This window comes from Pipra filicauda, unplaced genomic scaffold (genome assembly GCF_003945595.2).
Source record: "Pipra filicauda isolate LSUMZ 115617 unplaced genomic scaffold, ASM394559v2 scaffold15_size4787011_pilon, whole genome shotgun sequence".
NCBI lineage: Eukaryota > Metazoa > Chordata > Aves > Passeriformes > Pipridae > Pipra > Pipra filicauda.
Genome location: NW_024104096.1, coordinates 1,577,295 through 1,707,842, shown reverse-complemented (window position 1 = coordinate 1,707,842; position 130,548 = coordinate 1,577,295). Strand labels below are relative to the sequence as shown.

Here is a 130,548-nt window from a genome sequence, read left to right as displayed (position 1 = left end):
AAGAAAAAGCTTGTGTTTCAGTAAGAGATTCATCTAAGGTTTTCAGCAGCCTAAATAAGTAAACAAGAGTTCAGTAAGAGCTAAGGAAGAATGGTGCCCTTTACTCTACAACTGGTGCAGAAAAAATGTGCTTTTAACTTGTGGTGCGTACACACATGTATACACATCTCACTTCTACGAATGTTAAAAACATTTTGTCTGTATTGGGTAGTTCAATGCTCAAAGCTGAAAACATTTATCATTCCGTTGGTACTACTTTAGTAGAGACAGCAGTCATATATCAGCAAAGATTCAGGACAGTGTCTTTTTCCCAAGAGATTGAGAGACTGAGGGAGTACATTAACCAGGAGAACAGTTTCTTTCCATCCAACTATTTATTACTACACCGTGGAAAAAAGAATATTATATCATAATATTTTGCATAATGGCTGAACATGTTACATGCTTTTTTAACACATGAAAAGTAATGTCCAGTCTGATTACGCTTATGACTCATCATAAAAACTTTATTACTATACACAGATGTTTCTTCATGGGATTTGTTGTACATATAAATTCTTCTGGACCTAATGCCATAATTTTAATTGAAAATTGTAAGCCATCAATATTATCAATAAAATGGAAATAATTTTTTTTTTAAAGATAGAATCCAGTGTTAGTTCTAGCAATATTGTATCTAGCAAATATTTGACTGAAATGGAGAAAGAATTGTTCAGTGAAAAGTTTAGATCAATTACTTCAATACAAAAGGATGATATCCCTACATGAAGACAATTCTGTGCTAAGAACAGCTCAGCTAAAATCCCAAGTTCTTCTGATCACTGGTTTTGGTGGGAAAGGGAAGGAACATCTCAAATAGTCTCAAATACTCAAACAGCTCACCTGAGAAAGGAGGAGGGACTACCGCTCCGGTCTGAGAACACACTCCCTCTTTCCTCTAAAATCAAACTTATTTCAATAAAATAATCCTTTCAAAAATGCAACAATTGTCTTTGGTTCATTGTTAAGACAGAAATTTCAAAATTTCTCAGAGATGGCTTGATAGAGATAAAGGTATTGTTTCCAATATACTGCTGACAGACTTCTTGAATTTGACTTACTGAAGCATAAAAACATACACGGAACGTCTGTGTTCAATATCACTTATTCACAAATGTCTAACTCAGAAATCACTGCTTAATCAATCCAAAAGTGGAGAGAAAAATCCATTAGGCTTAAAATCAATGGCTGTAGATCATCTTCAAATAAAGCCTTCACTAAAGACCTCATTTCAAACTGAACAAACATTAAATCCTGAAATTATATAATCAGCAAACATCTATTCACCAGAAAGTGTATCAAAGTCAGAATTTGGCATGTCATAATACAGCTCCTATTTACAATTTGACGTATGCACATTGGGAATATCAGCCCTGGTAGACAAATGAGAAGGTTAAACTGAGCACTTTAACACTTATTTCCCTTTCATACATTGGTTGCAATAAAAAGTCAATTTTGAAAATATTTTCTAGAGTTAGCATAATATTTTGCTTATAAAGGCACAGTGAGAGGCTCACACCTGCACAAAGCAAAATTTTGTATTTGTTGTGTTTTCACTGCTGACAAATACGAGAACGTTAGAATTCTGTCTAACTTCAGTAATTATGACTTGACTAAACTGTGTGAAATAGCATTTAACAAGAACATGAAGATTTCCAAATAAAAGGCAAAGTATATAATTTTCTTTCAAAAGCACACAGTCTTCCACACAGAATTTGCCAGGATAAACTAATAGTCAACTGTCATGTTTAGCCCCCTTGATACCAAGTGTCAGTTATCAAAAAAACCCCAATCCTATATCTTGTCATTAATCTGCACTGGGTTTTATCCACAGATCTCAAAACAAGCCAATGAGCTGCCAACTATCTGACAGCTGCAAATGTCTCCTGCATGAATGTATACTGTGGGCTAGATTCTTATCTCAGTTACAGCAGTACAATAAAAGGTCTTTTTGTAAACACCATCAACATAAAAGAAGTGCACCAACTATTATGGTAAAATTGCAGGTAGAACCTGCATAAATATGAGAAAGAAAACAAAACAATTTTGTATGTGTAAATGTTCCAAATTATACTTTAAGTAGCCATCCAGTCAAATAAATGAAGACACTATTACACTCCTTTTCAAGTGACAAAAAAAACACCACTCCATTTTTTGAAACTAATTATACTGAGTCTAAAGATCTGCCAAATTTGTCTTTCAGGCTATTACTTTTCATTGTCAACAGGAGTTGATGAGATCACCTGTGTTCAATTGCCTTGCATCAGAGCTCCTGCTTTCAATCTCTCTTCCCGAGCTCTAACCATTCAATGCAGTTAAATACTCCCCCTTATGGTCTGTTACAACATGACATAGTGCTTTGTATTCCTCTTTAAATGCCAGCATATCGTAGATGCACTGTATATATATCATCAGAGTTAAGACAGGCCTATAGCAGTACAACCCATCTCAGAAACCGTTTCACTGAATAAATCTGTGATATCAGATTTTTGCAACTGCGGATTGTCATTCATTGTTGTGCTTTGACATGTGGTTTTGAGCATCACTATTAAATTTCAGAATAAATATATAGAACAAATATACAGGAAAATTTATTAAATCAGGATTGGCTGACTGGTGTTTTGCTCTTATTGGGATTTACTCTGGACAATAAATACATCTATGCATTGTTGATAGGAGATTTGCCACTGAATTAAATTATTTGAAATCGCATTACTTAATTCTGTAAGAAACAAATGTAGCACATTGAAATGAAATATCATTAAAATGGCATTCAATAAATTTTCCTGAAGAAGTGGAAAAAACTGTACAGTATGTGTTTGTGGCCACTGACACCAACTCTCTGAGTGTTTCTGGTGAGAACAACTTTCACCTCATAGTTCACTACTCTTTCTTCAATTCAAGCAATCTATTTCAAAACGGATTTGCAACTTCATTGTGCTACTCTTTTAGAAGAAAGCTTTACTAGTTAGACATCATATAAGATCAGCTGGACTAGATTAAAAACTATTCAACTTAAAATGCCTTTCACCATTCAGTGTCTTCCATTATTTTTATTTTCACTCTAGTGTTGACTGAAAGCACACAGGGTATCTCACCTGCTATAACTGACTGCAATATCTTATTCCTCAGTGCAGTTTGTGCTAGCATACATTCCCTGTTCTACTGTGTCCTCATCACGCTTGGGGAGGGAGCTGCAGGCAGGGGGGAAGTATATTGATGTCCTTATCTGAAACATTATTCAAACACTAAAATGCACAGTTACCATTGATCCTCTTCACTTCTTTTTAACACCAGCTCATCTTCTCCAAATGTGCTGAAAAACATTCTTTAACAATGATATGATTTTACCTCCTTTGTGCTACATCAGTCCAGCAAAGTGCTCTGTTCTATCACAAAGTCTTCAGAATTGAGCTGGTAACTTCAAAGAACAGCAAGTGCTAACTTCTCCCAGAAGATCCTGTAATGTTAAGCAAAGTACATTAAGCATTAAGATCCTCTTTGCAAATAAACAGCACTTCATTTGATTCAAGTTGTTCTGCCTGAACTTTAACTGAATAGTTCCAGGGTCATTTTCATAAAACTGTTCACTAAAAGGCATCCTTTCTGAAAGTGCTTTTATCTTTGCTTACTTGGTTTATAAAAATGAGTGAGTTTATCTGCGATGGATTTGTGGTTTAGATCTCTAAACAAAATAATCAGATTAGCAATTTTCTGTAGCATATTTTTTGAGAGCAAATGTTAAAAAAAATTATTTAGACATTTATTAAAACACTGAAAAGTGTGTCATAAGTGCAACAGATACAATCAACTGGGGAATTAGGCAAAAACGTACTAAAATACCCTCACCAAAAAGTAAGCCTCCATACTGAAATCCCCATAGAACATTTAATCAATAGTTCCCAGTACTATTTTTATATCCTCTGTGAGCATAAGGGGGTGGTGTCAGCTCCATTCAAAAATTCACTTGATTTTGCTTCCGAAGTTTCCATACAATGTCATACCAAAAAAAAAAAAAATTCTTCTATTAGGCAAATATTTTACAACTAAGTCTTAAGGAAGGTGGCTGCCTTTTGAAACAGGGAAGGTTATTCAACATTTCTCTTAAATTCTACTGTTACAAAGCTATGAAATATCACTGAGGAATTTCATATGAAATGCTAAATTTCAACTTTGCTCTTTCTGAGACTGACTGTATTCATAGTCTACTTTTGTATGACAGATGTTCTAGGATTCTTCACATGCAGTTGCACAGAAATACTTTTAAGAGTTTTTGAAACTGGAGTTAATAGTGGAAACTAGTTGTAAAGATATTTTCCTACTATTTACAGGAAGTACAGACAGGGATGTTTGTATCAGAGGATTAAAAGCCATAAACACAAAAGCTCTGGTTTTCAGACAGGGTGTGCAAACAGAAAGCAGTTTTTTTACCTTAGAATCACCTTATTATTGACATGTTTTTAATCTTTCAAGAGGGGGACAACACCCAATTCCCACAGGCAGTGTTTAATCTAAAGGTAGACAAATTGACAGAAACTCAGGGAAAAAAAGGCAGAAAGGCAACCTTTATGAATATATTGCCTCATGTCAAACAGAGGGGTCTGGTTCTTTTTTTCCGTGAGCTTTCCATCAGTAGCAGGGTGAAAGCCATTCTTCCAGAGAGGCAGACAAAGTTGGGCACCACATGCCTCCTAGGATGTTTCTTGCACTCTCAGAGATTCATAACCACACTTTGTTCAGGAGTGATGTGTTTCAGCCTGCTTTGTTTGACAAGCAAGTATCTGAGCTCTCAGGTTTCCTGGGATACAAATAAGAAATCTGAAGAAGACTAATCTAAGAAAACCCTCACAAATATATTGCATTCTTTCTGGCCTTTCTTCCCTGCTGTTCTGCTCTTACAGAGAGTGTTGACTCACATGGGTTTGCATGCTGTGAGAAACAGCAAGAGGTAAGAGCTGAGTGCAATTCATTTGTTATGAGAATGAAAAGGAAAATGAAAAGAATTATTTATAGTATCATGAAGTTCCTGAGCTCAGTCCATCCAGAGCAGAACCTCAGTTTCTAGCACTTAAGTCTTTCAATACCCCAATTTAAGCTTTTGTTTGGACCTGCAATTATTTCTGAAGTCTTGGTAGATAAAGTTATGGGGAAAAAAGTGAGGAAGATGCCCAGACAAGAAAGAAATTATTTAGTGAGTGATTGTGGGGCTTGATATAATCTCAAAATTACTTGGAAGTTATTGTCCCTTACATATTATTGAGCTTTCTTTGAAATCAGAAACAAAATATGACTCCAGAAGCTGATGTAAGCACTTTGCAAATTATCAATAGAAATTCAAAAGCTGGGCTGGCCCGTTAAACAACATTGATGGCATCATCTCAGGGACACTGGACCAGAATGCCTGCAGCACATGCTTATCTAAGTTATGGGCCATTCCTTTTCATTGTGCTGATACAGGTATACTGGGGCAGTGTGTGCTCCCATAGCTTTTGCACTGCATGCCAGTCATACATACAGCACATGAAGTGCTTTGGTTATGAACTGGGGCACAGCTGACCAAGAGGAGAGAATTGCCAGGGAATTCAACTGTCTGCTGTAGTCCACCAGCAACGGAGAGATGCAAAATTGCAAGCAGAAATAATAGATCATGCTCTAGCCAGTGGAAAAGAGGTGATAAATGAGGTATGGGATGTTATGCAGAGCGTGTAGGTTCCAGAGGATGAAAGTCATCACTGCATCATCTGATTTGTAACTTCTAACCTCAGAGGATAACCATATCACAGTCAAAGCCCACTGCTTTGAAGGTCAGTGGTGAGGTTTTTATCAGCCTGACATTTGTTGTTGACTTTTCTTTTAAGTTCTCATTTCATTTTAATAATAAAGGAATGAGGACATGAAGGCTATGTGTAAAAAATTCCCACTGGCTTTTCATAAAACACTTGAATCAAAAGAGACTTCAGTTTTTCGGGAATACAGGTAACATTATATAGGTCTTATGCACATCACACATCCAATCAACTTCTGAAAACAAGCATGGAATTCTAAGGTAGGGCTGCTTTTGAGGTGTTCAAAAACATAAAAGAAGCATATAAAAAACCTTACACTAGAGTGCAAATTTTTGTGTTCTTTTCTTCTCTTTCTCACTTCATATGGTTTACAGTTCACTTCTCTAGAAATGAAGTTAATTTTTACTGGTTCTAGAAAAGAGAATATTTCTAGAGAAATGAAGCATTCTGAGGGAAAACAGGAAGCCTCTATTTCCACTGTTCAGTTTATTGTCTCGTGAATGCAAGTTTGCCCAATGCAGTGCATAAGAAAACAAAAGCAAGGGGAAATCCAACTAAAACCAGAATTACAACACTCATTATCCAGCCAAATAGTAGCTTATCCTGCTTTATACTATCTGATAAAACATCAGTGTTCTTAAATGTATGTTATGTAAATCATTTATACTGGACACTGAAGTAGACATTTTGCAACAAAAGTCTTGTTGCAAATGAAATTTATTCCCCACATTGCTTCAAAGTATATTCATCATTTGAGATATGTCATTCCCATCACAATGGGATCACAAGAAATCATGGTATAACAATGCTAGACCAAACAGACAGAATGTCAGCAGTGTCAAACTGGCAAATACATCATTTAACCAGAGATCAAGAGAGAAAATCTGAAGGTCAGAAATGAAATATTTATAATGCTGTCAGTAGATGGATGCATACTAAACATCTCATATCTAGACCCCTAAAAAGCTTATCAGAGGAATGTTTACAACACACAAAAGCAGTGTGACTGGGATATCCTCCATTAGTTTCCAAAATGTATGGATACTGAGCCCAATATTTCCTAGTATGTTCCCTAGAAACAGAAAAAAATCTTGAGATATATTTTAATGGTACCAACACAAGCAGCATAGGTACCCTCATTGCCACTAATTCCCACACACTCCCCTCAGCATTTTTCCAATAGGTAACACATATTTCCTTGGAAATAAAACAACATGATTAGGATAGCTTCTGGCTTTGGAATAGAGAAGAGAATAAACTAAAACAACTCTGTACTGTCAGTGATTCATACAAGGCACTTGGGCACTGTGCAAAGAAAATACCTGTGAGAACATTCACAGTTTTTCTTGAGTATCTCTGTGATAATTGGAGATGCTAAAGCTATAAGGAAAAGGTTGGCAACAGCAGAAGTTAGTTCACAAGAAAAATGGAAGAAGAATTAACATAAGCACACTAAACTCTGACTTTATTCAGCATATAACAATAGAACACTCTTCCACAATTGGTGTGGAGAAATATCTGTCACTGACTGTTTATTCCTTTCATACCTTTCCTGTAATCATAACACCATTTTACCTAGATCTAATTTCACTTAACAGCATGGTGATAAAGATGTTCAACGACATTACCATTACCTAACTGATAAACAAAACCAAACTAACAAAAAGGATCTAGAATAAAAGGTTATGAAATTAAGTTTTGTGACTCAAATGAGAAAAACTCAAAAGCACTTTTCATCCTTTTCTTCTTGATAGTTTTTTCCTTTACAATTTATTATCATAAACATAATATCTCTTTGATATCTCCCAAACACATTTAGAATTTTAAAAAAAAAAAAAAAAAACCAAACAAAAACAAAACCAATAGATCTCTCAGCTTTTATGGTCCTTTTTATTTATTGAGATTTTATCATATTTTCTGATGATTGTCAAATAAACTCTGTTCATTAAATTTTATCTATGTCAACAGTGTAAGGACAAAAGACTTATTTATGAGTCCAAAAAACCTTGACAAACATTCTAGGGATGAGGCATCCATAACTTCTCTGGGCAACTGTTTCAGTGCCTCACCACCCTCACAGTAAAGAATTTCTTCCTAATATCTAACCTAAATCTACTCTGTTGCAGTTTAAAGCCATTATCCTTGTCCTATCACTACATCCTTGTAAGTTGTCCCTCTCCAGCCTTCTTGTAGGTCCCCTTTAGATACTGCAAGGCCACAATAAGGTCACCCCGGAGCCTTCTCTTCTCCAAACTGAACAACACCAACTCTCGGCCTGTCATTATAGGAGAGGTGCTCCAACCCTCTGATCATCTTTCACAGCCCATGTCCTTATGTTGGGGGCCCAAGAACTGAGTGCAGCACTGCAGGAGTGGTCTCACAAGAGCAGAGGGGCAGAATCTCCTCCCTTGATCCACTGGCCACTCTGCTTTTGATGCAGCCCAGGACACAGTTGGCTTTCTGGGCTGCAAGCACACATCGCTGAGTCACATCAAGCTTCTCATTCACCAGCATCCCCAAGTCCTTCTCCACAGGGCTACTCTGAATCCATTCTCCTCCTAGCCTGTATTTGTGCTTGGAATTGCCACAGTCCAGATGCACGACCTTGGCCTTCATGAGGTTGGCACAGGCTCACTTCTCAAGCCTGTCAAAGTCCCTCTGGACATCACCCCTTCTCCTCAGTGTGTCAACTACACCACAGCTGGAAAGAAATACCTCTTCAAAACAGAAGGAACTCTGTTTTCCATCATACACCTTACATTTCCTCTTAACAGTGCACCCCAACAACAAATACTTCAGTTATAACTCCAAAGTCTGTTGTGACTGAAGCTTTTCTGGTTCAAGCCACTATCAATTCAGTGAACTCCAGTATTACTAGTTCACTGTGGAAATCAAAATAACTACTGTTTGGTAGCTGGGTGTACTGAAATATCAAAGGCTCTTCCAAAGCTTACAAGGACTGTAAGGAGCACAGTGAAAGTATGGGGCAAATGGGGAATGGAGATGTACCTCTCTGCCTATACCTCAGAGAAATGAGTGGTATCCATAACACTTGCAGTAAATGCACATCTTTGTGTATTTTTATTTAAATTTAGCCTTCTTTAGGAAGTCATACTGAGACAGATTTTCTAGAAACATCATTTAGAATTTTCTCTTTCGACAATCAGCTGGAGTTGGCCAAGTTCATTGCAGTGACAGACAACTCTGGACCCAGGAAGTAGATGTAGCAAAAACACCACCACTCTGGTTTTTAATCTAAACTTCATGGCACGCTTCAGCACCAACAGGGGCAACTTTTGCTGAGATCTTTCCCTGTAAAATACCGTGCAAAGATGCCCACTGGGAGTTGAGGTATTATTTTGACATTTTTCCATTTATCTCAAGAATCATGTGTATGGTGAAATGCTTTCTAGACATATCAATATTCAAGCCTCAAAAAAAATCAATAGTAGTTGAACAAGAACTCATTAGACTAACAAAATACAACAAAAGAATAAAAAAAAATAAAAGCAAGCATCGGCCACAGCATTTCAAATTTAAATTGCCTAGGAATTTATTTAAATAAGGCAAGACACTGAAATAAGACTGGTTTTCTGTTTTTAAATTTACTCACTAGGTTTTAATGCATATAAATGTTGCCAGATGGAAATCTGTTCATACACATTTTTCTATATTTTATCAGAAGAGTCAACACAGATGAATTTCAAAGGAGAGGTTCTTTAAAGAAACTACATGAAGTCTAAGTGCAAACTATACAAGTCAGCATATGAATCTAGAGGAATAGACAGCAAGCTTTGCCAAGGTGTTCAAAAGAATAAAAATCAAAAAAGTGGCTTAGTTAAACAGCAAAGAATACTGAGCACTTGCAAAGAATATCACAACCAAGCACTACAGCATCAATTCCAGCCTTCAAAAAAAATCAAAGAGAATTTCTAATGAACAATGTCACTTCTGTAGCAGGTTGTGTTTTTATTATTGTTATATTTTATTGTACTAGTTAAAAGCATGAATTTTTGAAAAGATAAAGAAAACTAGGTGCAAAATCCAGGTTACAAACAAACACCTAGGAGAATAAGTACATTTGTAATGCATGGTTATTTTGGCAAAGCTCTCTAGAATAAAGGCTAAATCTGTTGCTAGTTTCAAAGAGGAGGTCAAACTAACAATCAAAAGCTACATAAAAAGATTTCAGAAAGTTGAATAACACAAAGAGCAATTTTCCTTAAGATAGTGGACTGTGTTATGTATCCAGCCTCGTGACAAAACATGCAAACAAAACACCTTAGCACATTTGGCAATAGTTGAAATTCAGTTGAAACTACATGTTCCAGGAATGGGTTGAAGAATGAGCGAAATAAAGAAATAGGGCATATTTATGCAGCAAAATGGATATGGTGGAAGTGATTTAAAAGTGATAGGTTTGAAATCAGCCTTGATGTAGCAATGGTGCTAACCATTCTTAGCAAGTTTTTGGGTGTCTGGGGTTTGGTTTTCGTGGTTTTTGTTCCCTCCTATTTGAGACTTCTTTGGATCTGCGTCTCTTGTGATCACAAGGAAGTGTTTTTAGTGTTACTTTTTAGAGCTACCTATTACTTCAATTTAGTATCCAAATTGATGTTATTCATTCTTTATCATGAACAATTAACACTGTTAATTAAAAAAAAAAAAAAAAAAAAAAAAAAAAACCAAACACAAAACACACCAACCAAACAACACTGCCACCACCACCACTCCCCACATACTAAAACCAGAAGAACAGACATGTAAAAAACTCACGAGGTCATTTTATAACACGAAAGTTTTCATAACTTTTGGACAAACATTGATATATTAAGGCTTCCTAAAATTCTACCTGCTACAGTACTAAACGCTCTCATAGGAACAGGGATGGAGGAAAACACTAGGACAGAAAACAAGGAGATTTGCAAAGATCCATGAAGCATTTAGGCAGGTATAGTTGCCTCTGGCCTCTGAAAAACTCCTTAATTGTCTTATTAAAGTCATAAAAAAAAATCTAGGTCAGTCACAAAAGGAACCCAAGACTCTTGAACTGTATTTTCATACCTCATAACTGGCTGGCATAGTAGGAGGGAAAAAACCCAGTAGTACCTGTTACCACTGTTGGAGTATGTTGTCATATGGAAAGAGATACAACTCCATAAAAAGAAATTATTTTGAATACTTTCTTGTTGCGCGACTTTTAGAATTTCAACAAGCCCTTTCAAAAAACAAATAGGGAAAACCAAAAAGCAATCTAATAACAAAGGCACACATCAGAATGCAATTAAGCTAAACCACCCGAAGTACACAATTATTTTATGCAAGAACATTTGTATAAGAAATTCTTGCCCTTATTGCTCATCTGTGGCACCACTGGAAAAGCCTGTGACACTTCCTTCACCCACAAGTTCATCCAAAGTCCACTCAAGTCACTGTGACTTCTGAAATATTAGTAAGAAAAAACCCAGGAGGTATTTCTGGATCCACATCTTAACAGGAAAAAAAAAAATATGAGAGAAAACTGAAGCATTTAAATAATTTTCACAGAAGTAGTTGTGGTCAGATGTTTAATTTTGATAGCAGCCACAGCAGGATCAGCATATTTATTACTGATATTAAAGTGAATTAGAAGTTTAAGTAAGAATGGCATAATGAAATTATGAACACATATTATGTAAAGAACCGGTCAAAGAATTATCCCCAAATTCTCAGCACTATGAGGTCAGCACATACTGTAGGTCAGTAAAATGACAGTAGCTAAACAAAAGCAGACATCCACCCTTTAAGATGAGGTGAGAAGGAGGACAGAACAGTCAGCCCAACTTCAATTCTCACAAATGATGGGCCTCAGTGTACTGACTTTTCAGGAACAAACTGTGTCAAACTTGTCTCATTCCTTCCTCAGTATCACAGCTGACTAGATAATGGGCACAAAGTACATATCACTGAGGCTTTCAATGAGGTTCCATATACAAATCATCACATACAAACTAGAGAAATGGGATTAAAACACTAAGTTTTAAGTGCTCATTTGACTCACATTGAGAAGATATCTGTGAATCATTCCAAACTCAATGGGTATTTCAAGTAGAGTCCCACAGGAGTTTGTTCTGGACTTAATTACATTCAATATTTTTTATATAACAGATGCTGCATAACAAGCATATTCAAGTACATCAAGATAGCACTGAGACAGAAGCAGTTTCCAAGGGATAAAGAACAGTATACTGGGACCAACTTGAACACCTCATTTTTCAGTTAAGACTGAACCAAACTGAAGAGTGAAAAGACTAAACGAAAGTTTACCAAAGCACTACTTATGAACAAACGCTAATGAAACAGGATTTGCTTCTTCAGAAACAAGAGGATGTGGTGGTTGAGCCCATCTGGTGCTTAGACCATAAGTATCCTTACAAAGAGGCATTTTCTCTCGCTCCCTCCAGCAGTATAGCACAGAACTTATTACAGTTCTTTCTCCTGCTGCTCCACTCAAGGAGGTGATGAACCTGATGCTTCCGCAAGAACTAAGTTAGAAAAATGGGTTAGCAAACTGATTTACAAGACTGACCCAATTTCCACTAGTTGTATTTGATCCTGCCTCTCTGCTGAAGTCCTGCCAAGATCTCCCAAGGTTCCTTTCACACACTATGATTTCTGTTGATTATGTTGCTATTTTTATCTCCTGGTAAGTGAAACAAACAAAGACAAAACCAATTAGCAAAATTCTTATCAAACTTCTAGACAGCTGTAAGCAAAACTTCGTTTTCCAACATTCTTTGTAGACTTACTCAGACTCAGAATATTTCAGCTTTTTTACTTTAAGAACGTTTTTCTCCCACCCACCATGAATGCCAAGCCTGTCAATCACACTAACAACAACAAAATACATATGGGACAGTTTAAGGAGGAAGAGCAGACATGAGAAACTGCTTCTTTAACTTGCTTGGAATCAACTCCAATGTGTGCCTGGGAGAAGAAAAATGAGTATGTGGTAAGTCATGTTACTTTCGTTATTTTTGTATAAAACAGGAAAAAACAAACAGTTTTGTTTTTTATGAACAATAAAATATGAACAATAGTTCATATTTTATATAGAGTAAGATTTCATTGAGCTATTTTGCTCAAGTATATTTTCCTGAGAGCAGTATTCTAGTGTTACATACAGTAAAACAAATTGTTTGCAGCAAATATGGGTTTTTGCAAAGCAGAACTCGACTTTGAAAGTTTGGAACTAAGTTTAACACATTTAGTTCTTATGGCCATGAAAATTTATGTATCAAAATTAAAAATTACTTATATTTAGTAAGAAATGCCAGTGGTATGATCCAGGAACCCGTTTTTATACTGCTCTTTAACTATCTCTATGAAATCACAAATTGAGAACCCACTTCACAAAAAGCCTGTAAAAATTTGCCTGTTACCTGGTTTGCACATTTCAGACTCTAGGAAACAAACTTATTGAAATATACACTGTAATGGTGTGTTAACTCTGCTTTACATACAGGTTATATATGAGAATTAAGTTCTGTTTAGAGGTCAAATTACCTGATGTATAAAATGCACACATGAAGAGACCTATGAAATTTGGTAGTTCTGAAGTATTAGATGTCTTTTTTGATTAGGGGAAAAAAAAAATCTTAATATAGAAGATCAAACTGCTACCTTCTTTGGAGGAGAGAAATTTCAAGGAGTACAGATTAAAAGTGTTAGTATCTCCAGTAAGATACAAGTTTGAAACAACAGATTACACCCTGCACTTGTACCCAAACACATTTTTAAGTCTGCCAGTGTCCATGCCAGATCAAGAGGCTCCAGGGAATATTTGGTAGTAAGTGAAGTTGACCTGCCCAGGGCTAGTGCTGTTTCACACTCAAGTATCTACAATTTGCTTCAAAGCTTTATATAAGCACCTGTATGTTTGGAAAGAAACAGTGTCTGTAGCCGCTCTATCTGGGGGACTCTGGAAGCCTCAGTATTCTGTTCAAGGATTCCCCCTCTGCAGTCCTCACAGCCAACTTGTGTTCAAGTGCATGTATTTCTTTGAATTGCCATGAAAAGGGATACACTACATAGAGTAACTAGAAGTATTTGGGTACTAAGTAGAATTGGTAACCTAAGATGGGGTTCTCCAGCCAGCAATTCTTGAAATAATCCCCTTTAGAGTAGTTGAAAGCAAGTGGAAGTGCATGATAATATTCTCCATTTCTGTTGCACACACTTGAAGAAAGAAAACTACAGTATTGATCAAGCCAAAGACAATATCATCATCAAGAGACAAGTTGCAGGATCCCACATGAGCATCCCCATGTCCCTGTTTTGTTGCTGTTGCTGTTGTTCTCTTTTTACTGTTGTCATCATCTTTAATTGGATTAAAACACAAATGGAAAAATATTTCTTGCAAGCTGCAGTCCCTTTGGCTCAACCACCTATGCTACAGCCCCTTTGGAAACACAAAAATGAATATAACCTTCCCAAATAGATCTCTGTCTCAGTGGAGAGAGGTGAACTGCATAAGCACTGGTTTCTTGAGAATACTCTCCCAAGAATCTAGAATACAAATAGAATTAATGTCAACATAGGCAACGACAGAAGAATTAACCAGAAGATAGTGTTGGGGGAGAGCAGTCAGAGAGAAACCAGGTGCAAGAAGGAGGCCTGGGCACGGCAGTGTGGGTGAGCTGGCAGGGTAGAGCCTCAGCCCACACTGCAGACTACCAGGCAGTGTAGGAACAGGACAGTGGAGGGCAGCAGGCAGCCAGGAGCAGCTCCTCACGTGTCAGGATTTCTGGAAACCCTCATGGGCTCATAGGCAATGTAAGAAGAGGGGAAGGTACGGCTGGCAGCATGCACTGAATTGCAAAATTCTTAAAGCACTATTTTTTATTTGCCTTTGAGACATTCTGAACTAGAACTGGCTTACACCTACTCGGTAACCAAACAGCCCGTACTGCATAAATAACAGCATTGCTGCGCTTCACGTTATTCATGTTTCACACCTGATGGCATCTGTTATTTTGTTGTTTCCCATAAGCAGCCATTAAACCTGTAAACTCACACATCTCCCATCCGGCTGCTTCCCACCTCCACACACAACAACTGACAAAATCACTCCTGCATGCAAACTAGACAAGCAAAATTTCTTAAGGAATACATGCACCTCTCTTCTGGTCCTGCACACAGTGGAAGACAGCATTGATGCCTACTGTCATCCAGGGAGACGGTGTACCCTTGGAAAAACTCACAGCCAACACTATGAAATATTAAACACTACAAAACACTATGAAATTCAACATAATTTTTTTATAATATACCAGCCAGGCACCTGGAGATTATTCTGAGGAGGTCAAATTTAAGCTGCAAGGGCTTCTATCTCATTTCTGAAACTCCAGGAATTGAGTTTTGCCAGATTCACTGTTCTGCAAAATCACAAGATAGCAAAAGAGTATTCACTGTCAACTACTGATCTGTCAGTCACTCTAACAGTAAAAATACATTCAGAGAAATCTGAAGGAGAACAGATGAGACATTTCAGCTTATCTGAAATCCATTTTAATCATTGAACATGTGCCCCAAATCCATTTTGCACTGGGAAATAAAACAGGAAGAGTAATTGGAAAGCAGAATATAACATTCCTTGGTCTCTGGCCTTTTATGGAAGCTTTCATATTTGTCCTGTTGTGGTGACTCAGAATTGCTGAGCAAAATAATCTGGGTTTGTTTCAACAGCTGCAGCTGCATCTTGGCAATTTTATTGCCCATTTTATAGAGCAATGGCTCTCAAACATTTCCCCCCTTACATTAGAATATGAACCCTGAGCCCTTCTCCAATTTAAAAAATTCATATCCTGTTTTCTCCAACTGGAAGTGTATTCTCTGTTTGTATGAGAGGTGAAAAGGAAGAGAAGGACTGAGTGGGGCAGGAATGCAGCTCAGAGGAGATGTCTGGACAGGGGTGGGAAAGGACTAGAAGTTCCCATCCTGAGCCTTGATGGCACTGCTCCCTGACTCCACCGGAGCCTCAACCTCCACTAAAAATATCTGTCTTACTCCTTCTGCAAACCAGGAGAAATTCCTGGCTGTGCCTGCCCAGTTCATTTACCTCCTTGAACAGCAGTCATGGCTCCAAATTTGGGAATCGTGGGTGTAACATATAGGCATGCAGCATAAGAAGAAACTACACCCAGATCAGTAAGTCCTCAAATTCAAAATAGCTGGAGACTGAGATAAGATTGTGGAAGTTTTATATGCTTGCCCTCTTTCTATAACGTTTCCTAGGCAGCTCACTTCTGACCACAGTCAGAAAAGAAGATGCTGGGCTGGGTGAGTTTATGGCTTGACTCAGTAAACGCATCTTATATCAGCCCCATCTTTTGAAAAGATAATGTAGCACTGGAATGAATTGACTGACAATTTGTTCTTTAGAATAATGACAAGGGGGGAAAAAACCAAAAAAAAACCCAAGAAAACCCCGAAATCTTTAGATCATACATCATCTTAGAATAACTTAGTGATTTATCTAAGTCCAAATGTACGATGTCCAAACTTGACAAAAGATAAGATTATATGATATGACAATCTGGAAGTGAAAGTTCTGCTATTGAGCTATTTTTTTCTATCTAAGCACCACAGTACAATATGTCAAAACCCACAAGCAAGTCAAATGCAATCTGAAGGCAGAACCAAGCAGCTGAGTCAAGGAGTTCAAGGTAGGCAACTGACAGCTATCACTAATTCTTTTTGCAATAGATATGAAAAATAGTTTTCATATTTAAACCTCTAAGATGCTGACGACTCAAATGTTTTATATACTGATTTCAGCAAAACTTAACTGATTTCAGTAATGACAGACATGTGCATATGTTGATATAATAACTTACAGTTTCCTTATACTGGAGTTACTCACACAAGAACATTGGTATTTCCTAAATCACTCTTTGTGGGCGTTCACTTTAAGTGAGCAAACAGGAAAAAAGTTGCAAAAAGGACTTCCTCCTAGGATTTCTACATCAGTTCAGTAAAAACCAATAAAGTAACAGTTCAGTGTTACTCATATAGATTAAGTCTTTCTCCCTGGATAGAAGCATGGCCACAAAACTACCATCTCAAGACGAATTTCAGAACTGGACAACTTTTCAAGTTGCAGATCTCCTAAGACAGGTACTAAATGTATATGTAACACTTTAGACAGCTCAGTCTACATTCAGCTAGCAGAAACTCTTACTGGATTACCTTTGAAAACCAGATATATTAACCTAAATCTAGCACAAATATTCACTAGTACTGAAAATAGATTAGTCACCAATTGCCACCCCCACGAACTTATTAATATTACTTGAGGTTTTTTTGACTTTCCTGTTTTCTATAGAAATCTAATTCATGGTAGAAGCTGCTAGCTAAGATCTCCTACATGACAAATCATACAAAAAAATGTTTGCTCACAGGGATATTTCTTACAAGAGAAAAGGTGTTTCATGCCTAAATTTATTTCCTGATGGGAAAAATAACCATTTCACAGAAAATAGGTCTAGGTTTTATATTCGAATATCACTTTGAAATTTACAGTCTTTCAATAAGAATTTACTGTTAATCTTTTCTTCTCAATGCATATATACCCACAGTAGTTGCTAGATGTTGCTTAAGTTTAAGGTACTTGAGCTTTTTTCAGTTTTTGAATCATTCCTTTATTGGCTTGTACATTACTTAGTTCTACAGTGTCCTTTCTGGTATATGTAAAATAACCTGAATTGCACAAAGCATTCCAAGCTCATTTTCAGACATCTTTCACTACTTTAATAATCTCCTCACAGATATATAAAATATATCCTCCATGATATAGCCTTTTTTTATATCATATTTTTCCTTATAACTTACTGAATACTATGAAAAGTTTTAGACTTCTACCTTAAACTGACAAAGTCCATTTACTACAGTTGCAAATATAGTCTCACTTTACGTTCTTTTTGTTTTTAGGCAAGTTTCTCTCTATAATTTTTTATGTAAGATTTTTTTATCTTGTGTTTATCCTAATTCTAACTGCAGAAGCACCAATCTTTTGCAGTACCTTCTTTACACTAAGAGTGAGAATTTATTGTTATTAGGGTTTCTCATCCTTTTCTATTGAAGCCATGCAAAGTTTGAGATGTTCATTTTGTATTATTATTTTTCCATTTTGCCTGTGTGCTCATTCCTGTACAATTAAAGAAAAAAACCAACACAACAAAACTACAAACAGATTCCTAATGGAGATGTATCACAGGTGGAACATTGTCCCCACATTGAGAAAACTAACCTGTTCTATGGAATTAATTCATACCATAATGATAACTTATCAGCTAACCAGTGAACTTATTACCAGGAACAGCTACTCAGAGGATTAATTAACTCAAAGCCTTTCAGCTGAAAGGAAATCAGACTAATTTATAGAAGTTATAATGGGTTTAAAGTTCTGCAATTCTACAGTAGAATACAAGACAGAAAGTTTATAACAATTGTTCAACAACCCAGAGGCTTTCAGGGAAATTCCAGGCACGTCATAACTACTGGCTTCATACTTGTTAAGAGAGAATCTTCCAACTTCATAAAAAGCTGTTAATGTCTATGCTCACACTCTCATCGCTGATTAAAGCAGCTAAATAATCCAATTACTGTAGGATAACCCACATTAAATGCTTGGCCATTCTACACTGGAAGCAGCAGGCATTTGCTTGCAGCTATCGTGTACAGAGCTGTCAGCTACCACTGCCAGCACTCCAGAGAGCCTCAGCCACGTGCTACCATCATGTCTGTAGTCAGACAACACACTGGAGGCTGGGCTGGATCTCCCCACCCTGAGACGGGCTGTACATATGCAAGAAGCCTAAAATAACACTGTTAAGGTTACAGAAACAAGCACTGAAATGTGCCAGAACTTGGATTACCTCTATAACCTGAATTTCTCACCTTTGACATACACACCACAATAGCCTGTAATTGCTTCTTCACATATTACCTTTTCCATTCACAAACACCTGCCTCTGGTAGTGTAGAAAAACCAGTAGGTTTATGCACTACTCTTGGTCGTTACAGAAATTGTAAGGTGCACAAGGCCAGGGCTTGGTGAAAAAGAGAGAATGAATACATAGTAATGTAGTAATGTTGATTTAATTCTGCCTTGAAATACCAGATTCTGTCACTGCCCCAGCTCAATATTTTTACCTGAAGACATGCAAGTCACTCAGAAAAAACATGATATTGCCCAAGGGCTTGACCTGCGGCGGTGAGAGGTAAGAGCTGCAACCACAGTGGCAGCTCCTCTCAGAAGGTAAAATGCCAAAATACTGAATATACAAATATACCTGTATATCTCATAGATCTAAACAGTTGTAGTTAGGCATCCAAAAACACTGGATGCTGGACAAGGTTTTTTTCTTCATGCACCTTATCTCCTGTAATCTGTCTTCCTAAGAAAGAGGTAGTACCCTGTCTTATCTCTCATGTGAAAGTCATTGCCAAAGCATTACAGTTATTCTGTCCAATATTCTTCTTCTAATTATCCTTGTCAACTAGTATAACTATTTCCACAACACTGAGTATTTGAGTATGGAAATATTAATTAGTTTGTTTACAAATGGTAAGTTTCATACTATTGTAATAATTCTATCTTATTCTCATCTCAGTTTGGAATGCCTGAATCTGCTGTGGTTGTAGAAAAACTGCACATGAATGGATCTCATTTCTTGGTAAGCAAATATTCTGTAAGAGCTATCATTAAACCACATCTCAACATGAGGATTGTATTCCTTACAGTGCCAGGAAATAGTCTGAAATTTTCCTTCTGTATGCACACTTCATCAGTTGCTCTGGTTTTGCTTTTTAGTGGACTGGTTTACACCTCTGACTCAAGGAATCCCCCTACATGAAAGAAATCCCTGCCAGCCCTTACCCTGCTCCAGAGAAAGGGCAGATATGTCGTATCAGCCACTAGCACACAGGTGTGTCAGGGAACATTTCATGAAACGCAACTTGGAGGAGGTTGGCAGCTTTTTTAACAATATACCTGTTTTAAAGCCACTGTTTATGTAAAAGTTTTTTCACAAAACTTGCATTATTAAGAACATTTTTACCAGTACAGAATTCTACATAAATTTTACAATAAAAGTTTAGAGATATCGGAAAAAAAGCCTGAAAAAATCTGGTAACTTTCTTTCTTGACCTATGTAGAATTTTTTGCATAACAGTGTGTTTAATTGATTGCAATTCATTAGAAGACATGAATAGAATAACTCCTTGAACTGCAGCAATTCCACTACCACTAATTCCAGCTATTGAAGCATAAGTTCCTTAAGACCTATTTTAAAGGTAAAATTGTTATTATGGTGTATTTATGCAATGCAGGGATACTATGTTTGCTTGGCAATTCATTGCTCAACAAAGTTGTTTGCTGGGTGCATGAGGAGTTTTACCTCCTGTTTATGCTAACAAGGGCTTCAGTCCTGCAAAGTGATTCATTAGACAACAGGTACATGCATGGCCACAGTAAAATTGGATTTTACTAACAATTCATACAAGCACAGTAGGGCTAACAAAGCTGTAAAATACAGACTGATTCCTGTCCCATTCATCCATTCTAAACTGAATCACTAAAGGTGCTGCAGTCTCCATTGCTGGATGAGAGGCACCTAAGGGTGGCTGTGTTGTCTTCTTGTGCCTGCTGCAAATAAAGCTGTACAGCAGCAGTGGACAAGGATCTGAGAAGTAATTTCAGATGTTACTGGTAACCTATTCAAAACACAAGTGAAAAAAGCAAGGAGAACAATGGATGATCTTTGGTGACAGTCTGCAACACCAAAAGCAGTATGATTAAAAGTGAAAGCATTTGCTAGTATGTTCTCCAAACCATGTAGGCTCTTCAACACGTCTTTAAAGATTATTTTGCACTGCAGAAAACATGACATTATACATGTGATACATGAGCAACATCCATTTTTTATGTCATTATAGAGAAAATGAGACAGGTCTCACACACTGTCAGAAACCTCACTACAAATTTCACTGAATTGTTCAGTAGCATTTTCAACATGATAAATCATTATGCTTGAAACAGAATTATTTATGACAATACTAAAAAAAAAATTATTCAAGAATCTATATTTTGCTATCATTAATAGCATTATTTGAGTAACTAAGATACTGTTCTATGTACAAGCTAATATGTATGCTAACTTGTAACTAATGAAATCAACAGCCAAGGTTTTTATTCCAAGTTCCTAGCCAAATACACAAGAAATCTATATTATGCTAGGAATTAAATGTTCCTTCTCTGTTACAAGTTGCGGTTTAGAAATCACACGCTTAGTAGATCCACCTTAATATATGATGGAGTAACCAGATGGCTAAGGTACACATTTCCACTCAGAAAATCTGAGTCTCTGTCTACGTCACTTACAGTGTGACTCCTTAACTGGATTTACTTGTTTGTGTAGAGGTGTCCAGAATTCCAAAATTCAAAAAATCCTCATGCTGTTATTTTGTTGATTTATTGCCTTTTGCAAGTACCCGAGGTTTGGCACTTCAGTTTATCATTCAGTTATAAGATTTCCTTCTACTGCTGTCTGCAAAGTCTAAACAGAAGCTCAATATCACCTTCAGACATTGAGCTCAGAGTCCCTAGAGAAAAGTTGGCTATCTATTGCTAGACAGCAGTGAACAAAATAAACCCCAAACAAACAAAAACCCATAAAACAAAACACTTGAGCGAGCCTGACGCCATCTACAAAATAGGAGTGGCAAGTTTACCTTCACACATTAATAATTTTTAAAAAGCAAATACACTATCTGCATGTGCATAGAGACACCATGAACACACGTAGATCTCTTGATACATGTGTAGTGTTTCTATATGTCTACCCGACTTTAGATTCATATTAAGATACAGATCTGTTTTGCTATGAGATCTGTTAGGAATCAGCAGACAGAAAATTCCTTCTAGCCTGATAAAGAAGAAAGCAACTCTGTGGTATCTGCCATAAAAGCACAGTGAATTTTCCCCCACCACACATTCAGAGAGGCACAAGTTACTGTTTTACCTTTCCACAGGCTGAAAAACTGTCTTCCATAGTGGGTGTTGCTGCAGAAGGCACACCAGAGTGCCTCTAAAGGCTGGCAGGACATCCCAAGGGGAGACATCCTGATGCCTACCAGCAGCTCTTCACAATTCTCAGACAAACTCTTCTCAATGTAAAACTCCTCCAGCCTGCCCCAAACCTCCACTATGGAAATAACACATGAAGCATATGCAGCACAGGTATTTCGTACCAGTGAGATATGTCAAAATCCAGAGGAAGTGCCCTTTGGGGCAGGTGGCATGCAGGTGGCATGCTGGCCCACTGGTGCACAGCACTGGAAGGAACCTTTCCTGGAAAGAAACACAAGCAGCCTGTGCGCTGCACTTTAACCATGGGATATAAACACCCCGTAGATATGCCTCTGCTTCCTGTGTGGTTTCAGCAAGGACACTCATCTTTTTAATCTTTCCAAAGAGGAATGTTGTCAAATGTTGGGGAAATGCTGCAGAAATAATTATTCTTAAAGCCTACCACTGAACTAATGAAAAACTTCTTAAGGGGCCATCCTGCATATGTCCTTTGTGTAAAGTACAAACGACGTTGTATTTGAAAGTGAATCAGATGAACTTATCAACACTAAGGTCTTTTTGAAGTTTAGAGTGTTCGAAGTCAAGTCATGCAGACATTATAGCCACAAAATCTGTGATAAGTCAACCACAACACCTTAAATTGATTTGACTGCTTTCAGAATAGAAATAATCAACATTTATATGGTCATTTCTTTGAATATTTCTTGTCTTTGAGTGGCTAAAAGACAATCACTTTTATGGTAATATTATATTCTGTTTTATAAACATATTGAGTATCAAACTGAACTTTTATAGGAAACTAAATTACATGCATTTTATAAAAATTTAGAAGTAATAGCTCTTTCTTTACACTTCTGTATAATCTAAAAACACAGAAGAGTGGTATATTAGATCAGAATTGTACCATGCAGTTTCGTTTTTCATCAATAGTACCATACTTGTGATAGTTACTCAATATGCAGATCACATCTGAGTGATGCTAATCTAGTCCTAAAGTGCAAATCAGCATTTAGCCACAGCTGCATTGCACAGAGCATATTATATTCTCTCTTGCTTTTTAATGTCTGAACTTGCTACACTGTACTCCTGCTTTTCAGTTCCCTATAAGAGTAGGTTGCTTGTTTGATGTTTTTTTTTAAATTCTGTTTTGAATTCCCAGTGACAGATTGAAAAAGATACAAAAAATAGTGAAGTCTTACTTGAACTTCAGAACTGAAAAAAGGTAGACTTTCTTATTGGATTTGTTTATAGAAATTTACTAAAAGAAACCTCAAACATAGCAAAATGGTCAGACATTGATTCTAAACAGCTTTCATGTATTTCTCCTCTTTCTTGCTACTTCAAAATGCATTTTGAATTGCATGGCTGGAATAGGAATGCCTTGGAGAAAACCAGACCCATGTTATTCACCAATACTCTGCTGGGGATTTTTGAATAACATTTAGAGAACAGAACTTGTGTCTTCCTGTGGGAGATTCCTGACTCCCTGTCAGGGCAAAACACTGCCAGAGCTTGCCAGGTTCAACTCACCGAGCTTGTCCTTTGACATCCATTTTTGTCAGCATTGCTACTGAGAAAAAGCAACTATTGTCTCACTTGGATGCTCATTTCCATCCCTGCAATGCAGAAGCAGCAGACAGGAAAGGACAGATACCACATCTGCTTTCTCTAGTGACCACAGCAACTATACACACCACATCTGGAGTTCTGCTGCTGCTATTTGAAAGCTACAGAGTCCCCACACCACCTTCCCCAGTTTCAGCTGAAAGTTTTTCCCAATGCTGAGAGTGGTAATTTCACAGCACAGGGTCAGGGAATAGGTGGAAGGACAGATTAAAACTAGTTTGGGCTGCCTGGATATCTGTCAGGAAAAAAGCCAACCAACATCAGGTTCTGTTCAACTTGATCTGACATCCACTCCGTACACTTAGTTTTACAAATAAAATTCAGACCATCAATGCCTTGAGTTTCCAGAGGAGGGTAGAGGGAAATCTTTTCTAGGTCTTGCATAAACAACAGAAATTAGAGACTTACTAAGTACATCTTTATAACCTAATTCTTCTGCGAAGAAGACAAAAAACTCCTGCAGTGTTTTCCCTGGGTATCAAGCAAGCATAGAAAGTTTGCATACAGGGAAGGTCAGAGAAATATGGTGCAAGTTGCAGGTACTGCTGAGTCCTACTCTTAGGTTGACTGTTCATAGCTTAATACCACAAGTTCATAGTGAGGCTTTAATAGTATACTGCTTATCTCAGAAAGCCATAAAATAAGCTTTTTACGATCACACAAAACCTAACCTTAATATTAATGTTTTGAGGTATGTTGTGGTATGGTATGTTATGTAGGTGGAAGTCATGTAGGCCCCATTTGTCCCGCCTTTGGCAAGCACACAAGGTCACCATAGCAAAAAACTAACAATTGTTCACCACAGAAAAGCGATGTTACAAAAATACACATTTTCAGCTGCAAAATATGATTAGGTCATGTAGCTGTATTAATTTAATTGCATTCTTGCACAATTTCTATTCCTCTGACATCACTTTCTCCTATTCACATTTATCTACCATTTGACACACACCTCCTCACCTTTCCCCACTGCACTTTGTAAGGGCTGAGCCCTTTTTTGCTCCCTCCCCTTTACATCTCCTTGCCTTAGGTGCTTTCCAACATCTAGTGCTTTGTTTCTGTTCTTCTTTTAGCCAGGCTCTTCTTTCCCTTTGCTCCTTAATTAGGTTCTATTGGTCATGGACAGAAACTGCTTCTGCTGATATTTCTCATGGATTCACAGTCCTACAGGCTTTCCTTATTTCCATTCTTCTCAGATGTAGAGGTTTCCTGTCAGAGGCAGCAGAGGTAGCCTCAGATATGAAAAATGCTTTTTCAGAAACACCTTAATTTCCAGGTATTTCTACAGGCTCTCTCCAAATGAAGAGCCTGGATAATGGTAGGAGCTGGGCACCTTAAGAGCTTGATCTCTTTTATGCAAAGACAAGTGATCTCGGCACCTACCCCTATAGCAAGTGCTTCACAGACTTTGAAAACACGGTTAAAATAAAGCTGTTTAAAATGAAAGTTTTTCAGGGCAGGTAGAAACCGAAAAGTTTCTCCTCCAGGGAGATGGATGCAAAGCATTAAAACAGAAGGTAGAAAATGTAACAGAGCTGAAGAGTGCCGGCTTTGCCCCTGAGCAGTTCTTGCAGAGCGATGCAGTGGGGGGCTGAGGAAAGGGACAGGTAATAACAGCTCCCTAAGTGGCCCTGAACGTTATCGGCTGCCAAGTACAGAAGGCTTTGGTTCTGTTTCTAACCAAAGAGGAAACTGTTTCTGAAAGCAGAATTAGTTACTTAATAGTCATTTCAAGAAGAGGAAAATGATAGGAACATACCTTAGAAAGGAGGCAAATGTTATTTAGCATATAAAGTAACAAGAAGCAAATAGCGACCTCAAAGAGACCACAGCTTAGCGCCTCTGCTGCTTATCAATCATCTTCAATTAAGTAGTAAGGTACAATGGCATTACATATTCATGTATCATCAACAAAGCATAAGGCAACTGTAAAGTAAAAGCAAAATTTGCATATTTATCCTTATTCTTCAAAAAACCCACAGAAGATAAATATGAAGATCAGTTACTGAATGTAGATATAATTTCTGAAATCTAGGGCACCATTATCTGGTGCACAAGAACACAAATTATTTTAGCTATTAATTTATTAGTTAAAAATATACAAATATTATAAAGAAAACACTCAGAAGAAATTATTAGACTAAGATACAAAGTCATTATCACTAGATTCCCATAAACATTAGCTTGGAAACTGAATTTTTATCCAATCATTTTGAATTATTTTCCTGCAAAGCATTTTCAAATATCTCAAAAGCAATTTAATAAAACTATTTAATGTCATAATCTAGAAATGTAATCCTCCAGTCAGAAATCTTGAGTCAGTGCAAAAGTACTTATTGCAGGAGTGGTCCCTTAATTTTTTCTGTAACAGAAGAGCATGTCTATTCATATTCAAATTTTGCTGCCAGAAATTATTTGAACCTTTTTTTTTATTTTGTTTTATGCAGTAGCTGTGAATGTTGGGAAGTGCTCATCTGCTTTGCAGTCTTTAAGCTCCAGCACACAACAATCCAATCAAATTCTAAATGTCATGTTAGTCATAATTACATTAAATATGGATTAAAGAACTATCTTTTGACACAGAATTCTTTCTTCTTAAAGTTTACTGATAATTTTAAATGTTATTAAGTTCTGTGTACCTTTCAAGTTCAAGAAACATGAAAAAGAATGGAGAAGTTGTGGAAATTTTTAAGATGTTGTGTCATAGTTCCTTTCTAACATGGACTTTGTAAGCCCTTAGCTGAAAAGTAGGAAAACTCCACAGTCTCAGGCTTAGTAATTTTTAATTTCCTCCTTTTTCTACTTTGTCTAAATATCCTATTTATATAAGTGCACCCCCTCTTTTGAGACAACTTGTGATTTGAAGAATCTTCATTTTGGTTGCTTTTGTATTCTTTCCTTCACAAAAAATCAGAAGCTTTTACAATGCATGTAAGTTGCAACTTCACAACACTAACACCCAAAATTATTAGTAATGTTTAAAAATCCAGCCAGAAACTATAATCATTCTCCCATTGTTAAACACCAGCTGCTAACCATTTCAAAAATCTTCTAGCATCCCTAATCAGAAATTTTGTCCTTATGCTTTCACATTATCTGTTTGCAACACAAAGCTATAAACTCCTAATTCTCCACTCTTTATTTTATCCTTAAAGAGGCAGGTGAATGTGGGAAACTAAAATGCCAAGTACAATTTATCACAGTTTATTTTCTGTACAAGATTGATCCTACAAAAAAAAGGGCAGAAAAATAATCAGTAGCATATTGTAAGTATAATAACTAAATTAAATAATCCTTATGATAAGTTTCAGTGAGCAAGTCCAACAGGAAGTCTGCAAAAATATCTCAGAAAATAGTAGGTTTTCTCTTCTCCCAGTCCGTACTTATTAAAATTAGCTTTATATATATAAGCACATGTAAGGGTGGACCAAGTTTGTCACTACATACTGATAGCTGCAGCTCCAGCAGTGCAAAGCTACCAGACAATTATAGACAGCTTTCTCTATGTTTGACTAAATGCCACTGCAGGCACACAGCAGTTGGAAAGCATTAACCAACTGTGGCTCAAAGAAGCATTTGAGGAAGTTATACTTCATGCTTTTGTACTGACAGAGAACTACGCCGAGACAGTCAGTGAGAATTTCCCAGAGATACAGATTTAGACAAGGCCACATTTGTAAGATGGGTACTGTACATTCCTGGCAGAGTGGGAGAAAAAGTTCAGGAATACAGGTTTTGCAGGAGCACTTGGCTTTTAAAAATTAAAATAATGATTTCAAAGAATGAGAAAGAACTGAACTATTTGTTGGGAACACTAATAAATTTGCAAGTAGCATCTCCTCCTGTAAATACTGTTCCCCATGAACCCAAAATTTGTTCTTTTTTTTTTTTTTTTTAAGAACAAAAAGAAATACTGGAAATTTAGTAATCATGTTACAGAAATGCCTCACTGACTAGACTAAACTGATGCTGATACCTCTATTGTTCCTTAACATCATGAAAATTGAAAGAAGCGGACAATAAATTCTAAGTAGATGAAATTAAAGCCAGGAGTTCCCAAGGATAACACACTCACACGGATTTACCTGTCTTATTGGTGAGAGGGACCATAGAGCTCTTAACTTGAAAGGTATTTCTGAAGATTTCTGAGAAAATATATTTTTCTGCAGAAAAGTCTAAAGTCACCTGAATATTATCAATTCTCATGAGAAAGCATGAGCAAGGTTAAAAATCAATGTTGCAGAGGAGTTTTTCCAAGAAAAGGATGACTTTTAGGGCTTTGTTGGTTTGGAAAGGTGAATGTATACAATTCCACTGAAAACATGAAAATCCTGTGAGAACCAGACAACATAGCAGGGAGAAGGGGCTCCTTGGGAATAGGCTGGGGAGAGCCTGAAGTTTTAAGTTGTTTATTTCTACTTGGTTCAGAAAGGAAGGACTTCATCAACTTTCTATGTAAAAACAGGATTGCAATAAATATAGCTGGCTGCAGGGTAAGTTTCTATTCCATACAGAGGGAACCTGGAAAGGCCCCAAATATTAACATGCTACTTGAGGCAGTGAGTGATGGTAGCACCAAAATGAGCTAAGTTTCCAAGGAGATACACTTCAAGCTGCTGTCAGTCAAAGAACTAACTGGAGTCCTAATTGGAGAAATGAAAGATGCTAGAAATAATTGTTTAAAAAAAATTAAAGCAATTGTAATTTAAAAAAAAAAAAAAAGGCAGAGAAAGGAGTATCCTTTTTTTGAGACAACTTCTAGCAGTATCTGTCTGGATACAGCTACTACAAAACTACTAAATGTAAAGTGACATGAACTAAAGCAAAACAAGTACACTGTTACTCCCACCAGGACATCCACCAGGATGTTACATGAGGATGATTATGCCAGGACAGTTCTGTTGGTAAATTTTTCACACAGACACACTTGTAGCTTAAGAACTGGATACAACCCACAATAGCCTGAGCACATTTTGCTAATGCTGACTGAGCTGTTACGGTTGTATGAAAATCCATAAAGTCTACAATGCAAATTTATAGAAATTAGAAACATTGAGGCAGAAAGACCAAGTTACCAAGTGTCAGGGGGTTTCCCTTAGTAAAATTAAGCCATCCTGTTTTCTTTTACAAGATGACATCTGCTCTGAATAAGCATGATGCTAAGGGGAAGAAAATAAAAAGGCAAACATGAAAGGAACACCAAACTTGTAGATTGCTACAAATGTAATGACTGCTAAATTTCAGTGCAATATTGTCTTTAATTTAAAATGATCAGCAGATGGCTTGCACAACCTGTCAGTTATCAGCACACTGCTAAGAGCAAAGAAAGCTTCCAGCCATTCCTAGCATGGCTCAGAGGACACTATTAAATATTTATCAACCTTTCCATATCTAAAAACTCATGGAATTTACTCACATTAAAAAATAAAACCAAAACACATACAAATGCAATTGCAGAGATCTTTCATTAATGAGTTTTCCCAGTGCCAATTCTGTGCATAAGCACAAACCTTACCATTAGGGAATCCAGCTTGAAGTTTGGATTGCATTGCTGGGAAACCACATCACACACTGGTGCTCAGGAAGAGGCACGCTGGAAAGAATTTAGAATTCCCAGCGGTCCTACAAAACCAGTGTTTAGAAGAATAAGAATTTCAATCATTTCATGTATTTTAGGCCTCTAGAATACTAAAAACTATCCAGAATTCATATCAGCGTGGCAAATGCAGAAACACAGTTTCTATTTGTAGGGTACTTGGTTTCCTGTAGGGACTACTACCTGCAGCATTTGACTTTGTATTAGTAAACAAATAGGCACAAAATTCCTATGAAATATATTTTAAATTGTTTATTAACATTCTTGAGACCTGCTGTAGAACGTTTTTATTTTGTTTCTTTGCTTTTCTGTTTATTTCCTCCACTGTTCCCGTGTAGCTGGGCTTTTTCATTTAACAGTTTAACTATTTTGCCCTTCGCTACTTGAATACAATTTACACTTTTCAAAGGTGTTATTGTCTGCATCCATTGCAACATAGTCCTTTAAAAGCGTAAGGCTGAGAACTGGTAAAACTTTACAAATGCCCAGGGTTGATTTGTCATGGTATGACCCTGGTAGAGTAAAAACTTGATTTCCCATTAAACTTATTTAAATGTTCCAGTAAACTAGAACATCTGATCAGCATAATACAAGTAGGCAGGGTGCTTAACTATCTGAATGTAGGATGAGATATAAACAAATTGAACAAGTCATACAGCTTTTTTGGTTTAAAAAGTATACAGATATTAGATTACAAATGTATATTATTTACTTATAGATGATGACCTATTTCACTCAGAACTACTGAAGGCAAACGTTGACATTTGCCCTTAATGCCTAGTTTCCTGTAAAGGGGGAAATGCAATGCTTCATTTGTGTGTTAGATTGTCTGGGTCCTGTAGTATATAAAAATCAGATTAGAGAAATGTCTACATGTGCCAGCATTGCATCAGCAAGTGAAGGAGACTCTTCACTGGAACAAACAAACAAATCAACCTCAAAAACTCAATCTCTTACCTGAATGTTTTTGATTCAGGTGGTTTCAGAGTCTCTGAAATGCATCTGTACAAACACAGCACTGAATTTTAAAGAGGCAGTAGGGAAAAAAAAGCAAATAAATACTGTAAGAATGAGGGTATCATCCCCAAAGCCTGGGGTTATATTTGGTCATACATACGCTCTCCGAACAGAAAGTCCTCTACTGACAAAATTTCAGTCATTTTTAGAACTGTACCATGCATTATTTATGGTGTTATCGTTTCTTCCTTTTCCCTGTCCAATTAAGTATTCTTGAACTTCACAGTGTAGTGCTACATTTTCTGTTGGGTCTTGAAGGATTTTTGTGGCTGAGCTCATGAATAAATTCAGGAATATAAGACATTGATGAACTCAACAATTAGGTCATAGGATTTTTTTTTATATTTTCCTATGTTTTTCATCATAACACACAAACCACCACATTGGTTCCAAGTGGGAGAAATACCCATTTTGGCAGCACAGATAAAACTGGTATAATCTGACATTTGCAGACAATACCTGGATTTCCACAGCATAACATGAAGTATGGTTACAACGTCAAGAGTTTCTTGAATATGATTTTGCCTTTGTTGAGCTTCAGCTTGAAGTAACCCCTATTCATGAATTTTAATCAGCTACAGCCAAATAGAGCCACTTTTGTCATGTTAAACAGTACCCAGATTCACAGACGCTCTGCATAAGCTTGGTTATCAGTCAGAAGGTCAACAACTATCCCAACATCCATCATCTGAACACATGCATGCTCACAGACACATCTGAATGAGCTGCAGATTCACTTTCTCACACAGAGAAAATAGTGGGAAGCAGTAGTCATTTTAGAAACACCTTACAGTGTGAAATGCTAGGGTCTTTTACTCAGCAGGTAATGCAATAGGAGAAAAAAATATAATTTGTTTTTACTTATTCAATTATTCCTGAAGACATCTGGTCATACTATGCAGCTATATTATATGGCTGGTCAATTACAGTCACATGTAAAAAGCTGTAGAAAGTATGAAATAAAAACACAATTTACTTTTATTACCTAATGATTTTTCTGGTTTAGGTTTATGTAGGAGGTGCACACCATTATAGGTTATTTCATTAATTTATAAGGAGAAGTTTCTAAATTGATTTCATTTTCTAAGTCTTTATGTCTGAAGTTTAAAATCTGTGCTTCCCTCCCCCTCAATACTGAGAAAAGTAAGTAAAGGTAAAATACAGATTTAGCAACAACAGCCATCCAGTGGCCATCCTAAATTATTAAGGAGTTGGGGTTTTCTTATGTTTTTTAGATTTCTATTGCACCAGAAATAGCTACAAGTAGTTTCATCCTATAATCGAAGTGATATGGTCATTGCTAGCAGCTTTAGTTACTGGAGTGAATGTGGAAAGCCATGTTGAAAATAGTACTTACAGTATTTACTGAACTATGAAGAAGCTTAGATAATAAAAATTGACCTGTTTTATCCAATAAAGTTGTTTCATTTTGCTCATGGTCTACTAAAAAAAAAAAAGAACTGGATTCACATTGATATTGAACACATTACAAACCTCTTAACATAGTGGAGGAATAACTTCTAATAAACATGCACAATTTGTCAACATTTGATAATTAATTGACTCATATCAAAATTCAAATGTTTTCTCTTTGAGTTCTCTTCCTGTTTTACAAGTGTAAGGATGGCTGTTACATCATATGATCATCATCCATTATTGTGTCTTGACTTCCACAAATCCAGCAAATCATTTAGAGAGCAGCATGGTTTTTTATATTAATGCTCAATGTTCATACAATTTCTAGTTTGTTTCTGCATGTAAACAATATTACATGACAGTCATTCTGAGCTATAAATTTCTTTAAAACCTTCATTAAAGCATTTAAAAAGAAAAACGGAAATATTCACTGTAAGTTAAATTTCAGTATTAGTCAATAACTGAGGGTGAGAAAGGGAAAGAAAAAGCCAATCAATAGCAACTTTTTCCTAAAAAGAAGCTACGCCCACACACAAGGAGGTTAGGAAAGTAATTTAAAATTAACTTATTGGTCACTTTTACACTGCATAAATATCACTGGCTTTCAGATACCATTATAATGACAGACTAATATTAGAACTGTTTGCAAATATCTGCATTGTTCCCCCGGAATGGGCCTATTTTTTGAAGCCATGTGAATTTTCAAAAATTAGTACGATGTGAAAAAACACTTGCATGTACAGCTTTGACCTCTTCTCTTGCTCTTTGCCCATTAATGTATCTCAGCTGGTTTGTCTTTTAACATTCCAAAACTTCTTTCAAAGCTCAACTTCTCTCAAAGAAAACATGCTGCTTTTCTTTTGTCCTCCCACTCTGAACTCTGCACAAGCTTGTTAACAGATTTAAAGATATACTGCTCCAAAATGGTCAGATGGTAGCAGACTGAAATTCAAATTTTGTTTCATGAACTGCAAGGAAAGGAAACAGTGCCTTATGTCAGTGGAAATCTGGGATTTCTTGTAAGCATTTAATCTTGGTTGTCAATAACGTGCTGGGTCATTGACTTATAAAGCCTTGAAACAAAACTGTTTATTTTTAGATACTTTAAAAACGTATTCTAGTATTTCTTTCACTTCAAGATGCATGCCCACTAGCTACTGTAATCTAAACTCTAAAAAGTGGTAGAAAAAGTTATTTTCTAAAGGAGATTCATGTATGTTTATATACAGTGGACAGCCATTTCAATGACATTTGGCATCATTTTTATAACACACTCTAATTGCCTTGTTCACAAATAACTTGGATCACTTCAAGAAAGAGCCAAAAGGAAGTCTGTTTCATATCCATTCCTGAACAGTACTGAATGCTATAAATCAATGCAGAATATCCTAAGAGCAGGATTATACAGTCTGAATACTTAGAAGATCTGAGAACTTCAGACAGACATGGGCTTCACTGGATAACATGAAGCGTCAAAGAGAAAAGACTGATATTTACGTTTTTGAAGGTTCATCATGCTGAGAGGGAAGGGAATATACACTGGGTACCCAGAACCTTGATTAAGTATGCAGATCCAGCATGAAATCCAAATAAATAAATGTTTGTATGTGAAGACCAAACAGCAATACAGATGTATAAAAAACAGAAATATTGTATCATTTACATACCAGTACTCTGAAGAGAAATATATATGCACGTGAACACGGCAACTTTGTTTAACCTAATATGATGAGTCCTATATTCAAAACATCTCCTTTTTCCTACTGAAATCAACTAATAGTTTAAGATGTATTAGATAGATTTGCATCATTTGACAAATAGGTCATTATACTGTTAAATTTCTGTATAAGAATAAAGGAGGTGAGATATTTTCAAAGCTCCTTTTCCTTTGCTTCCTTCTAACTGTTATCTGTTCAGCTCATGATAGCTAAAGTAGAAGGAAATCTCTTAAATTAAGTTACTCTTTACCTTTATAGCTGTCCCCACAACATCTATCATCCAGAAGCATCATTAGCATCAGATATGTTGCACTTACAGAAGACATTGTTGATTGCATCAGACCAGAAAAAACTTTAATTAAACCATTTTAGTACACTAGCAAATTTAATGGCATCCCAGAAAAGCAGGGGACATTGGGATGTGGGGGAGGGAGTGCTATATTTACAGGCTGTCTTTCAAATTTTCAAACTGAGAAAAATAAAGCAGATGTTTAAATCAGATATCCTTAACCACTTTGTAGCCAGGTACTTACTGAGAAAGTTTCTAAAGCTCTTTGTGTCACTGGCAAGCACTGAATAATAACACACTAGCCTTTGGCTTCACCCCTTCAAGCAGTGGCTCTCAGAATTTGGGGCTGCCCTGGCCATAAACCACTAAGCAGCACTCTGCACTGTATCACAGACCAGGAGAGAGGTCACCACTCTCTGCTATACCTATCTTCCACCCCATCTTAGATATCTTCATCCACATTCACCATGCAACAACACAGATGTTGTTTATACTTTGAAGACACGTAAGGACATAGACAACTGTACATGCCTTTCTCAGGTGGTAGAAATAGCTTTTTGTTTGAGCCAGTGCCACATGTTTCACGCACTATTGGTAGATGGTCTTTTCAACACGTGATGGTCAAGAAGGTTGAGTTCTTGCAGCAACTTAGATCTAGCACATATGCTTTATAGTAAGAGGTCTTAATTGTATTGAATCTTGATATTTCAGCTGCTTACCTGTCATGGTTTGAGAGCCCCAAAATCCAGTTCTCGAGTCCTACCAAAATCACCACAACTACAAACAGTGTTCTTTCTCTTGCTTGCTATGACTGCCAGCACCTTAAGGTCTACCTTTTCACAAAGTTATTTCAGCCATCGAAAAGCAGCAGTCATGATCTTGTTGACAGAGTCAGTGATTATTCATTACTAATGATGTTGCTTGCTGTGGTTGAGGTAACACGAATCAAGCAAATCAAGTGCTCATTTTCATGATGTCTACAGATATACATACCTAACATTTTCATGACTGTATGAATTAAAGAGTTTCTATACTAGATAGCTATAACCATTGTGACTATTAAAATGAAGCTAAGCAGTGGAACAAAAGCACTACCTCAAAAACATAAACCACTATGAAAGAAGGTACAGGAAATCCATCCCACTCTCCAGGGAGTACTTTCAAAGTCAAGTAGCTTGGCAGATTTCTGAGTGGGAATGTGAAATTGTTTCTTCAATGTAAATGGGTAAGGAGCTTATGAGGTGGTTTACTTACAAACAGAAGGCACCAGCCGTCAGAGCATTTAGAGCTGACAGGCACAAACTAAGTCACATTTGGTTTCTGATTCAGCAAGGGTATTTATTCTTATCATTAAGATTTTCTACTTCTAATTTCCTTAATGAAATTTAATGTGCTTACAATTAGGCAGATGTTCTTTCTTAATCTTTCAAGAATTCTCTCACGTATAGGTTTTACTTTTAGGACTGCTTTTGCAGCTGACTGCTGCTGACAGCTTCTGCCATAGTATTTGTTCTGAGAGGTAAGATGATTCTCATGCCACTTCTCTACAGCTTTTTCAGACTCAGCTATTTCCCAGCACTTCTTGTTATAATTATTGTTTTTGTCTAGATGCAGGAAAGCGGAAGGCAGCTGAAGGCAGTGTCAGCAGGGAGCACATCTGCACAGTTCCCAGACCCTTGGCCAGCAGGGGAGAGTTGAAGGCCCTAAATCCCCTACTTTCTGGGATTCTCCAAGATTGATCCCATTGCTCCCAACAGCCTGAGATACTTGTGGAGCCTCTGTATTCAATTATTTGGCTTGTATAGCAGCATTTAAGTAAGATTATGACATCTTTCCACAAGAAACAACGGTCCTTGCCAGCTTCACCTGCCAGTGACCTGAGAATTGATTCCTGCTGTGCTATTTCCTGCTGTTATTTTCAGCCTCCCTCATGAGAGCTGGATGGAAACAATTAGCACCCAGAAAATAGTTTTCTATTTCAATGCAATGCACAGAGCATCTTCCACCAAGACAACCTCAGCCATTGTTCCAAGACATTGCTCTTTCTTCTAAGTCAATATTCAAATACTGAAAATGTCACCACCACCACCACCACAACCATTTTAGCTCAATTCCCCTCATTCCTTCTGTAAGCAAATTAGATTAACTGAAGGGACTATTTTCATACCTGCTCTACCTTCCATCTTTGCAACATGTATCCATTACACACAGATTTTTGCTAGCACCAGCTCTTATTTGGTACATCAAGGTTTTATCCAGATGGAAACTTTTATTTTTTGTATGATTATTTTTCAGCCAGGCCTCTTTCCTAATCCAGTTCCCCATACAACAGCTGGTGCCAGCATGGAGGAAGCAGGTGAAGCACAGTGCCCAGAGAATACACCTCTCCCAGAGGTTTAAGGCAGCTGTGAAAAATACAGCTTCAGTGGGAGATTTCACAGAAGCACAGACAACTGACGAAGCTGCTGCCAGGGATGGGGGTGGGTCTGCTCACAAACTGTTTCCTCCATCTCACCCTGCCTTTCTAGCCAGAAGCTTCTCTTGGTTCAAGAGTTTCCTTTGTTTAATTTACAGCTGGTTCAAGGTTCACAAAAGGATCAGAGAAGCACCAAAGTCAGCACAAGAATGGGAGACATCTCTCCAACCCAGAAAGCCAAAAGAAAAGGGAGGGAGCAAGACTGGCCCTTTTAGCAGTGACACCCACTGAACTGTATGTTCAGGTGCCTCATACTGCTTAGCCCTGTCCTGCCTGGTGTCACCTCACTGGCATCCAGCAGAAGGCTCCATCATAGCTGTGTTTCATAACATACGCACAAATATGATATGGGGTAATAAAAATAAAACATGCTCGGGTTATCTAGGGGCAAGGTAGGGAGGATCGTGAAAGAGCCCCCATATCCTCACCTCACCAAGAGCCTGGTAGACTAGCCATGGCAGAGACATCTGCTCACTTAAGGAAATACCAGATAGCAAAACCAGATTGTTTCAGTAGGAAAGATGAGCTAGAAAGAAACTGCCCATAACCACAAAGAAAAGGAAGAGAGGCTTTTTCACAGCATAAGCTAGACACAGAAGGCTACCACTTGACTCAAATCACCTGCATGCAGTTACTGGAACAGGATTCAGGTAGCTGGAAGCAGCAGCTGGCCTCAGACCTGGTTCAGCCCTGTCAAAGGACAGGGTTATTAATAGAAGCTAACAGCGTCAGTTCTGTTAGATGTCACTATTAAACTGAGTCGACAGCATATTGCATTCCCACCTTGGGCTGAGTCCTGGGGAGAAGTCAGTTCCTAAAGCACCAGTTCTGCTTCTAGCAGGACTCCATACTGAGAACATTTCTCCAACATGTCCTGCTCTTGGAGATCTCAGGTGACTGGTGTCTTGACTACAGACTAGAAATATTTTCCAGGCCATTAATTCTTTGACGTGGAACTTCTGACACTTCAATATTTTCCTCTGCTCTGAATCAGAAGGAATAGCTGCAAGCTTCTCACAAAAGTAAAATTAAGCGTTTCAGAACCACTGAAGCAGTAGCATTTATGTGCCTCATTTGCATCTTTTACCTTACATCAAAAAACATCAAAATAAATTGATTCAACTTTGCCAAAATATTTTTTAGATTCTTAATCATTAATGAAGTGAAAGGAGCCCCGCAGAACAATTTGTTTTAATTGATGAAGCATTTTTAGAGATAAATGGTTCTGCTAGAGGACTTTCAGCTGGCCTTCTGAATTTTCTTTTCTCACAAAAAGAAATCAGATTTCCTAATCTTGCAGCCTACATCAGCAGAGGCTCTACTGGTTTTTGCTGAGGCTAAATTTGGTCAGTGGTCACAGTTGTTATTTCTGTATGTGGTGGCTTGCTTCCTTTTTTCAAACACTAAACCCCATTTTAATTTGCTTAAGGATATAGTGGTGCATTACTATAAAGATATGGGAAGTGGATTTATTTTCTGTGTTCCAGTAAATATCCTTTCACTAAAGACATGCAAATATAGAGCTCATTCCGCAGAACATTACGCTGTCAGTGAGGAAGTCTATCATTTTTGAAAGAACCTTGGAAACCTCTCATTTCTCCATCAGGTCAACCTAAGAATAATAAGGACACCTACGCTCTAGGAAAAATAATATGAACTTTCCAATTTTATGCACTATATAAACAGATTTATGTTGCAGATCAAGCTGTAATATCTTAAAACAAGGCTATTTCTGCAGCCAGCTTTCAAGGAGGAGACCATTCACTCAGTATGTGAGATTGAATAATCCAGGTTCAAAAAGTCTTGGACAGTCAAGTATAAGCAAGCAGCTCCTGGGGTATACAATCAGTTGGAAACCCTAGGTCATAAACAAATCATAGGTGAACCCACTCATAGCCCACAAAAGACTAAAGGATCTTTCATTGGAACTCTTTCAAAGCAAAAAGGATTAGTCTTAATGTGTGCACTTCAGGTACTATTGCAATCGACAATTTCCTCAGAACAATGCAAACCACAATGATTCTGAGCTACTATTGCAGGAAAACATCTTTCTTTCAAGGAAAAAACAAGTTTCTAACATCTCAACAGTCAAAAAAAATGTGGTAGTGAAGGCAGTATAGACTCCTCAGTCTTGGAGTTCCAGCAAAACCATACAGTTCAGTGCATATTAAACCTAATCAAATAATTCTATAAAACCCCTTAGTTTTCATTTGAAATATCAGAGCAGCAATACTACAGTACATCTACAGCAATACTACACTCCATCAGTGGTAATAAAGTAATCCCTATTGTCCTAAAAAACTGTGAAGTACTCTACTGTTTCTTCCAGCATGAGAGACATCTAGATCTCAAATTCCCATAACATGTTGAACACATTAGATGAGGAGTTTTTTAACTAAAAACCAGCCTGAGGACAAAATACCGGCAGCACTTCCTGATGGATAACAAACCCACAGTGGACCAAGAAAACCAACCCCAGTAGACCTATTTACAACAAGTATTTCCTGAATATATTCCCTTGCTACCAACGCTCTCTCAACACAACTTCGTTTGTACTATGCAGGATTTTATATAAGCCAAATGCAGAGATAGCTGCTGTGAAATCTTAGACATGTCATGTATATCAACAATTCTGGTGCTACTAGCATGACTTATCTTTATGCTTCCACTACTTTGGAAAAGCATCAGTGTCCAAGTGGTAAGCAGCAGCCCCAGGGAGTACAGACAAAGCCAGAGTGACTGCACATAGCAACTGGCCTCCTGTCATTGCAAGTGCTCCCACTCAGACCTGAAAGGTCAACAGCATATTAGAACTGCTAAGCTCCTGCACTGGATTACCAGCTTCAGGACAGATAAGATTGCATCTCCCAGCTCTGGCTGGCACAACTGTTAACAACTAATCTTGTCCTTAGAGAGCAGCTCTGCAGCAAACAGGATTGCTGCTCGGCTCTGCTTTCGCACTGAAGCAGGAGGCTCGCCTATCAGAAATGACAGCTGCTGTTTCTTATACCACTTTTATAACTGTGACTTTAGTTTCACGGCAGAATATCAACATTTGTGTTCAACAAATACGATTCACCACGTTTTGAAAGTAAGAGAGATGGAATGATAGAGGCAGCATATGATTCACCACAGCTTTGAAACTGCACAGAGCTTCCATTCATTAGAATTCTACACCAATATTTTTTATCTCAGATATTTTCAACAATTATTATGAACTAAGAAGATTCTAAAATTAACATTTGCAACCAAAAATTGACCAATATAGTTTGACAATTCTTGCCATAAACTGCTAACCCCAAAAAAATAAACTATTTTTTTTTCCCACTTCTAATTACACTTTCACTGAAGCATTTTGCTTTCCTTCTTCCCTCAGATTTACCTCTGTCTTCACCCAGCCTTCTCTTGCTGATCCACTTTATTATTTGGAAGACAGATTTGAACGATCTTTTTATATTTTTCTATGTTCTTTTTAAATTGCACCCTTTGATTATAGGTATGGTGCTCCTAAGCCATGTTTTAAAAAATAATTTTTAAAATAACTAATATTTCATTTTTGTGTATCTTTGCTCTTCCTTGTTTTTAGTAATTTATCCATTATGTATATAACAGCACTGGAGGCAAAGCTAAATTAAAGCCTCAGTGGGATAGGTATCACACAGAGTTTTAGCAAGGGTTTTCTTCTTCAAAGACACTAAAAACAAAAGCTAGACAAAACATGGAAGAGAACAGAAAAATATTTTTTTAAATGCTCTGTGAATAAAAATATTAATGAGAAATGAGGATATCAACCATGGTTTGGCCAGTGAACATGAGAATGATTTAAGCACATGCCTATATGCTCTGTTGATTCAGACTCCACACACCTTGCCCAAATTCATGTGAGATCTCAGTTTTGGCCATGATGTCCTGCTTCCCCTCCTCCAGGAGCTCACATTTCTGAATAATGTCACACCTGAGACACACATCACAGCTCTGAAGCCAGATTTCTCCTGATGTCCATAAGAGGTCTAAAACTGGTAGCTGTCAAACAATTTCTTAAGTGACCCTAATGAAATTCTTTAACCCCTACCCTCACCTTTTTTAATCCTCATGCTCCTTTCAGCCTTTTCTAATGGAACTGTTCACCAGGATGACCCTTCTCTAGCAGGAGGCCATGCACTCATAAAGATAAACCAGCACCTTGCATTATAGAAGTGTGTTATTAATAAGATTTAGTTTTAATTGCTCTGTGCCGAGCTAAAGTACAGGAAATTGCAATTTTAGTATGTAATATAGTTACAACCTGTTAATCTGCTATGAAAACTGGTCTTACTGTAAAGTCACTTTGCACACAAAGTGCTCTTGCTACCACTAGATGTCAGTTTTACACACTTTAAAATGGACCAATACCTTAAAAATAGTAATTCTCCGTTCACAATAGAAACATCTATTACGTCAATCTTTCTTGACTGACCTTTAATTTTAAGGACTGCACATTTTATTTACCTTCTTCTCTCCAGCCCCCGCCACCCCTCATGGCACAGTTCTGCTTTATTCAAGAAAAAAAGATCTAACATTTTCCACTATGCATTTATTCCATGATTTACTCAGTCTGAGACACGCTGACAGGTTTTGCCATATATTGTTGGCAGAAGTCTGTAGCTCAGGTTGCATTTCTAGAGGCCAGCACTGAAATCTTACTTTTATTCCACAAAGATATTTTTATATTCCATAAGGACATTTTTACTAAGAACTGTCCTATCTTCTCTGACTAATTACAGATAGGCTACCATGCCAGTTAATAAAGGATATAATTAACAAGGCTTATTACACTTCTATGATTTTTCATATTTTTATTTATATCGACTGCCTAAATTTAGATAATTTTTATTTACACTCCAAATTTCTGTCTCTCAGAAGTGAAAAATATAGCTGTAGTCTTTTTTTTCAATACCAAACAGTTTTCATAAACTAGTCTTAACATAAACTTGGTCGTACTGAATACAGAACCTCTGTATCATGCATTTACTTTAGCATACCAAAATGAAATTGCTTTATGTCAAGTAAATGTCTTTACTTCCCTCCCTCCCCTCCCCCCCCAAAAGAAGAAGAAAATTAGGAGGAAGTCAAACTCATTATGCATTATTACATTCAAGTGTACTTATACATACACAAAAACCAGCAAACTCATTTCACAGCAAACATTTCCAAAGTCACTCATGACAAAAACAGACAGCTACAGAACACAACTCTGCATTGTTGGAAGGCAATGACAAGACTGTCACCTTACATGCAGCTTTACTGTCCAGAGATTGACAGCTTATCTAGTAACACAGTATGTTTGTTTACCATAATGTCAAAGGAATCCCCTCATTCTCATTCACATCAAAATCTGACCTTTTAAAATCCTACAGATGCTTCGTAGCTCTCCTGGGTTGTTTAAGGTATTATTTGCACCTGCAGCCATTACCATCTTACACAGGTGGTTACGTAGCAGAAGGGCTGGAAAGTAAGGAAGGGGAAAGATGTGCTTCTATGAACTTAAAAATATAGTTGAAAAGACTGTATCATGCAATCAACTGTACGACAGCCTTTTTCAAAGACATCTGAAAACTTTTTTGAGGCAACAACTCCATTAAAAACATTCCTTAGCACAACCTCAGCTAGGAACCGTGAAAACATGGTAAAAAAATCCAAAGTAAATGCAGAGGCCAAAACACATGAGGTCCCATGACTTCTGACAGCAACGTTTATGACTTAGGAGCCTTTCACAGAGAAGTGCTACACCTGGGGCAGGCAAAGGTGCCATATATGCTCTGTACTGTTACAACGTATTATTCCACTCCCCTTGTCTTCCTCCCGCACTTAGCTTCCTCAACTAGGACTCCACTTGCATGCTCACTATCCCTTAGCCACCTCCCAGCCATCCTCTACATGTCCCCAAGAGTGAAAAATGCCCCAAGTCCCACCCAGCCAAGGCATGTAAACCAGATGCACACATACTGATTGCCTGCGAGCACATGCGCAGAACCAGGGCACCTCGGGACGTGCCAGATCACTCTGAACATACTGCACAGTCCACGTGCATGAGCCAGTTTAAACTTCTCCAAACAAAAATACACAAAACCTACTTATAGGTCTGCAGCTCCAGAGAGTACAGAAACTTACCTTCTCTCTGCTTTTGATGTAAGGTGTCCCCTTTGTCAGCACCCATGCTGGCAAGTAGCTACAGCAGGATAGGCCATAGGTCCAAGTAGTGCTTCTGCAAGTAAAGGAGCAAAAGACACACCTCAGACATTTGCACCATTACCGCCTTTTTCCCCCTCCACAATACTGGTTGGCTTGATCTGCAAGATAAGAATTTTGGTTACTCAGATACTGAGCTCAAAAAGTGAGCTACTGAGAAAGTTGATGTCGGATGAATGAAGCAGCCGGTAGAAATGAGGAAATCAGTAGCAGGTTAAAAGGGAACATAATTTTTATATGCTTTCCAAATTGCACTCTAATATGAAACTATAAACATAAAACAAATAAACACCCCAATCTGTCCCTTTAGTTCCTCATTGTATATTTGGCAACTCAAATCCCTCCAGGAAAGAAACTACTTTAACTTCTTCTTTATCACATATATTCATTTGCAACTTATTCCATTCATGCCAACATGAATCACTAACAACGTATATCATAAGCAACAACAGAAGCAATGGATAATTAAAACCTGGAAGCATTAGTCAACTTCCTACAGAAGCTACCATTTCAAAAGTGTTGAGTTTGCAAGATATTTTCATACTCTTTCCTAAGGCCAGAATTCTGTTGCAAAAAAGCAGCAGCAGCTCTTTGTTTTAATCAATAGTGCATTTCAAAAAAAAGGAATAAAGCTAAAACTCCCTCTATAAAACATTCACCAATATAGGAATTGCTTAGATCCATTGCTTCCTTCACTACCAAGCTCCATCGGTAGTTTAAAAAGTGCTTGATCTGACCGTACACACAGCATTTGCCTGTATGGAAATGCAAGTGTGCTTAGGCAGCACAGTTCCAGCAAACATCATCTTGGAAGGACAGAGAGAATTACACAAGCTATTTGTCTGAAATTACCAAGCAATTACACTCTGACAATCTTAATACACACAAGTAAACGTTTAAATAATCTGTTTTGCAAAAAGAGAATGAGCAAGAATCAAATCCTTACAACAAAAAGCATAGCTGCCTCCTCCTTCTCTTATTTAAAAGGTGCAAGAGTAGGGGAGGAAATGGCCCTAATACTGCTGGTCATTGATATGCAGAAGCAATTTGGTGAGTCATCACTTCAGCTGATGTTTGAACAAGCCCAGATGGGCCTGTATGGCAATCAGATGGCTCAATACAGTTTTAAATTTCCCCAGGAATTTGGTGATTTCTAGATCTGCTAGATCATCTGCTAATTACCATACCGTCTACAAGTAGATATGCAGCTGCTTTTTTGTTACAGTATAATTACAGGCTAAGTATTAAATGTAGGGGGTTCTCAACTGTCTGAAATGGCATATTTTCACAACAAATACGTCAAAGAAATGCAGAGATTCACTGGAATTTAAATACGGACTGAGGAAATGTTTTCTCTGAGAACTTACATGTTCTCCACTTGATCTCCTCTCATACACTTTTTATTAGTGTCTCCATTTCTATGGCTGATACAAACACATCTATCACGCTGGTGAGATGGTGAGAGAAGAGACAAAATAGTTTGGTTTGGGACTTATGGCTGGGGTATTATTCAGAAAAACAGATAGACCTGGGCAAACACCAATCATACTACAGTGAACTCAATATCACTGAGTTCACTGGAAAGTATCTGTTTCAGAGATTTCACATCCACTGTTAGGTGTGCCAAGGAAGTCTCAGGAAATAGGCAAATTAATTTCCTCTTCCTGACACAAAAATAGATGGAGGGTTAGAATTGCATCTATTAAATAGATGTGTTTTCAGCCTGACCTATCTGCTGAAATCAATGCTGACAAAGAGGGCATTTTAGCATTGGCAGCTTTCTGGACAGAAACCATGCAATCCCACACTCAGTCTGGGTACAACTCAGAGACTTTACTGGAAATTTTGCGCTACAGGAAGGTTTACTTAGATTAGCTTAAAACTCTGAGTTGAACGCAAGCTGCACACTAGCTTGAACATCAAAAGCAGTGCATGGACTCCTTGATACAGGTCTATAGAGCTACACAAACTTTTGAAATCATTTGGTGAAACTGTTTTCAGTACCTGAACTAGCTTGTGCAGGACTAGAATGGGCACTGTATGTGTCAAGGTGGCACACCACAAATTCTTTTCCTTTTTCATCACCAGCTTTTCACGAGTTGAAAGTCATGCAGAACTTTAGCCCAAGATCAGACGAAACATGGAGTTAATAATATCCCAAGCACTGTTAAAGTACCTTCCACTCAGCCATTGTTATACTAATCTGCTGATTTCAGTAAAAGAAACCCAAAGAAATTCTGTGCTGGAGAGACCATATTAAATGGCTTGCTTATCACTTTTTGAATGATTCATTAACCAGCCTAATTTAATCTGCCACATGCCCAGTAAAATTCCAGTTTAACAATGTAGTGTGAGCTACCAGCTTTTTAGAAATGTTACAACAGGCCAGTAACAAAAAGTTAAGCATTAACCAAGATGAGACAAGTATGTAGCTACAAAACTAAAAATCTGTTTTTTCAGGTCTTTGCTTAGCTCACTCTTAAAAATGTCATGTCATTCACTTCATGGGTTGCTCTTGATTAAAATAACCTTTATTTAAAATATAAAACCTATTTTCTGTCTTTTCAGAATATATCAGACTATGAGCTGAGCCGATTCAAAATAATGCACCAGCCGTAAGTTTCTCATTATTTTCTGCTTCTCCACTGAATGACTGCTACACTGTTGTACTCTGTCGTTTCTCTGTTAGTACATTAGGAAAAATGAGAACTGAAACCATCTGCTCACGTGAACAGCATTAACTGATGTGGGTGGAACTTCCTCAGGATTAGGATCCTGTAATGTTTACAAGAGCTGTGGTTCAGCTGACATGATCTGCTGCTGTGTGATATTCTTCCTCAGAACATATAGGGACAACCTTATATTAGGAAAAGTACAAGTTCAATTTATTCTAGAATACAAAAGCTCTTTGCTTGTATAGTGTATCTTCGGAACTGGTTCATCTGCTGCTTAAGGATCAATTTAAGTGATCAGTTTAACAAAGTGCTATGTTGAAAGTAATTTAAATAGAATTTAAATACAGTACTGAATAAGCAAATACAGATGTAACAGTTGGGAAATGCCTTAATGTTTTTTGTGACAAATTAAGTTCATTTAGAAGGATATCCATAATGTTCAAGCATATTATTTCTCTTGTAGTACTACACAGAAATAATACTAAGGAATTTTCTCTATGAACCAATGAAACCAAGAAGACTTCAGATTAATACAGAGGATCTTGCTGTTCTTCACATAATGGTTGTTATTATTCCATGTAGTTTCCCCTCTCACCTGCTAGCTGGGAAAACATTGTATATATTTATAAATTGATTTCTGAATTCCACTCTATTGGTAAGAAACTGGATGAACTTGAAGGGATTTTTACCCATTAAATTCCTATTCCTATTGGTAGGAATTTGATGAGCACATAGGTAAATATTATTCTGGGTTTAATTTAATAATTAACTAGATAAGTAAAGAAAATATCAGAGAACATTCTTGCAAAGCAATTAAGTCTAACAGGACATCATTTTGAGAGAAAATGTAGAGAGAATTAATATAAAGTTAACCAAGGATATGTCCTCTGTTTCTGTGATATACATGAATCTGATCTACTACAATATTGAGGCAAACAGAAATCTACTAAACTGAGGCCAAGGGTTCCCCACTGATGAGGGCATTCAAGCTTTGGATTCTCAAACTATCGGAATATATCGGAATAACTAAGGTGTTCTGCCATATGAATTCTGTTGTCCAAAGTATTAAAATTCCTTAAATGCACGATGTGGATGTCACATCCCTAGTACCCACTTCCACTCTAAAATCTGTTCTTACATCGTTCTACTTGCTATTACAAAAATTGCCTGAGTTTGTAGCACTCAAACAGTTTAACTGGAGAAGGTCTATATTGATCCACCTAAGCCAGATGAACTGGCCTGTTAAAGCCTATTGATTCAGCAGATAATTCCCAATGGACCAAAACACTAGGGATAGATAAACAGAAAAAGAGTAATTGCAAGACAAGGTAAGACTAAAATCTTGTTATTCTCCTGGCTGTGGCCAGTGCTTCAGGTCTCTACCTTAATAAAGTTTCTTCATGGGACTTCATTAGACAGAAGCCAGGTTCTCTGGCATGCCACCAGCAAAAGCTCTTTGCCTTTACCATTCTAGTTCTCGCTAGTGCAACACTTGGCATTCTTATTTTCTGCTAGATTTTGAGTCTACAAGGCTATAAATGCTCTGGGAAATAAACACAGTTATTCTGCAAGGACATCTCATCACAGATATACCAGGAGCAGTTAGTAGCCATCCATGGATAAGCTTCCCTGACCTCTGCACCAAATACCTCCACTAATTTAATGCAAGGCTCTTTTCCCTCTGTTCAGTACTAAACCTGTTCCCTAAGCAGGAAGAGATTATGAGGACAAAAGAGACAAAATGGCTTACCTGGGAAGAGTTTATCATAGCAATTCAGTTTTGCTACTCTGAAGTAAACTTTTTTTGCACTACACTTTTCATGATGTCTCTTACCATATTTCATTTTTTCAGTCAGTGTTGGCTTTGACAGGCTAATGACAGCCTGATATAAACTAGTTCCCATCAACACTTAAAGCCGCAGGTCTACCTCGACTGCTTCTAAGCAGGTGCTAAATCTTTGTAGTGAACTATCAAGGTGCATTCTCTACCAGTATTCTATCCTACTCCTGAAATGCAATAATCAAATATTTCTTTCCCCACTTGCCAAAACAATAACAGAAGAGAGGTGCTGCTTTCAAGTACAGGACAGTGGCGTTCCGAGTCTCTAGTCCAAACCCTCTCTGGAGCTGGCTGCTGAGGTTGTGCAACGAACTGCTCTCACAATGTTTTCAGCAGTCCTGAAATCATGTTGAAATCTTGAGCTGTGCTTAAAGCCCCTCCTCCTGCAGAAGCACCATTGTATTTTTCACTCCACACAGCAGACTCAGTTGATACACCCAAAACACTGAAAAAGTTCACTTTCAAGAATGACAGTACAGCTTCATTTTCCACATACTTCCCATCAGAGAAGTTTCAAACATCCCACTGACTACAGTCATGGGCTCATTTATTCATTGTTAAAATTTATGCCAGGAAGAACATCACACTACATTCAGGAGCATTCTCTTAAGAGAGTGCAGATAACAAAATCAACCTCATACCACAGATATATCAGAATACTGGAACTTAAGCCCAAACATACTGCCAAACATACTGCCTTGCTGTCTTTACTTAATATTTTAATAAGCAGTGCAAATAAGATTGGTATTTACAACTGTATTCAGGAAAAACTGGCACATAAGCTATAACTCAATTATAAACATCCATAATTCGGAAGCACATCTTCCAAAGAAAGAAATTTAATTACAGTTCCATCACTTCACTGTAGATAGTCCAAGACTTACAGTATCAGATGTTTATGCAGAACCTGTTTCACAATGCTTTCAGCATTACTAAAGTTCCATCTTCCCAGGGACCGTGAAATTAAAAGGCTGCCTTTATAGCTAATATGATTAGAAATTCATCCCAGATCAAACTCAAAATAAATTTTGCTCTCAGCTCAGGAGCTCTGGGGACTGTTTTCCAAAATCAGGACTGAAATCTTTCATCACAAAATCAGTGCTGAAATCTTTCATCACAAAATCAGTGCTCTCTATCACAAGTGCAAATTCAAAAGCCTGCTCTGGCTGTGTCAGGTTGCTAGGTAAATGAGAAACCTTCGTTTGCAAATCAGGTATGAGGTGTCAAGTCTTGAGTTTACCATTTGTGTATAGCAACGTGCAGTTATGGAAGATCCTGGGTAATAAGTGAGCTGTGTTGAGGAACACATAATTACAAGCTCTGTTTAATTGTGGTGTTGGCAACATTTGATCTCCTTTGCTTGAAATAAACATCTACTAATTTTCACTGCTGTGAAAAAGCTATTTATTTTACCAGGAATTTATAGTATATGCAGTATACGCATATATATATGCATATATGGTATATGCAGTATAGTACAATCTTAAACCAAGTAAGTATTTTGTAATTAAGATTCATTTCTAGATTCATTTCTAACATTTGTTTTTCATTTGTTCATAATTTTTAATAACTCCAAACTGAAATTGTCCATCCTTGCCTTCCAAGGATAGGCAATGCCTTTCCCTGAGACGTATGAATAAATTCTCAGTTGTGAGAGCTGTTACCTTTGTAATGTTGAGGTGTTCCACTTGAGATGTCTGTGCTTGCATTAATTCAAACTGCAAGAACTAGAAATGTTACACATTAACACCTTTTTTTTTCTCTCCCCTCCACTCTTATTATTTTCTTTTATTTCTTCATTATGAAGGTAAACAATCTAATGTGGAAAATTCACTTTTCAGTTTGTCACAGACATCAGCATTTAAATACAGGGACAAATTCCTCATACACCAGATGCAAAGGCCTGGATCACCTCGTAGCTCCTTTGTAGCTGGGTCAGAAGTAAGTTCCTATGGCAAAATCTTTTGTAATTATGGTGTCCAATAATCACTAAACCTGGATTTCATAAAAGCTCCAAGCTGAAAAAGCAAAGGTTGTAGATGACTTCTTTCCCAATACTTAGCAAGTAGGGATGGTTTTCTCCCCTCCTTGGTATATACCATAATGGTTTTCTACTACCCTATATCCTTTAAATGCCAGAGCTGACTCAGGATGAATGTTTCATGTCTAATATGTAGATTTAGTTCCTCGCTTTCCTTAGTTCTTGATGTAGCTTAAATGGCACTGAAAAATGTCCACTTACTCCCAAAACTGTAAAAGGCCAGGGCTGCAAATTCAGAAGATACCTCTTCATACAGTGGGACCTCCCAATAAAAAATGATACTGAAAAGAGACCAAAAGAGATTTTCACTACATAACTCTAGTGTCTATAGGAAGCTTCCTCAGTAGCTATATACATTCCAAAGGAGAATAAAATAGTATCTGAATTTTACTTCAAATCACATTTTTATAAATTATTTACTCATTTTTAGCAAAGAAAAGCTATGACAAAAGTCTACCCAGGCATCAAATATCTACAGAGGCAGCCATTTCCTACTGATTAGAATGAATTCTGGATATTCTCCTGTTCACAGGAGGATATAGGAAATATTTTCTCAACAAAGCAACACCTTTTGCCTCCTTTTACAGCAGAAAGGGGGCAACAGACACTTGCATTGCAGCAGTGTCTCTTCCATTCAGCCATGAGCCATGGAGACTTTTGCAATGACACAGTTACTTGAGAAAGAGGGAAGGAGCATATTGTGTTCCATGTGCTCAGAAGCTCACTTCTGCTCTTGTAACTAGACTATTCCCTGTGTCATCTTGGACCTAATGACAAGCAAAACTAGTGTTTTGAAATAATTTTTGAAGTGTTTTGCCAAAGCTTAGCAATGAAAGAATGGAAAGATCACAGCATTAAAAGCCTTGTGGCACCACCATAAACCACATGTATTTGAACCTGAAGCCACAGTTTAATCATAACACCTTCCCCATCTCAGTTCCCATGTCAAAACAAGTACTTAGCCAGGCAAACACAGACAGACACATTCCAATACTGTAAACCTATAACTGGGCATTTTTCCTAGTACTAAAGAAATTCAATTCAATATTCTAACCAAGCTTTCCCATAATTTTGAAAAGTGCCAAAAATTTATGACAGTCTATCTTGGCAAAATATGCCGTTAACTATTAAGCACCAATAGCACTTGATATTTTCCATAGATAAACAGTGAATTTATATTTTAGTCATCGGCCTATATTGAAAGTAATGCACAAAGGAAAACGTAAAAGGGAGAAACTGTTTCTGTACACCACATTCTCCTACGACTGTAACCACACAGAAGACCTTTTCAAATGATCTTTCTGAACTGGACAGGGAGACACAAGGTGAAATTACATTAGCAGTGTTCTAGGTGGGATAAAACCCCAAACCCAACACAGAAGCCATTCAAGCTGTTGATATGTTCAGCTGAAGAGCAACATACAGCACATTTTATTCAGTCCTGTGCAGTATGGCTTTTAGATCTGAGTGACTTGCCTCCTGTCAGCCCACCATCTGATTATAGGTCACAATTAAGACATCTCAGAGATGCAGTACATAGGCAAGTGTCTTACCTGTCTTGCAGCGTCCCTTAAAATTTTAAATGAAAAATGTTTTAAGTGAACACAACTGTTTCAGTGGCCTTTCTCACCACACAATTTCTTCAACTGCAACTGTATAAAGCTACTAAATAAAGTTGACAGGAAATAACTGATTGCCTATATTTCTTATAAAAATAAAGGTGTAATTTGGCAGAGCCTATAGAGAGAAAACAGACACCAAGAATCACTGGAAGTCACTGGAGATTGTAAATAAAACAGCATTCAGTCTTTGAAAAAGATACTAGAAATAGTAGCAATACAGTTCTCTCAAAAGTTGAAAATATACAGAAATACACAAAATATACAAGTTTGTATTCTCTGATCAAGTCCTGACATCCAGATACTTCCTGAGGTCTTACTACTTTTCAAATAGCAACGGTGGCACTTCAGATGTTACAACGCTAAAGTATTACAGGTGTGGTTAAAGTGGGAACTAACTTGGCAATGTTTTAGTTCCTGTGGTTCTGTGGACTAGATTCCTGCCGCTGGGCTGAACAGAAAGAATATACAACAAAAGGTTTTCTTTATGCACATACCACTGTTAGACTGAATTATCATTATTGCAATTATGAGGAATGCCTCAGGGTTACAGATATATTGTCAGAGTTGGAGGCTTTTTCCCATTTTCATTAAAATTGCATCCATAAACTCCAATGAAATAAATTAATTTTGTCCTTTCTTACTGAAAACAATCCCATTCTCAAACAGATTAAATATCAGTTGATATTATCTGGAGGTCACCAAAGAACTGATAGGGCATGAAGATGCTGGAGAAAATCCTGAATTATCTTCCCAATACCCTTGATGCTGCAACAAAAACCAGTTTCAAGCTATCTTCCTTCCTTGGCACATTTTGTCCTCTCTATCCCAGTCAGGAAAACACAGAGAGAGGCACAGAGGTTGCTGTCTTAGCTGGCTTATGTCTGTATATATAACATATAAATCAGTACTACAATTACCTCCAGAGTCTCCTCTTCTTCAGCACCATGATTTTCCATTACACATCAACATTAGCATGTTCAGGACCATTTCTAAATTAGAAAATTACAGAATTAGTCAACCTTGCCCAATCATTTTTCATGGTACCCTACCATGCTCAGACATCTATGGAATGTCATTTGATGGGGTGGGGCAGAGGTAACAGTCTAAGAGTTTCTTTAATATTGGAAAATAATATGCTCATTTTTATAGACGTTAAGCAAGATACATCACAGATACTTTTTGATAACAGTGTGACAGACTAGTGCTAAATAATACTAGATATCAATTAACCTTCTTTGAAGAGCAAGGGTGGATCAGCCTCTGAGAACAAAGCCTATACTGGTCCAGCTGGAGGGACTGTAACAATCAGCTTCATCTCACTATGTTTCAGCGAAAGTAGAAACGTTTATCTTTGTAAGTAATCTAGACCAGCCTAAATGGCAATAGAATATCAGTCACACAGCACCTCAATTAGAGTACCAAAAATCAAAGAAATGATTTTTAGGACACATATCCAAATGAAATGCTTATGTTTCTACACAAAGCCAGAAGCAGGACCAGAAGTGGAAACTGTTGCCCAAATCACAAACCCGTTCTTCGCTACCGTCATATGTCTGGACAGGATTCTTTTCCTCTGCTCTGTCAGTTGATGTTCTTTCCTTTTCTCTATTACACGGCTGTACTCAGACCACAGAGAAGAGGTTGTTGTAGTTTCAATTCACTGGTTTTAGTTCCCTTTTAGAAAATCATATTCGGTAGACAGAAAGTGTTGCACCTGGGACTCAAAACCAGAAGAAAATAACTTCTAGCTCATTCAAGCAAGGAAGTGTGATGGGCTATTAATTAATAATCTCATTTTAGCAGAATTCCACATGTGCCCCAGCTCAAGTACACACCGGGCAAAAAACAGAACAGATGTCTTGGCTCATATTGCTCCAAGTGTCCAAACTGGAGTCCTCTAAGTTTTTGAAAGAAATACAATATTTAATTTACAGTGTGTTATCAAAATATATTTATGCTCTCTGAAAGAGAGACATTTCATTCTTCTTGCTTTACACTAGCCTCTGTGAAAATGAGTGGAAACACAAACTCCTTTTGCTTTTGTATAAGTATGTGGAGCTTCATTCATTAGTTCATATGTTTGTGCTGTGATGTCAGGTGGTCTATGCAGTATTTCTAAGATAACGAAGAAAAGTATTAAACCAAACCATTTAAACTTTCTTCAATTCAGAAATGAGAAAACAACAAGTTAAGATACTAAACAATGAAAACTGTGGTGCTTAAAAATGGGGTCAGCTAGACAAGCAAAGTAGAGAAGTTACAAGGTGAGCTGCAAGGAGAAGTTAAGGGACTGTAGCAGGAGGGCCTGATGCAGCTGCAAGCCAGACAGTTGGGGCTGTAGCAACCAGTCACTTGAAACAGCTTCAGGAGAGGCTGCTCAGCACAGCTGGCCTGGTGAAAGACGAAGTGCACTTGGTAGGAATGCCACAGCAGACCTCTGTGCAACAGAATTCAAGACCTGAAACCCAACAGCCTGTAGTACAGCTACAGGTGGCAACCCATAGAATTAATAAATTTGCCAAAAATACATATTTTAAATATTTGCCTCCCCAAAAATGCAGAAATTGTGTTCCACATGCAAATAAATACCTTTTTACTAGCACCTTCACTATAAAGGCCCTTTCCAAGAGTAACACCAATGTGAGGAATGTAGAAGCACTTTAGCAACAGCACTGACACTGACATGACAGTACTTGTGCATAACTACATGCAGATGGGATTAACACTTGTCAACACATGATTCAGGGCATCACAGAGCCTCTCTGGATAGATCACCTGTAACCACCTAAATACAGACAGCATCATAATGTACATATTTATGAGATCATGAGTCACAAGCAACCTTCATGCTCGCTTTCTCTCATTTTCAGTGCTTCAGAGCACCTGTACGCTTGCACTGGGTACAGTCCAGGAACCGAGCAGCTATCAGCAAGCACAGGAGCTGCTCAGCTGCCAGAAGCAAGAAAGCTGCTTTACTGGACTCTGCACATGACCAGAAGCATCTTGTCTCAAGGTGCAGCTCTGCTACATCGTGTTTCAGAGACTGCTCAGTTGTCACCATTCTGACACTCTGCTCCGCCCCACAGTGTAAACACACTTTGACTTTACAATCCTGATGTTTGTTTATAATTCTTAGAGGTAAAATTCAGACATGCTCTGAATTCAGGCCATACCATGGCCAGTCTCTTGCCATGCTAACAGCAGCTTCCCTGCAGGATGCTACAGTTTAGGACTACTCAGACCACATCTCACAGGTTATTTTATCAATCCCTTGGAGGACAGAGAGATGAAAGGACATTCTCCAGAGTAGGTAGTCAGGTCAGTCTCCTTGCCCAAAGCCATCTTGGTCTGGACTGAGACTGCTGCTAAAAAATATAATGGAACAGTATTACCTAATATGTCTCAAAAAGTATTTCATTTTTATTCTTCCACAAGCCATGCCCAATTTTTCAAACCCTGACAATCTCCTTCTGTTCCTAATAGCCAAGAGTTCTTAGAGGAAAAAAGAAGAGATTTTATATATTTTCCAGTTCTTATACTAGCTTTCCTGTTTTCCATTCTCCTCCACCCACTGCCATTGCACATTTTAGGCACTTTCCAATGATATCCTTGGCAAAGCACTAGGTCTCGGTTTCTTCTTCACAATTCTGGTACTTCAGTTTCCCCAGACACCTGCTACCACAGCTTTGCCATTTCTTCTATTTAGTTCCTCACTTCTCAGTTTCATGGCTTTTTATTATTTTGCAAATCACTCAGAATACAGACAATAACCTAAAAATATGTTATTATTTCAGTTAATTTACCTTACCATACATTTCATAAGCATAAGCAGATCCTTCTCTAAATCACTGACCTGGCTGATATAATTAATTACCTTTATCAGTATATAACTTCCTCATCTGATTCCTATGGCTCAAGCAATAATATTCTGAAGGAATACACAGGAATATAAGACATATCCATACTGTTGCTTTAATGAATAGATATTACACTTCAAGAACACAGAAGAAAAAGAATTCTTTGTATTGCTTGAAATGTCAGCATGAACTACCAGCTTTTGTATTACTGGTACTTGTATTACTGGTACAGATAATGTTTGCATATAGCCCACAAATATATAGATTTAAATACATTCTGAAAAAAAATTTAAAGTAAATTATTTCGCATCATTACTTTTCCTTTTTAAAGAAATAGAAGTATGATTCACATGTATAGTCTTACAGGTATTCTCTGCTAGATAATCCCTTTCCAGGGATGTATTGAAAATTACAGACAAACCAAAATTTCAACAATTTCAGCTTTTAACCAAAAGCAGTACTAAACATGTATGATACACCTCCAACACATTGGTATTCTATTGGTTTTTACCTTAAAAAAAAAAAAGGCAGCTCTAAGAAAACACTGAAAAATAACAAATGTAGGTAATTGCAGATCATAGACCAACGCCCTTACAGATGATGTTTTTATACATCTGTACCTGTCATGTACCTTGCTGAGTCCACAGGATGGAACACCAGTTTCTGGGAAAGCCCCACTTTCTGAACGAATTTGACGTGTTGTTCATTCACAACCAATGCACGAAGAACACTTTGAAATGCAGCCCCACAGCACAGCTCCACCAGACACCTGGGCAGGCTTGGAAATCATTCTAAACCAAGCTCAAAATGTTGCTTCTCTCTTATGGCATTTCTTTCTACTCTGGCATTCTTAAGTATCAGCTTACTTAAGCAATTCTGGGTCAGATCAAAGGTCTGTCTCATGTGACGTTTGTGACATTAGTCTGCATCACACACCTGAGGAAGAAAAGAACAAGCGAGGGGAGGGTGCCTGCAGACACGTGTATGAACAGTACGTCACTCACTGAGCTGGTACAACAACCCAATGGGAAATGCTGAAACAAATGAAATTACAGTATGAACTTTGATTCAGGAAAGTGTTGGTGGTATCAGTTCTACCAGGAATGGGAATAATTGAAATCTTTTTTAGGAGTTCATGATGCTTTGAGGAGTTTTTTTTCACAAAAGAAGAAATTCTCCTGTAACAGAATGATGAAAGTTAACAGACTTCGAGGAAAGGTTAAGCTTGAAAGAAATCACAACCCTTACAGAAAAGATACCTTGAAAACCAATAATTTCTCCCTGAAAGACTCTATTGTATCACTATTGTCTTCCTATTTGCTAAATATTATGAACATTTTATAGCCAAAGCTATACAAATAATACATACCTTGTCAACAGTTTCAAATTACAAACAGTACACAGCAATCTAGTCTTCGCTCATCTATTTAGTCCTGACTCAACATCATTATGGCAATAACAAACAGGACTGCTTCAAATGTATGACATAACCCCAGGTAGATCTCTACAATACAGAGAAAGGTTCAAGTACCAAAGTCCATGCTGCAGCTGCTGGTAAGATCCACTAATGACCAGAAATTAAATATCTTGTACAGCTGTCATTCATGTATATTTGTGATGGAATACTTCCGTGATCACCTTCCTAGTTCCTTCCTGGTTACAAGCTGGTCTCCAGGAAGGCCTGAGTGAAACCATCACAATATTATTTCTAAACTAGCAGTCAGAAACATTTTTAATCACAAAATATTTTAGATTGTAATTTCCTCAATGCTGAGACCTTTTTGCTCTCTATTAGAATAATAAAAAAAGAAAAGTGATAGTTGTTTATAAATAATACAATGCAACATAATGGATATTCAAGTTTACATATATGTGTTTCTTTACATGTAGACTCCTATGACATTTTCTTTCTGCTTTCACTTCTGAGTTTATTTTATACTTTAAATCTAAAGGGATGACAACAATAACAAAAAAAAGTGTAGAAACAGTAATTCTGAAATCCAGTGTTTGATACTAAATGCAGAATTTTTTCTCCCAATATACTCTGAGGGTAGAAAGATGCAGGCTTATATGACCACAAACTTATGAAGTAACTCTTTTAAATGCTGTACTACAGCAATAAATGTTCCAAACTAGAATATATAAAATTATATATATATATATATATGCTGAAGGCATTGTGATATGTGTAACAGCACTATATAATCTTATTTCAAGACATCCTTTTCACTTTTTGTGCAGCCTTTTGTCTGTGTGAGCGATTTTGTCAGTGGGGACACAAAGATATTGAGACCATTTGCTACCTGTGCCTGAATGCTGATCAACGCTTGGTAGGCACACGCTGAAAGGAAAGACACAAACCACTGATTCTCCCCTCTGCCCTGTGCAAGTGTCATCCTCAAAGTCAGGGCCCAGTAACCCAAGCTCCTAAGCACTCCCACAAAGGCCTCCTGGGTAGCCTTCAGGTAAATCCACACCCCAAACAGGAGGATGGACAGAAAAGCAAACTTGTCCAATTTAATCCTGTTGCAACATTAAACAATTAGTGTGTCTGTAGGACCAAATTTTATGTTTCTGGATGCACGTGGAACAGATGACAGTAAAACTGAAAAGCAGAAGTGCAGCTTTTTACACAGTCCCCAGAGAAATAAAACACATTTTCTCAGCAGGTGCTAAAATGTGTTTGCTCAGAAGACACTTCATGAGAAAATCCTACTAAATTTACTGTTTTCACATCTTTGCCTACCCTGCAGTACATACCTACATGTATGACCTGTTTCCTCCAGTGAGCCTGGAGGAAACCAAATCCAAATCCCATTCAATTAAATTTAGTGTTGCATTTTCAAATGCATCTCCTACTACTATTACTATATGAACAACTTTGAAAATGCCATTTAGTATACAAAGTGACAAAGGATAAAAGTTTTAAGATTTCTAGGGCAGTTGATAGGAGTCTTCTAAAATCAACACTATGGCATTGAGCCACTTGACCCACAGTGAGGAGACTACAACTTCTGAAAAATCAGTATTATTTAAAAATACTTGGGACAGAAACGTACCCTCTTCTCATTTGTTAAGACACAACTAAGTTTAAAACAGCTTATATGAATCCTGGAAAAGGAAAAAATCCATTGAAATAGATTAGTTGGAAAAAACGGTGATGTACTACTTTAAACAAGAAGCAGTACTGTTTCACCTGTTTGTAGCAAGCAGTAAGTAACAAACACAGAGAATATCGTGAGAAATGGTGTTCCATAAACTCATGGTTTCCAAAAACCAGCTATGGGACACTGAATAGCAAGTTAAGTAAGCAGTGTATCAACGAAAATAGACATTGAGGGGGAAAAGAACTATGTCTAAATTGACATAGTTTTAAACAATAGAGTTTGAGTGCTTTTCTGGCCTGGTATAAAGTACCACAAATTTGCATTCAGATCCATATGATCAAGCACAAACCCTCACAGGCAGCATGTGACAGTCTACTGCTAACCCTGTTTCCCCTACACTCTTCACTGCTACAGCTTATTGCTGGCACATCTTCCTACGGATATTCTGAAAGCAGAAGAAATCAAACACATACAAAATACTTTGAAATAGCAGATTCTTTCAGGAAAAATTTGAGCCTGCTACATGACTACAGATTCCAGTTCAGATTCAGGAGGTTTGAATTTGGGCTGTTTTCTGATTCAGATGTAGATGGTACCAGTTTGGGCTATTTTCACTAAACCTCTACAGCCTTGAAAAACAGAACTGTGGCAATCATTTCCTGACTTTCATGTGAAGGCAGACTGATCAAGCCAAATTCCTGCTACTGAACAATTACATTTACATTCACATTACACTGTTTCCATGGTTGAAACTCTCCCTTTAGTGCTATTCCAGTAGTTGTACAAAATCAGAGCTCAAGCAGTAGATGTATATTTTAAATAGAGACTTCTACATATGAATAAATACTCTCTTTGAAGCAATTATCAGTCAGAGAGAGATTAAAGACAGCATGTAGATATAGGCAGGGTGAAGCACCTCTGGGCTAGGTGAAATACTATCACCTCAAGACAGTAAAATCAGATGGATATTCTGAAATGAATTTTCAATCATTTTACATATTGCTCAGGAGAGCTTACGCTGCTGCTCTATTGTCAGGATTTCCTGAAGGAAAAGTCACACAAAAGCTCACAAAGCTGTCTTTTAAAGAGCAAAATGTGCAACATCTTGTGATTCCCCACATTCCCCAAAAGAAGGAAAGTCAAAATCAAAACCACACTACTACTTGGCAAGACAGGTAGTACATGAAATTCTCTTGACAAATTCTTTCCTATAAAGAACAGCTGTATCCTTGACTCCTGAGTACTTCTAAGAAAAAAATTTGGCCCAATCACCTCTATCAATGTTGGAGACAAAACTTTGTTAATAGAAAATGAGTTAAGAAATGTTTTTTCTAACATGACTGAGAGAAAAAGTACATCTTATATGGTCATGTGATGCATAAAATTGAAACCTGGTTATCAACCAATTGCTTACTTCAAAAAAGGTTTCTCGTCTGTTTTATATGCATTGAAGGCACTAGACTGTACCTATGAGCATTAATATAATTTGTAAAAAAGAGCTTCCTCTTGAAATAGTCATGCATAGTTCATTGAGATCCTTTGATGCAGCACTGTCTCCACAAAGCATTAAAAATAAACATTAAAGAGATTTACTGTAAATTGATGTTTTAAACTAATCTATTTGCAGTTCTTTTTATTGTCCTTCTCATTGCTAAATGTTTATGCTATATGACACAGTTTGTGATTCTCTGTGTTTTATTACAACCGCGTGAAATCCCAGAAGTTCAGAAATGGCAACTGAGAGCCAAGGTTGTACCTACACCCTGGCTTGCACTTCTCACACTGTTTCCTGCAGTTTGATTGTCCATCTCTCCTGTGCGCCACAGCCCCTACCTGGGGCACATTCCTAGGGTTTCTTGCCATGCAGAGGAGGCTATGGGTAGATGCTGGTGCATCACTAAGCCTCACCCCACCATGCAGTCAGGATGCAGCTTTGGCCTCCAACCCAGATCAGGAACTCAAACAGGCTGTAGGTTTCCTACACTAAACAGTCAATCTGTAATCCACATTACGACAATGGTATGAATGGTCTCCATAAAAAGGGATTAGCATCAAAACTTACGAATCTAAAAGGAACTTATACACAGCTGATATATTATATTTAACATTAGTAGCTTCAGCAGGAACACCTGACAAACCCAAAATCATCATATAAAGCATGTACTAGAAGGTATTAAACTAGAGAGCATTAATTTCAGTGGAAATAAGAAAAGGCAGTCATCAAAGGAGTCAGAGAGAAGCCTCCGGGCCAGAAAAAACACCAGTCTTGTCAGTGATAGCAGTCAAACTCTGGATTTTGCCTACTTGTTTCTCTACAATTGGCTCTATATGAAGATGCTTGTTCTGATCCAGAGACACCACTTACCAAGAACTAAAATGCTTCAGACAAGTCATCTGATCCCTTGTTTCTGTGCTAAAGGAGTTTTCTACCTAACCAGAAATTCAAAGTCAAACCAAAAATTATCTTAACAATAGGATATAGAGAACTGGAGCCCTGAGTAAACAGGAAATACCTGGCAATTCACAGCAAATTTTGATCAAATGAAGGTGGGATACTCACAGTCTAGGACAGAGTTTGTTTCACTGAGTCTGGTTTTGACCATGCCTCAATGGCCTCAACGGCCTCAACAGCTCTTAAATTGAACCCAGAACACGCCGCCAGAGGTAGTATGTGGAAGGAATGAGCCAGTGGAAAATAAACATCAAAAAATAACAGAGGGGTTAAAAAATAGGTTTTGTTTCTGAATATGCAAGATAAAGAAGTTGCTTTTAAAAATCTTTTTTATTTATAAGCATAAATGGAGAGTTACACAGTCATATTGGGAGAGGATCAGAGGGACAAACCCAGACTAAGCCACAACACATGCAGCGATGAGGAAATCATGTTGCAACAGTCAGTGACATTTAGAAAGCCTTTTCCAAAATTACAATGGTATTTTGAGCATCAAAAATTTAGAATAGAAATGGATGCATGTTCTGTAAACCATCCTGCCAAGTGAATTTACTGGCAAACCCTGCACTACCTGTGTTAGGTAATAGTGCCAGGAATTCATCCTCTATCTTTTGTAGCCATATACAGGAAAATAAAGCTAGTGGCTATCTACATAATCACAAAAGTGGCATTCTGTGTAGATGTGAGTTCTTAAAACATCAGATACAAAAATACCATTTAGGTAGAGGGCTTCGATGATGTTGTTCAGAGGACCAGTACTGTGGGAACAGCTCTGCAAAACACTTCAAGATTGTTCTGAGACACCACTATGCCCCAAACTCCTGGGCCTTGTTCCTCAGCTGGGAAGTGCAGGTTGGCACAGGCTTCCAGGCCATGTCTCAGCAGGCAGCAGCACAATTCCCATTGGGCCCAGATGTGCCAGGGAGCACAGTGATGACACAGGCATCCCCCAAAACAAATGTCCATCTACCTAAAACGGTCCTTGTGGCTGGGAAGGAGGGTTTCATGCTAACCATCACTATGGTCAAGATGCCACCCACGTGGTAAAACAAATCCCAGTTCCTCTTTGTCTTTATCCAATGAGCATATTATGTCAGAGGGACAGTTGCTGGGGTTACAACTTACAACTACAAAAATAGCATGACATTATGTTTGCTGCAAGGCTCAAATTTGCCACCGCCTCCAGGCACTCCCAGGGTGTCCTGAAGAGGAAGGCAGGGTGTTTCCTGCAGTGGGGGTTAGTCAGGCCCTGGCCACCCCTCCAGCCTGGGCCCCCAGAGACACCCTTTTTGGGTGATGAGTAATGTCAGAGGAATGGAGAAACTCCTGCTGCTCACTCACCCTGCCTGTGGTGCAGGTCGGCAGGGCCACCTTCACCAGCTGCACACTGCGGTGTCTTCCTGTCCATACGGGCTGTACAGAAGCCCACCTGACCACAGACAGGATCAGTCCAAAAATGGGCCAGGAGTTCAGACTCTGAAAACACCTGCAGGGCATAAAGAAGAGGTCTAGGGCTGTTTGGAGGGACTTGGCCTTGTTCTTCTTTATTGAAGGTTTTTCTCTAGTAGTTTTCCTATCTTGTTGCACCCAACCAAGCTTTCTCAGCACACAGGCTGACTTGCAGGCAGGCCAGAAAGAGCTAAGCAGGCTGTAAGCATTTTCTGGTGAGGCTGTGCTGTTTAGATCCAGACATTGTTGATGCACGTACACACTTAAAATGAGGAAGAGGAGGAATTTCACTGTAACAAGAAAGGCTTTGTTTGACATTTGGGGTAGGGTGGCTTCCTTCTCCTAATTTCAGGACTTCATCTGCACTTGACTGTCCTTTGATTTCCCAGGAACAGTATATTCCAAGGTGGCCAGGAGAATCCACTCTCTCAGATGCCTCAGGTTTAAGACAAATCTGAGATACTGGGTCCTAGATGTACTTTTTTGAGGAGGACTAGGAAATAGTCTAAAGTTGTGCCAGGGGAGGTTTAGATTAGCTATTAGGAGAAATTTCTTTACTGAAAGGGTGGTCAGACATTGGAATAGGCTTCTCAGAGAAATGATGGAATCACCATCCCTGGGAGGGTTCAAAAGGCTGGTGGATGCGGCAGTTGGGAATTTGGTTTGGTGGAACACAGTGGTTCTAGGTTAATGGTTCAACTCAATCTTAGAGGTCTTTTCCAGTCTCAATGTTTCTATTATTTATTCTTTGCCCATGTTCTGCATGCTAGGCCATATCACTTGGTAGCAGCAATTTCTGTTACTTCTAGACCAAGATTCTTTTTCCCAAGAAAAATTCCCAGTGCCAGTGTGTCTTCGTAGGAGTGGGGAGGTAAAGGAAGTAAGATATGCCCTGTGTGAGTATTCAGTGTGCCAGGGCTCTGAGGACAAAAATTTACCTCCTTCCCTTGTACTGCTTTCCAGACATGTAAAAACAAACCCTGGTGGAATAGTAGGAAAGGGTTTGGGCTTTTTTTGCCTACAAACTCCTTGTAGGTAGTAAAGTGAAGCACAGCTTTATCTAGGGTCGTGCATGCGGATGGAAGAATGGAAGAAGCAAACAGGCTGAGGTATGACCAGTGGACAGGCCCCATAGCAGGTGCCACAAAATCTCATGAACAGCTCCTGTGCAATGAAGACTTCATTAGGAGTAACTTTTTGGCAGCAGTACCAGTGCAAGCAGTCACTCACCCTATTCTTCTAGCCCTGTGCTGCACCCTCACAAACATCTGTGCACCAAACCAAATCAAGGAACTGGTGCAGTTAAAAACCCTTTTTCTGTGACTTTTTGCTGGATTGTTTGTAGTGGACTCCTTCCCCAGTCCATGTCACTGCACAGCTACACAAACACAGGGGCCAGCAGATCACAGGGGTGAGAGATCCTGTGTGAGTCACACTGTCACCAAGCCCTGAGCTCACGGGACTCAGGGACTGCCCTGACCACAAGGCATCAGCAGTAGCCCCTTCCCAGGAGCAGTGAGGTGACAGAGCTGTGAGGACAGGCGTGAAAGCCTCAGCACTGGGCACTGCAGAGCATTAAAACTAGACCTGTAACTTCTGTTGAGTCAGGAAGAAACAAGGCGAAACCAGCCCGGCAGTGCAAATGACAGGCTGCCACCAAAGATGTCAAAGAGAAATAGCCTGGGATTTCTGCGACAGCCAGGCAAGAGGCAGTCGTTGTGCAAGAGAAATCAGTGCATGAGCCTACTGAGCAAATCTTTTATTCTGGTATGGCTTCAGATAAGTGGGAATATTAATAAGCAAAAGGGAAAGTGACAGAGAAATTTATTAATATCCACTTCTTCATATTGTCAGAGCATTAATTTTAACTAATTCAAAATTAATTGAATTTTCAAAATAACTTTTAGGGAGTAAAATTACAAAGTTGTCCAGTTCACAACTACATATAATGCAAGGTGGAATTCCAAAGTTTTGTGTATTGAATGACATTCAACATTATTATATTATTCCCTAAAGCCCATAAACTTTATAAGATACCCCAAAAAGGGCAATTTGTACACTGTGGGTCCACCCTAGAAAAACACTGTATTCAAATATCAAGTGATTTCCCTGCTGAAAGCTCAGAGACCAAAAACATCAGGCATGCCAAGATCAGAGTGATACTGTTATCAAAGACCCAAATCTCATGGCAGGCTATTTCCCCAGAGTCATCTGCACTAACCAGGAAAGTTTATTTTGCTGCTATGGTTTTGCAAGAAAAAAAAATGCAGTCACTACAATCTGGAGAGGAGAATTCCACATGAAAACTTAGCTCAAGTGGCAATGAGAATCTCCCCAAGAAATAACTCTGTGTGTCCTCAAAAACATATTGTACTTATCAAACATATTAACATGATGCAGGTGTATGTACCTTTTTTAAAAAAGAACTAGCAGGTTTTCGACCTAGAGCAGCCTTGGTTTATAAACTAAGCTGCGGACAAGCCAAGGATACAGAAGGGGAGCAACAAGAACCATCCTCCAAAGGCACAGATTTCAAATTAATCAGCCCTCTGGGATAAAGGCAGAATGGGAATAAGTGCTTACATTGCCCCTCAGAAGCAACCAGCTGCCTGCAAAGGTCATCTTTAAAGAGGAAAAAATGGTTGAGCTCAAAACTAAGCAACAAATCTCAGAGATATCAGAGCCATAAAACACAGCTGCCTGCATTTTGGGTGGGAATAGCCTTGCCCTGTGTCCCTGGAAGGATCACGGTTTTCTCCTGTCTTAGTTTAAGAAACAGGGTGAAATTTTTTTTTTCTTTAGTTACATTCAAAAGAGCGGGGATCAGCTGATGGTTTTCTCTAGCTTTTGCTGGAGAACCTCTGGGAAAGTTTCCACGGCAGCATGTTCCCACCTGGTACACCTTCACCACAAGTGTGGAGGAGCGGGGAGGTGAGGGAAACCAAGCCCCCGCATCACTCCCCGCAGCCAGCGAAGTCACCTGGGGCTGGGCAGGTGACTGGCGCGGGTCCCGGCCCCGCCACGGCCCGCTGGGCTCATCTGCCTCGACCCGCTGCAGCCGGGCCGCCCGCGCTGCCTCACCTGCTGGCGGCCGAGCCGGCGCGTCCCGGAGCCGCTCCGACAGCTCCAAAGGGAGGGGCGGCTTAGCGAGACCTCGTGCTCCCATTTCCAAAGGCTCCACCTCGGCTCCCGGCTCCGAGGCCACCTGTGCGCGCCCCGGGCGGGGCGGGGGCGGGCGGCGGGGCCGGGCCGAGCAGCGGGTCCCTCCTCCGCCGGTGCCCGCGGGCCGGACGGGGAGACGCTCCGGCAGCGCGGCACGGCCGCGCTCTGACCCGGCGGAGGCTCCGCCGCGCTCCGAGCCGGCACCGGGAGGAGCCGTGCCCTGCCTGGCACCGGGAGCGGCCGCGCCGGCAGGTGCCGGGCCGGGGGCAGCGCGTCCCGGCGAGGGCAGCGAGCAGGATCATGGACAAGCTCAACAGGCTGACAGTGCCGGCCGGGGAGAAGTTCAGGTAGGGCTGGACCGCTCGCGCTCTCCTCCGGGAGCGGCACCGCGCGGAGGCTCCTGCGGGAATGGAGCGGTGGGATGAGCCGCTTCCCGCAGTGGCGTTGGGGGGGGGGGGGGACGGGGAGACGCTGGGATACGAGGAAGTTGGCAGAAGCTTTGTAGTAAAACGGAGTTATCACCGGTGGCCGGGGCGCTGCCGGGAAATGTTGGGAGGTAAACACACTTAGTGATTTCAAAGCAAAATGTGCGTCGGCTTCACCTGCAGCGCGATGAGGAATGTTTTCAAAGTGTCTGTTTTCAAAGTTGTAAGAAAATAGTCTGTGACTCACTAAGATGAGCCTTATGCAAATTAGAAAAACTTAATTAATTGCTTAATGCTTTAATGGCCTATGAAGATGGCGTTTGCAGTTAAGTTCTGTAATGTTTCCTAATCTTCGAAAGAACTGGTGGAATAGGGGGAACTGGAAAACGGGAAATGTTCCTAAGTGAAGAACAAAGTTAAATACAGGGTTTGAGAGGAAAAAAAGCAGAAGCTGGCCATTTCTGAAGTATTTTTAGTGTGACTCGATTGATGTGCTGGTACAGTTGGCACCTCAAGGCTCTTTCATTGTGACTGGTGGTTTTTTTTCTGAATAGCTAAAAGAAGTTCTGTTTCAGATTAAAGTAGCATAGAAACTTTTTCTTCCCCTGAAAAAAAAATAAAATAGTGAAAAATATTTTTTCCTGAAGTAACTCATACTTAAGCACTCAGTACTAATTTATAAAACTTTCTCAAGTCTCTCTCCCTCTCTTCAAAAGCCTTCATGCAAATCGGAATAATCCCTTGTAAAGCTAATTTTGATGCAATGCCTTTTCTTGATATCTACGCTGTCCATACTATTGGCGGGGAATGGGAGAGGTGGATGTACTTGCAGAGCTGCAGTGACACGTTTCTCAGTCAGGCACACCTAATAAAACCCTAGCAGACTGCATCCTGCAGCCCAGTCCAGGCAAGAACTCTGTGTAAGAAGACAGGGGAAGAAGATGGTGAATTTTCTCATTGTCTGCAATTTATCACCTTAAGTAGTCTAAACTGATCTAAATGGTGTCAGAGCTCAGTGTTGGTCTAAACTAGCTATATTAAGGTAATAAGCTGAGGAACAAGATGGAAAGCTTGGTTCTAACAAGCTGTCTAACAAGACAGTTACTGGTACATAAAGAAATAGAGCACACTCTCTCTGCTATCATAGAATTGTGGCTGGGATGAATCTTCTGCACTTTTGCAAACCATTAAAGCAGGATTACTTTCAAGCACCCAGAGATGGTCTGTCTATATATGAGGTTTATAATGGTCCACAACTCGTTGATGAACTGATGCATCACACCTCTGCTGCATCTTCAGTAGCTGACACTTCACGTACCTGATGCCCTTCATCTTGTCTGAGGTTTTAATATTGTTGTAAAAGAAGGAAGAGGAGGAAGTAGCTCTGTTTTCCTGTATTAACTTGAAATATTAGAAGCTATTTTTTTTCTCCTCCTCATGGCCAATTCACCCTAGTTGTGTAAGGAATGTAGGAGCACATGTTTCTCAAATGTGAGTGCTTCTCAGCACGTGCTATGGAAGTGCATGCATGCTTTGATTTGAGCATGTTGAAATACATCCTTAAACAAAAACCTGGATATCTGGCTACATGATCTTACTGCGGCATCAGCATTTTAAAACCTTAAGGCAGGACTTTCCATGAGTAGATATTCATAAATTTAGAGATGTGCAAATATAGGAAGAGATCAGCGCAACATGGCGGCAGCCTTTTCCTCCTCCTTTGAAACAGCTGAATACCCCCTCGTGCTGTGTGACTTGTTAACAGTGTAGTTGACTTCCTAATATAGCTCTGTCAGTATTGAAGACACATAGGTGGTTCAGAGTGTGTACTGAACGTTACATGAACTAAACAGTTACGTTAAAAACATACCTTTCTCCATATGCTAAGATGCAATGCCAAGAAGTATCCTTGCTGAACATAGTTTCAACTGTAGTAATTACAGTTCACATTTTTTTAAAGACAGCTTTCTTAAAATTTCTGCTCTGTAGCAGCAAAAATAAAAGAAGCACTGCTGTTGAGTCAGTGTCTGAGAGCAGATATTTTGATTTTTTTTTTTTAAGTGTAGACCTGAAAAACTAGATATTATGTGGCTTTGCTAAACTCAGCTATTCTTCATGGGTATATTTGAGCCTACCAGACCTAGTTTTTTGTTGTGTCAGTAAATCTTATGTCAGATCTGAATTCTCAACGTATTCTATTTGTTAAGTTTATTGCAACAATAAGAAACATAAGTGTTCTTACATGCCTCTCATCTAACATGTTGTGGTATGTAAATTGTTTGCAGTTAAGTTACTCAATTAACTTCAATATCAGTCAGATAGGAATGCTGGAACTCCATGGAATTCTGGTATTAATTTTTCTGTAGTGTTTCTTATAAGGTATGCACAGTATTATACAAATATTCCCTCAGAGTTCATTATGTGTTCTAACTGCTTCCATATAGTCAGAAAAAATTAATTCTGAAGCTTGGTTATTTATTGTGAGTGGTGCATACAAATAATTTGGTACTTTGAATTGTTTTGTAAAGTGTGAAGTGAATACATGAGCAATAGCCATGCTGCCATGGCAGGCTCTAGTGTGATTTCAGCCTAAACTTCAGGGAAAAAAATTATGCTGTAAATATATACAGAAATAGATTCACTCATGATCGGGGAGAGTAGGCAACAGGAAGTTAGCAACTCAAAAGATACAGCTCTAAACTTGCAGGCTCTTTTGTGCTTCAACTTCCTTAGACTATTAGCCTATGATTCCTGGTATTTGAATAATTTCTAGCTACTGTATATGACTGTGTCATAGCATCTTTTCAGACTGGCTGCATTTTTTTTATTATGACCACAAACCTTAATAATGATGCTCTGCTCATAGCTGCCTTCAGCTGTGTATCACAAAATCCTTTTCAAAGACATCATTTCCATCACCATTGCAGCCATGGGCAAACCAGGGCATGAACCAGAAGTGTGCCACATGCTTTCACTCTCCTAAGGTCATGCAGTTAGCAACTTCCAGATTGCAAACCGACTTTTGCAAAAGCAGAGTTTTGTGTTCGTTAATTTGCAGCAGTTCTTCCTCCCCACTCCCTAAAAGAAAAAAGTCTTAAAATCACTATCTCCAACCATAACTCCCAATTAAAAGCAAGTGGAAAAAAACAGCAATTGACTTTTTTCTGAGATTGAACAAGTGCGTCCAATTATTTGCAGTATTTTGTATTCAAATCCCTTGCTAAACAGGAGGTTTTAAGCCCTAATTCTATGAAAATCAAGAGGAGTTTCCTTAAGGCCTGAATGTCTGTTAATTGTCTATCAAATATGGAGCTGTTTATGATCTTCACTAATTTTCTATTGATAGAGACAGCTTGGCTGTAATTGCTAGGTCTTTTCTTTACCACAGGATTTTCTGGCACTGTTTCTTCTTTAAAGTAGACAGTACAAAATTCATTCCTTTGGGAGAGGAATGATATTTAGCTGTAAACTGATACCTTCTATGCATAGGATGCTTTATCATAGTTAGCATTTGCTTTTGGAGAAAAATGGGGAATATCTGAACAATAGTTCCTTTTAGTTCCTTTCAGATGTAGCAAACAGAAACTTAATCTGTTTTTTCAGGTTAAAATTTAACAGAGTTTATTGCATCGATGGACTTGAACAGGACAAAAGAACAAAAATAAACTCAAGCAGGAAAGAAACGGGAGTTTCAACGTAAGCTAAAGACTGCTCCCTGTGACAGAACTGGGCATCAAACCCACATCCACCTTCAACATCTCATCCTCTTATTAGTTATATAGACTCCAGAAGAAAGACTATGTAAATGATAGAATGATAGAAACATCTAATGGTTTGAGTTGGAAGGGACCATCTAGTTCCCATCCCTCTGCCATGGACAGGGACATCTTCCACTAGTCAACCTGCCCTGGAACACTTCCAGGGATGGGGCATCCACAAGTTCTCTGGCCAACCTGTCCAGTGCCTCACCACCCTCACAGTAAAGAATATCTTCCTAATATCCAGTCTAAACCTACTCTTTTTCACTTTGAACCCATTCCCCCTTGTCCTATCACTACATGCCCTCGTAAACACTTCCTCTCCAGCTTTCTTGTGGGCACTGTTCAGGTACTGAAAAGCTGCAATAGGGTCACCCTTGCATATCTGATATTAGGTCAGCCTTCTCCAGGCTGACCAATCCCAATGCTCTCAGCCTTTACTCAAAGGAAAGGTGTTCCAGCCCTCCGATCGTTTTCAATGATTCAAATATGAAGTTACTTGGACACTGTTCAGTGGTCTAAAAGCCCAAATAGAAACTGTTCCACATATGAGATTTTTCCAGACCAACCTCTTCTAATTGCTCATCGCTGTCTCCTCTTCACAAGTCATGGCCACTTTGCTTATGCTCTTCTACCTGATCTGGTGTTCTCCTCTTTCTAGCAAAAGTCTAATCTGCCTCCAGCCTCAGGCCCTAAGGACATAACAGCTGTGAAGGTCTTCTAGGACACCACCCATTGCCACCTCCAGCAGCCTCCTGTCTTCTCCTCACAACTTTCCACTGCACAGTAACATTCTGTGATGACAGCAGCTGTTGTGGCATTCCCATGTTTAAGCCCACCAAAATGTAGTCTGAATGCAGGGTCACATGAAATCACAGTCCAATGGTATGCAGTCTTCAAAGTTGGATTTCACAGGCACGGGGGAAAAGGAAGGTCACCAGCTATGTTTGCTGTGCTGGTGAGTACAAACAAAAGTTTTCTGTAGGATTGCTAGGTTTAGCTTGCCATACAAAGGACAGGATTGTGATTAAAAGATACAGCTGTATATTCTCTATCTCTTCTAATTTTCTGTCAGCTTAAAGAGTTCTGAATCTCTCTCATCTCTGGAATTTGGAATGGAATGAGATAGGAAATGCAAACTTCCCCAAATACCGCTGCAAAAATCCATTCTTTCACTCCCAGTGTGACTTCTCCAGTCAAATCCTCTTGCTTCTCCTTTTGACCTTGCTTCAGTGTAGCACAGCCTCCATCCCATCTATATTTGTTCTCCTTTATTCCTTTCTCTCTGCACCATTTCATTATTCCAATCCCTTTAAAGCTTCTTTTCTTCTTTTCAGCTACGTCATTCTGCCTGGACCAATCTCCAAGCTAAAAAAAAACAAACCAACAAACAAAAACCTCAAACCTGAAACATGCTACTTTTTACAAGAAAAACCAAAACAAAAAAACCATCCACAAACAAACAATAATCAAAAAACCAATTAAATAACCACATGGTATTTATTCTCACACAGAACTTCCTGCCTATAGTGCTGTTTATAGAAAAGTATGTTTGACTGTGATCTACGTGTATGTTAAACAAAAATATGGCAACGTGGACAAAATGGGAAATCTCTGTATGTAGACAGTAGTGTAAGAGTGTAGCCTCTTCACAAGATGAGCTATACTTATACAGTACCTATAGTTTCATTCTACTTGTGCTGGCAAAATTGTGCAGTCGTTGGCATAGCTTGTTCCACCACTGCTTCATATGCACACTCTTCCCAGTCAAATTAAGTCCTGTAGTGACAGCATAGTTCTGCCAAAATAACTGTCCACAGTAGGAGCATTTGTCCACTACAGCAATCACAAAGGACACCATCTTAGGCCTGCGACTGTGAGTCATTCAGCAAAAGTGAGTAATTTAGATTCGATCTAACGACTTGCCTTTTTTTTTTCAGTCAAATAATAAATGATCAATAGCTAAGCAAATAACCCAATAAATTAATTTTCTTGGCTGTGAAAAAACAACAACCCACATTTCAACAAACTTGGCATAACCATCTTTTACTGTTAGTTTATAACTATACCCCGTGCAGCTGGGCAGACTGCTAGATATTAGATCATAACATGATATTGCAGGTACCCAGTGGTATGTTGATCCCAGAACAAACCTGTCTTGTGTTTTACAGAACCATTCAAAGCCTATATACTGCACACTACATTACAATGTGATGGATGCTTTTCTTTTGGAAGGCAAATATGACAATCATAAAATGTTGCAAAAAAAGCCCTGCTGGAAAACCATATTTGTTTATCATGATGAGGAAAAAGAGTTCTCACAATAGTAGAAATTCCTGTAAATACCTCTTTATTTGAAAACAAGTACTGTTTTTAATGGCTTCCTTTCTCACCTTGGAGAATGCCTCTGCTATTTGATTGTTACAATATGACAGATAAACAATTATGGTTTTTAGAAAGCAAATATCACTGGTTTTATGTGCTCAGCAGCCAAGAGAATTGGAAAACTGATGGAAAACAGTGGCTGAAAGTGACAGTATTTTCCTATTTGGCTGCAGGGAATCATCTTAGATCTTTGGTAAACTGTAAAAGGACTTTAAATACTCTGTAAATAAGTTTGTTTTGTAGCAGTCATAATAAATGACTGAGGGCTAAAAGACACTTGAAAATTCTGTTAGCATCTTTATCCTAATCTGTTAGTGTATACATTTTGGACAGGCTCATTTTCCAGGTGTAAGCAAACCCAGATGTGCAATGCTACAGGCTTATGACATCAACATAAATTAGTACACAGTAAATACTTTAGAAAGAATTAAAATAATGCATCCCTGAAAACAGGAGTATATATTTTTCAAGCTTAATGCAAGGGCAACTGGGTGATATAGGCTATGAATGCAAGTGGCTATACCATATGGCTAAATGTTTCCTTCATTCCTCTGTCTTAAAACAGAGAAGCTACAGGCATCTCTGCAAGAAGCACAGAGGCAACAAAGCACTACTGGAGCTGTAGTTACATGGCCAATTTAACTTAGCATAAGTCTGAGCTGCTGCCAAAAGAGTAGGTCCCTTTCTTGCACCCTCCCAACATCCCTGCTTGCCGTGCACTCATCTCCGCCCTCACACTGGCACTAGAGTTCCAATGACCATGTGATGAAGCTGGATCTGATCCTGCTGATATATAAATTGGCAAAAGAAAAAAGAAATTAGTTTCCCAGCTGGAAGTTCTATGATTCATCATAGCTGGGTAAGCACCGAGGGCATTAAAGAGTGGAATTTCCTCTTTCAATGGCAGCCCGTGTGGGCTCTGTTAAAGTGACTTAGAGACCGAAGTACTTCTCCAAAGTTTTAACAACATTTGATAGGCTTCAGAACAAAACAGATCCATGAGTAGCCTCTATTAGATCCCTGTCAGTGCCACCCACACCCATGGTGGATATAATGCTTCTGTCGCTCGAGCAAAAACACTTTCAGCCCAAGTACAGCAGTGTTTGTTAGTGGTAATTTTCTGGGTCCATTCCAAATCCTGTCTTTATTCACTTCCCTGCAATGACTTTGTGCTTCCTCTTTTTGGTGAAATATAAAAACCCACTTAACTCTTTTGAATTTCTGCCCTTGCTCTCCTTCACCGACCAGGCTGTAGGGTACTAGTCCTTCAGGGAGGTACAACACTCAGTTAAACTGGAACTGTATTTCAAAGTAACATCCTGCTGCTGGAAAACCTTTCAGAAAAAATGGAGTAAGCCTTTTGAATGTGGCTTGTGTGTGGTTACTTTTTGTTTGTTTTATAATGCGTTAACTTATATCCAGAAAGCTGCTGCAAAAAGGAGATCAGTTAACTAAAAAAAAAGATTCAAAACAGAGCAGGTCAGTTACAGAACAGAAAATATACTTTTTATGTCAAAAAGTGACATGTAATATTCATATTACATATTATAATAGGTAATTGTTTTCTGTACTCTCTACAGTATCACTAATATCCAGTTGGGATAAAGGGGGATCTGGATAAGGGCAAAGAGGTGCTCAAACCTCAAGTCCTTCAAGTTGTTGTTAAATATCTATATTTTTTAAAAGTTGTACTAAAAAGTGCTTGTCCACCACTGCTTTCTGATATTCAAAACTGGCTGTCAAGTCAAAAAATCAAGTCAACTTTTCTCTGCTAAATAAAAGAAAAAGGTCATTGCAAAAAGTACCATACAACTTAAACACATGAAACCTTTGTTGTTAATATACAGTCCATACATACTCAGAACAAGCCTCAGCCTTGATCTAAAATGAGGAAGCAGTTGCACCACTCAGTTGGTGACATTGATGAGGCTTTAGTTTTCTTTGGCCCACTGAGAAATCTTCCTGGGTTCTTTCAATATGCAGAATTCCCAGTCACCTCAAAGTACTTACACTTTCATGTTGGGATTGATTTGTGTCAAGGATGTATTATGCCTTTACATGCTACGTACTTTTATTTACTCTGGGTATGTTAGTACTTAGTAGTACAAGAGAGACTGACAGCTTCTTTGTGAAGATTATGTAGAAGGCATATGAAGATGAAAAGTATAATCAATATTTAGCCTTTCTGTGCTTCTGTGTGTGCAATGTAAACACACACCTGCTCTAATTATGGGGGTTGCCTTTAGGCAAAACAGTGCATGATTTAGAAGTGAGCAGAATAGGATGTTATTGAGACTTCTTAAGAAATCAACACTCTTGGCAAAATGACTATAAATTATTTATAGTCATTTCCCCGTGTGCATCTCATGAACACAGCAGAAGACAATTCCTTGTTCCCTCTTCCTCAGATAGGTAGCTGTAATTGACTTCTCCCCACCGAGCAAACTTCTTTGAACTTTTCTTCACAGCTTTGAGATAGCTTTACAGATAAAGATCAAAGGCTTGGTGCCTTGAATGGATGGTTTGGTGTCACAGGTTACCACCTGCAGCTCCAAACTTCCTTCTATCCCATCATGAAGGCCATTGCAGGGGATGGGTTACGATAAGCACCCAGAGTGGATGAGGAGCTGTAGCCCCCTATCTTGGACCAGCAGCAACTAAAGTCATTTATCTGACTGCACCTCAAGAATTCAGCTCTGTCTTTATGCATGTAACAGCCATTGAAAACACCAGCCCCAACCCAGCCTGTATTTTGTTGCAAAGGACTTCACTCTCGCTGTTCCAGGTAGCATCTGATATAGGGGTGTGCTCACATGGAAATCTGAAGCATCTGAAGGCGGTCCAATGAGAGGAATTAGATGCTTTCTGTATTTGGGCATTTGCTTTTGCTTTCTACTGAGGAATTGGAAGGGAGGTGAAAGGGAGTACAGTTTGTTTATATCATTTAATTGGGTTTGTCTTAGATGCACAAAACTGGCAGAAATATGAAAATACATCTTATGAAGACACCCAGTCCACCAAGATCCACATTGTTCCACAGAGATCACATCAGGAGCACTGTATTCATAAAAGCCTTTCGAGGGAAAGGGGGTCCTTTTCTTTTTTGTTAAATTAGTTTGAGAAGATAGTTCAAGATAAAAGCTTCAAGCTTTTCAAAATCTCAAGTGGTACTTAAACAAATCCCCTTCTAGGTAAACAGGTTCTTCCTACAAAAGCAAGCATGAGTCTTCCCCTTTGTCCAGAAACAATAGCTTTCTTTCTTATTTTGGTCACCTGCATAGCCGTTTACAAAACTGAAGGCTAATAGAAACACAAAACAAAGACCAGCTGGGGTGTAGTGGAATAATTGTGCTGCGAGAAGCCATAAAGGAGGGGTCTTTGGATGCTGTTCCTTCTTTAGTTTCATATTTTAATGTGTTTTTTTTAAATTAACGGAGGTAACTGTATTTTTAATTTTCTGTTCTTTGAGTTGTGGGTTTTATCTTCTAATAACTTAGCTTTTGTTCTGCAAATTCCAGTATACTTTTCCTCATTTTCTGTTTTGTGGTTCTTTTCTATAAAACTATAGCTGAAGCAGGTGGGTATTTTTGGGGATGTTCTTGTTTTAAGTTTAAATTTGTACTTACTGAATTGTATTCTAGGTTTCCAATGCTAAGCGTTTGAATTTGCTTGGGAAAAACAAAGACAAAAACAAAAAAAAAACCCCACAAACAAACAAAAACCTCCAAGAAACAACTACTTTTTGTTTTAATGTGATCTGTTATGCTGCCTTTCTTAAGATAAAAATGAGTGCTACACCTACCTACAGTCTTACTTTAAGTGAATGGACATAGTAATGATCTTCAGAAAATGTGGCTTTCTAGGCACACAACTACAGGTTGTCCTGTCAGTGAGAAAGAGATGTGCCCAAAAAGGTATAAGAACTGCAAGTGGAGTGCAAACTGTCTGATTCACGGTGGGATTAATTTTTTAAATTTTTATTACTATTTTAAAACCAATTAAACGTCATCAGTTAATGACTGAACTGATGTTAGGAGGAGAAGGAATATACGGGTCCCTTAGTGCTGAATGTGTCAATATTGCTTGCAAAGCTTCCCTTGCAGACTTGTTTGAATGTATCATGTTCAAAATTCTGCCCTTCTTTAACTAAAGAAACTGGTTTGTGAGTACAGATGGGGATTTTTCAAGAGGCAAAACAGATAATTCAGACAGTCCTGTAAACACTAGAAGTGTAAGGAGGTATAATTCTAATCCTCCACATAAGCAGAAATAAGTATGCTTGAAATATAGAAAATTTCCTGTGAATCCTTTAAAACTGGTTTTTGTTTTGTCAGCTCTCCCTACCATTGCTGAAGTCAGCCCTGTGTCCAAAAACATTATCAGGACCCATCCCAGCTGCAAGTGCTCACAACCAGACACCCTGAAGCAGCTGTGTCCCATCTGCCCACTCCAGAGACTCTAAGATACTATTAGAGCAGAGGGGCGTCACTTGCTGTGGGCTGTCACTTGTCATGTGACACAGGCAGCTGTACAGCTAAAATACAACCAGTGTGCACACTGAAGGTACAAAGTACTGGATTCCCTGTGTGCAAGGAGGTGAACCGTGCTGTTCATGCACACAGCAGATCCCTCCCTGTTTCGAGGAGCAGGAAAAGGTCATGATAACTAAGGAACCATTCATGATGACTGGTCTGAGCCATAATACACTGATCTACGTAATAGATATTTGTAAATGTCTTCACAGATTTATAATACTGATAAATAACATTTCTCAAAAATTAGTCTAAATGGTGGGAGAATTCCACATTATACAGATCTGTCTGAAATTAAGACAGATTCCTCTTTTTCAAATCTGGGGACTCTCTACCTTATCTCATGTCTGAGTTGAGAGCTTGTTGCACACTTTATTCTTCTTTATATTATTTATATTTTTCTCCTCTAAAAATTATTTTAACTTTAGAAAGCTTTTGTAGCATAGTGTATATGCAAGAGCCAAAAGCTTCCAGCTGATGTTTGAAGGTGGGAATGTGTCACAGGCCAGGTCCACCCAGCTTTTTTCCTTCACTCATCATGCATTCCTCATATGCTGAGCTGTGACCAGATCAAAGAGAGGGCAGTTCTGTTTCATTTTATTTCATCTCAAGGCAGCTCTGCCAGTCCTTGAGTGCAGCTAGGTATTTTGTGACACAGCAAATCCTTCTTTCAGAATATGTGGTATTTGCAGTGGTAAAATTTTCCACCTTCCTTTACACAGGTAGTCACCCCTTCGTCAATAGATTTCATAATCCTAAATTACTGGAGGTTCAAATTGGTAAGATAGGAAAAATAGCAACACAGGGCTAAAAAGTGTTTCATTTTAAGATTCTTTTTTTTGTTATTACCTCCAACATGTAGGATTTCTAATGTATTTTAAGAAACCTAAAAATTTTTGGAAGCACCCAGAGCCAAAACTTCCAAACTTCTCATCTGCAGAACTTTGAAAATCTATTGTCTTCAGTGAGTTCCTGATCAAAAGGGTCCCATCCAGTCTATACCTGTCACAATTAAGCTGGATCTCAAAATATCTATCTATTGCTGAAACATGTTTCAAAGATTAGCAGTGACACAGACTGCACCTTTGTCTGCAAGCCTGATTTTACATAAAAAGCTCTCAACCAGATTGAATGAAGAGTTGGTGCTTGTAGTTAAGAAGCAACTCTTAAGTTTGACCTCTTGATTATCTTTAATTACCTGCAATGCAAGGTAAAACTGGCATTACTTATTATTTTCATTTACAGTACTTGCTGACTGAGGTCCTTAAATGTTTCTCTCATCTGCTCATCCCAAGAGAACACTAGAGGATAAACATTAGTTGGTAACAAGGTCCTGACTCAGATGTTGTGAAGAAAGAGGGTTGTAGTTATGTATCTGAAGCAAGAGCTGTCTACATTGGGCCATGGTAGCCTCCATTTCCTAGATACTCTCAGGGCTCCTGCTCTGATAAATCCCTCCCACAATGAACCTCTTTACTTGGAGTATAATCTTAAGTATCTGAGAGCCATACAAGAGTATTTTAGTGCTGGTCAGATACATAGATCCAGGCAAAATGTTAAGTGTAGAAATGCCCTTCTGTGCTTCCCTTTCCTCATCGCTCTGGAGCGGCCTTCAGGCTTGGAATCAAGACCCTTAAGATTTGGAGAATCCTCTTGCCATACACTTTCCTGCCTGCCTCTCGTCATTTCTACTGTCTCCTTAAGATCTCAAGTCAGACAGACAGCTCTTTGTAAAACTTTTCAGTTGTTGCCTGTTATGTCACCTGGCAGCTCGAGAAATCTCAGCCTCTAGCTAACTGGATAGACTGGTTTGTGCAGTTTGTTCAACTTTATGGGTCAAAGGGGATTCCACTTGAACTGGAGATCAGCCATAGCTGATGACTTCCTACACTTACCACTACACAGTGCACTGGTTATCTGCTTACTCACAGAGGCTTGATACAAGTTAAATTGTGTGGAGGCAACAAACAAGTTTTCTAACAACTCCTGTAAGAGCTATGTCATTTTAAAGATTGAGAAAAACACGTATTAGGTACTCTCTAATTTAACGAAGTTGTAATTAGAAAATGAAATGCCTCCATAAAAAAAAATAAGAAATAAGAGTCACAGATTTTTAGGAAATTCAATTATGCAAAAATGGGAGTGCTTTGATTTCAGTCCATCTACATGGAAAAAATAGCATACCAGCAGCAGCGTGTGTGATTATCTCTAAATGCACTTTTTTAAAAAAAATATGTATTAGAATGATCTTTTAAGCTATAGTCTTATTCAAAACTCATGAAAGACCCATGATACTCTAATCAATCCACCTGAATATGATAAAATGAAGAGCAAACTCTTCTGGGTACCTATAAGTATGAGTTTCGGGGTGGGTTTTTTTTGTGTATGTGTGTGTGTTGGAGGTTTTTTTAAGTGACCAAATAATAATATAGAATACAACCAGTAAGGTGAAAAAAAAGCCCAATTTTTCAAAATAAAGCCGTATTTCAGCTAATGTTCATGTCAGCACTGAGCAATGAGCAATATTCAGATATAATTCTACAATTAGATTTTGTTGTTGATGATGTTTCAGTCCCATCTCAAACAAAGAACAAACACAGGAGGAAATGTAACTGTTGCTTACATGTATGCCTAATTGAAGTCTGGCAAGCCTTTCTGAAAGAAACACAAACACTTGAAGACAATCATTCTCCCCAAACTAGAACTCAACCATTTAAATCTCCTCTCAGTCTTTTCATTCCTCATTACTTTTAATTTATAGACACTGCCAGGTGCCAGCTGGGGCACAATACAGAAACAGTAAACTGCAGAAAATGGCTGTGTATGATGTTTCGAGCATAACCAGCAGCTGAATCTGTTAGGAAAAAAACCAACAACAAATACTACAGAAAAGCAGAAGTTCATCTGAGCTTTTCACCCCAGATTTAATGTATCTGGTTAGTTCAGATAATAATCCAAGCTACTCTTGTAGGTGTAGTGCATTCTTGATGGAAATCTTGGAACATGTTGCTGTGCACCTGTTTTTCACCCCTATAAGTAATTTATTGCTTTATGTCAGCAGGTAACACTGTGTCATTTTGCTGTAAATTAATGGTTTGAGTTTTCAGCAAAAGTTAAAGATGGGCTTGTGAATTATTTGTCCATTATTCTCTTTTTTTTTTTTCTGAATTGAGGATCTAGAAAGAATAGGCTGAATTGCTTTTTAAGTGAATTTGGGCAAAGATTTAGGCTCTAGGAATGCCCTTTAAGTACCAGACCCATGTTTTAGCTTGTCAGAGCATTATATACCATGTTATGGTATTACAGGGGTTATCCTTCAAATTCGGCTAATATAGTGAAAAGATCCGTTGTTTCTGTTCTGTTAATAAACATTATTAAGAATAAAATCAAGCTTTATTATTTAGTCTTCTAAAAACTTAGAAACACTCAGTTATTTAACTGGTTTTTTTTAAGCAAGTCTCATAAAATGTGACTAATTATCACTACCTAACACAATTGCTCTAAAATCAGGAGCAGAGGTAGGAAGGTCCTTTCCAGCAGAAGTCTAATATTCAGCTGCTACCTGATGCCTTGAGTGCTACATGTCTGCTCAGCCCAAACCGAGGACTGCAGACAAATAATCACATTAGTGCAGTTACCCCCGGATTTTGATTAGCTAGTTCTCATCTAATTCCAATTTCCTTTGAAAAAACTATTTTAATTTTTAAGAGAAAGTTTTTAATTACTAGTGATGAAGCTGGAAGATGCCTTTTTTTAGTGAAACTATGTGTTACTCAACCTTCTGAATAATAAGATTTCAAGTTTAAAGAAAGCTTTAAAAAGAAGAAAGAGTACTTGGATGCTTGTACTTCTCTTTGTAAGCAAAGCGTCCAAGAGTCTGTTGGTAGCCTGACTGTGCATCAGAGAGGAAGTAGGGAAGACTAAAACGTGGAATGACATGGACAATGTGTAATGAAGAATGGACGGCCAATTTTTTTTAAGTGCTTTTTGGAAAAAAAAAATCAATACATTATTGGTTGTGCTAAAATCTTCAGCTCAGTTCTAATAAAAAATGCAAAGTTTAGGGGAACAGGAAGAACACACACTGTGAGAAGAAACTCAAAATATATGTGCATTCTATAGAAGTTTCTGGTATCTGCAGACTTTGAACAGGTTTCACTATTAAGTCAGTCTTTTGCTAAAAATTCTATCTGTATTCTTGACACTGACTTGATTTTAGTGGTGTGGATTTTTTAAATGAGAAGGGAGGTGGGATTCTAAATGATACTTGAAAAGTGAAAAATATTCAACTTAAATTGCCTTGATTACAAGTAAAATTTTAATTATGTCAATGCAGGTGATTAATAAAACAATCTACAATTCTAGATATTAGTCCATGTAACTGGAGTCCTAAGATCATGAGTTTTTACAGCTCAGAGTCATCAATGCTCTAATAGTTTCTCAAATGGCCTGGGCCCAGGAATGTATTGTCTTTCCCCTGCTATTGTAACTGCAAACACTGTGGGCATGAGATAGAGTGTCCCATGTAGGGTCAGAAATCAGAGGGCATTCCCACTATAGCTATGCAGTGTTGTGAAGTCAGATCTGGACAAAATGTTAACATTGAAATGTTCTAAACTATTAATTTAGGCAATGATGTTTCTTCCTGATGGCACTCACTCAAATTGATTGTTTAAACTGCATGTAATTGTATTAAGAAGGATAACACAAACAATGCTAAAGGGCTCTGTTAAAAAGGGAGGAAAAATTTATGCACAAATGATTTAGCAACTAAACTACTTATTGAAGACATATTAAGCATATTTTTCTTAATTTATATAAATGGATTTTCAATCATTTGGTAATTTTAATGCTGGCTTTGTTTAATATTTTACAGGAAGCTTCAAAAGATGGTGCATGACATCAAGAAAAATGAAAGTGGGATAATAAACAAGTTCAAAAAGTAAGTTTGAACTGTCAATCCCTCATTTTATCAATTTGGGAAAGTTCATGTTGTAACATAGTGTATAGTACTTTAGTGTTGGGACCATGTTATTCTAGAGGGATGTACTTCAGCGTATGTGAAAAGCTTCAGTTCAGACATGCAGAATTGTCATAAGTTGAAGAACTGGACTCCAATGGCAGGTTTTGTTTGTAGCCCTGAAAAAAAAATATTTGCGTGAAATGGACTTTCCTTGAGTGTTCCTTGGGAGTGGCCATCGCTTGTTGTTTGGAAGTGTGCCTTTCTCCTTAGGCAACTGTCTAGGCTACCTGCTGCAATTAAGTTTAATTTGAGCTCTACCTTGAACCAACTGGTCAGATATCATAGTTAAAATTCCCATAAAAATGTTAAATCCTCCTGTGTTTCATTCCCATAAAACAAAATCCAGCATTACCTAACATCCTTATTCCAATAAGAAGTGCTGTACAGCATGCGTATTGATGTCACATGCATGAGAGTATCATAAAATATTCATGTGTATTTATACATCGAAAGAGATTCCAGTAATTCTGCATCCTTGTCAAATGAATACACTATTCACTGTTTCCAGTCAAACATCTATTTAAACCAATTAGCTATTTAGCACACTTTTTCCTAATGCAATAGCTCATTTGCATAGGACTTCCATTTGGATGTGATTTTCTCATTCAGATGGGTCATTGGCAACAAAAGTACTAAGTACTTTTATAAGTTAATTAGTACACAGTACTTGAAGTGTTTCCAGGATGACCTTATTAAATTCTAGAAATACAGCTCTTGTACATAAGAGGCACATAGAAACATTGTTTAAAATTGTTCTTAAAGAGTGACCACAGTGGCTCAGTTAAAGAAAGACTTCTTGTATATAAAGCAGTCAGAAGGCAGTTGAGAGAAGCAATAGGGTTCTGCCTGGTTTGGCTGTGCAAGAGCTCTGGAAAGCCAGGCTGGCTGAGCTATTGCCCCTGCTGCCAGCCCAGGCAGGGCTGATGATTGTGGGGCAGCTGCTGTCCCTGGCAGAGGAGTGGGATGCACTTCTAGAAGTAGCAGTGATCTGGCTCTCCCGTTCCCCAGGCAGAAGGAATAACCTTAGGCTGCAAGCCCTGCTATGTGGTCTCATTTTCACAGCTGTGTTTCTGTCCACAGACCTTAAGCAGGCTCTGATGGTAAAACACCTGACAGATTCTTGAGATAATTTTTTCCTTTACTCATCCTTCTTCACTCTAACACTGCTGCAATTCGCAGTAAATCACAGTCACTTGGTATAAGCACTTGTTATTTCCACACAAAGTGCAAAAGGAGAGTTTCCATTAAAATGACGCTATTTCAGCTACTTGGGTCTTTATTTTAATTTGTGTGGGTTTGTTCTTAGCACAGTGTGTACGTAAATAGACCACTGTGTTCAGAGACCCATCTGCAAAAAAACTCATAGTTTCATCTAGGACCTGATCACAGGGAAGAGCTGGTAGGTGTCAAAAGGATTTTGGTGGGTTTTTGAAGGAGATGAGGGTTTGTTGTTGTAGTTGCTGCCTTTTAATAAAGGGTGGCTTCCTACTTCACAGTAGTAGTTTAAGTGTAATTAATAATGTTGCAGTGGGTCCAGTTCAAAAGCTTCAGGGAAGAAAGCAGATGGCAGAAACAATAGAAGTATCTCAAGTTTATAATCTGAGACTGCAAATTGTCTCCCATAGTTGCCTGAATGTGAATTTTGCTTTTAATCAGTATTGCTCTGACTGTGTGTCCTTCCTAGAGTGTAAGAGGGGAAGGAAAGACAAGGGAGAAGTAACAAGAATCAAATGTAGTGGAAGCTGGGAAGGTTAGAGGTATCATCATTAAATGTCAGATACAAGATTGCTGATATAACACTGCAATTCTTTGATTCACTCAAGATGTAAAAAAACCCTATAAAAAAGTGCAGGCTCATAAAAACTCTTTTAATATATGACTGCAGCACAAAGCTCACATCTCAACTCTTCCAGCTATAAGAATACAAATTGAGATATAAAAAGCATATAATAATCTTTCTGATGATACTGTGCTTCATCTGAGTCATATTAATCTTTTCTGCAGTTATGATCAGAAATTTAGTTTCTAAAAAATTGAAGAATTTCTTACATTTGCATATGACTTCAGAACTCAAGTCTTGAACCCAGCACATAACAAGTTGCAACAAAAGCATGAGTTGACAATGCTGATAAGGATATGTACAAGAGGTGCCAAGCTTTACAGAATTAGAACTGGCTGTATTGCTTTCAATGTGCCCTTTGGGGACTTTATGTTGAATTTTTTTTAAGACTTTTTCTAATAAACGTGGTTGTCCAGTTGACCATTACTCCATTTCAGTTACAGAATTATTTTATTAAGTGTTAGGGATCTAAACACAACTGAAGCCAGAATTATTTTTTTTTAATTGGCTTTATGTAGCACAGATTTAGAATTTGTCTATATGCTGGAATAAAACCCATCAAATTCAAACCTATTATAAGTAGAAATAATTTTAGGGAATTCAAATAGCATACTTGCTTATCTGAAGCCTAAAGCTGTCACGCTGATGTATACTGTAAGCCTCTGCTACTCAAATTGAAAGAGCAATCAGAGATTCATGAAATACATTTGACTTACTACCAGTATTTGTTAAAACACTTATAAAATCTGGATTGGCTTTTGATTATCCATGTGTTCTTCAAGGTGTGTGGAAAGCAGCCTGAGCAGTGGTGGGAGCAGGAAAGAAACCGGCAGGTTGTTTCTTCATTACTTACAAGTTCCTGTGTTCCCCATCCTGTCTCAGAATTTTCTGGCACTAAAAATATTGGCCCCTGCAGGATAGCAGTCACCTGCTTGCCCTTAATCACTTGCAAAACTGTTTACAGTACTGGAGCCCCAGCTGCTGTGCAGATCATGCTGTCAAAGAGGATTATGTACTCAGGTGTAGAAGCAATGGGTGTAGCCAACACCGACACTGTATAAACAATGAGAGCTGGGGGCTCTTTGGTAGGTGCTGATCTACTGGAAGGTCAGTTTACTCACCTTGTAGCAGTATCACATCCTATCAAAACTTCCTTTGCAATGCCATCAGAAATCATGCACTTGTAGTTATGTGTCTGACTGCACACAATCCAAATATGTTCGTTTCTTGAAATCACATTTGCTGTGTGACCTAAAAAAAAAAAAAAAAAGAAGATGCTTTACTCAGTTATTTAGTTGGGTAAGTCCTTACTTCAGATTTGTCTGGTCCATTTTTCTATACAATTTATAACTCAGGCAGTAACTTCAGGCAGAAAAATGGTCATTGTGTTACTAAATGTTTCTTCAACCTGCATAGCTGCCACTAGAAAACATCTGTGATCCAACTCTTGGCAGAGTGAAAAGTGGTGTTTTATGAACGAAACAATGAGAGAAATGTACTAAAATCAAGCTGTACCACACTTAGAAAAGAAAACAGCAAAAAATATCATACCTAATTTTAACTGTTATTCTGAAGAAACATGAAAGTCACTGTGTAGCTGGATAGAATGTTTTGAGTGCTGGGATTTTATTAATGTAATAATATTTCATCAAAGTGAAGACAAATAAATCACAGCTAGACGCCATTTCACTGTCATAGCACATTGTAAAGAAAATATGTGAAAGAGTAGTAATAAGACTTTCCAAAAAAGCTTTCAGATTAATTTTATCTTATACAGTTGCCACATACTTCCAAATCTATAACAAACTATTCCACTAGGTCATGAGAACACAGTTCAGGAAAAGTTTATCTGTCAGCTAGATCACACCTTTTGGAACTCTGAAAATGTTTTTGGCAAAGTTTGATTAATCACAAGTGTGATGATCTAGTGCACTTAAAACTAATATGTACTATAAATATTCAACTCAGTAAAGATTATCAGTATAATTTTTGTAAAAACTATTAAGTTTAAATGGTCTCTAAGAAGGGAGTGGACTTTGTACAGATTTAACAATAGAAAAAGTGAAGGACTTTTGAAAACAGAGTTTTCAGGCGCATCTTAAATGATGGGGGTGTGAGCAGAAACACTAGTGGGGAAATGCATCTGTGGGAGAATTAAATTCAACACAGAAAGAACTACTACTACTACCTATGTTTGGTTACTTTTCTGGGTGTAGCCTGTACAAATAAGTGTTGTTAGAGCAAAACACCCAGACCTCTCCTGCAGTTTATTTAAAAATCCTCCATTAGTATAGGAAAACAAAAACATGCTATGAATTCAAAGTATGTAATTAATATTTGCAGTTTCCGCATGTGAGAAAAGTTAAGCACATGCCTAAATGTTTTAGTGTGCTATAGGGGGGCAATCTTGGAATACATTGTTTTAAGATGGAATAGCTTGTTCACTTTCAGGTTGTTATGAATTTCTGTACCATGCATTTTGTTCTTGTGTGAGAGGCATTTATCCCATTGTATGAAATGTCTCAAATGCTACTTGGTTATTTGTTGAAGCTAAAATGTATATACTAGGACTAAATACACTTAAATGTGTATGCTAAATTATATAGCATTTGGTTCTTTCAGTGCTTCCTCATTTACTTCAGGGACACAGGACAAAGTCAATTGCCCTTTTGCGAGCATTTGTGTGGATAATGATGTCAGAATCTGAAATAGCTATGTAACCACGCCTTGCCATAGGGTTATGTCTTTTGAGCTTGTGTTGTGGTTTGCACATTTGGTAAAGTTCTGGCTCCCGTACAGTGAAGCTCCAGCTGACTTCAAAAGAGCCTGGATTACGGATCTGACATTCAATAAATACAGTGAGAATTACTTTTTAAGTGGATTTGAATTTTAGAATAAATAACATATTTGAAGAGATTCTAGCAAATGTAGATGTGGCCATGAACTGTTTCAGCTCTGTGAAAGAAACATAATTTCTTTTCTTCTATTGATATTCAGGTTCCAAAATGAACAAGTGGCCTTAATTTGCAAAACTGGGAAAGATACTTGGGATCGGTATGCCATTTCATAGCTGCACAATAGCACGATAGGCTGCTTAGACACAGACTTCTGTTCTGTACCTCATATGCTTTCGTTATAACGTATTGACATTTTCTGTCAGGGCCACTGCCAGGATTTACAGGGCCTGGGACAAAGTATGGAAGCCTTCTGCTTAGCAGCTTACAAATGTGTAATGTTGCTTAAGCCACATACTTTACACCATGACCCAGACAGCCTCTTACTGTTGCCTCAGTTCCAGTATTTTCCAAGTCTCCACCATTTCTGAACAACTCATGATAGACATGTTGCAAAGTACATCAATAGATCTTGGTCTACCCTCCCTAAGACCTGAGATGTGCCCTGGCAGTGGCCCTGGGTTTTTCTTTCTAACATGGCTGTGCTAACCCGGAGGAAGACAAGAGCAGGGCTGCTGAGAATGCTTTTTCATTTGCTGTTTGTACACTGTTATATTAAACTGAAGGAAGTTAAAATCTTGGAGGAGGCAATATCCATCATTAGTGTTGTTAGTAACAAACAAAGCAGGTTAATATTGCAAAAATAATCTCCCTGGATTGGTTTTTATTTTTTGGGGTAGGGGGCGGTTGGTCTTTTTTGAGCTTTAGCAATGCCTGCACCATTTATTCATTGATTCATGCATGTGCATGGTTGATTTTGGTGACTATCTGAACAACAGAATTCCATGAATTCAACTCAGGAGTAGCCAAAGCCTTTCTTAAAACAGATAGAAAAAGTTTTTCAGTTGATGTGTTAGTGCCTCCACCCAGAGTTACAGTGGTATCTGAACAATGACACCTGAGCAGCATGCTCAGGACTTACATATGGAGTGATAAATTCTTGTGGTAAAGCAAAATTCGTAGACATCACTATTGCTCAGAGATCACAAGAAAGCATTTTAAATTCTTCGTAGACTTTCTTTTTAAAATGACTTGCTCATTTTTGCAAATGAATTTGTTAGGACCTGACTGAAGAATGAGTGAAGCCATCAATTCAGTGGACAAAGCTTCAGGTCCATGGTGGGGTCTCATCAGTGCTGTAGGGGAGCTGTCAGACAATGCTCAAAGGTCACTTTGAAGAGTCATTTTTAAAACCATTAACTGTGTTAATGTTTTATCTGGCTACAAAAAGCAAAGGGTTGGGTTTTTTCCTCTTCAGAGGTATCAGTCTGGCCTCTGGTGTCACCCAGGCACCGTTCCATCTTGACCTTAAGCCCGAATTCTTCTCTTTTGTTGCAGAGAGAATGAAATAATTCAACTGACTGTAATTCAGTGTCTTTGGACAGCTGCAAGTTAGCAAGGAGGGGTATATATGAATACCTACGTATATATGTGTATACATATATATTACATATATGTGTACTTCTGCTTGCTAAATATATATACATGCACATGCATATACATATGAATATGTATAGCCATAAATATCCTTTCAGTCTTTCTACAAATTTTTTTTTTATTCGCTTGGTATTACAAATGCCATTATAACAGTTTTTACCAAAAAAGGGCCATAACATCATAAAATAATAATAAGTAGAAACAGAATCTGGCACTGAGAGACCTGGTATACATTTAAACATTAATCAGCAAATAAAGTACATGCAAAATTATAGTTCTAAAAACACAAATGGAGAGTGCTACACCACTTTCTTCTGCCATACTCTTAGGAAAACCTCTTTGAACCTGAACAGATTTTCATCTTCCAATAGACATGCATTTATCTCTATCCCCTACGTTATCTGTTTCTGCATTGGAAATGAAGAGGATAGGGGTGAGCAAGGAAGCTGTTCTCTCAACCTATGTTCTAAGTGAAAAAAAGAATTAAAATATCAGATTATATTTTAATATCTTATCTGTTTCTAGCTTTTCAAAGCATTCTTCTACAGCTGTTTGCTAAGCATCTGTGATGGTAATCTGTATTTCCTCAGCTGCAGGTATCTTTTGTTATCAGCTTTTTTATGTGTCTGGCTAAAGCTCCCTTCTACTGAATGTCACTTATGAGATCATAAATGTAATAATTATCATTTACAGCCTTAAAAAAAAGCCACCACCAAGTCTACCACAAAGGGATTATGCTACAGGTAAGGCTGTATTAATGTAAATTTAAACTGCATGTCTATGTAAATTTGTTATCTATATGCCTAACAGTATTTCAGTTATACACTGCCTCCTAATTTGTTTTTAATGAGAGTACAGAGTACCATTAACAACAACTCTGAAGGTAGTTCACGCCTCTGAAATGAAAGGCTAGCAAAAAACAGCAAGTAGCTACTCTTTCAAAATCAGTCTTTGTCTGTATGCAGCCTGCTGTAAAAAATGGAGGAGAATTTGCATCCAGTCCCTCCCTGGTAGAAACTGATGTGAAAGTAAGTAGGGGAAAAAAAAGAAAAAATGGATCATCACAGATTCAGAATCTTAACACTACAAATGTAATACTGACATCATGAATTACCTTAGAGGTAGAACTCTACTTGCTTATCATACAGCACTGCCCACAGACTAGTTCATGTTAACAGCCATCTTTTTAAGACAATAACTGAAGCAAAGAGAATAGAGTTTGGAAGTTATCAGATAAGCGTACCGTGTTAAACATCAACATTTGTAATTAGTGTGCTGTCTTGGAGCTTTATCCAAGAAAGTGCAGAGCCCAGAGGTCAGCAATAGTTTCGTTATCTAGAAATTGTCACCCCTACTTAAAAATGAGATGCATTAGCAGGACACTGTGGGTAAAGTACATGCTCTGCTGTTTGGACCATGTGCAGTTTGGCATTTTCTAATGCTTTCCCAACAGCCCTGAAACAATTTGTCAAAAACAAGCAAGACAGATGTGTTGCTTCAAACTGTTTAGGAAATTATTTCCACTCTTTTTAAACTGAATATGATAAGTATAGATTGAAAAAACAATCTAAGATAAACATCTATGTTCACTCTTCCATCTCCTTAAATAATCTTATGTTTGGTTTAGAACATGCAGACAATGAAGAGGAACAATGGTCAGATGATTTTGTAAGTACATATTTTGGGGTAGTTGAAGGTTACTGTAGCAGCAAGTTAGCACAAGAAATAATAAGAAAAGTTTAGTTTTGAATCATCTAGTTGTGGTTGAACTTAATACTACTGAAATATTACCTTATTTGTCACATCAGCTTTATTCACAAGTAGCCACTAACTTTTAGCCAGCTCAATTTTTTTTACACTCAACTTAGAAGTACTTTCAGAAGCACTGTCAATGGCAGCCATGGACACTAAGCTTTTTGGATACGTAAGCACATGGCATCAATTTGAGGGACTTCTCAAACTGAACAATAATTTCAGAAACCAGTAAGATCTTTTACTTGGTGGAGAGAGGGTAGGAAGGGTAAGGAGAGGAAAGCCACTTCTTAAAAATGAAAAACTTCTGCTAAGATTTTAGAAAGCACTAGAATGAAGCAAGCCATGGCCATCAGCCATGTAAAGTGATGGTGCAACTGTCAGCCTGAAGTGACCAATTTCCTTCTGGAGTCAGATCTTGATTACCATTTTAATAGGAAAGGGAGAGGAAGTGACAAGACACAGCAAGAGTCCCAGCTGGAACTAGAAAGGAACTGTCCTGGGAAGGGAAACAAGCTGTTGATCCATAATTTGAAGACAGCTCTTGAGGTGAAAGGACTCCTTGGAGATCACAAGAAGACAGGGAGCAGGAAGTTCCTGGGAGGAGCAGAAGGGGAGGCAGGTGGAAGCACCCATCTGTTTAAAGAGGAAGCACTAAAAGGGAGTGTAATGTGTACTTTCAAGGATAGCTTGTTGTAATTTAGTTATTGTACTCCTGCAAGGATATTTGTGTTGTACATTGCTATGAAGCCATAAATATGTTATGAGATGAAAAATGGGAAGTTCTGTCTTTCTAGGACAGTGATTATGAAAATCCAGATGACCACTCTGACTCTGAGATGTATGTGGTCCCCAGTGAAGAGAATCCTGATGACAGCTATGAGCCACCTCCAAGTGAGAAGGAGAAAAAGAAGATTCCCTCTGCTTTTCCTATTTCTAGGGGTGAATATGCAGGTAGTTATGGAACAGTTGACTATGTCAGCTTGATAATTGCTTATTGATCAGTACCAGAAGAGATGTGGCCTCAAATAGACTAACCTGTCCTTTCCTCAAGAGTTTGCTTTTAACTCTGACAGTCAGGTCTTCAGCATTCAGGGGTAGGGGTTTTTATTATTACAGCATGAAACAAGTTAGTATTGATGGTAGTTAAGTTCAGAATTTTAATATAATGTGTCCTAGAGACTTTAATATACATCTACTAACTACAAAATGCAAGCAAAGTTATGGGAGAGATCACTAATTTGGCTCCAGATTAATCCACACACAAGGATGCAGGAATTCATATTAAAGATTGGGCACAGAAGACTAGACAGGTCCCTTCTTAGTCTTCTCTGTTTCTCCAATCATTATTCCAAAAACAGAGGACAAAGTAGCCCAAATATTCATTTCATATTGTCCTTGAAGACTGGTACTAAGGATGATAAATATCCTGAAAAACAGGACAGGATCAAGATTTTATTTACATCCGTCCAGTGTAGAGGCATTTTTTTTCTTTCTGTTTCCATTATTTTCAACCATGGAAAGATTGCACTGAAGTGAATGAAAGTTAGCTTCAGATAGATGAAGATTTGAGACGTGGAAAAGAAACATTGACATGATGCCTATTTTCACTTTGGTATGATACAAGACTGTTACTGGTTGCAGAATATTTATCAAAGTGCTAAAATACCACATATGTACTCACAGAAGTTTATCAGCACTTCGTTTATGTGTTCTTTGTAAAGGCAGTTGTTAAAATGACACCCCAGAGAACCTGGCATAATTTATGTTCCAGTCCCACCCTTTGTGCTGTGTAACAGTTGTTTTTCTCATATGTCAGATACGTTCTTTCTCACTTCCTATCACCAAAGTTCATACCAGCACAGGACATACTAACAAAAGGACCACCCAGCCATGAGGTGTGTGAGCTGTGTAACTCCTTGTTTCCCTAAGGAGTTAAACAGCTGTTCATAGAACAGTCAGTGCCTAAGTAACCTCTGCAGCCTGTTACAGAGGAGTGGGTTGCCACCTTGAGCAATGAAGGTGGCAGGACCAGTTTACACACAAGTCTCAACATCAGGACCAGCTATGCTCAGGTCTGCCTTTTGACCTGAGCTGCAGTCACAAGTAAAGACTTGTTTGCACAGGTAGTTGAAGACAGTGCAGAGGCTAATGTGTAATTTTTCCTAAAATTGTTGGTTTTTTCCACGTTAAAAGACAATCGCACCAGTCACCAGCAGCTTCCTCCCATCAACAAACCTCTTCCAAGTACACCCAGTCCAGCCATGTCCAGACCAAAGAAACCATGTGTGCCATCCCTGCCACTGCCGTCTCCTGCTGCAAAACCAAAAGTACCACCAAAGCCTAAGGAGTGTAGTGATGATGAGGTAAAGTTTACATATATACTTGTTTTGGCTGTTTAAATGTTTGATGACTCCAGACCAATAAGACAGATCAGAGCAATGCCATGACCTGGTCCCTTTCTTAGCCTCTATGGACAAATCACTTTGTACATCACAGTGACCTGTGAGTACCATACTGATCCCTGGGGGATATCTGCCTACTCTGAGTATCAAGGAGGCTCTTTAGACCACAAAGTAGTTTCTGATCATCCGTAACAAGCTGCAGGCAGTGGGGAGACAGTAACCTCAAAGACTACTCCAGTACCAAAGGGAAGGGAGGAGGGCTTTCATCCACCAGTCTAGAACTGGAATTATTTGGTAAAGGGCTTTCGGTCTTTGGGAATTCCATCCACATAGGATGATAAATGTCTGAAATAGCAGTCACTGTGAAATGACAACTGTTGTAAACTGCTTCAATCCCAACAGTTTGTTGATATGATGGAGGTTTAACTGGTAGATTTTTGTCCTGCATTTCTCACAGGATAATTACATTGTGCCAGTGGACAATGATGACGATAACTATATTGAACCCACAGAAAGCAGCATGTCACTACCTACAAAATGTGAGTTTTAGTCATTTAAGCTAATAATTATTGTGTTCTTAGGAACAACAGTGGAAAAAAATTGATCAAATTAATATCTCTTTCTAGGGTTCAAAGAGTGGAGATGCAGCTATTAGAGAAAACACAGTCTGTAAAAAGGCATTTGGTTCATGACCAGGCCAAGGAAAATTATTTTTAACTTTATTATTTTTAACCTTATTGGAAGCCATGTTTAATTTCTGCCTCTCTCAGTTATTTCTAAGTCCAGCCCTTGTACAACCAGGCATGTGATCCTAAACATCCAAGGGAGCTACAGCATTAAAATTCTCTGTTTACTGAAGTGCCTCAGGAGAACAAACATTTTTAAATATTTCAGATAAAGACAGACTTTGATTGTATTTTTTTATTTTGTTTTTAATCTCACTATTTGTAGTATATTTAGCTGGAGAGTGAAATTACTACAGCCCAAAGGTGAAAAGCAAACAGAGAACACTAAGTAGTTCTGCTCTCTGACATCACTGACAGTATCAAACCTATTCAGGAAGGCATGAACACTGAATAATGTTTCCCTTTTAAAATAAGAGCTGCTTTCTGACTCAATTGATTTATTCAAGGTCACACAAAAAGGCTACCACTTGGACCTACTTAATATTCATTCTTATTGTTAATTTGTTCCATTGTTAGTTTGTTAACATGTGTATATATATATAAATAGATGTGTACACATACATAAATATATATGTAAATACACACACATGCACGAGTATGTATGTACATGAATAAAATATGTTTTTAGCTCCTGGGAACAGATTTATGAAGACAACAAAGCCAGGCCCCCCTACTTCTCCAAAGCCTTCTCTTACTTCTGATATGCAAGGTATGTGGAGTTTCTATCACTGTTAAAAGAAAATAATCTAAGACTGAGGAATATTAAATTACACTTAATATATTCACAACACAAACCTTATGACATACATCAGTAAAACTTAAATATGTTCCTCTTTAGTTTTTCTCTGTTGTAGCAGTTGCTTTGTCTAGCTTGAATAGTAAATCCATTTTAAGCATGAATAAAAGTAGAGCAACTTCTTTGCCCAAATTAATTCATTTTTAGTCTTTTGCTTTAGTGGAGGAATGCAAATAGATCAGTACAGTAAAAACAATTATAGGGCTCGGTATGTTAGTAATCCCATTTCACTATAGGGATTAAGACCTAATACTTTGACCACATCAGGATTTAACCATATAGAAGTTCCTTATAGGCTGATGTTTTGCTTGTCCTTTGTTCCCATTTAAGTTCTATAAAGAGCAATTTATTTGGAAAAAAAAAAAAAAAGCAGAAGCAAATAAGAGGAATCCTATTTGCTTTTGTAAGTGCAGACATACTTGTTTAATCTTCCAGTGCCAACTCAGAGTTGTTTTGTATCCTCATTATCCCATTAATTGCTTAGAATGTAACCTTTACAGACTTATGACAGTTCTTTAAAAAGCTTTGCATATTCATTAGTAATACGTTTAGCTTTCAAGTTGCAAACTACAAGTCATAAACTAAAATTCTTTCTGAATGATTTAAGATTTCGTTAGTTACTTTCCAGACATTTTAAAATGCCCTTTTCAATCTCAGCCTTTCTGTAAATCAGTGTCAAGCAACAACCAGCTCCTGACAGACGTTACTAAAAATAAAACATCTCCCCCTGGTGGGAACTCAAACACTTCAGCACAACAAAGTGAGGAAGGCTGACGTGAAATTTTTTGAAGTAGGGTTCTATTTTCATTGAAGAAACTGAACATAGATAAGAATGCTTGTGGGTTTTGCTCTTAACATCTACGAATTAAAACATACCTGTGTGTCAGAGAATGGATGCTGGCCACGCAAATGCACCAGCTTGTATTTATGATTCACCTATCTCTTCCTCCCTGAGAGTCAAGGAAAGGCTAAATGCTAGCACAGGTGTGATAACACATTTTTTCCAAACTGTCCCGTGTTTGTACAACACAAACATTCACCTTGCTTTGGGGAGAAAAAGAAAGAAAAGCAAAACAAAAAAAAAGGTTGTGGGGTGGGTGGAAACTTCATTAATACAGTGACTGTTTATCAGAATTCCTGGGACATTTCCTGAAGTTTCCACTAGAAGACCGGGGATTTTGCTACTCCAGAGTTCTGGAGGTGGAATCAAGTTCTGAGCAGGTTCTCCAAGTTATTTTTCCAGAGTCAGAAGTACAACTGATAAAAAACAGATTAGTTTTTCTGGTAACATGCAGTATGTTTTTGCTAACCAAAGAACACTTTTTTTTTTCCTTCCTGTCCTACAGAAGTCTATGAGGTTCCTGAAGAAGAGGTGAGGCCTTTCTATAGTATGACTTGCATTGCCCTCAGGCAGGGTACAAATATGATTGCGAAAAAAGATTATCAGTCTTTCAAGGGGAAAAATGGGAACAAATCTCTGTCTGCACTTAAAACTTTCTGACACTCCCTTCTCAGAAAAGCTGGCAGACCGATTCTAAAGGTCTGCAGAACAGAGTAAATGGGAAGGGGCAGAAATTTCCCAGTCCTGTGTGATAGTTATCCAGTCTGGGAAGCAGCAGCCTAACGGGATGCTTTTCAGAAGCAGAACTGCAACAGAGGAGCAATGACAGCTCTGACAGAGTAATTTTCTTCCCACTTGCTGGTACTGACATAATATGGCCAAAGAAGATTTACTGGTGTTGAGTTCTTGCCTCTCCCATCCTAGTGCAGATTACCAGACCAGGCTCTAATAGAAATCTATACCACAATGCAAAAATAATATCTTGATGTGGTAACATAAATAGGATCATACAAATGTATTTCATAAAATCAAAAAGTGACCAAAAAATTCAGTGCATTTTCTCTTACAGGAAAAACCATCACCACCACCACCGGTAGCCAGGTAACCCATTGCTGTGAATGTTTGTGCATTATTTAAAACTTGTCAGAAAATATATTTTCTTATCTAGATACAACATGTTTGATAATTCTTTCTCTAGAAGATATATGTGCAGTAAATATCTCTTTAGATTATCTATACAAAAATTATCAACCATTTCTATGTTAATTTCAATAACCCAAGCACAACACATTAAAAAGAAATACCTCTTAAGGGTACTTTTTAGAATTTTGAGGGGGTAGGGGAGGAGAAAGAGAGGTTTTCTTTGTATTCACAATTGTTAACTATAATTTTCATCTCTTAATGCATGTTTTATTACTAGGTTCACTAAGCCACTTCTGTCTATGCCTGCTAAGAATACAGAGCACTCCCACATGCACAGTATGACCAGAGAGCCACCTAAACAGGAGACTTGCAGGTAAGTCAACAGCAGCTTAGATCAACAGGAAATATTATCAGAGAGAAGATTTTCTCCTCTCTAATGTGTAGCCTTCTGACAACAAACAGTTGTCAGGACCCTCACTGGGACAAGATGAGAACTGAAAGCTCTAGTTTTCTTGTGAACTTCTGTAGTCAAGCCAGTTTGCCAAATGGATAGTATTTTCTGGAATATCCCTTTAGGGATCCAGTGCAGGGACAAAATATCTCTGAAAGCCAGTTTAAAGTTTTATTAGCCATCTCTGCACCCCTGCAAATGCAATGTTTTTGCAGGGGCACAGGACTGCTTGTAAAGAAACTGGACACGGTAAATCCACAATTTGTATTCCAAGCCTCTGGAGGAAAAGAGAAAAAGTATACTTGAGCATGCAGCCTACTTCACTCCTGTGTCCCTAGAAGTGTAGGAAGCTGCTTCATAACCACTGTCTCATTTTTAGGACATTGCTTTACAAAATAGGTCAGGACAGAAGCTATTCTAGATTAGTTCCACACCAAGAGCACAGCATCACCACAGCCACTGCAGCAGTGCATAGCTGGAATTAAAACTATTTACAGGAGACCTCCTTATCTCTAGATCTTGAAAAGCATATCTGAGCCAAGAAATTACACAAATAAATCCTACTCCATTTATTTTGTATATTTTTCAGAAATATTTTTTATATTTTTCAGAAATATTTTGCCTCTTCCCAGAAGCCGTCTTCATCCAAAACCAGTGAGTAATCAATGGACTACTATAAAAGAATATGTTAAACTTGGGCTGTGTTTTATACATAAATAGATGGATGCTTTTTATTATCTGGATTAAGTAACAGAAACAGATGACTCTGTCATATTCATCTAATATTGTAATTGTTGCTATTAATCTTTTGGACAAAAGAGCATTGGACATCTGTATTGATCCAAGAAAAAGTTTAAATGTTTTAAGGGATATATTTTTCAGTCCACAAAAATAATTTCTTGTCTTACAAAATAGCAGCTGAACACCAGGAACATTAAGTAGTAAAGGGCAATTTTACCCAGTCTGAAGTACCTTCCTTGAGCTTCATTCCTCTCAGATGATGAGTGATTAATGCTTTCTGAAAATGGAAACATTCTAAAATGTCAGACTGGGTAGTCTGAGTAACCAGTATCACTAGAAAATACAGTCCATGAAGGGCTAATTACAAGCTTTGGGTTCCTAAGGCTGTGTTTCAGTCAATTCTCTTCTCCCTCTACTCTTGTCCCCAGTCTGTCCCTTCCACTGTGCTGGAACAAAGGTTTTTTGAAGCAAACTACTTGGAAACTTGTCTAACTGCAGAAATGAGCAAAAGCAAATGCACAAAAGATTCTTTTTCAGCCAGATTAGTTACATAAATTGTTTTGCACCATAGCTCTACTCACAGTTGTTCCAGCACAAAAGGGTGTGCATGAGGAGCCAGCTATCAAGAAACAGGTTGACAGTAACTGCATCAGTAGCTGTGCCAAAAGCCATGTGCATCAAACTGTATCCTGGCCCAATGGTCTGAGTTGTACCTAAGAAATAATCAGTCTACCAATAGCTATATAGAGAAATTAGACACTCAAAATTAGGAATTTGGGGTCATATCACAGGATTAGATGTTATAGTAACATTATGCAGGTGGTATATGAGTCTTATTTTCAATTTCTATATATACCAAGTATTTTGTACATACAACACTATCAGCATTTTAGTTTCCCTTCTACCCCATCACAAAGTTCTTCTCATTTAGATCTATATCCCATGGGATGCTGAACAATTCCCAAGTGTTGCCAAGGTCACGATTTCTCTTCTATGAAACAGTTTCTCAGCTTTTCTTACCAACAGAAGATTAGGGGAAAAAAATGCTTCTGAAGGGACAGTGTTGGACACAAATTCCACTATCTGAGTAGCACTAAGAATACTCCTGCTTCACAACAGACTCAAGTGCCATATTGCAGCTGAAACCTCTCCATTAACGTATTGTCAGAGTTTAGCTCTGAGATGGATATCATCCCAGCTTTGCAGAGAGTAAAAGGAGACTATCCTTTTGCTGGAGCCACATACTGAGTTAGTTACAGCTCCAAGGATGAAGCTCCCAAACGCTCATCTGTACCATGGATGTATTCAGCTCCTGGGTCATTGCAGTTAGCCAGTTTGTCACAAGAGTCAGCCTAGGAAAGAGTTAGTCAGTGTAGTCCAAATTTTAGGGTCTTTGCTTGTTGTGTAAGTGGTCAGCCCTTACAGATTTAAACAAAAAACATGGTAATGAGCATGATGTTTGTCAAATGCTGTGTTGTGCTTTTCCATCCCTGACTATGCACAGTGACAAAGCAAACAATAACTGAAACATCTGTTAACTGCTCCCATTCAATCCACTGTCAACACCAACCAGCACTGATCACGTGCACAGAACTGTAACCCTTGTTCCTCTCAAAGGCCCTGGCTGACTGGGAAAATAATTTCTCCATGTTTCACTTCCCCAACTGTTGGATGATGGATTACACCTCTCCAACCAGAGAATGGATGCATTTTTGACCAACATTATTGAAAAGTCATTAACTGGGAAGATGAAGATGGACAAATTAATACCTGGTGCCTCTTTGAAAGGTACTTATCATATGGGAGTCCGATTCCCTACAAGACAAGAAATGAGGGCCAAAAGTAAGCATCTCCAGAAGAAGCCAGGAAATTAGTTGGATTGCTTCAATTCTAGCATGGTGTAAAGACAGTTTACTCAGTTTCCTTCTTTCAGTGGAAGATGTGTTTTTAGTATATTCAAATCTGCTGCAAAATTTCTGTCTTCCAGCTCAGAAATTAAATATGAACCAAAAGGTCTCACTGCAACATTCAGGCCCAATTTTCTCAACACTACAGGCAATCTCAAGATTATTAGAAAGTCTGAACTTTGATGTTTGCTTTAAATTTTTCAAATTACATCCTAAAAGCTGATTAAAAATATTACGGATGCTATATGCATTCTGTACAAATATTGCTTTAAAAATCACTACAGATGCCAAAGCCATATTGATTATTTATGCACTTCTCATTAAAGAATCATTAAGGTTGGAAAAGACCTCTAAGATTGAGTCCAACTATTAACCCAGCCCCACTGTGTTCACCACTAAACAATATCCCCAAGTGCCACATCCACGCACCTTTTGAACACTTCCAGGGATGGTAACTCCACCATTTCCCTGGGCAGCTTGTTCCAATGCCTGACCACCCTTTCAGTGAAGAAATTTTTTCTAGTATCTAATCTGAACCTCCCCTGGTGCAACTTGAGGCCATTGTTTGTTACCTGGGAGAGCAGGCCGACTCCCACCTGGCTACAACCTCCTTTCAGGTAGTTGCAGATAGTGATAAGGTTCCCCCAAGCCTCCTTTTCTCCAAGCTAAACAACCCCAGCTCCCTCAGCCACTCTTTGTAAGACTTGTGTTCCAGATCCTTCACCAGTTTTGTTGCCCTTCTCTGGACATGTTCCAGCACCCCAATGTCCTTCTTGTAGTGAAGGACCCAAAACTGTACACAGTAATTTCTTTTTTAATTCCTTCATATCAAATCTAACCTATTTTTCCATTACAGGACCACGAAGCAAACAATAATGATGAGAGTAAGTATTCCATATTGAAAACATGGCAATATGAGAGGGATTGATATGCCACTGGTGACCTTAATATGGAATGCAGTGTAGTGTGTCAGTGTAAATTTTATCTGTAATGGTGAGCAACAAGCAAGAAATGTTACTGAACTGTTTTCTAGTATAATCAGAGTGAAAATATGTTAAGATAAAAATTAAACCAATGGATATTTTTTACTTTTATTACATTAACACTAAAATGGCAGTGGGGAAAATCCACTGTTCAGATACAGCTAATATTGTGTACTTAATATGTTGCTTGCATCTCTAGGTCAGAGATTCAATAACACACAAGAATCCAGATTTCTGCCTGGAGCAACTCCATCTCCATTACCAAGGGGCCTGTGAGTAAAAAATAATAAAACTACTTCTTTGATGGGGAGTGCTTTAATAGGTATATTAGGAGCTAACTCCTATCCTTGCCTATGGCAATTGGAATTCAGGAATAATTTTTATTGCTGTTTGAGACTAACTAGAGAAAGGCAAGCTAATATTTTGTTATTTCCAGAGGAATACTGTTTGTGTGGCGTAGCCCTTCACTGCCTGCCACTTATGGCAGATGCTGGCTTGCTTAATTTAATCTCATACTGCAGCACTAGCATATGCAAGCCTAGTTGTGTTTGTCATTAAAGTTCTTCTGCCCCACCCAAGTTGTCATCTTATGTACTGGACAGACTGCAGGTTCCTTGCATAAATACCTTTCCCAAATACCCACATTACATCTGACACCCTAATTCTTTTCTTATTCTTTTTTGTTTCTAAGTCCTACAGCTATCCAGTGCATCCCATCTTAGATAGAAACACCCTGAGAATCAATGAAACTGATCCTTAATTGCTAAATGAATTCATGTACCAGCCAAGTAACCATACTCTTTTTTTGTTTTCTTTTTCCTCCAATCTTCAGCAAGAAAACTTCTAATGTGGTAAATTCACCAGTAAGTTGACTTGTAATTGCATAACCAAATGATAATTTTATTAAATTTTTAATGTACTGTAAAACCTAATTTTATCATATGTTTGGGTACAACTTAAATGCCTAAAAAGATGAGGGGGAAGAGAGTTATAAAGAAAAGAAATATTTGGGTGCCATTACCTGAACTAAGAGCAGTGAGAAAGCTCAAGTGGGAAAGTATTTTGATTAAAGGGATATTTGGATTCAATACTCCAGGATGTAACAATAAACACAGTGCAAGACCTGAATAAATGAGAAATAAATGGGAACACAGGCCATTCAGAAGTATTCCTGGAAATACATGGGACTGCCTATGGGGAACATGAGTTCATTGTAAGAGTGACAGGTCAAGAAATATGCAGGATTTTACCAAATTTGTTAGAGGTTTTTCAGTAACTATTTCATCATTATAAAAATATTGCAAAATCTCTAGTGGGAGAAAGTAAGACGACTGGTTAAAATTTTCAAATAAATTAATTTGAAAAGTGTTTCAAAACTGGCAGTTTATTATCATTGTTTCAAAACGAAAAAAAAATTGAAACTGGAAGGTTGGTTGAGTTTTTACTGTGAGTTAAACTGATAGTTTAACTTTCAGTAAAAAGAAAGCTGTTCAGAAATTTGTGAGCATAGCTCAATAAAGGGATAGACTCTTCATTTTTGGGCCTGAGATAAGAATGAATCATTTGTTACACCACAAACTTACCAATGGAAGTTTAAAAAAAACAAACACGTCTCCAGATTTTACTTTGTCTGTCTATTTATACCCACAAACTGGGATTCTTTCCAAATCTATTTTGCAAAATCCTGAGCTTCAAGGTTGTACAATTAAGAGGCTCTTCAGAGAATGGCTGTGTCTCTGCCTCCTAATTCCTCCAGGATGTTGTCAAGTCTACATGTAAACTAGTTCACAAAAAGTATAAAAACATAAACAGTTGCTGTACTAGTGACATGCCATTTAATATTTGGTGTCCTTCTGTTTTATTGCAGAAACCATGTTTACCTTCCAGAGAGATCTTAACTGCAAATGAAGGTAAATTATCTCCACTACTGTGAAAAAGTTGACATTTATCACAATTAAACTTCCTTCTTATTAGAAACATGAAACAAATAACACCGCATTTCAACTTATTCTGGTTTTTTGAGGGGTGTTTGGTTTCAGCCGTTTCAGACTGGATCTGGCCAGCCTGAGCTGCACTGAATATCATTGTTCTCTGAAATCAGTCACAGTAAAACTATTGAGGTTACTGGCGGGGTAATGTAGGACAATAATGGACCAGAAATGTGCCATATAGCCCTCTGAGTGGCAAGGAGGGAAGGGAGGCGAATCACTCAGAACTCAGCCAGAACCACCTCACACGGAGCCGACTCCTGGCACAGGCACAAACTGCATCCCGTCTCTGCTCCTCCAGGCAAAGGCTCAGCAGGAGCTGCTGTCTGACACCAGGGTGAGATGCAGCCAACCAGCCGAGCTCTTGCAGGCAGCCTGCCCCAGTGTCCTCCCCCTGTGTCACACAGCTCGCCTCTCAGAAGGCAAGTGTCCCACTGCGACCCTGCAGGCAGCCACAGCACAGCTATTTGCCGAGAAATTTGGTGGCATGCCACTAATTAACAAAGAGAGTAGCGCGATAGCAAGCTGCCATGTGAGGAAAATTCCCAAACGTTACAGCAAAAGAAACCCTCCTTCAACTGCTGGAACTCTCTTATCTGGGACAATATGTTTCTGAAGAAATCTTGACGCTAACATTTGTTTTACCAAACCACAGAAAAACCTACAGCAGCAGAACGACGACGAAGTTCCAATCAAGAGCTTCCACTTCCACCCCTTCCAAGTGGTGCACAGAAGTAAGATCTCTTTCCATAATCTTTTGAGTATTTCAGGGCACCAGCACCTGCTGCTTGTTCTGAACACAGCTGTGAGAGGTTCAAAGGGAAGCACTGTTTTTCACTGTAGCCTTCTGTTGAGAGTTGTGGTTCCTGAAGCCTCACAGTAGCACAAAGATAAAGCATAGCAAATGAATGCATCCAAATACTATAGCCATCACCAAAAAGCATGGGAGGATATAATATCTCATAAGGAAGGTAATGGAGATTTAAACCAGGTTTAAATTCCTTGTTTTCAGTACTAGTGGGATATAATTTTTTTAAATACCTGTATCAGACTCTTAATTTCTCAGTGGACAGATGGGTAAAATGGAACACATTCTATCACTGCATGCTTCAAATACACAATTTTCATGATATCAGATCAGGGTAGATCCCCTCAGACCTTTCTGTAATCTCTTGATATTTATTTCAGACCTCTGCTCCAAAAGTTCTCAATTCTGCCAAGTAAGTATAATTCAGTTTTTGAATTAATATGTGATTAACTTGTAATTTCAAATTAATCTTTGATTTAAGATTATTTCAATATGCCATGCATATTAATTATTTTGGAATTAATATATCTGTAATGCATACAAAGAGGAGATCAAGTATCCGGGGTCTTAGCTCAGCTAGTAAAATTAAGGAAGTATGTCAGGGTAATTGATGGAAATTGGGTGCTTCATTTCCATCTATGACTACTGGAAATTTCTACCAAAGGCAGTTTGGGCCATTTCCCATCATAATAAAGATTCCATCAATCTTCCTTGCCACAAAAGAATCCTAAATATGACATCTCTGGGCTGTTCCAGTTTTCTCTTGCCTAGAAGACAGACGGATTATTATTGCCTCCAATTTATTCTTTCTCTACAGGAAGGGGGGGGGGGGAATATTTTTATAATGGCAAATGCTAAAGCTCTTCTGTTTTCTGAGAGGAACTTTGTTTCAGTTCACAGTTAAATTAGGTAATATGTATATTTACTCTCTTTGCACAGAAGTGTAAATTAGATTTAGCATTTTTCTAGTCTCTTGTGAGCAGACACTTGTCTGACCTTCCTATAAGCCCTTTTCTCCACGTGTTCAGCCTCAACGTATCTTTCACACTGTAAATAAATGGTAAGAATTGTACATAGAAATCTGCATTTGGTGTAGCTTAAACTTATATGCTGCTATTAGTGCATCTATTTCCTGGAACTGTTTGCCTGATGGATGTTGCAATTATATCTCCTCTGCTGAGGAAGTATAATAATGGTTCATCTTAATGACATTGACTGATGCTCTTAAGTTTGTCTGCTCCTGTCACACAACTGATGTGCTTCAACTTAAAGCATAAATTCTTACTGCTCTCTGAAGTGTAACTATTCTTTGAGTTCATGTGGTGCTAAATGATGCTCTGATTAGTAAATTTTCTTTAACATCATCTTCTTCTGTGTCAGGTCCAGCAACAACTTTATCACACATACAACTGGTCCCTAATCTCTAATGTCCCTTCAGCATAACCTGTCATCTTTTCTTTGTCCCCATACAAGCCTAGAGCTAACTTTTATCTTTTCTACTAAAAGGACTTATTCCCCATATGGCACAGTATCAGATGCTCCACTGAAGTCCAGATTAAGTACAGTGCCATATTCCCTCTTTGTAGAACTCTGTTATTTTATGAAAGAGCTGTAACATTTTATCTACTTGGGTAAGTTTCAGATTTTGTCTTACTAGTTGTATCTTTACCTCCAAATCTTAATGTTATTTCCTTCAAAGTCTCTCCTAGGGCCTTGTTCTGTGGAATAGACAGAAAGGCCTGTAATGCTCAGCTCACTTTTTCCAACTTTAGGTACAGCAATTATTTTTGGTATCCTTTAATCATATGGTACCATCCTGACTTGAAAATTATTTAAAATTACTGTTACCACCCCTGAATTTCATGTGCCAGTTTTTGAAATTTCTGGGGTAAAGATTATGTGGGCCCACCAGTTCAATTGTACTAAGTTATTTAAGCTTTGCTTCCATTGTGGAAATTTCCATTTCTGTATCAGAACTACTATTTGTTTAGTACCTAGATTACCTTTAAAATCAATATAATTGTTACTGCATGAAGCCCCATCTCTCTTTTCTTTTTCACACAGCTAGGGAATCTTTTATTACTTATTTCAATGTCCTTTTGTCAAGTCTAATTTGGGCTGACTTCTGGCAGTTCTTACTTTACTTATACAATCTACTTTTCAACTGTAGCTTTTGCAGCTGGTCAGTCAAAACTTTAGAGAAAACCCCAAAATTCTTAATATTGAATATCCTTCTTCAAGTGGTTTCTAATTCCTTGAGAACTGGAACTTACAATGTCTCCCCTCCACTTGAAATGCAGCTTCCAGACAGTTGCATCTACAAAGGAAGTTTTAAACCTAATTCACACAGCTGTCTCTCAGCTCTCCAGTCCAACTGAATTTTTTAACTCTGGTCACTATATGGGCTCATCTATAACATTCTTATTCCTTTCTAAACTGAAATCTAAGTCAGAATTATATTAGTGAAGATTTGATAATGCAGTCTGCAGAGCATCATGTCCAGGAATAGGTGAGTGCTAACAATCCTAGTGGCATTTGTTTTCCCCAATAAGTAAAACACATAGGAGAAATAAGGCTTCCCATAATAACAAAATAAGTAACACTTAACTTTCTACAATCATCTTCTCTAGTACATTGATCTGCACTTAACTCTGACTGGAAGTACCCATAGCAGACACCTATACTCTTGGACCAAGATTCTGTTTTACCAGAAAACAATTATCTATACTTATTTCCCATATTTCTCTCATATTACTAAGCAACACCACTCAAACATTTGGCTCCTGATTTCCTTAACTCTGACATCTGTATTTCAGCCCTAACAACTATTTTCTACAATGCTTTGTTATTACAATTATAATCAAGCTTCATAATCTTTCCTACTAATTCTACTTCTCTATTTAGCAGCCTGGGCTTCTTGCACATGAATACAAACAATTCAGTTGGACTGAATTAGTGAAAAATTATCTCTGAGCTACATTCATTTTCATGACTCCCTCACCTATATGACTACTTCTCACACTGGACTGAGTGCTATTTGCATTGTGTTCCTGCATTTTCTTATCTATTGCTACATTCATTCACTTGGGTGGTGGTGGAGTTTTTTCTTATACGCTGAGTCTAGATCTGGCTATTAAACAAATTGTTAACCAAACTGGTTTTCTCTTCATAAGCAAGGCTAATCTTCTGGGCAGGCAAGTGTCCCAGCACTTCTATAGGCCCCATCCATTTACAGCAGACAGCTTTCCTGAGTGATATCAAAGGTCAAGCGTTTCCAGATCTTGTAACAAATTGATTTCTTACATTATAACAAACATACTTTGAAAACTTTTATACGTGTTGTTCTTTCTCTTTTCTAGAAGTGCCAGAAGCTGCAAACCGTTCTCTGGGCCCTTCCCCTCAAAGCAGCACTTCATCTATCACAAGTTCTGCAGACCAGGTAAAACATTGGCTAATTTCATATTACAGAAATCTTCTTATCCTTTATTTTAAAATAGTATTTCCATCCCTACTCCCCTTCAAACTAAAAATGACACTGTTTTTGTGGAGAGTGTTTGTCCCCTTTTGCAGGGAATATTTTCTGTAGCACAAAAAAATCTGAATGTTAACTTGCATTATAAAAATGCTTAGAACATATAGCATAGGCGAGGTTTAACAAACTGTAGAAAAATGTGTTCCAAACCTTGGCACTCTATCAATCATTTCAAACAAAATTCAAAGAAACGTCTTAGTTTTGTGTCTTCCTGACTCCCCAGTTCATACCTCCAGCATCAATGAAACACAAAAATCTATGGTGATGTGTATGTCCAGTCTTTGATATAGATGGCTATAAAGAGTTTTTAGTTGCCTCCTTTTTTCTAACTTATAGCTGTACATACTGTGCACAGAAAAAAAAAATAATGTGCAGTAAGCAGAGACAATGATGCTGTGATGCCTTCCATTTGTTTTAGTCTCTCTCAAGTCCTGCTCCTTTCTGTTCCTTTAAACAGATCTCTTCTCATTACAGTTAATGCTGTCAGTTTTATGGCCAAATCTTCTTTTATGTGTTTTGTTTCAACATTAATCCTTGAATAATCTAAGCAAATGCAAAGTTACTTTCATTTCAGTACTATTTGCCTTACTCTCATTTTGGATGAAGGGAGACTACAAAATGCAGGAAGTCATTCTTACTAGCTTAGTAGTCACAAACAAGGTAAAAGTAGTTCTGGTGAGTGTAAAACAAAGGCTCTATCATGCACAGCCAGTGACATTAAATGTTTTAAAGCCTGACATGACAAAGATAATACAACAGTGAAGAACACAAAGGATTTCAAGTTCTGGAAAATTTTAACTGTATGTCATACTGGATATTTATTATAAAAATAACTTTCAAATAAACAATCCAGTAGACTCTAAATAAACAGCTTGTAGCAATTACATTTGTACTTTTTATGTAACAGCCACGGGCAAAACCAAAGCTTAATAAATCATCCATTTTGTAAAAAAAAAAAAAATTAACTGTTAATGTTATTTTTCCACCAATTATGTACAGTGGTATAATTTGCTGTAGCATCCTGCACAATACAGGTGCTCGCAGATGTCATTCATTCCCGAGGCTCACTGTATGTTTGGTTCCCATTCAAACTTTGAGAGCAGCTGTCTGCTTCTTCATTATAGGCTACAGATAGTGGTAGCAGAAAAGTCTGGGGGCAGCTGACTCCTTGTTTTGTTGAACAAAAGATTTGTTTGCTGGACTCATTCTCTACATGGACAAGTACCTTTCATACTTGCAATTCTTCTCATCCTTTCTTTTTCCAATGAATAGTGTGACTGAAGAAATACATGAAAGAACTTTGAAGATAAAGTTACATGTTATGGCTTGAGCCAGTCTTAAGAATTTAGTGCAACGCTCTCTCCTACTGTCAACTCCCCTCCCAGCCACAGACTTCTCTGGAGTTCCTTTCTGATCCTGCAGTGGCCTGAGCCAAGTCATTAAACTGACAGAAAACCAACCTGGCAGTCAAACACAAAACAAGGCAAAACAAAAAGGGAAACAGATTTTTTTTTTTTCATGCAAGATTAATAAGGTGAATTATCTCACCATGGGATCAGATGAGCAACAAAATGAGCACAAAGGAGAAGCCAAGACATTCTCTTTTTGGCAGCAATAATCCAGCTAGACCAGTTCAGCCATAATGTGCAACTTCAGCTTTAATCTGTTTTGTCCAGAGGTGACAAAGCTTGTGTGAAAATTAATTTTCTCATTAAGCTTGTTACTGTAAAGGTGGAGCAAAACTGTTCAAATAACCAGAAAGGTTAATACCCAGATGTATTCATTAGGAAATACTCTTAGCATTATTTCTATAGCCTTTCCACTCAGATTGAGATTTTACATCAACCTCCTCAGCAAGAGCTCACTTTTCAGGACTGCTGGTTTGATAACCTACTAATTTATCTCCTAGCTATTGAAGTCTGATAATGCATAGGTCTCATGTTGCTTCTAATCCCTCATCCTGTCCTTCCTTTTCAGAATTCTCTAAAATCCTCCATACCTTTCCCCTAAACTCCACTCCTGTTCCCCAAATGTATGCTCATTCCTGCATCATTTTACTACCCAGTTTTCTACCATTACTTCTCTCACTCAAATTCTACTCTTGTACCACTCCCAACTGCCATCACCTCCTCACATGTTTTTATCTTTGTACTTCCTTTGCTGTGAGAGCTTCTATCTTCTAAAATAGAATTCACATATTTTTAGGGTGTCAGTCTTTCTACCACGTACCTTTAGGTCTGCACCTATGCCCACACCCATGTAGTCCTTTGTCCCATGTTTCCCTTTGGAAGAATAGGTTAAGTTCATCTGCTGTACAGCACACTGCCAAGCATTTAACAGAATGGAGAGAAGGCAGAAAATCTTGGTGAGATGTTTACAGGGGATAACATACAGAAATGAGGAATATTTTACAACAGAAATATGTTATAAAATATAAGCCGCTCTTCTATTTGGTCACAGATATAATCATTCTTCACAGGTAAACGTAGTTTTATGCATTTTAGATAAGAGCACTGCTTCAAATGTAAGGATACATTCAGGCTCAATCCAACAGAGAATCAGAACTGAATCCATGTCTTGGGTGAAAGCACTGTGGGCTGAATTGCTATACTATTAGAGGAAAAACGTTAATTATTACTAAGTTTTGTAAGGAATCCATTTGTCCTTACTTAATAACAACAAAAAGAGCAAAATATGCACTAATCCAACCTTCATGATATCCAGGTGGAGACAATCATGATTGTGTTCACAAGTAGCATTAAGTATACAGGAAACATCATTTCCAAAGATGCCTACCAAATCTGAACACCTCATTAGCTAGCCCACAGCTGAGCAGCATTTAAATTGTTGACAGTCTATTTATTCTTCAACATTTCTTGGATACCCTCTTTAAATTCGATTAGAATAGCTTTCTTCTTTAAAAATACCAAACTGTCCTCCAGTTGAACCTGACTGCTTTCCTCAGAGTATCCCTCTTTCGTCATTTATCAGCCTTCTATCACACATCTGTTACCACTGCTTTGACACTCCAGTTTTATTTTGTCCTATCTCTATCCAACTAAAACAGTGAGCTCATGGCAAAGACTTTTCTCAACTCTGTTTTCTGCATTTTAGTTCTTCACATCTGTCGTTATTTAGAAGTGGCCCCTACAGGCCATATTCATTACCATCATTATTTTACAGGTAAAACACTGTTTCTCTCTTCTAGGATGCTGGTGTTCACAGTAAAGCATGGTATGCTGCTACCTGTGATAGGAAAATGGCAGAAGATGCATTGTACCGATCAAACAAGGTAAGTCACTTTTAAAAAATGTCTGGTTTATGAAGAAAAAACTTCAAATAAAAAAGATCAAAAGACAATCAGAAATATTCTAAGAACATCACTTGTATTCTGAATAAGTCAGAATACTGTGCCATGCAAGTACTGTCAAATATCAAACCTGTAATTATTGTGGTGAAACTATTTAACTGTGGTTTTCATCACAAGACAAAGTTGCATCAGTGTAACTCAATAACGGGAGCCGTGCGGAGAAAACTATTACAGACCAGAGAGCTGAGGAAGACCTGGTAGCTCACGAGCATCCCTTAAAGAAATGCAAAGCCCCGTGACTTTTAAGTGACCTCCACCACTGTCCAGTGGCTCATGTGAAAACAGCTTCTATTTGGAAAAGCTGAGGTTGCCATGCATTTTGAAATATCAACACTGTGCATTTAGGTACTTAGAGAATTTGAGTTCTCTCAACTATTCTGTGTAAAAAAGCCAGTGTCCCTGGAGGGAATAGTAGCATGTAGAGTTGCATCCTCAGCATCAGATACGTTCTCACACTTGCCTAACTCCACAAAGCAAGATGAAGTGGTAGAGCACAGGGTTTATCACCAAGTAGAGGTTACTGCTTGTTAGTAAGCACAGGGCTACAGTGTCACTGGTGCAGGTGCTTGACTTTGAGAGTGCTTTTTACAGCTCTGGAGAAACAGTATCTCCACCTCTCACTGCTTTCTTGCCTACTTACTGCCACTGATAGTAACTTTATTTCCTAATAATCTGTGGACCCCGAGAGATGGCTGCCACTGGGTATTTATTTCTTCTTTTTCTCTCTGGTTGAGAGAGAGAGAACAGGCAGCAGCAAAGGTGATAGTTAAATGACGCCTTTGTATGCTACTGTTAGACAGCAGGAATACATGCTACTTCTCATCTGCTGCTGTACAGTTTTTCTAATAGGAGAAAAGAGTTTAATGCCAATATAAATTAAAATATTAAGTTAAAACCAAACTAAGTTATTTGAAAAAAATAAGCCAAATATTTACTTTTCTTTCTTCAGGACGGATCTTTTCTAATAAGAAAGAGTTCTGGACAGGACTCACAGCAACCATACACACTGGTTGTGTTTTACAACAGAAGAGTGTACAACATTCCTATACGATTTATTGAATCAACGAGACAATATGCACTGGGCAGAGAAAAAAGTGGTGAAGAGGTGAGATGATGAGGGGGTGTTTTTCCAAAGTTTTCAGTTACATACCTTTAATAAGAAAAGATTAAGATATATTGCAGTAAGATTCTTCATGTAACAAGATAAAAGTATACCCTTTATAATGACTGATCTGTCAAGCTAGAGAAACCAGTGTAATGTCAGCTCCTGCATACTATAATTAAAACCACAGATCAAGTTTAAAACATACTTGTAGAACGGTTTTGAAAAAAGTTAACAGAATCAGAGCTACAGCTGCTAGATAAATTTTCTGACTGTTTACAGTCCTCTATTTACCTTCTACCTAAGGCTCTACTTTCTTGGAAAATTTTAAAAGAACAGCCACACTCAAGAAAACCCCCAACACGCAATCAAAAATGAGGCTGACATTACTTTTAATACTGTTTTCACATAAAGAAAATGTTAAACTCTAGTTCTAGAATGAAAAGAATTGCTGGTGGGCTATTATACCACACAGGTAACTGTTCTGACAGGAAAACAGAAACGTGGAACCCAAATACCAATAAAAACAGTTCGTTATCACTGCACAGAGTAGGCTTTTCAGTAATGTGAAAGTAAACTTACCTTAGCCTAATTATCTGCCTCCCAGGCAATGGTTTTGAGATTACAGAATAAATAATAGCCTGGAACTCACCTGGCCTTCAGCAAAGGGTCAAAAATTACCTCAGGATAAATAGATAGTCCAAAATCTGTATTTGACCAAAGACCAAAAGAAAAAGCAACAGATCTAGCGGATTCTGGATATTAATTTACTGTGACAAACATTACAGCTGCATAACTAGAACAGTTCTCATTGATGGCTGTCTGTACCATGTTAATCCTGGAGATAGCCTTCCCTCTGAGGTGTCTGAATCACATCTATGCAGCTTCCAAACTGCCAGTCTGCAGTCTAGTACACACTGAGGTAAAATCAAAGCAGTGTCAGTTTACCGTGGCCTGTAACAAACTCTGTGGTTCAGTCTCTACAGGTGACAATCACAAACGGAAAGGATGAGACAGCTAGTGGCCATAATATCTTCCACGGTCCAGATTTAATGTGTTTATTACTAGAATCAGAATTAAAGCAGGATCAGTGCTCTTACTTAAAGGTAGAGCGTCTTACTTGGTAATAGTCATAGCTTAGCCCTCTTCAGTGATGTGAGACACAAAGATAAAAAAGCATTAAAGGAAGCCAGCACTAATTATTTTTTGTTTTCTTTATCCAGCGCTTTGACAGTGTTGCTGAAATAGTAGAGAATCATCAGCGCACCTCCCTGGTTCTAATTGACAGCCAAAACAACACAAAAGACTCAACAAAACTGAAACACGTTGTAAGAGTTTCTTAATCAAACTGAACTGCTAAAATGAAGTCTTCTTTAATCATTTCTTTCAACATCTGAAGACATGGACAAGGTACTAAAAGAAGAAAATCCAAAATAATGGAAAACTTTAAGAGCACCTACTGAGTAGTAAGAGATGCAGTTCATAGAGTTCAACCCTACATCACTTTTATCAGAAAAGTGTTCACTTTTAACACAAGAAGCCAAAGCAGATGTACTCTCATCTGTGATTTCCATCTGGGACAACACAGGTATCCAAAGTCAGGCGAAGAACAACTGCATATCACAGCCTGGTCCTTTGACTGCTATTTAAAGACAAATATCCTGTAGGACATTTTCATTTTGAAAACAAGAATACTCACTGCTTTTTCAATTTGTTTACCACAGATCACTGCTTTCAGCAATTTCTTTGTAAAGTGCACAGCCCCAGAAATTAGACCAAATCGACCTAATGTACCACCGTGCACAAGTTGACTGTATTTTATGTGATCAGTGGCTGCAGAGGTGCCTGAATGTTACAGATTAATGGACATGTGTTGTCCTTTCCCTCAGCTTTACCCTGTTTCATTGATATTTTTGTTTATATTTTCAAATGTGCAAATAAAATAAAAAATATTGTAAAGTCAGTAGTGTATAGACATTGCTGGATCTCATCTCTTGGTATCTTTCCAGCAAGAAAGCACCAATTCACTGTTGTTGATGTTTTAATGTATATATTTGTATGTGCTCCTTCACGAGTTGTTATGAAAACCATCCCTTTTTACAGCTTTTGCATGTATTATATATTTGGCTTAATGGCTCTCAAATCTTTTGTCTTCAGATTACCTACTGTTGGTGATTCAAGTGCACTGCTTCATTGCTAAAGTAATTAACCACTCTATTCTTGCAGAATTATTGTTTATGGACACACACACAAAAATCCACTCGTTTTTTCAGGCCTGTTCTATCACCATGCTTTACTTATTGTATTATTGTGTGAACCAAGTAAATTTGCACAATGTTCAAGGGGTAAAAATTAATTTGATGAATGTATAAACTGCATCAATGAAAAACTTTTAGGAACACTTGTTAATTAGTTCTAGAGATGTTTGATTTCACTGGACCTGAAAACTCATCCATCTTAAAGGTATTTTCCAAAATTGTCACTTTATACTCACGTTTTGTTCTTTTTGTTCCAGGTTAGGCAGTATTTTCTAGGATTATCTGCAAGGCATTTAAGGCAAAATTGAGTCAAGACTTGTAAAGTCCCAGCAAGACACTTAGAGCCATATTGTAGCTGTATTCTGCAACTACCTTCTTGTGCCTTTGATCAGTTACTTCTACAAGTAATGCACCTGTCTTCTAGAAAGAACTGCATGCTAGTATGATGTTCAGCATCTCAGTGTCTTCCCTCTGCAACCCAGGCGATACTTAGCCCAGATGTAAAGCAAGTAATACACTGGCAAGTAATAATGTATACAGACTTTACACAAGCCTGGCTACGACAGTCTGTTCACATTACTATATAAATGCTATGTTTAGTACATCGCTCATACCTGTGTAATGTTTAGAGCATTAAGATTGCCAAGTCAAGGTCTCAAAATTAACAAAAGTTAGTAGTTCCTGCAAGTTTAATTTATTCCTTCTATATGTGTACTCATATTATTTAGCTACTTTAAGCATCACCTTAAAAGTTTACTCACAATGGAAAGTACTCTGTGAAAAAGCAGCTACTCAAAATTTAAGTAGAGTCCTTGTCTATTCACTCATGTATTGCACAGTATTTAAACTTTGTACTAACAAAACTGTCTGCCTGCTAACCTTTCTATGTTGCTCCTCACAAATGTCTAACTTCTTCAAAGACTGCCTTCTGAGTTAAGTGTGTAGTACCACCATCATTCTAGAACTGCAGGGGGGAAAAAGATACAAACAAGTGAAATTCAAGCGTAGGTACAGACTTCCATATGAGAGATTAAGTATCTATTTTTTAAGGTAATTAGCACTTCTGAGCACTTTAAAGCACTGCTGCTCCTGTCTACGGGCTCTAAGTGCTCAGCACTACATGTAACATTGTTGCTGACTTACAAATAACAAGTATGCTCTAGGCAAAGGTGCAGTTACATTCACTCTCAAACCCTTCTTTTCCTTTTATCCTGTTCTACATGATTACAGGGGTACCATATAGTTTTGACAACAAAATTAGGCAGGGAGTTGATAGGCAATACCACCTTCCACAAAATAATCCGTTCAGCCTGAGAACATCCTAGGCACAAAATAAGGCTCTACAGGGGAAAAAAAAACCAAACCACCAAATGCACAAACCTACCACTATGGGATCACCTATTTTACTATACTCAGTGTTTTATACAGGAAGAAAGGAATGTTTCCTAGATTCTGGACATAAAATAAATTGGCCCTCAAGATGAAGTATGGTATATCAGAAATCCCAGTGCTGTGGATCGAGCAGCCATTACAGAATGAATTAGATGGATGTGCATGGATAAAGTGATACAACAGTGAACTAAGATTGTATAAAGCAACCTTATTTCAACATTTCCTAGTTTTACAGTGTTCTTCTTCACAGTACCACTTAAGGTTACTCAATTCATAGGAAAACAAGCCACTGAGAAAAAAATTCCAGTGACAATTGTCACTCTCATGATTCGTAAATATAGAGAAATCCTCCTATTCTACAGCAGAACTTCAATCTTGATGCTAAGTAATTAACAGAAACTGGTCATCCTTGCTGAAGTGGCACCAAGTAGGTTTAGCAAAAAAATTCACAGATATTTTTGCCAAAGAAAGCAAAGGCAATATCCAAAATTCACAGGTTCAGTTTCAGGGTTTATAGGAGAGTAAAGTGAGGCAGACAAGAGCTCGATCCTTCTACTCAAAAAAGCTTAACATGTTTTTGTCCTTTCCTAATCCCGTTTCTTTCCAACATACTTCCTCACCACTACACTTTATCTTCAAAGTTCCTAGCCAAATTATAGTCAGAGTTCAAACCCAGCACAAAATGATCCAATTTTGATACAAAACACATACCAACTGTATGCAATACCAACGCACACCAACTTGTAATTCACCCAATCTATGCTGCCTTGACTGCTTCAGTTGACTCCCATACATAACTCACCAGCTACAAGTGAGTGGGCATCTTCCTACCAACAGACACATAAAGAAAGAAAAACATATCTAGCCACTGAAGTAATTTTTTTTTTAAATCATTTTAACACTTTTTAAAACAGAAGCTGAATTCAGGTTAGTGGACATGCCTGTGACATCCATGAAAGACTTCAAACTGTTTCATTGGTAGCAAGGCAATCTTCATTTTCACCTTATGGAAATAGTCACAGAGAACTACCCGGGCTTGTGTACAATCTAAAATCCTCAAGATTTAAATACCCCAGTCCTCTCCAAGCCCAGTATTCAATTTTGGAAGTTTTTCCATCAATACTTCGGGAAGCTGATTTGCACACCTAAGACGTAATCCTCCCATACTTGGGCAAAAGGTTTGGATGTTCTAGCCTCCAGCCTTATTAACAATCTGAAGGACAAAGCCTCTACACATAATTACTGTGGATAATAAGAACCTCCATCTGTGTACTCTCAGTCACTACGGATATGGACTTTGGTTTACATACCCTCACATAAACATAAGAAAATGTGAAGCATATTCTCTCTTCATCATTATCCCAAAAAGTCTAAGCAGGAAGCCAGGAGGCACCTAAGAACATTACCCTACTGGCTGGTAAAATGAGGGAGATGTGATACAAGCCTTGTTTTTGCCAAACCCCTGGTACCCTAAAAGGCAGTGTATCTGAATAACCAATAGCAGAAAACAAATTACATCCACCTGGGACAAAACTATAACGCAGTTAAAGGCCTGAAATTGTGCTTTGCACTTCCCGATACTGGGTTTGTGGCAGACATAGCAAGACAGGAATATTTTCTATAAATGCTCAGGGTCATCTTCTGTAAACACAAGTTGTAGCAAATTTAATAGAGACAAAGTCAATACAGATTAGGAATGTTCACCATTCTTTAACACCATACACATTATGAATATATATACCGTATATTTTCAATCGACTTTATTCTGACTCACCGTATTAACACAAACGTAACATTTTATTAATTTATATGAAAAATACTTCACTAAGAAAGTAGACAAACTGCACAGAAATAGTACAAGTGTCATGTGCATAGCAATATAGCTTAAAGCATTCACATATGGCTTTGTTTAAATGAAACTGTTGGGGGAATGGCCCTATACAGACCCATGGTTACACAGTCGACATAATGTAAACTGCTTCACATCTTTGAGGCACTTGCTAACAATAGTGTTCAATCCCTGAAAAACAAAATCAAGAGCTAATAAGTGAAAATAACAGAAATCCCAGGATAACAACTGCGTGTATTTGAAAAGATTTTAAAAATTGGTTTTAGTAGTGCATGCACAGAACTGAAAAATGGGGGATGGGGTGTAATTTCTGTGCAAGAATTATACCAAGTAACTGAAAAGTATAAAAATATTTACATGTTTAGAGATTTTTAAATATGTACAGAACAAAAGCCCTGAAGATTCATTCGATAGAATAAAAATATAGCACATAATATAGTAGTAATAAAAAATAATATATCTTTTTATGGAATTGTATTTGCAGTTAGTTACAAGTTATTTAAACCACAAAGCTCCTTGATCTTTCTCAAAGCTGATGCCAATAGGGAATATGCTCTTTCTTTTAAAACACAAGCACTTTTCATCATTTTTGAACTTCAGTTACAATACTGACATAAAAAACAAAATCATTTGTGTATCCTAATTCAATTGAATATTTTTTTAAAAACTTTAATGCATGGTATTTAAGTTTTATTTTCTTCACCAGTCATCCTTCCATTAAAGAATTCCAGTCTCGAGTGGCCTCCATCAGATGTCTCTGTCCATGTCCTACCCAATTATCCTGATTGTCAAATATTCTACCACAAAACCAGCAGCTAAACTTAGCTTTCAAGGTATTATTAGAGGTAGTTTTCACAATCTGGTAATTGTTTTTGCTAGTCTTTTTCAGTGTCAATTTTAAGACAAATCTTTCTTTTACAGGGCTAATAGGTTTTATGGTCCTGTATCTTTTTTGAGAAAAATCATCAGTAGTTCCATCCAAAGGACTGCAGAAGGCTGGCTGCAGAAGCGCTTCAATAGTTCTTTTTGACAATGAAACCTTAAGAACGTGTCCCTTAAATTTAGCAATAGTTTTCATTACATTTACAACTTCTGGAACATCTACATCAGGATGGTTAAGCACAACAACTGGTTGGTTTCTCCGAGGGCATTTTACAAGCTGATTAGAATTAAAAGGAAGTAATTTCAAAGTCCTCACAGTTTTTTTTGATGCCCTTTGTTTGTAAGGGCTACCTGATTCACTAACAACTGCAGCTTGATTCTTTTCCTTACACTTTCTGTGCAACATTGCTTTCTTTCTTGGAGGTTCTGGGCAACTAGCCTTCCTTTTACGTTTGAAATTCTTATTTCTTTGCACACCTCGAGTTTCTGAACTTTTAGACCGCGTTTGTTTTAAGCGAGGTTTTACTTTTGCAGTTCTGGTTTGGGTGCTCCATGTTGACTTCTGACAACCAAAGTTATTCCTGTTGTTAGCAGTTATTACTTGTGTACTCTCAACAGAACCTTTTTGCAATCGTGTCCCTGCAGATTTAGTAAAATAAACAGGTTCTACAGGAGGAACACAACATGCTGGATTGGAGCTTGCCGAAGAGGCATCTGCTGGCATTAACCCACCTGGTAAGATTAAGGCATTATTAAAACTAAGATTAGTTTGTTTCTGTGCTAGTGCAGGAGTAAGGAACTGCAAGTTATCTGCCTGTAGTGAGGGCACTGAGTTGCTCACTGACTGAGTGGTATCAGCCAGTGTACGTGAAGTAGGAGGTTTCATTTTCGGCAAAAGCTGTTGTTGCATGGCTCTAGTTTTCTTTGGTTGACAATTTTGATAATGAGCATTATCCTGAAAAAAAACTGGTTTATGAACTACAGGCTTGTTTGGTGTCGTACATTTCAGAAAAGCTCCCTGCTGTCCATCAGGCAAAAGTGCATAAACATCTTGTTCCTGTTTAATTTCCTGTTGGTTTACTGACTCCAAAGAACCAAAGACAGCATCCCGATGCTCTGATAACACTTTCACAGAAGAAATTCCTTTCACAGATGACTCCAATGCATTTGTAGTTACAGGAGGTCCTCTGAATGGCATGCTAGTCAACGAATCATGTGCTGTACTACTTGCTTCCCTATTACAGGAACTTCTTACATTTCCAAAACTGTCATTTTCCCCCTTCACTTTTGAAGTTGATATGGTTATTTTACCAACTTCTCTGGATGCAATTCCCCCTAAAACCTGAGAACTATCATTAGCGGCACTTGCAACTGTTCCAACTGCCCTGCTAAAAGTCAAAATCATTCCAGGTCCCTTATTTGAAACAAAAGATGCAGGTACACCTTTAGTCACGTGCCCATCTGATGAACTGGTTGATGGAAGAGATTTTCCTGAAGCCACCTGTTGTCCAGGTTGGTTAGCAAGGTGCAAAGGAACAAAAAATCCCGATGGAAGAGACTTAAAGAAAAGGGTTTTCTTCTGTTCCTGAAGAACAGGTAAAACTGGCGAAAAGCTGCTGGGATTTTGAGCTGCAGACAGTACTTTCTCTTTTACTAACTGCTGTGTTAAGACTGAATCTGTACAAGTTTTTAGCAATGTACCAACACCCGGAGTTATGGATAATTTGTCCACATCCTGTGAATCAAATGATGTTTTGGATGTCTGTCTTTCTCTCCCACAATGTGTGCCTTCATTTGTGCTACATCTTGTGTTCCACTCTCTCTTATATAAATGAAAGTCTACATTAGAAGGAGGTCTCTGAAAACCACATGTAGTTGCAGAGCTTTTTAAATGCATGAAGGCTGTATTCCTGGCCTCATGACCAGAAAGCAGCTTGTCAGAATGAAGTTTTACAGAGTTACTTGTCTTGCTGTGGAACTCTTGCTGAGAAGTTGTTTTCACTTTTAACACATCTTGCAGTATCTGTTTTATTTCAGGCGATAAATAATTAGCTGCTTGTTCACTTTGCAATGAGAAAACAGATGTGATTTTAGGCATTAAGAAAGAGTTAACACAATCAGAGGCATTTTCTTGGAATTTCTCAGCTACGTTCTGAAAGCCTTGACCTATGGTAGTGTCCAAATACTGCTGGCCATGATGCTGGTCCTCCGTAAAACACTCACTGTCAACACCGCGTTTAGACTGGCTTTTAAAAGACACAGAGTTATTTTTAGTGTTTATGTGTTTGTAAGTTTTATCAATATTTGATCGAGCTGACACAACTTTCTCTGCTTTTAAGCCTCTCATCGACTCTGAATATGAAGATGCAGATTCACTTGCACTGTTTTGAAAAGAAACGGTTTTGCTAGATACAAATTCTTTGTGTCTGTCATCTGTTGACATCCGAATGCTACATGGATTATCCAAAGAGTCCACTTTGGAATAGTTGTGAAAAGACAACAACCCTTCCTTAGAGGAATCCACTGAAGTTGAATAATAGAGATTATTAGTTCCATTACTATTATTCAGGCCACCATTTTGTATTTTCAGTTCAGGAAAAAAGGGCATTTTTATAGGGTCACAATGAAGTGTATTTGTCATAGCGGGTGGTAATACCTGAGGATGACTTGAAGGGCTAAAGTTTCCCCATGAGACACTGTTTGGAGTTCCAGCTTTTGTTACTTTGTCACGTGGAGGTACAGTTGAGCCCAACTTCATTGGCAAATAATTTGAACTTTTTCCTACAGCTATATTAGAAGGTGCTACAGTTTCAGAAACACTCCTACCATACAGTATGGAGTTATTTTGTTTTTCCACTTTTATTTTTCCTGAATGATGTGCAGGACAAGAAAACAGAGGGGAGGTTAATGGGTGAACAGAATTGTTCTTTAAGGTTGACTGATCAGTTACATGTGCTATAGCACCTGAAGACAAACCACAGGGATCAGAAGTCTGTAGCAAAGGAGTTGCAGAACCATCATTAACAGGATCAGCTTTCTGACCCAACAAATACTCATTTTGCTTATTTGTAGGTAGTAATTTTATAACAATATGTTGTTTTCCATCTACCATTTTAAAGCCCATAAATTTAGCGCTGTAATTTGCCGGAACAGATATTTTATTGTTTTTAACCATCAACACTGTTGGCCCATGAACAGCATTTTTCAATAATCCCAGTCCGTAACTTGTTCCATCATCTGCCTTATTGTATTGTGCAGTAGTAGCAGAGAACATTCCATCCACGAAATTACGCTTTTCCGTGTACTTAACTTCATCTTTTTCTTCATTTGTTTCCATGTCTCTCATACACTGGTTCAGCTCCTCAGCATTTGTCTGAATTTTATTCACACTTCTTAGCACTTGTGCATTTTCTTCTCCAGTATTGTCACTTCCACTGCTTATTTCTTTCCGTCTCCAGAGTGCCTTTTTGGATGCTCCTATTTTATACCTTTTCAACACAAGCTTTAGTCCTGCTGGAGTCTTCACTATTCTTTTTTCATATTTATCCTTTTCCAGTTTTTCTTTAGCAATAAAGTGATCTCTGTGTAAAGCTATGATGTGTTTTAAAAGATAATCTTTCCGTGATGTGCTGTAACTGCAATAATGACAACCAAAGGAAAACATACTGGTATGAACAAGAAGATGATTTTGGAGCTCCTCTTCTGTAAAGTTTTCTTGATGGCATTTTCCACATTTATAGGGAATCTCTTTATGTCTGTGAATGTGCTGAACAAACGTGCCCACATCATGGGTAGAAAATGCACATTTTTCACATTGAAAGTGACCATTTACGCAATGCTTTGATATGAAGTGTTTTGTCAAATCCAACAAAGTGTATATCTGTTCATCATTACAGAGCTCACATTTTACCAAAGTGCTACGATGGATGCGTCGATGCTGTTTAAAGGACTGAAAGTCATTCGCTGAGAAGCTGCACATCTCACAAGGATACAAAGGCAACTCGCCATAGTGTAACAGCTGAAAATGTTTCTGCAGATCATTTGGGCTGTATCTAATGTTATCCTTGCACTTTGTACAAGTGAAATTCAGTATCTTTGCTGCAGTTTTCAACTCTTTTTCAAATTGCACTTCTGGTTTATTTTGCAAGTGGCTTCCCTCTGAACAATCAGGATTGCTTCCGTTTATTTTGTCTAGACTTAAGGACTTCCTTGCAGTTTGCTGCTTACACTGAAAGAGTTTTCTAAACCTATCAACTTCATGTTTCATTAATACTTCATTTGGAATGTTCACCTTGGGTAATTCAATTTTCACATTTTTTAGTCCGTAAGCAAGATTGACATCTAAAATTGCTGGCTGAATCCTCATACTTAAAGGATCATTCACTGATTCTTTTTCCAAAGTAGTATCTGTAGAACAATTCCTCATAGTATTGTGATTTAAGAAACTAATTTGCTTTTTATCACAAAAAATCTGTTCCTTTTCAGATGACATGATTTTAGGCTTTAATTTTCTTTATGTGAATTCTTGAGATTAGTTTTACTTTCTGCAGCAAATGGGACTACTGCGCTGAGTCAAAGCTCTACAACTTCCCCATTTCATTCTCCTGAAATTAAAAAAAACAAAGAAAATATTACTTTTAAAACTAATGCAATTAGAACACTCATTACAATTCATTAATGAATACATGCCAATCTCGGAAGTTGTTGATTTTTATAACAGCATTTGAGGGAAGGGGGAAGGGAAAGGATGAGGCAAAAAAATAAGCAATAACCTTTGTTTGCTTGCTTGTATTGGGGTTGTTTGTTGGTTTGTTGTTTGTTTGTTTTCAAAAAACATATATATAAAACTTGAAAAATAAGTCTTAAAGAACAACATCTACTGAAAGATGAAAACACTGAAATTCCATGCCATCAAATTTTGGGGTTTTCCCACTCCGTAAGCACAAGAAATCCCAAGAGCTACTTTTTTAAAATGAAGATTGTATTTATTACTCATTTGGGATTTCAAGCAAACATAAACACTCCTCTGTGACATGGATCAATAACTGAACATAGCTGAAGTGCTAAAAACAAGTCAAATTCAGCAGGATTTGATATTTTCATTACTCAAGTCTGCTACTCTATTAGCAACTAACTATTGTGTTTAAAAAGCAAAGACAATGAAAAATCACAATCTGACAAAAGATCTACTCCACTAATGGAGACATGACCTTTACCAACACCAAAAAGCCCACCACACTGATCTACAATGAATTTTTCATATGCCTACCTTTAGTACCACACAAGGTTGAAGTAGTCAATAGATAAAAGTTGTCTCAGGTTTCTCACCACACGTTTAATCTTTTCAGAACAAGTGCATGACTGACAACAGTACTCCTCTATGGATTAAAAGGCTCAAAGAGGTACGGTCAGCATCACTGCCTCACTCCAGACTTCATGTCAGTGTTTCCACAACAGGCTGCACCAACCATTTATAGCTGCTCAGGTCTGTGCTCGAACAACGCTCCCACATGTCGACACAGAATCAGCAGAAATGAAACGGCATCAAAAATAACTTAAATTTTGAAAAGCAACAGTGGAAAGGAAGAACTGTTTCTTCACTAGTACAACACTTTTTAGCAAAAACTTTTCCACAGTAGAAGTCACAGAGTCCCTTTCTTCTTTCCTAACAAAACTGTTAGCTGAAGTCTGATCAGTGGTTCTCTCTCCACTACTCCCATGCCCACCCGGAAGCAACACAGACTTGGAACTCATTAGATCATCTTATTTATTCACATTCAAACTGAAAAAATGATCACAGCCTCTCCCTCCTTGTGATGAAGAGCTTCTAGACTGCTTCTAGAGCTCCCAGCCATCATAAGCAATAATCCTACGTTTTCCAAATATTTTCCCACAGTCCTATGAGAAGCAAGTATGCAGCATTAGACATGCAAATACCTGACAAAGAAAATGGAGAATGAAAAATTTACAAGTCCATGTTCATGTATCATGTAGCAAGAAAAGCAAAGCACTTCTTTTTTTAAGGGTATGCTTTATTGCATTCTTTGGGAGAAGATATTAGCATTTGTGCACAATTCCTGAATAAGCAAAACAGGCTTTGACATTTTACACAGAACCCAATATCAAATAAATTCACTTAACTGTGCTCTCCAGCTATGAGACCTGCAAGATTTCAACTATACACTTGACATTCAAAAAACTGACAAGCCACAGAGATCTACAATCCCTCCTTGGGAATCTTTCCAAATGAATACACTCTGAGTACAGGATTTTTATTTTTCTTTTAACTCAGTGACACACTTCCCATCTTCCACACCAGAAATTAATACATAGGATACTACCCTACTTTGAGCCTTCAGAAGATGCAACTCATGAGCATTTACGCTCCATTTCCACCAAAACGTGTTATAATGTGTCCCCTTGTCAATAGTAAATCTGTTATTTGAACAGGAGCAAGCTGAACTCCCACATAAAGAAAAGGTAACTACAAATAACTTAGATTTGTTTGCTTGAAGAACTTTTTTAATACAGATGCAACACAAAGATTACAGGTTGCATGATGCAATACATCATCCTGTCAGTAGCTGCCCATCATTCACATTAAAATGTTCTACTGTCAAAAACTGACACCTGAAGTATATTTACAATTAACATTATAAAAATCAGAAGTGGATAAAATACTGCAGAGAACAAGGCACAGGCTTTTAACATGGGGCCAATGTGGCCCTTAACTGAGCAAAATTTCACTAACTGCATAAAACATTTACGTTTCGCAAAGAGTCCCAGCTGGGCATATACAAACTTGATCTGAGACCTCCTTTTACTAATTATCCTTATAAATTACAACCTAACTTTGTTATTAGTGGGTTGTATGCAACTATGGACAAGCACCTGCCACATGACAAATAAAAATATTTACCAGAAACAATCAACTGTTTAAAAAGAATCCCAGCGATCTTTAAATGCACATTATCAAAGAAGTCTGACTTACGCGTTAGGAAAAGACTTGACTTCAATTCTTCAACAGCTGGGTTTTTTCCACAAACATAGAAGAGGTAAATATGCAAGACTCAGAAAAGGCCACAGTCAGGAGAAATACTAAAAAAAGTTCTGAAAACAAAAAGGAAAGCTATTTTAAAATGCATAACTGAAAGCTGAAAAGCACAAATCCCTCACAATTTTACATTATGTGCATTTTTGATACATTGAAGACAAAAATAAGTAGTATGTTCTCTCTCAAGGAACACCATCAAATACAGTATCAATATTGTATATATACAATATAACAAGGCCTATCTTAACCTTAGTTTTGCCACTACATCTCAGGCATTTGTAATTGATAAGCATAAACATATGGTAACTTAAAAACAGGACAGAAATAAGTAACTGGTGCCTCTGTCTATCAAATTTTAACTTGAACTCAAAAGGCATTTATCTTTTCTTCAGCAAAAATATTAATGAATTCTATAGCAAAGATCTAATTAGAAGTTCCTATAAAGTTTTGCAAATCCCTAGAAGGAGGTAGAATGTTACATTCACAGTATCTGAAATAAGTAAGTAGATTAAAAAAGATATAACGAACACAAACAGTGAAAATACATAAGGACGTGCCACAGTTAATTCTCACTAAAAAACCCAAACCAAACCACTAAGCACAAGCATAAGTAACCACTTGAGGCTCTAAGCCTCAATTTTCTTTCTCCAAAAATGCTCAATCTGTCTGTAATTTGTTTGAAGAAAATGCACACAGAGAAGTTTGAGCTATATACTTTGATCTAGTGAGAAACAACAGACAGGAGTTAGACACTGCTAAATTAGGTAACTTTTACAGTTTTTCCATTTCGAACAAAATTCAAAATACATATCGAGGCAGGCAGTATTTCCCACATTTCTGTAAAAACTTACACTTATTAAATTTTACTTCGGGAAAAAAAACCTGTATTGCACCATATCCCATGCCTAGTCCCATCCTATGTGCCTGCAAATTCAGAGTGGTGCCTTCATCTCTACCAAGATCTGGACACATGCAGGGACTAAACAGAACTAGATCTTAAGAAACCCATAGAGCTGGAGCGGTCAGATACGACCTGACAGCACAACGCTGCACTTGCAAAAAAAAAAAAAAAATTATAACAAATCACCAGATCACTCTCACAGCTCACAGAGAGACAGACAGACACACGGCGAACTTGGCATTCACGAACAGAGCAGGGACACTCGGCCAGCCCTGCCCACCTACGGGCACCGCCGCCGCCTCCGCCCGACCGGGGCTGCCGGGGGAGCGCCGGTGTCGGGGCGAGAATCGGGGAGCCCGGGGAGCGCAGGGACGGAGCCCCCGCGCTGCCACCGCCTCAGGGTGCGACTGCGGTCGCAGCGCCGGGCGCTGCCCGACAGCACGGTGGGGGCGAGCGGGGCCCTCCCTCCGCTCGCCGGCTCCTCCTCGGGAGCCCCGCGGCCCCTCGGGCGGCCCCGGCGGCAGCGCCGCCCCGCGCGGAGCCCGGCGGAGGAACACGGTGCCGCGGCCCGCGGGAGCCCGGCATGAGGCGCCCCCAGTTCCGCCCGACCGCCCGGCCGTGACCCGTCCGCCGCCGGCGGGGCGGCGGGCGAGCACTATTTAATGGTGCCGCGTCCCGCCCCGCCGCGGCTGGTGCTCCTTGCTCGCCCCGCTCCGCCACGGCGCCGCGCCGGGCCGCCGCTCCCGCACGGCTCGGGGAACCCCCGCTCCCGCCCGGTGCCTCCCGCGCAGTTACCGCGGGTCCCGCCGTCGCCCGGCGCGGCGCTGCCGGAGGCCATCGCAGTTTCCATCCGGGCACTGCGGGTGCGAGCCCGACGAGGGGCGGCCGCGGCGGAGGGATACGCGTTCACCTGGGGGCGACGGACGGCGGCCGCCGAGGGCCAAGGCGGGCGGGGCGGCACCGCCCCCGCGGGACCAGCACCCAGTGACCCCGCTGCCTTCCTCCTCCTCTCCTTTCTCTTCCTCTTCCTGTTCCCCCCTTCCTCCTCCTCCTCCACCTCGGGCGTTGGGCACATGGCACGGTCAAGGGCACCGCCCATCGTTCCCTTGAGTGTTTCAGCGCTTCCCTGTGCCCAAGGGTGTGTTTGGGCCCATGGCGCTGGGCAGGGAGAGCTGATGCTCCTCACAGAGGGAAGAACTGGCCCAGGCTCTTCGTGCCCCACTCTAGACATGAGTTTGCTGACCTGCATAGACACAACAGTAGGCAGGATATATAGGGGATGTCTGTAGGAGATATCAGCACTTAAAGCATCGGATCAGTTGATGTGTTTTAATATGCTCAAGATAATAAAAAATCAAAGCTGAAAATCAGTACAGAGCGCTTGTCTTGTTGGAGCCACAGTATCATTGCTGCTTAGAGGTGAGATAAACAGCACTTGTCATTAGCAGCGTGCGCTTCGCGTTTGTGCTGAGTTCTAATGCACGTGATCACCCAAAGGTCGCCAAGGAGAATGAAGGAAAGGGAGAGGTAATAAAATTCAGATGCACCATGACCACAAAAGGGCAAATGCCTGTGGCAGAAATAGACTGTAAAGATGAATTATGATTGAAGAGGTCATTGAAAAGGAAATCCTCTCTCCACTTGTGAAACCATGTTCAAAAATCAAAAGCAGAGGGGAAAAAGGTTTCCCAGAGGAAAAGTCCTAAACCATCTCATGAACAATTTAGCTGAGCAATGTAGCTAAACTTTCCTTGTGGCATCTAGTTGCAACAAAGTTTAATAAGTGCACTTTTTACTCATGATTAAATATGAGAACAAGAAGTGTTGCTGTCTTTGTTTGTGCACAGAATAAGGGTAAATTAAACATAAATATATTTTTGATTCCTTGTTCCAACTGACATCACTTATTTCCCTTGTGTCCTAGACTGTAACAGAAAATTAATAGAAGCCATTTTTGCATGGGGTTTTTGGCCCTAAAAAATGTCTTCAAGAAAAGAATTATATCACTGATGGTTCTACTACACCCAAATGAAACAATCCATGCCAAAAGCAAGCAGGGAAATGTATTCTGGTCTCTAATTCATTACACATTTCTAAGTAGTCAGAAGCGGAGATTGTACACACGTACCGTAGTGTTTGGAGGATTTGAAAACTTAACTACAGCTGAAGAAAGAAAAAAGAAATGTCATAGTTCTGGTAGCAGCCCTAAAGCCAGATAAAGAATTATTTGTGAAAATCATCAGTCTAATGAGCAGCTACAGTATCGAATTTGTGTTAGAATGCTAGTATTCCTAATCTGAAATTAAAATATACATCATGCTGTCAACTACTAATCCCAACGAATTCACATTTAAGATGGAAACAAACATTTTCTCTTTATTTTATCACTTTATTATTCAAATTTAGAACATGTATGGATATCAAGCACACGACAAAAAAAGAAAACCTGTGAGATAACACCAGCAGGAGAGAAGAAAAAAGAAAGGTTATTTAATTTTATCTAATTTATCACATACATTGAGATTCTTCATAGCACAAGAGGAACCAAAAATTACATCAAAACACACAATCTAACAGTAAATTTCTGTTGGGATTAAGATCTGTATAGGAATATATGGGGAAAAAATGGTGGCAATACAGTGAAAAACTACAACAATGGGCAACCCCACCAAAAAGATTGACTTTCTATAGTAGCTTCTCTCAAAATTCATGAAAGAGCTCCTTAGTCATGAGAGTCAGCATCCACAAAAATGCTCCCCAAAATTTCTCAGTAACAGCAATAGTCTACAGCCTTCCCATTTGCAGGAATGCTAGGAACCCCTTACAAACTATGAAATGAGAGGCTGCCTTATCGCTGAAGAGAGAACCAAGGAAAACAACCACTGCCTTTTTACAAAGCTCAGAGTAGAAACTAAATGAAAACCCATCTAGGCACTCCAAGGAAGATCAAAGTCTTCTCAAGTGGTACAGAAATAATCCTGATGCTGGCAGTTGAAGCTCACGTGACATCAGGCATGAATTGTGACAGAGCACACAAATGCAAACTTACATATTTCTAAGTACTTTAATTTTATCCCTAGAGTATGATTTGTTTAAGGCGTCATCACACACTTTTATTTCAAGGGTCTTTCCAGGACCAATGAATGCTGCAGGGTGACTAAAATAACTCTATTATTTTTCCTGAAGACAGGAATCAGACATGATACATCTGGATATCCAGATGCACAGTATATACACATCACTATTAAATTCTCAAATCTTACAAATTAAGGACTGAATCTATATAATATTCTAGTACTTCATTCTTTTTCAGAAGATAAATTAATTTTGGTCCACTTTACTATGTGACATCCTGTGAAAATGATGTTCAATCACAAGACAATCTATGTTCTGTAAAACACGATATCCCACAACAGTTCTCAAAAAAAAGATTGCTGTGACATCTGCAGTCAGTTTTGGGTTTGGTGTTGGTTTGGGGTTTTTTTTTGCTGAGCATTGGCTATTGTCTCCAGAAGCATATGTAAGCTGTGTAGTATTTTGGAAGCTTTAAAGGTATTTGTACTGTCCCAGTGTGCATAACATCGTATTATTCTGTGCATCTGAAATAGCAAACAATGGCAGGGCTTCCCACTACACGTGTCATTAGTAATAGTCTGTTATAAATTGGTAGGGCAATTAAGTGCAAATAAGTAGTCTTTATAGTGTGATTTTTTATTATTGTTTCTATTAATTCTGTATTTCTAATGTTTTAGAATTGAAAACTTAATGCTTTACGTAGGTGTTCACAAACAATAGGAGTACTACATCCCTGGTTTCATTTAGATATCCAGCTTATTTATGGATAGCGGGATGGATTGGAACAATTTATTTTATAATCTGCTAGACTATCAGGAATTATTTATATCAGATATTCATCTACACCAAATAATTGGGACCGATGGAACTATTTCCTCAGAAACACTTGGGGAAAAAAAATATTCCATTTTCAAAAGTGTGTGCTAAGGCAAATACATGGATGATAAATGATTCTATGGACTCTTCATTTTCTAAAGAAAACTACATCTTTTTATTGTGAAGTTGCTCAAGCATTTGCCTGAAATCACTGAATTCAGTCACACATAGGAGAGAGCTTCTTTCTGAGTTAGAAATAATAATAAAGTGTTGCTGCTAGTGTGTTCCATTTTTGAATTACAAGAAAGTGGAACTACCTGGCTAAAAGTGAAAACATTGTTTCAGTTAGATTTTCACATCTGTGATTATTCACATTATTGTTACATGTAATAGCAAAATCTCAAAAAGTTTTTTGTTCTATGGCAACTTTTAGTCTTCATTCTCTTGCATTTTTTGCCCAATCTAACATGAATTTAAACTAATAAAGTTTACAAAATACCATATAATAAATTAATATATTCATGTATTCTGTGTTTTCTTTAGTGTTTTATCACTTTGCTCTGTAAGGACATAAAAGTTATTAGTAAATAGTTCTTTTGTTCAGCTCTTAAATCCTGTAAAAAAATTGGTGTCCCATATGCCACCTTCTATTCTTTCACTTAAAGTGAAAGAAAGTTACATCTCAGACATAATCATGCAGTCCTTTCATTCTTTATTGCACTACAACTCCTGGCTGTGGTCATACTGGCCTTGCTACTGTTCATTTTGTTCTATAATCTTTTTCTACTGATACTTTTGAGACAATTTGACAGTCTTTCACACATATTTCATAAAGCAGAGTTTTAATGTAGAAACCTCCACAAGTCTGTTCTTACAGATGCAAATTCATTTTGGTTTTTCTCCTGTGGTTTGAAATTCTGAGTGCTTATCTTACAACTTGCTCATCTGTTGGCTGTACAGATTTTCTGGAAGAGTTCTTGTTTCTGAGATTTTTCTTATGATGTGGGATAAATCATTCCTTAATTATAGCAAATAAAATTCTGAATCACGTTGTGGGTTTTAGTGAATAAAACCTAATCTCATGCATTTTTCTATTTCAGCATTTAATATATTTATTAAATATATACTTTATAGAATATAATTAATTGATATTTCTTTCCTGGATTTTATGTAATAAGATTATAAACCATATCCTTATGTACTGCTTGGCAGCTACAGCTACTACTTAGTATCACCAGAAAAGCTGAAGTGATTATCTGTTTCTCCAGAAGACAGTATGTTCTGAAAATGTCCATGAAAAGTATATAAAAAAATATGTCTGTCTTCATGGTACAACTGGGTGGGCAATATCACAAATAGCAGAGGTTGGAAATTCATGGGGAAGGAACCAGGGACTAAATGTACTTAGATGTAGGAAAATTATGTTTAGGAGTTTACAGACCTTACTTAGCCTTGATCTCTTATTATATCTTTACCTGCACATCTATAGCAATATTGCAACAGTGAAAGAAGCCAACAATTTAGTTTTCTTTGTGGATTTCATGGAGCAAATCAGTCTTGGAGCTGTCTAAACCATAAATGTTAAAACTTCAGGAATAAAAGGTGAAATAAAAACAACTACAGCATTCAATCTAACATGAATTTAAATTAGTTTCTACATGAAAGAGCCTACACTATGCCAAAATTTGTTGATGACAACAAGTTTTTCAACTCTTCAGCTGGGGAAATAGCAGCATTTGCCTTCCTTTTCTACAGCTCCATTGGAATCTGCTTTTGGCCAGATGATGCTAAATAGACTCCATACACCAGTTTCCTATGTTAATTGTTTTAATACACCCACCAGATGGACACATCCAGTTAAGAGGCCCTGTTATAGCTGGATATCCTACATACACTTATTCTCAGCACACCTTTTTCAAGTACAATTTTTGATCATACGGTTGTACAAGTGAGAGAAATTCTTAGGAAGTTATTGAGTCTTCTTTAGAAACTTGTGGAGAAAGCATCTCTCTGCCTTTTCAGTATGTGAAATGAGTAAGAGACTTTTTTATTGTTATAATTCGGGAATGGAGGAGTGTTTCCAGAGAGCAAAAGGAAGAGGCATTCTGAGAAATGTGTAAACAAAAGGTTTTAAAAGTTTATCACTGTATTTATTTACCACATGTAACTCAATTACTAATAATCTGCTAAAAGATGTGATTCACCATCATGAATAGCTTGTCTTGGTAAAAGAACTAGAATTTTTACATATCATGTTTTTTTGATTAGGCTATACTAAAGTTGCTGTCCTTGGAGAATATTTTAATCTCACTAAAACTAAAGTTTGCATGGTTAAGTGAAGATCAGATTTGGCTCATTATAATTTTAGCCTCAATGTTTGCAAGTGTCTTCAGGATCGTGAGCAGTCCAAGCTGAAACAAGTTCAGGCAAGCTAACTTAAAGCAGAAACTAGGGCTGGAAAAGAAAGAGGCAAAACCTAGGAACCAAGGCTGAACAGATGAAGGGCAAGATTAGGAACTAGCACTTAGGAGGAGGAGGAACTAGGACAAGGTCTAGAAAGCAGAAAATTGGATCAGGATTGTAGACAGAAACTAACACTCAAGAGCAAGAATCTAGAGCACAATTACAACTAAAAGGCATTAAGCCTCCCAGAGCATCCTGTCCCATCTCATATATATTGAGACAGGTTATACCAACCAGCTGTCTCAGAGGTGAGGCCATTACCCTTTGCAAAACTAGTTACGGCCAGATGACTAAGAAAGATTGCCTGAACTGACATCTTGACTTTACAGCTTTCAATGACAGCTGAGCTAGCAGGATGTCTTGAGTGACACGACCATCTTCTTCATCATCAGATACTAATGACTTTAACATTCTTTTTATCAGTAGTGAAGCAACATATGAGCAATAAACTGGAAAACAATTTTCCAGATG

At 38.1% G+C, this 130,548-nt stretch overlaps 2 protein-coding genes and 1 long non-coding RNA gene across 8 annotated transcripts; 1 reads left to right on the top strand and 2 right to left on the bottom strand.

Annotated features, from left to right (window-relative positions):
* Positions 1-12,653: 12,653 nt before the first annotated feature.
* On the top strand, positions 12,654-115,353 carry BLNK (B cell linker). The gene is made up of 27 exons (XM_039379189.1): positions 12,654-12,816; positions 16,455-16,531; positions 16,904-16,982; positions 19,481-19,543; positions 44,892-44,938; positions 80,505-80,570; positions 85,489-85,545; positions 87,576-87,625; positions 88,510-88,550; positions 89,432-89,588; positions 90,831-91,000; positions 91,497-91,578; positions 92,354-92,434; positions 93,868-93,893; positions 94,432-94,463; positions 94,783-94,878; positions 95,568-95,610; positions 98,461-98,488; positions 98,787-98,859; positions 99,420-99,450; positions 100,455-100,497; positions 101,231-101,309; positions 101,764-101,795; positions 104,743-104,822; positions 108,124-108,207; positions 109,235-109,390; positions 110,611-115,353. The coding sequence occupies exons 3-27, from the start codon at positions 16,908-16,910 to the stop codon at positions 110,728-110,730; spliced, it is 1,812 nt and encodes a 603-aa protein (XP_039235123.1). The 5' UTR covers positions 12,654-12,816; positions 16,455-16,531; positions 16,904-16,907; the 3' UTR covers positions 110,731-115,353.
* Positions 70,042-112,608, bottom strand: LOC113982543. Its single transcript, XR_003538793.2, has 4 exons — positions 112,525-112,608; positions 111,882-111,927; positions 83,613-83,742; positions 70,042-70,079 (listed from the first exon to the last, which is right to left on the bottom strand). It is a non-coding gene; the product is annotated as an uncharacterized LOC113982543 (long non-coding RNA).
* On the bottom strand, positions 114,677-124,596 carry ZNF518A (zinc finger protein 518A). Of its 6 annotated transcripts, none has more exons than XM_039379185.1 (3): positions 124,519-124,596; positions 121,038-122,878; positions 114,677-120,372 (listed from the first exon to the last, which is right to left on the bottom strand). In XM_039379185.1, exon 3 carries the CDS (start codon positions 120,258-120,260, stop codon positions 115,593-115,595), a length of 4,668 nt encoding a protein of 1,555 aa, XP_039235119.1. In that variant the 5' UTR covers positions 120,261-120,372; positions 121,038-122,878; positions 124,519-124,596; the 3' UTR covers positions 114,677-115,592. The 6 variants fall into 6 exon arrangements, with proteins under 6 accessions (XP_039235119.1, XP_027566678.2, XP_039235120.1 ...); XM_027710877.2 differs by having other exon boundaries at positions 122,760-122,878; XM_039379186.1 differs by lacking the exon at positions 124,519-124,596 and adding an exon at positions 123,910-124,224.
* Positions 124,597-130,548: the final 5,952 nt, after the last annotated feature.

What these genes read in the sequence shown, in the direction of transcription:
- ZNF518A (XM_039379185.1), bottom strand. Translation starts at nt 120,260, where the DNA reads ATGTCATCTGAAAAGGAACAGATTTTTTGTGATAAAAAGCAAATTAGT.
- BLNK (XM_039379189.1), top strand. Translation starts at nt 16,908, where the DNA reads ATGGCCACAAAACTACCATCTCAAGACGAATTTCAGAACTGGACAACT. An exon ending in ATAATAAACAAGTTCAAAAA is followed by an intron (nt 80,571 to 85,488) that starts GTAAGTTTGAAC and finishes ATTGATATTCAG; the next exon opens with GTTCCAAAATGAACAAGTGG. An exon ending in GAGAAAAAAGTGGTGAAGAG is followed by an intron (nt 109,391 to 110,610) that starts GTGAGATGATGA and finishes TTCTTTATCCAG; the next exon opens with CGCTTTGACAGTGTTGCTGA.